General features: G+C 43.8%; 1 protein-coding gene across 2 annotated transcripts; it reads right to left on the bottom strand.

Moving 5' to 3' along the window:
• Window positions 1-1,201: 1,201 nt before the first annotated feature.
• On the bottom strand, window positions 1,202-115,263 carry rai1.S (retinoic acid induced 1 S homeolog). 2 transcript variants are annotated; one of them, XM_041578968.1, is made up of 5 exons: window positions 115,110-115,263; window positions 12,135-17,454; window positions 6,439-6,532; window positions 4,385-4,434; window positions 1,202-2,981 (listed from the first exon to the last, which is right to left on the bottom strand). In XM_041578968.1, exons 2-5 carry the CDS (start codon window positions 17,436-17,438, stop codon window positions 2,967-2,969), a joined length of 5,463 nt encoding a protein of 1,820 aa, XP_041434902.1. In that variant the 5' UTR covers window positions 17,439-17,454; window positions 115,110-115,263; the 3' UTR covers window positions 1,202-2,966. The 2 variants fall into 2 exon arrangements, with proteins under 2 accessions (XP_041434902.1, XP_018094811.1); XM_018239322.2 differs by lacking the exon at window positions 115,110-115,263 and adding an exon at window positions 71,525-72,108.
• Window positions 115,264-120,025: the final 4,762 nt, after the last annotated feature.

Genomic DNA, 120,025 nt, shown 5'->3' with positions numbered 1-120,025 from the left:
GCCATATTCAATTGTAGGCTGTTTTCCTTTAAAAAAAAAAAAAAAAAAAGACAGAGTAATTAAGGGGTGGGCTGGTCAGCAGCAAGTAAGGGCTGTGGGCAGATTAATAAATACTGACCAGGTTGTTATAGTTTGCAACACTCAGTAACAAAATTTGCATTTCCTTAATTTTCTCCTTGTTTTCCGGAAACCACAGGGGTAGAGTCTATTTTCGATTGATAATTGAAATAAAAATAGCTGCTAATTTGATATTATTGATTAAAGGACTGTTTTTAGCATTCACATATAAATAGCATGGCTAAATATGATATACATTTTTTAGCCATATTCAATTTTAGGGTTTAGTTCTCCTTTAAAAAAAAAAAGTAATTCAGGGGCAGGCTGGTCAGCAGAACGTTATGGCTGAGGGCAGATTAATTAATACTGACTAGGTTGTTATCGGTTACAACAGCCAGAACACAATTTGCACCTCTAATTTCATTCTCTCCTTGAATTCCAGAACCGCAGGGGCGGAGCCTATTGTCCATTGATAACTCAAATAAAATAGCTGCTAATTTTACCTTATTGATTAAAGGACTGTTTTTGGCATTCAAATATAAATAGCATGGCTAAATATGATATAGCATTTTTAGCCATCTTAATTTTTAGGGTTTAGTTTTCCTTTAAAAAAAATGGAGTAATTAAGGGGTGGGCTGGTCAGCAGCAAGTTAGGGCTGAGGGAAGATTAATTGATACTGACCAGGTTGTTATAGGTTACAACAGCCAGAACACAATTTGCACCTCTCATTTCATTCTCTCCTTGAGTTCCAGAACCGCAGGGGCGGAGCCTATTTTCCATTAAAAATTGAAATAAAAATAGCTGCTAATTTTACTTTATTGATTAAAGGACTGTTTTTGGCATTCAAATATAAATAGCATGGCTAAATATGATATAGCATTTTTAGCCATATTCATTTAGAACACAATTTGCACCTCCTTATTTCATTCTCTTCTTGAGTTCCAGAACCGCAGGGGTGGAGCCTATTTTCCATCGATAATTGAAATAAAATTGCTGCTAATTTTATCTTTTTGATTAAAGGACTGTTTTTGGCATTCAAGCTTTAATTCGAAATTCAGTCCCAGAACAAAATTTACTTTACACACAGAGACGTACAATTATTAACCCCTCCCCCGGGACAATAATAATAATAAAAAAAAATACTTGTGTTTGTTGTTTTTTATTCACATTCCCAACAGCCTCTCTTTTTTTTTTGTACTTTTAAAGAAAATAAACATCTTTTAGAAAGCTGGGTACACACAGTCTTCAGTGTGAAGCATTGTTTTTTCATTTTCGTTTTTTTTTTTTTTTAATAAAAAGAACCCTATTTTTTTAACCTTTCGGTTGCCAGAAGCACGTTCAACAAGCACGTTGCTAGTCCCGCTGGCAGCAAAGGGGTTAAACATTTCCAGTCTTTTCATATATTATATATATATATATGCATATGTATACACACATACACACACTCGTAGCATTAAATGACGCACTATCCACACTTCGACCCTCAGCACATGTAATGTACATTGGTAGCGGGGGAGGGGGAGATAGGGGGTTTGTTACCTGAACTGAACAGGTGAAACTAAGGGGCGGGGGGTAGTGGTTTATTTGACATCTCAGAACCTGACTTGGTGATGACAGAATACGGCCTTGGATGGATGCAAATTCCGCACCTCTTCATAAACAACAACGGGAAATGGTGTCGGAAGGTGTGTGGGGGGAAACAATTAACCGATGGGAATCAACGATTCATGGGCCACTATAATTTTCAAGGTCACTTATCAATCACAAAGGTCAGTGGATTTCAGAGAAAAGAAAATAGTATTTTCAGGAAACGTGTAGCCCCATTGGTCCATCTCTTATCTGGATAGCCCAACTTTCCCGTGCCATTGACTTCCAGATAACTGAGCTCCAAAGAGGAACGTAGGCCAGAAAGAGAGGAGGGCTCCTATGTCCACTGATTGTGTGAGGGCATCGTGTCCGCCTTCAGCCAGTACAGGTAGGCAAGATAACACAACAGACAGATCCATACAATGGAAAAGAACGGGGTGTGTAAATGACTGAACACATCTGGTCACCTTCGGCTCTCATGGACCACCAAGCACAGTTTTTTGAGGCCTTCAAGAGAAATGAAGCCAACTCAGACCTGTTTCCACTATCCTTGTGTCCATGCTCTGTGCTTGTCTTCTTCTTCAGTTAACGCCCTACCTGGTTCCTTGGCCCTACTAAGTCCCAAAAGAACATCGTCTCCCGTCGCTCTTCATACTGTGGTCCCTTTGTGAGGTCCAACCTTGCAAGGGCGACATAATACAGTTGACTCGTACATCTAAGGCCAACGTTGTGTCTGGTGGCCGAGTATTGGAACACTACAAACAATGAGGATTTTTTCTTGGTTTCAACATTATCCCCTCCCACCAAAGACAATGGCGGTATTTTATTTGACCTGTATGCAGGCAGATGCATGCGCATTGAGTTGATCTCACCAACCTGGGGGTGGAAATTGGTTGTCCATAACAAGAATACTGGGCTCGAGGTGGCCTCCAGAAAGGTAGGTAGAAATATAAGACATACTGATTTAAGTGGTAAAACTTGGGCTTAGCCAGCTTCCATCCTGGAACTTATCCACCATCACTGTTTCCTTGGCTGGTCCAACATGACATCACGCCGCTCCCGCTTCTTGTCTCCGTTCTGGGATTACCCACAATCCCCTCTGAGACCTCAGACGTTCCTTATCCACTGCAAGCCAGCATGCCTGTCTGTCGTGCAGGGGGAGCGCTTCCTACACCACCCAGGCACCGGCTGAGTCTGACTCTGCAGCAGGTATAGCTCCGCCCTCCGCGCTTCTCTCGCCTGCTTGGAACATGATGACAGTGCTGAGAGGTGAACGAAAGAACTTGGGGTGAGATGACGATGACATTAGTGGAGCAGGCAGTTACACCAGGTGTTTCTGGAACACAAGATAAAGAGAAACAAATCAGGGCAAGGAAAGGCCATATTCTTATTCATAATGTAGATTCTGACAGTGGCCTCTAGAGGGCAGACCTGCTCCATAAAACTGCAATGGTCCCCTTCCTAATGAAAATAGCCCTTAGAAATCAAGGGGGAGCATATAGGCTCACATTTAAAGGAGAAGGAAAGGCTAAAACTAAGTAAGCTTTATCAGAAAGGTCTATATAAATACACCAGTAAACCCTCAAAGTACAGCATTTCTTTCCTTCTATTGTGTACTCATGGGCTTCTGTATCAGACTTCCTGTTTTCAGCTTAAACCTCCAGGGCTAGGGCTTGAGCATGCTCAGTTTGCTCCTCTCCCCCTCCCTCCTCCCATACCTGCTGTAATCTGAGCTCAGAGCTGTAAGTAAGCAGGGAGAGACTCAGGCAGGAAGTGATGTCACACCAAGCTAATATGGCAGCTGCTATCCTAAACAAACACAGACAATGTCTAGAGCTGTTTACTATATATATAATATAGCATCCTGCAGAATAAATATAGCATTCTAGCTTGCACTTTTGTGCCTTATCTGTTGGCAATAAACTGCTTTGGTAGCTTTCCTTCCCCTTTAATGCCACTGGACACAACCTTAGGGCAGAGACACACAGTCAGATCCAGGGGGAGATTAGTCGCCAGCGATAAATGTATTCTTCTTCGGGTGACTAATCTCCCTGAACTGCCTCCCGCCGGCTAGAATGTAAATCGCCAGCGGGATGGCACTCGGATCGCTTTGTTTTTCGGCGACATTGAAAAACAAAGCACACCCGCCGGTGATTTGAATTCTAGCCGGTGGAAGCCATTTGGGGAGATTAGTCGCCCCGAACAAGAGGAGTTTTGTCGCCGGGCGACTAATCTCCCTGAATCTGAGTGTGTGTCTCTGCCCTTATGTATAAATAGCTACAGAACGAAGGGCTTTCCAGTATCTAGTTTCTTGGAACCAAATTCCCCCAGCAACCATGCACTGATATGAATAAGAGACTGGAACATGAATAGGAGAGGCCTGAATAGAAAGTTGAGTATTAAAAAGTAGCAATAACAATAAATGTGTAGTTTTCCAGGCATTATGTTTTTTAGATGGCGACCTGGAAAGCTGGTGAGAGGCAGAAGAAAAAAATATTAAAAAATACATAATGAAGATCAATTGAAAAGTTACTTAGAATTAGCCATTCTAGAACATGCTAAGAGTTAACTTAAAGGGGAACCTCCTCTTTAATACAATGGACCCTTCAATAAATTGCACAATGATCTCCCTATGTTAGACGGATGATGTAGCGCCAGCAGGCAGCATTCTGATTGGAGCATCCTCTTGTATCAGTGATTCAGTAAGGTCCATGTGTAGGACAGCAAAGGGCAACCTACCTTGTGTCTGGGGCATCGCAAGGAGAAGTTCTCTTCGCTGAGTAAGCAGCCTGCAACAAACAAACACATCCATGTGTCACCTTCTCCAATTTGTATTCTCCTTTAAAAACCAACACAGTTTATGGTTAAGAGGCCGTTATAAAGGAGCAGTGGGAAAATGGCAGCGGAGCCTCATTAACCCCTTGCCTGGAATGAACCCGCAAACTATCTGCATGCAAGTCCATGAGACAGTGGCTGAAAGCAGAGGCGTAACTAGAGTGCACAGGGACCCCTGCAAAAGAATCTTCAGAAGGGCCCAGCGCACTCTGATCCCCATCCTCCCGGCCACTTCCTGCCCACCCACATCCCGCCTCTGCCCCACCCACTCCCTGCCTCAACTCCACCCACTCCCCGCCCCGACTTGAGTCCCAGGTAAGAGAGCAGCTTGGTTATTAGTTATAGAGGAAGCAGACCCCACAGTCTGGGCCCCCCTGTTCCCCACGTCACTGGCTGAAAGTGCCAAAACGAAGTATCACCGTGTTTTTGCGCTGCCTACAAGGGTTCCCTTGTCGCCTTCAATTCACAGGAAATGTCCATGGATATTGTGGGAACAATGAAAATGGTACAAGATGCAAAATCCCAAATAGATGAGCTCTGAGAAAGGATAAGTAAACCTTTAAAATAAGTTAATGTTAGATTGATGAGGAGGCTATTCTAAGCACTTTTGCTATGTACATTCATTATTTATTTTGTTTTTATTCCAAGATATTAAGGGATACATGTACTGTTAATATGAATGTATTTTGTTACAACAGCGCCACCTGCTGGTCAGTTTCCCACCAGTCTGACCACCAAGTAGTCAAGGAAGTTGTCAGGAGAAAGAAAGAGGCTGATGTTCTTCTGCTTAGGAAAACAATTAGAAACCTTTCTCAAATCTTTCCTAAGCAGCAGAACATCAGAGCAGCCTCTTTCTCCTGACAACTTCCTTGACTACTTGGTGGTCAGACTGGTGGGAAACTGACCAGCAGGTGTCGCTGTTGTAACAAAATTCATTCATATCAACAGTACATGTATCCCTTAATATCTTGGAATAAAAATAAAATAAATAATGAATGTAAAATACAAAAATGCTTATCCTTTAAATACTGCCCGCCCCTCTGTTTGATGTAATCCCTATTGAGAAGGTGAGGAATGGCCCACTCACCAGAACACTTGGGGGGGTATCAATTAACTCTTAGTTATTAATGGCATAATGGTCCCATTCAGTAATGTAACTAGGCGGCGCTGGGCCCTCCCATCCTCCTGTAAGGGCTCTTACTCACGAGCGGTTGAAGCTGCGCTCCCCTGCGTTCCGTTTTTCTGCGTTCAGCCGCAGGGGAGCGCAGGAATTTTCCAATGGGGCTGTATTCACACAGGTGCCTGTAGGCGCCGAAAGCAGGAAAACGCAGCATGTTGCGTCTCAACCTGCATTCGGCACCTACAGGCGCCTGTATGAGTACAGCCCCATTGGAAAAAATGTAATGCGTCTATCCCTGCGCTCCCCTGCGGCTGAACGCAGAAAAAGGGAACGCAGGGGAGCGCAGCTACAACCACTCATCAGTAAGAGCCCAAAAAGTGATTGCGGCAGCTCGTGGGCATTCAAACTGCTGGCGGTCCCTGTGGTTCTGCCACTGGTCCCATTAGGTCTCTCCTCTTGAAGCCAAGAAGGAACCCCCCCCCTCCCCCAATCATGTCACTTAACAGGAAGAAAGGTTTAATTCAGACAAAAAGGTTGAACTTTTGTATTTTTTCAACCTCAACCACTATGTATGTTGTATTTTAAGAAGTTGAGCGAATGTATCATTACCGTATTCCTTTTGCTGCTATAAAACTAGTTACTGACTCATTTTGCATCAGCTTTGCCTAAGCAGCCATTGTGTCTCAGACTGGCTGAGCACAATCCATTATCATCTCTTATATCCCTCCTGTTGTGTTATAATTCCCAAACAATCAGCCAGAAGGGTTTGGCCTAGCATCACAGGTACCATTAATTGGGTGGCACTCAGGACAGGGTGACAGTTAGCGACTTGACTCACCTGCTTCCACGGCGCACGTAAAGTGGTAGCTCTTCTCGCACGTCTTGTGGCTGCAACCCACGGTGGCTCCTGGCCTCTGACACTTGGGACACAGCTGCAAGGCAGAACGGGCATTTAGAACCTCATTAAAATCCCATGATCTTAAATTGCTTTCCTGATGTTCTTGCCCATTTCCTATGTGTTTTCCAAGGCTGATTTAAAGGGGTGGTTCACTTTAAGTTAACTTTTAGTATGCTATCGAATTAGGATTCTAAGCAGCTTTTCAATTGGTCTTTTTTTATTATAGTTTTTCAATTATTGGCCGCCTTCTTCTGATTCTTTCCAGCTTTCAAACAGGGGTCACTGACCCCATCTAAAAACAAATTGTCATGTGAAAGTTACAAATGTATTGTTATTGTTACTTTGTATTACTCATCTTTCTATTCAGGCCTCTCCTATTTATATTCCAGTCTCGTATTCAGATCAGTGCATGGTTGCTAGGGGAATTTGGACCTTAGTAATCAGACCGATGAAATTGCAAACTGGAGAGCTGCTGAATAAAAAGCTAAATAACTCAAAAACCTACATACTCAAAGTGCTCCATGCATCGGCTGCAGCCCCATCTATTAAAGTCGGCACATGTATAGAGAATCCTTGATAAAGGTTCCATGCATTTTCAGCCCATGACCAGAAGGGGGCGCTCAAAGAATAATAGTCCGTGTTCTCCTCTCTCTCTTTCTCTGGCTGCAGACCATAAGGGAACTGTTTCGCCCTAATTGTTTGGGAAGGAGGGTATGAGCGTGCCTGTATCAGGCATTACACCGCGTTACCTAATCTGCAAGTCAATGAGCACTCTCGCAAGCTGTCTACCCCCTTCTGCACTAAATTAAAAAGATGGTGCACATAAATCTCTTGAACCATGTCCATGTAATCCCATACTAATCATTATCTCCTCGGCTCTGCCCATTTCATGCCAGTCTGCACGTGGTTTAGAAGCCCGCATTACGCAAATGCCATCGCCGCCTACAGAAACACGCTGTTATTGAGCAGAAGTTTCGTTCATTTCTTTAAAGGAATCTTATTTTTTCATATTTTTCCCCAGAAAATTTTCATTTTTTCCTGCAGTTTTATTTAGCACTGGGCTAAATAATGTTTTCACAAAACTGGATATATTGTTATGGAGTTTTGGCCTACAGATATATAGAAACATTGGGGTAACAGTCACCCTGCTATAATTCCAGGGGTACCCAGGGTACAAATAAGCACTCACCCCAAATCTCCCCCTAACTAACCTTCAGACTGGACCCCCTTAGCTCATAACAAGGTTACAGATATATAGAAACATTGGGGTAACAGTCACCCTGCTATAGTTCCAGGGGTACCCAGGGTACAAATAAGCACTCACCCCAAATCTCCCCCTAACTGGCCTTCAGACTGGGCCCCCTTAGCTCATAACAAGGTCAAAGATATATAGAAACATTGGGGTAACAGTCACCCTGCTATAGTTCCAGGGGTACCCAGGGTACAAATAAACACTCACCCCAAATCTCCCCCTAACTGGCCTTCAGACTGGACCCCCTTAGCTCATAACAAGGTTACAGATATATAGAAACATTGGGGTAACAGTCACCCTGCTATAGTTCCAGGGGTACCCAGGGCACAAATAAGCCCTCACCCCAAATCTCACCCTAACTGGCCTTCAGACTGGGCCCCCTTAGCTCATAACAAGGTTACAGATATATAGAAACATTGGGGTAACAGTCACCCTGCTATAGTTCCAGGGGTACCCAGGATACAAATAAGCACTCAACCCAAATCTCCCCCTAACTGGCCTCCAGACTGGGCCCCCTTAGCTCATAACAAGGTTACAGATATATAGAAACATTGGGGTAACAGTCACCCTGCTATAGTTCCAGGGGTACCCAGGGCACAAATAAGCCCTCACCCCAAATCTCACCCTAACTGGCCTTCAGACTGGGCCCCCTTAGCTCATAACAAGGTTACAGATATATAGAAACATTGGGGTAACAGTCACCCTGCTATAGTTCCAGGGGTACCCAGGATACAAATAAGCACTCAACCCAAATCTCCCCCTAACTGGCCTCCAGACTGGGCCCCCTTAGCTCATAACAAGGTTACAGATATATAGAAACATTGGGGTAACAGTCACCCTGCTATAGTTCCAGGGGTACCCAGGGTACAAATAAGCACTCACCCCAAATCTCCCCCTAACTGGCCTTCAGACTGGACCCCCTTAGCTCATAACAAGGTTACAGATATATAGAAACATTGGGGTGTCACCCTGCTATAGTTCCAGGGGTACCCATGGTACAAATAAGCACTCACCCCAAATCTCACCCTAACTGACCTTCAGGCTGGGCCCCTTAGCTCATAACAAGGTTACAGATATATAGAAACATTGGGGTAACAGTCACCCTGCTATAGTTCCAGGGGTACCCAGGGTACAAATAAGCACTCACCCCAAATCTCCCCCTAACTGGCCTTCAGACTGGGCCCCCTTAGCTCATAACAAGGTTACAGATATATAGAAACATTGGGGTAACAGTCACCCTGCTACAGTTCCAGGGGGACCCAGGGTACAAATAAGCACTCACCCCAAATCTCCCCCTAACTGGCCTTCAGATTGGGCCCCCTTAGCTCATAACAAGGTCAAAGATATATAGAAACATTGGGGTAACAGTCACCCTGCTATAGTTCCAGGGGTACCCAGGGTACAAATAAGCACTCACCCCAAATCTCCCCCTAACTCGCCTTCAGACTGGGTCCCCTTAGCTCATAACAAGGTCACAGATATATAGAAACATTGGGGGTAACAGTCACCCTGCTATAGTTCCAGGGGTACCCAGGGTACAAATAAACACTCATCCCAATTCTCCCCCTATCTGGCCTTTAGACTGGGCCCCCTTAGCTGATAAAAGGGTTACAGATATATAGAACAATTCCTCTAGCTATAGTTCCAGTACCTCGTTTGTATAAAGGCCAAAACCCTTAATGCACCTTGTGCTGACCCCATGGGCCTACTAAGTGCACAATCAACAAGTTTGCTATCAATTAGTTGCTTGTAAACAATAGACATCTAAGTTTTGTAAACAGTACATCTCTGCAAGCATTATATGCCAGATGCCTGTAAAATATCCGCACCCAACTGTAAACATTACATGCCTTGTGTTTTTAAACATGCCACAGGCCTGTATAATGAACACACCATATATTTGTCAATACTGCCTGTAAATATCCAATGCCCCATTCTGCAAAATGGGCTAACCATATCTGTTAACATTGCACGGCTCATGTCACGCAACACCTCATGTTGTTAAACATTATATCTGTAAACATGTTTTGCCTCATGTACAGTATGTTAATAGAACACTCCTTATATATGTAAACCAAGCATAACTATTATCTGTCAGTATTACACAGATTGATTCTAAAAATGGAACAGACCTCATGTCTGTAAACAATAGACACCCCATGTTTGTAAACAGGACGTAGACATTGTTCAATTATTTTTGTAAACAACTGCATAGTCTGAAAACATTACATACCACATTTGTACAGTACATTAGTCATGTCTGTAAGCTTGTACACCTTGTACACATGCCTGTAGATATTATATGCACTGTTAAACATTACAAATCTCATTTCATTGAACATTTTATGTCTGTATACTTTCCAATATTTGTCAGCATTGTTCACCTCATATCTGTACATTTCATGTGTGTCACTCCTTGTAAACACATGCAATTCCAGTGTAATCTGTTTACTGCAACTATAAATAACCCATTCTTAATATTTGCAGTCCCAATACATTAAGTCAAGTTAGCTGTTAAACATTATAAGCCTCCTGTCTGCAATTCCAATGTAAACTGCACAGTTACTGTAAATATTCAATGCTGAATGGCTGCAATTGCAGTGTAAAGTACTGCTACTATAAACAATATAGAGAGTTAGATTTCATGAGGCTTTAAAATGCCTTGTGTCTGCTATTCCAGTGTAAACTGCATATTTAAGACTGTAAACAACCCATGCATCATGTCTGCAATCCCAGTGTAAATGGTGCACTTAGACTGTAAACATTCCCATTCCCTGTGTCCAATGTAAACTGTGCACAGAGTGTAAAAATCCCATGCTTCATGTCTGCAATTCCAATGTAAATGATACACTTAGACTGTAAACATCCTATTCCTTGTGTCCAATGTAAACTGTGCACATAGAGTGTAAACATCCCATGCCTCATGTCTGCAATTCCAATGTAAACTATACACTTAGACTGTAAACATCCCAGGGTTTATGCTTGGTATTCCAGTGAAAACGGTGTACTCAGACTGTAAACATTCCATGCATCATGTCTGCAAGCCCAGTGTAAATGGTGCACTTAGACTGTAAACATTCCCATTCCTTGTGTCCAATGTAAACTGTGTACATAGAGTGTAAACATCCCATGCCTCATGTCTGCAATGCCAATGTAAACTATACTCTTAGACTGTAAACATCCCATGGTTTATGCTTGGTATTCTAGTGTAAACTCTGTACTTAGGGGGAAATGTAATAAAATTCACAACGAGCAAAAAAAAACTGCCTGTTGCAATGTTATATTCTTCATTAGGCTTTGATTGCATTGCGAATTGTAATTGCGCATTGTGAACTATTAACACCTGCTCTGCAGTTTTGTTTTGTCATATTTTGTGGCAAAAAAGTTTTTTTTTTCCTTTTATTACATCCACTGTGAACGTTTGCAAAAGCAATTTGGTTGCAAACTTTGCTGGGAAGTCAGTAAGGTCTGTAATTTGTCAAAAATGGAGCAAACATGGACACTAGTGTTCACAATAGCCTTTGCAATTGTTTTGTGCACTAGCGAAATATTTAACATTTCCCGTAGACTGTAAACATCCCATGGTTTATGCTTGGTATTCCAGTGTAAACTGTGTACTTAGACTGTAAACACTCCATGGTTTATGCTTGGTATTCCAGTGAAAACTGTGTAACCAGACTGTAAACATTCCATGCATCATGTCTGCAATCCCCATGAAATGGTGCCCTTAGACTGTAAACATCCCCTTCTTTTTGTGTTAACCTGTGCACTGCAACAGTAAACATTTCCTACCTGATGCTTGCAAGTCAAGTGCACACTGTGACTGTAAACATTCCATGCCCAATGTTCTCAATTCCGACATTTAGTGTACAGGTAGACTGCAGACATTCTGCAGTTCCATTGTATAACATCAGACAAAACTCTATAACATTTTTGCTCACTGTAAACTTTGCATGCCATGCTTTGGGATTCACAACCAGTATGTTAGGGGCTCAACATCCAAAACGGTGCTCTGATAAATGCCGAAACAAATTGTAGTGTTATTTTCCGAGAATTTAATTTCATGTGCTCTCTAATTCGTGTGTGCAAAGCATGCAATTTGCGTTGTGGTTTTTGCAAGTACAGATATATGTGCACAGTATCTCATTACAGGTGAGCAACATCAATGTGATTCCCCGTATGCAAACTTGCCAGTTTCCCCAGCTAACGGAACCCTGGAATTACCAACATACCAAGGCAGGTGTTAATTTTGGGGGTCACTTGTGACCATTTTGCCCTGTACTTTGCACCTGTGTCAAAGTGGGCAAAATCTAGTCATATTCATGCACTGAAAGCTTAAACATGCAAATAAGTTTCAATTGTATGTTACAAGACAAGAACTCACCCCTGTGGCCGCCATCTGAATTGCCTCATGGATGCCATACAGCTTTCCTGCCACCAGGTAAACCCCGCTGGTCCATACAGCACACGCCTCATGAACCCAGTGTTCCTGGGTTTCCAGTTCCGGAGAAGGTGGCTCGAGGGTCTTGCTGTACTGATGTCTCCTTGGTTTCTCAGTCTCTGCTATTTCCACCTTTTTTCTGCAGCAGTAACAGCTGGGCAATTTCCTCAACAACCCTCGAGCACTGGTGCGCAGCTTGTTGTGATTACTTAGGTCAAGTTCCCCACTGTCCGGGCAAGGTGCCCTCCCACCACCCACTGTACAGACACTGTCTGAGATTTTGGGAGTTTTCTCCTGTGGCAAGTCTCCTATTCTGAACTTATCCTTTGGCCTGAATTTCTTGTTAGGTAGGCAGTCCATAGGGTAATAAGGCCCACAAAGGTCCCCCAAGTCTTTGAAATTGGCAGGGTTCCTACAAAGGCAGCAGACGAGGCAGCCAGAGGGTACCGCCTTGCATACTAGTGGCCCCAGCTGCATTCGGGAGGAGAGAGGCAAAGTGCCAGAGCTAACAAACGAGGCAGAGTGAGGAACCAAATGCGTGATGCTTCTTTCCTTGAGCAACCTGCTCTCTTCCACAGCAGTATTTATCACTGTGCATGTTGTAGTGTACTCATTCTTTTTCTCCACTTGAACATAAGGTGAGAATGCTCTCACCCGACATTCAGACCGCACTGGTTTAGTGGAGACATATTTCAGCTTGATTTTGGGTTCCTTTGGGCTTATGAGTGGGACACTCTTTTTCCTAGCCGTACGCTTGCCAACTGTAGTTTGCTTTGTGGGCTTATTTTGGGGTGCATTATTGCGCTGCCTTTTAGTATAACCATTGAACTTAGCATACTTTGTTTTTTTCCTGGCTTGTACTTGAGAAGAGGTTTCTTCCACCCCACTCGGAACACTGGAGGTCTCCTTCAGCTCAGACTGTTTGCACTTGTTGGTTTGGTGAACGCTTTCTGAAAGGGCCTTACCTTTAGATGTCAGGAGAACAGATGGAGAAGCCCTAATCTGCCTTTTTGATGTGTTTTTTGGGCTATTCAATGCACCCTTGGACCTCCCTCTTCTGATTCTCCTCTTTGGGACTGTTCTGAGTCTTTTTGCCTTAATGTAATTGCCCTCTTGCTCTGTCCCTCTGCATGTGCTAGTGCAGTGGAGGGAGGAAGAGGCCAATTTCTTTCTGTGCAACTGTGCTCCTTTTAAGGACCTATTGTTGGAGCTTCTGCAACTTGGAGAATGTAGATCAGGTTCTGACGTTAGCGTATTGTTTTGACTTACCGTCCTAGTTTCATTGTCTGCAGAGACTAAACTAAGTGCTTTCATTTCTTTTCCTGTTGTAAGCGCATTCAGGTTATTGTCACCAGCTGTCACAAGATTGTATAAGCAAGCACCAGGAATGCCTTGCTTCTTCTGATTTGGGGAGGTGATCTTTTGTACAATAGCCTCCAGTTTGAGGCCTCTGCCCTTTCTGGGAGGCAGAACTTTTGTTTTTACCGCCCCTGCATATGATGAACGGGAGGACACCTTTATGCACAACTCCGGTGTCAAACGAACAGAAGGTGTTTTTAAGATGACCTTGCATGTCTTTTTTGCAGCAATGGTCAAATTGACCTTTTCTTTCTTCGCCGCCCGAATCTTTTTAAATAAGTGAGGCCTCGGCTCTGATTTTTCCTCTTTGACATTTTTGCTGCGTAAGATCAGGTTCTTTTTTTTGGCAGGTACTGGGGAAATAAAGTTTGGTTTCCGTTTCAGAGAATGTAGACATCGGTCAGACACCTTGGCATTGATCGGAACACCTGAGTTTGAAAGCTTCATGCCTCGTTTGACTTTTGGAATCAACTTGAATGTGTCCGGAACTGTACAGTTGTTAGCCAGGATTTTCTTCAAGCATGCCCGCTTTTTAATAACCACACTCATTCCTCTCTTTCCTTTCCTCCTTTTGGTTTGGAAGAGTTCCTGCTTCTTGCTGCGAGACCTCAGGATCATGGACTTTTCATCCTTGAGAGGTGCAATGCTGTTTTCTTTAGCTTTCTGACTGCTGAGCTTGCTAGGTGACTTGCTTTGAAGCATAAAGTTCTTTCTGTCACAAGAAGATACCAGTTTCATCGCAGCTTTTCCACCTCTTCTACCGCTTTTAAAAGAGGTTATTTCCTTTACATTGAACTCTCCCTTTTTATTGGTTTTCTCTTGATGAAGCAGTGGAGGCCCCACTGCTCCCCCATTCACCTGAGGATCTGCCTTTGCAGTTGAGGATCGGGTACACATTCTTGCTGGAATTACTCCAACTACTGGAGCCTTGGCTACCAGAACAATGGCCATTGTATTTGGTGCCTCCTCTTGTGCTTTCTCATTATCTGCCTTAGCTGTTTCACCGACAGGGTTCTGAGCCACTTTGTCAGACTCAACTGCTTCTACTGCTCTGCATGTATTCTTTTTACTGCAAAGAGGCTTCCTCTCGAGTAGCTCTTCAGCTTTCACATCCAGCTGATTATCCTGCACTTTAAGGTCTTTCATTTCTCCATCTGGGAGGGTTAGAGGTTCAAGTGCACAGGCTTCAGCATCCTCTTCATTCTTTTCTTTTATGTCCCCCACAGTTTTAATGTGTGTTATGGTGGATTCAAACCAACTTTTCACTTTAGATTCTGTGGCCACAGCTGGGCCAAGCAGGATGATGGAGTGACCAGAGAGCTGAGATGGAGCTGAATTTTCTTTCTCCTCAAGGCTTGGGTTTTCCGTAGACTCCGGGGTATTAACGGAAGATACAGTTTCCATGTCTTTTAAGGGTTTTGACGGGGAGTTGTCATAAATGAAAGATTTTCTATCTGAAAAATCACACAATGAAGAATAATCTTCTGGCTCCAGGTTTGAGTCTTTTTGGGATGGGATATCAGGAATGTCTTGAAAGTCTTCTTCAGTATAACAGTCTCTAGTATCTTCAAGCCACTTCTCATTGTCAGTCTTACCAATGTCTGTGTAGGCCAAGTCCCCTGCTCCTTCCTTGTTAAAATCCTCGCCGGAGTCATTTTCTAAAGGAGTTTCAACATCAGGGACATCGAGCTGACAGACAATTTTATTATCCTTGACCTGGAATAAATCTTTTTCAAGGTCTGATTCATGCAGACTGAGCTCCAAGTCTTTCCACCTTAGGCATGATTCAGTCATGTTTTTATCCGGCCAATCAAAGGGATCCATTGTCTTCGAACAAGTTGTACTTGCAGATGTATCAGAGGAGCTGGTATAACTGGCACTAGATGTTGCGGCTGTAATATTCTTATCAGAACCTAAACTGCCAGAATTGTCAATGGTTTCTGTCACTTCAATTGGCTCTGGTGGTAATTCTTTCCTTACGAAAGACTTGTCGCTGTAACACGTGTCTTGGTTCCTCGGTCTGACCTCCTCCGTAATGCTTTTCTTTAAATCTTCAGAGAATTCCTCTACATTCTCTTGGCCTGACCAAGTTTGCATTGCAGACTCTATGCAAGCTGAGCTGTTTTCGAGATTTAAAGGAGATTTTTGGGAGTTATTACTGAGGACAGGGGAATCCACCCAGGCCTTCTCTGTTTTCTCATTATCAATAGCGTCTTGAAGGGCTATAATTTCAGTAGATAGCTCCTCCTGGGAAAGGGCATTAACCAGTAAATGTGGGCATTCCCTCTCACTGCTTACCAGTTTAGCAAAGGTCTCCAGTGGAAGGCTGGCCTGGATACTTTGAAACGAATCATCTGACTTTGTAGACATATTATCCGGTGAAGTTACAGAACAAGTAGAGATAGATTCTGTTTTCATTTTGCAATTGTTGGCTCTGGCTGGGCTTTGGCCTGAACCGCAGTACAAATAGTTCCTTTCAAGCTGGTCCTCTGAGCCACTGAGATAGTCTGTATCTGGAATCTCGGTGTGCACAGACTGAGGGGTACCAAGTGCCTCGGATAAAGGAGTTCCAATCTGCTCAGAAGAATATGTGCTACTTTCTGGGCTGCAGTGTTGCCCCTTTATTTGCTCAGGAGTCCTCGGAGATGTCTTGATCACTTTCTTTTGAGGAACTCCACTTTTAGAAAGAAGCAGGTGCTGCACAGTGTTGGAGATGTTTTCCACTTGGGATGTCAGAGCCGTGAGGCTCTGCAGGCTAAGATCAGACAGCAAGGTTTCTGGTAATTTATCATTTTGCAGACTTTTACTCTGAGACTCTGGACTGGACGTTCCTGTGGGTGACGGATTTATAAGAGGCATGTAATGACTGTGGTCAGCCATGCTTAAAGGAAATGTGCCAGTGTTATGCTGCTGCTGTTGTTGATTATATTGAAAGTTCTCAAGATTTGGCATCAGAGGAGAGGGAGTAGAGCTGTAAGATGGGGACCTGCCCACTGAACGAGCTGGTGAATGGCTGGCACTGGGACTGAAAGGCTGATAATACTGTTCCGGAGTTCGGCTGGGAGTTTCTGATTGGCAGTAAGTTTGATTCTGTTGACTGTAGTGTTGATATTTGGCCATGTTTTGGTAGTGCAGTGTCTCCTGAGCATGGTGGAGCTGTGGCTGTTCGTAAGAAGTCATTCGATTTGACTGGTAGCCGTGTATCGTCTGCACCCGCTGACCAGCCGCAGCCATGGTGTGGTCATGCTGAGGGTTGGAGGGGGCCGTGCAGCTCTTGTAAGTGTGGGAGACTTGGCTTCCCCCTGTGACTGTGGAATAGGTTGACGTTGGAAAACTCTGGTTGAAGTGGGAGGCTTGGGAAAAGGATAGAGGAGAGGATGGAACATTGTTCTGAACTTTCTGCCTGGGAATCTTGGCATAGGGCAGGGCCTGTTGCTGTGGGTGATGCAGCGAATGTGAGCGGAACGGGCTCTGCCCGGCTGGATCTTGGTAACCCCTTCCTTCCCCGGGTGTCTTTTTTATTAGGTTTTCCTCGTATTTGGTCCCACCCAAAGTCTGAGATTGCCCCCAGTTCTGCAGTCCATCTTCCCCTGTATAATGTCCGGGGTACACATTACCCTCTGAGAAACTGGCAAAAGACACCCTTCCTTGCAGCTGCTGAACACTGATTTGCTTTTCGTCCCTGGGGTACTTCTCCCCCACGCTGTTTTCATAGCCTTGGTAGGACGTGTGGGCATAGTAGCTTTTGGTCACCTGCCTGTGTCGCTCGCAGTTGAGTGCCGGCTGACTTTGATGTCGGTAATTCTCCAGGCGTGATGACTCCTGTGATGTTGGTTGGTAGTTCTGCTGGTTGCCATGGAAACCACACCTTTCCCGAAAAGACTGCATGACTTGGGCTAGTTATCTGGAATAAGAGGGAAACAAAACAGGAAAGATTTAGACATAGGGATTTTTCTGCTCCTATAAGCCAACTATCTAGAGCCTCGGCACTGATTTTAGCACTCCATCCCAATAAGAATGGGTGGGCAGACTCTCATGAAATATACATAGCGGGGGACTGATCTGAACATTACATTAAATCATGCATTATGCCTTTGTTCATTTCCATCCTATAGGCAAGGGGAGGGGGGGAGGCACAGACACCAGCAATGGACTCAAGGGAGGCCCGCGCTTGATTCATGTGCCAATTACAGGCGCGTGTAACCTTGGGAACGTCACTTTGTCTCTCTTTCTGCTCCAGGTACCATAAAATTAGATTGCAAGCTCTAAAGGGCAGGGACACTCTGTGCCCCAAGGACATATTTTCCATTCTGCAATAATACATTTTTAAAAACATTAATCATAAGTAACGCATTTATATATTATAACAGCGATGACCAGTAAGAGGGAATATGATAATAGGTGCCACCAATCAGCCCTCAGTGTTTATACGACTGGTTACTATGGGTTACTAGACCTGGAGCAAACTACTGGCTCTATCATTAAATTTTCCTATATCTGACCCAATATTGCAGTAAACTCTAACAACCAATCAGTAGGTGGCATTTACCAGTCTACAGTTTGAAGACAGATTAGGAAAAAAGGGGTGGGAATTGAGGAACACGCCTTGGGCACAATTGGGGGGGGTGCAACTTGGGTGCGAACAATTGGTGGCAGCAAGAGAAAATCAATGTGCCTCTCTCTGGGGAGTCAGGGAGCGACTCCTGCCTTAAAGGAAAAATACACCCCCAAAATCAATACTTATGCAACAGATAGCTAACATCATATTACGTGCTATATTAAAGAATCCTATCAAACTGGTATATAGCTAAGTAAATATAGGGGTTGCCACCTGTCTGTGCCCAAGAGCCGGGCAGGGGACAGGATGGTGATGTCACAGGGGCGGGTTACTGATGCAACGAGGCGGGCTTGTGATGATATGGGCGGGGCGAGGGACATCATGGGGCGGGGCTATGATGTGGTGATCAACGAATGCCTGATTGCCATATCAATCAGGGGGGATCCTGCCTGGTTTTCCTTATTTGGAAAACCGGGCAGACTGTCTTTACCTGGATAGTCCTTCTGAAAACCGGATTGTCCGGGTCAAAACTGGACAGGTGGCAACCCGAGTCTGTTAATTGGCTCATGTGACCTAAAATGTATGCTTTGTTTGTGTGCACGATAAATCGTAGGATCCCAGGGGGCGGCCCTTAGTTCTTAAAATGGCAATTTTCTATTTAGGATTAACCAATGGCACATACAACTAAAAAAGTATATTATTATGAAAATGGTTTATTTAAATGAAGCAGGGTTTTTATAGAGACCTACATTGTTTTCCTTATAAAACAGCGCTGGGGATGGTTAGCATTTCTGTGAGTGCCAGTGGCACAATAAAGTCCCTGCAGGGCGTCAGATAGTTGCCCCTAATTGCATCATGTAAAGGATAGCTCTGATGAATCCGAAATCCAACTTTCATATATCGCAGCTGTTAATTCATCAATAATAATGAGTGTTTCAAATATCAGATAACTTCCCAAATGTCCCCAATCTCTATATATGGCACACACATATATTAGCCATACAGCTGGCCACCAGTATCTTCATTTCACACAAGACTACATGGAACACACAGCCGAGTCAACACACAGAGTCCATTTCACTGAAAGGAGTTAGGCCCATATTGCCTATTTATGTGTGTTCAAAGGAATAAGCCAGGAGGTACCTCCCGGCTAAAAACTCGTCCTTCCCTGCGCGTGTTTCCCACAGGACACATTCACTCCACATCACACGCGGTGTTTACAGGGCACAGATTAGTGGCGTGTAGAGACAGCCTGGGTGGCTGATACTGGCAGATCACCTCGTTCCACTTACACCGCACTCGGCAGGCCAGGGGCTGAGAATATGCGCTCGTCAGATAGCGACGTGTCTCCAATCATTAGGTTGTTTTTTTAATAATATTTGAACCAATTCCCGGCCAGAGTCAGAGCAACACATTGCGCTCCCACGTGCCACGTTCATCAGCATTCTAAAGGGAACTTAACAAGCATAAAAGATGAAAAAGTGCCCTGCTTTCCCCCTCCTCTCCTGGCTCTACCTCCAATACCTTCTATTGTAATGTTTAACCCCTGCTATAGATTTGTATGTGGTTATTCAGGGAAATAAGTTCCCACTGTTGTGAAATACATGTTGAATATCTGAACTCACAAAAGGGCTGCAACTCTAAATCTGCAGGCCTCATTTATTATTAAAGGGGAAGTAAAGTGTAAAACAGAATAAGGCTAGAAATGCTGTATTTTGTATACTAAACATAAACATGAACTTACTGCACCACAAGCCTAATCTAACAAATGATTTATGCTTTCAAAGTTGGCCACAGGTGGTCACCATCTTGTAACTTTGTTATACATCATTGCAAGACCAAGACTGTGCACATGCTCAGTGTGGTCTGGGCTGCTTTGGGGTCGTCAAATTATCAAAACAGCACAAGTCAAATAATATCTGCCAGAAGCCGATACAACAAGACTGATTAATAATCAGAATATACAGACTGCACTGGGTCCTGCGTTGTCATGTAATCTAATGTGGATTTTATCGTTTTTGTATTGTTTAATACAAACTTTCTCCAACTCTGCAGAACCAGTGGCTGCAGCAAAATAATCCTCCAAATAGAATCCCAGTTTATCTGTTTAAATCTGGCTTCATGATCTTTGTCCCTGCAGCTGAAGTTGGAAACAGTAAAGGGGATATAAAGGCAAAAATAAAATCCAATACAAATCTCTACACAGTCACCGACTGCTCTACAGGGAAACAAACAAAGCTGCTTGAGTTCTGCATGGCTGGGAAGTAAGGTGGGGCTCCCCCTGCTGTTCATAAGTATGATTGTTTCCCTGCAGAGCAGTTAGGGACTGTCTGACAATTCCTATCCACAGCAGAATTTCACTGCATAAAATCAGGTTTCTTATAAAAACAGTACACATTTTTAATTAAAGTATATTGGAGATAGGTTTCTTTTTCATAAAAAAAAGTAAAAATAGGATTTTATTTTTTTGCCTTTACATGCCCTTTAACATGCTTTTTCATAGCGCCAACATATTGCGCAGCGCTAATTTACTAGCATAAGTTAGATCTTTCTGCTCCATGCAGTGCTCTATGCGACTCCCTATCCTTTTTCAGTTGGGTCCAAAATAATTAAGTAATGGATGTAAAAGATGAACTATAACTCTCACTTACAGAAGAAATCTTGTGGGTACAAGCAGTCCCTCCTCACTGACTACCTGCTTACGGCACATTTTAACTTTTTGCAGCAGTTTAAGGTAGGAGAGGAGCCTGGGAGAGGGGAAAATGCTATAGCAGACCATGTGGTCTTGGCCCCCTGTTGACCAGGCCCCACGACCATGGGGGCTGCTGTATATGTAGTGAAGCCATTGGTTGTCACCTTTTCATGGGGGCAGGTGTCAACGTCACAGGGCATGATGTCACAAGGGTGGACCAGCGACACCATGGGGACGGGACTAGGGTTGCCACCTGGACAGTATTTTACTGGCCTGGCAAAAAAGGTGAGACCTGAAAAGGTGGCAAACCTTGATGGGACTATGATGTGGCCATTGGCCAATCACTACATCGATCTAAGAGAGTCCTGTCTGGTTTTTCTCATTTGGAAAACCGGGCAGGCAGTTTTGAACCAGGCAGCCCTTCTGAAAACCAGGTTGTCTGGGTGAAAACCAGACAGGTGACAACCCTACTTTCAATATACAGTGAACCCTGATTTTAAGTTTCCCCTCATTTTACAACTTTCAGAATCAGAATCTATGCAAATTAGGAGTGGTAGGGAAATCTCGTGACTTTTTGTCACAAAACAAGGAAGTAAAAAATGTTTTCCCCTTCCCACCCCTAATTCGCATATGCAAATGAAGATTCGGATTCGGTTCTGTATTCTGCCTACACTATGGCGAAGGATTCGGGGGTTCGGCCGAATCCAAAATAGTCGATTTGGTGCATCCCTAATATCAAGAGAATTTCGGTACCGCCCATACATGAGGATCGTATTTGTACAAACTCTGAAGAAAAAATATCTACATCCTCCGAAAAATTCTAGAACTAGAACTCTCAGCAAACATCATGAGTTTAGAGGCGAAACATTTATGCGATAACAGATATATGAAGGGCAGCCATTTCTTTCCCAGTCACATGTGCACCTGTGCCCCTCATTAGCTGAGGTTACCCACCTCCGTCTTCTCTCCTGCCTCCTCCGATGCCTGACTGCTTCCCCCCACCCTCCCAGTGATTTGTGCCAGGGAATATCATCAGCATCATTACATGATCTATGTTTGAAGCTGCACAGAAGGTGCTTTTGTGGACCCAGGCGTTGAATACAAATGAGCCGGCGGAATGAGATGTGTGAGCCCCTTAATGCTGTAGAGATTGCTAATATCTCACGGCCTGGGATTGTGCTGCTGGCAGTTGGGCCCTATGGCAGTTTGCGGAAAAACGGCACCATTTCGGAAAGGGCCAGGGGTCCTTTAATCTGTATTGTTTTAGTCCTTTTTAAATGTTTCCCCCCACAATATGTTTCATTTTATTCTCATCTGTAGAAAAGATGGAATTATTAAACCCAGACAGGGTTGAACTGGCCTATAGAGTATCAGACAATCTCCCAGAAAGGACAATTAACCCTTTCTTACATGCACCATAGATCTATATACCACCTATTGTATGCCACTGTCTATATCTGTGAGAATGGGCGCTTATTGTCAGGTTCTCAGGTGATGGAATTAAATCCCAAAAATAAATATTTAGAGTCAGCGATAAAAAGCTCTGGAGATTGAGTACGTAGCGAATCAGGTGGTGGGCAAAGGGAGGAAGAGGGAAAACACTCGAGGTAGAACGAGTTTTATAGGAGTCGGATCAAAGGAGAACTGAAAGGATTTTTGGACAATTACATTTTTCTTAAAAAAGGTTCTCAGGTGAGTCGTAGGAGGCCCAGTCTAACCCTGGACTAGGGTTGCCACCTTTTCACCAAATTTTTATCGGCCAGTGGTGGAGGCGGGAACAAAAGGGGCAGACGGTGACGCATAAAGGGACGGAGCCATGGGTCGTGGCGCAAACAAGGGTGGAGCCACGTTGTGCGATGGCCAGAAGACAGAGAAAAGGTACATTTCCAGAGGAGGGCCAAGGGCTTTTGCAGGTGTTTTACCGTAAAATACCGGCCATTTGGCAACCCTACCCTGGACCCAGAAGGTGAGTCCAGTGCTATCCTGATTTAAGGTGTTAATGTAGTGTCAAAATGAATTTTCTTGCCCCCTTGCTGACAATGGGAACCAGCCAGGGGCAGATTCACTTGTAGAAAGGCCCTTGGTGGTTTTCCAACCCTTTCTCTGATCCTCCCCAGGTCCAATCCTGACCCAACCTAGGTCCACTCCCTTTCCGCGCTTCTCGGACCCGTGGGGGAATACATGGATTGCCTTAATGTTATCAGCCACTAAGGACAGCTAAAAGGGTTAATGTAAAAAAAAACAAAAAAAACAGGTCTAGTAACCCATGGCAACCTATACAATGATTGGTTGCAATGTATTACTAGATATTGGGCGAAAGTTGCTACCTTTATTGCATTACCCAACTATTGCCTTTTTATGTGAAGACTGTATGATATTTTCATTGTCAGCGATGGTGGTGGAAGGGGAAGTAATGGGGTAATATTCCCACTTCATGTTGAAAGGATTGAGGGTCACATTTCTATGAATGCCATGGGTATAACAAGCTTGTGGGAGGGCCCAGGAGGACTCTAGGCTCTATGAGCCGTCCTATCAGAAGAACATGTCGCAGGCAAAGGCCCCCACACTTAAACGGCAGCAATTTCATTCTAGAAGGAGCGAGGAGGGAAATGAGCCTTTGAAAGGCAAGGAAAGAGAAATCAATTAATATGTGAGCACTATGGAAAATACAGATCCCTAAATGCAGGCGCGAGAGCCGCTCACAGCCGGGATCCGCCAGCATATCCTTTTACAATCACCGTATGGGGCTCCTCACAAAAGGGGGCTGAAAATTAGCTATTGTTAAGTCACAAAACGAGCCCCACGTGGAACAGCCAATCGAGCGTCAGAGGAAGCAGAGGGGTTAATTAACCTCTGGAGGGCGTAATTCCTTGCATTTTAGCCCGCTCTAGATGCTGCTCTGCATACAAACATACTATAGTATATATATATATACTTACTGACTCCTATTGGAAGAACTAATATATCATTGGCCCACTCTCCAAACCATTTCTCCTCTTCCTCTAGGCTCTACTCACTCAGCATCTTTATTCTCCAAGTTTTATATATTTTCTATAATCTATTATTTTATCTATTTTGCCTTTTTGTTCCCATTTAGAAATAGGTAATGACCATCAAATAGGCCATGGTTAGAAGCAAGAGGCCCACTGACATCTCGGCCCACCAGTTTTCCTGGTATCCCGGTGGGCCAGTCTGACACTGAGGATATTAGAAGTCACGCCTGGTCTGTACAGGGCTACCATCAGTTATTACTGGACTCCATACTACTCAGTTAGCAAGTCCCTCTCCCCCCAAGGGACCCCAATCATTAACCCACTGGTCCCATGATGAACTTTGGGTTGCCACCTTTCCTCTTGACTAACTCTGGACGGGGGTTGTGATGTAGCGGGGGCGGACCTGTGACATAGATGACGGGGCTATGACATGGCGATCAGCGGTTGGCCAAGTGCCTCATCAATCTCAGGGAATCCTGCACGGTTTTCCTAATTTCAAAAACTGGGCTATATGGACTAGGGTTGCCACCTTTTTTTGTGAAATAAGAGGTCAGGGGGGAAGGCCGGTGATGTAGGGGGAGGGCCAGCGATGTTGGGGGGGACGTGGGAGGCGGGGCAGGTGACATCAGGGGCGCAACTGACGTGGCGATCAGGGATTGGCTGATCGTCATGTCATTCACTTCCTAAATTGTAAATCCGGGCAGCCCTTCCCAAAACCAGGCTATCTGGGTGAAATCCGGACAGGTGGCAACCTGGACTCCCTACAGACAATTACAAAGGAAAAAAAATCCACTACCCTGATTCGCCATGGCCACTCCATGCCAAAACCCTGCCCACAATCTACCCAAATCCTGCCCAATCCCCAATTAGGACAGCCTCATTCTCAACCTACGAATTGTGCAGTTCTCCCTGTAACCCCCTGATGGTGGCCCTGGATCTGTATAATTATGAGACTGCTTTGTGACCTATAATACTCTTAGGGCAGAGATACACGGTCAGATTCAAGGAGATTAGTCGCTCGGCAAAAAATCTCCTCTTCTTCCGGGCAACTAATCTCCCTGAACTGCCTTCCTGCCGGCTAGAATGTAAATCGCCTGCAAGATGAACTTGGAACACTTTGTTTTCCGAAGTCGTCCAAAGTTGCCTCACGAAGTTGCCTTCACGCCGGCTACATTGTAGCCGGCGTGAAGGCAGTTCGGGGAGATTTGTCGCCTGGCGACTAATCTCCCCGAATCTTACCATGTGTCTCTGCCCTTATATTTGACAGTATAAAGGGCACGTCCTTTATAGTCTTTCTCCAGCGCCATTAATTCCAAGTGTACAAGATACTAGCTACCAGGGCACCCCCTGCTCTGGGCTGTGGTCCGACCCCTCCACACCTAACTCCAGAAATATACGTAAACTAACAACTAGTGACCCACAGGGTCCCCTATGCCTCCTGGGCCCCCCCAGCGGCTGCTTGTTCAATAGAGTGCTGAGACCCCTAATGATTAGAGAGTACAGTTTCACCAAAATATCATCAATGTACCCACACATGAATGCTGGGCTCTAAGCATAAGGCACATCAACCAACTGCCTTTGAGAGAAGAAGAGAAAAGGGGGGTTGCTTTATATAACAACCTAATAACTCTAGAAAGCATTTTGTCCACCCAAAACCCATGACTCCATTTTGTTACAAAAAATTCCAGGGAGGTGGAAATTGTATTCCTGCATCACATAATATTGCAGCCTAGCAGCTGTGGGGTCCCAGGTTCGAAACTAGTCAGGGAACTATCTGCAAGGCACTTGCATTTTCATCCGTGTTCCTCCGGGCGCTCCAGTCTCCTCCCACACTTCCAAAACATGCAGTCAGGTTAATTGGCTCCTGAAATAACTGACACTATTGTGTGTGCCTGTGATATCAGATTGAGCAGGGTGCAAGGGAAACAAGGAGGTGCTGTGTTACTGCCTGCTTTAGCCCTGGGCCATGTATATAATTGGCCCCGTTATCTCCAAAGCCAGAATGCTTTCTATACTTCACCACAGCCACAAGACATCTCCTATACACTAGGATTCCTGTTCCAGTACAGCCAATCCCCCCCTTGATTGGTGCTTGCCTCAACCTCATTGGCTCAAATCAGCTTCAGTTCCTTTCATTGGCTGTGTGACAATCTCACACTCATTAATAAATTCAACATCCAACAGTCTTGTTATTAGGACCTAACGGCCCCAGGTGTAGGGAAGCAGAATATATCTACATATACACTATGTGCAGAAACCCTGTGCACACCCGTATTGGCAGGAAAAAGGCAGATGATTTACAAAATAATATATTGTGTCCATTCCAATTCTCCTTCGTGCCTTTAGTAGGACCCAGCAATAGATTCTGGTTTTAAACCCGCTCCCCTTACAATACTAGTGATTTTTGCAGCGTTCTGCTCATTCCCTCTGCCCGCTTGTCTATCCTCTTAAGGAAACAGAGACGATTCATTCGAACGCACTTTCATCCTCTAAATAAAAAGGAAAGATTCTATCAAACGGCACAATTTCTTTTCCCCGGTATCTCCCATCTATAAGCTCCATTTATCCCCAAGGAAATAAGCAGGCGCTCAGCGAGGAGGCAGCACAAACAATATAGCGGAGGAATGGAGATACAGAGAGCAAGGGAAGCTGCATAATACATTATCCCGGGGCCCCTTCCCAACAGCCATCACCAACATTAATCAGCTTTATAACTGTGACTGCTGTACATTGCTAGTGGGGATACTGCAGCCCTGCCGGCTAATGTACTAGGCACATACTGTACCTAATAGAGCAGGGTTCCCAAATTGTAGCGCTGGTTTCCCTGGGGGAGGGTGGGTCTTAAAGCAGGGGGGGGCACAGATGGGGTGAGAGTTTCTTTGTTCTTACAGATACACCTGAAAGGTCAGCCTGATGGTCAGTTGATGTGAGATTTAGGGTGAAATCCTACACCCCATGCTGCTATTCCACATCCTCTCCCCCTGCAACTGCTCCTAATTGGCCAGTATCTAGGACACCAACATTTCGTCTCCTTGTACAAAGGAATCCTCTCGACCCAGGGCACCAATACTACCTGTTCCAGCTCTGGGAATCCATGAAGTTATGAGTTGTCCTCATTGTAAAAAGGTATACAGGCCACATACAGTTCATGTACTCTGTCCTAATGGTCAGGTATCCAGGAAGCCCACATCTGCACTCCTTGAACAAAGTTATGTTATCCACATATGGTCCACCTACTCTATCCCAACAGAAAAGTATCCAGGAAGCCCACATCTGTCCTCCTTGAACAAAGTTATGTTATCCACATATGGTCCACCTACTCTATCCCAACAGACACCTATCCAGGAAGCCCATATCTGTCCTCCTTGAACAAAGTTATGTTATCCACATATGGTCCACCTACTCTATCCCAACAGACACCTATCCAGGAAGCCCATATCTGTCCTCCTTGAACAAAGTTAAGTTATCCACATATGGTCCACCTACTCTATCCCAACAGACACGTATCCAGGAAGCCCATATCTGTCCTCCTTGAACAAAGTTAAGTTATCCACATATGGTCCACCTACTCTATCCAATTAGACAGGTATCAATGAAGCCCATATCTGTCTTTTTTGAACAATTGTATCCAATCCATATATGGTCCACCTACTCTATCCCAATGGAAAAGTATTCAAAAAGCCCACATCTGTCCTTGAACATGGTAATACTACTCACATTTGGTCCACCTACTCTAGCCCAATAGAAAGGTATCTTTGAAGTTCATACATGTCTCCTTAAACTAAGATATTTTATCCACATATGGTCCACCTACTCTATCCCAATAGACAAGTATCCAAGAAGCCCACATCTGTCCTCCTTGAACAAAGTTATGTTTTCCACATATGGTACACCTACTCAAAAGAAGTATCAAGGAAGTCAACATCTATTCTCCATCTATCCTCCATGAACAAAAGCATCCTATTCACATATGGTATAACACCAACTTTGTTGCTTATTAAGCAATTCATTCTGACACCAGCTGCAGACTGTACTGCATTAACTTTCTTCATGCTCGTGTTGCTCCCCAACCTTTTTTACATGGGTAAAAAAAGGTTAGGGGACCCCCTGCTGTATTTCATGCACATCCACCTACCTTTCCTCCATGGCACTGGCCTCTCTTCCAAATCACTGGGACTAAATCTTGCCCTTGATTTGCTATTCCCTGAGCGGCGGCCTTCTCTCTGGGCACGGGAAATGTTAACAGGCTTTGTCACAAGATTTCAGTCTCAAACAAACTAAGAATTGCCTCTCCCTGGGGTCCTTTTATATCCTTTGGAAACAGATGGTCCCTTTAAGATTTAGATAAAAGCAACATAATCTTAAACTGGAGAGGAGAGTGCAAAAAGGCCGCAGGATTGCTCGCATTTCACTGGAATCCTGACGTTAATCTCTCAGTCTGGAGAAACACTGGACTCCTGCCAGAAAGCCAATGTGATACTGAGAAGAGAGGGACACTCACACCCACTGCCTCCACTCCAGAGACACTGGCACCAATCTACAGCCTCTGCCCCACACCAGGGACATCAGCACTAAACTATAGTCTCTGCCTACATGCCAACGACATTGGGATTAATCTCTCCCTACTATACTGTCCCTGCTCTCCCACAGTCACACTCCCTTCCCAGAGACTATTATCCACTGTTACTATAGACACCATCTCTCCCTACTATACCTGCTATCCCACAGTCACACTCCCTTCCCAGAGACTATTATCCACTGTTACTATAGGCACCATCTCTCCCTACTATACCTGCTATCCCACAGTCACACTCCCTTCCCAGAGACTATTATCCCACTGTTACTATAGACACCATCTCTCTCTACTATACCTGCTATCCCACAGTCACACTCCCTTCCCAGAGACTATTATCCCACTGTTACTATAGGCACCATCTCTCCCTACTATACCTGCTATCCCACAGTCACACTCCCTTCCCAGAGACTATTATCCACTGTTACTATAGGCACCATCTCTCCCTACTATACCTGCTATCCCACAGTCACACTCCCTTCCCAGAGACTATTATCCACTGTTACTATAGGCACCATCTCTCCCTACTATACCTGCTATCCCACAGTCAAACTCCCTTCCCAGAGACTATTATCCCACTGTTACTATAGACACCATCTCTCCCTACTATACCTGCTATCCCACAGTCACACTTCCTTCCCAGAGACTATTATCCACTGTTACTATAGACACCATCTCTCCCTACTATACCTACTATCCCACAGTCACACTCCCTTCCCAGAGACTATTATCCCACTGTTACTATAGGCACCATCTCTCCCTACTATACCTGCTATCCCACAGTCACACTCCCTTCCCAGAGACTATTATCCCACTGTTACTATAGACACCATCTCTCCCTACTATACCTGCTATCCCACAGTCACACTCCCTTCCCAGAGACTATTATCCCACTGTTACTATAGGCACCATCTCTCCCTACTATACCTGCTATCCCACAGTCAAACTCCCTTCCCAGAGACTATTATCCACTGTTACTATAGGCACCATCTCTCCCTACTATACCTGCTATCCCACAGTCAAACTCCCTTCCCAGAGACTATTATCCACTGTTACTATAGACACCATCTCTCCCTACTATATCTGCTATCCCACAGTCACACTCCCTTCCCAGAGACTATTAGCCACTGTTACTATAGGCACCATCTCTCCCTACTATACCTGCTATCCCACAGTCAAACTCCCTTCCCAGAGACTATTATCCCACTGTTACTATAGGCACCATCTCTCCCTACTATACCTGCTATCCCACAGTCACACTCCCTTCCCAGAGACTATTATCCACTGTTACTATAGACACCATCTCTCCCTACTATACCTGCTATCCCACAGTCACACTCCCTTCCCAGAGACTATTATCCACTGTTACTATAGGCACCATCTCTCCCTACTATACCTGCTATCCCACAGTCACACTCCCTTCTCCTTCTGTTATTGTTCCTTTCTTTTCAGCACAGTTATGTCAAATTTGTGCTTTGGGGGCCACATATGGTCTGCTCTATTCTACTTTGTGGAACCCAATCTTTTGTACAACATATTGTTCTGTGTCAGATTTTAGTTTTTGGGATATTTTTAATAAGTTATAATTTCTGGCAATTACTGATTTTGTTTTTTTTTGTTTAAAATTAACGAAAAAAAGATCAAAATAAAATTCAACTGTATATGCAGCTCCCCGTCTTTTAGATAACTGTGGCCCTGACCGGCTCCATGTCATCCGCATTGGACATGCCCGACCCGCTGTACCACCTTAAGAAGCAGTCACAGTTTAATCCTCTTCTCTACACCTCAAACAAATAGGAGTCAATAATCCCATGAGTCATTGCATCTCCTCCTGCAATATTTCCATATCTCTCTCTCCCCGTGCTGTGTACGTGGCATTAACCCTGATTAAGGGGATCATACATACATGCACACACAGGCTCCGTGGCTCATTCAGTGAGCGGCGTCACATGCTGGAATGAGGGAAGGGAGAGGGGGAAAGAGAAATCGGCCCATTCGGGCCCAGGAGGCAGTAAATCATTCCCGCCGGACCCATGTCTGCTGGAAACGTGAGGTTTTCTGTTACATATGATTAGGTTTCATTGGATCCACATTAAAGTGATATACAGATGGGCTGGGCTACCCAGAGCGGCTTCTCTGATGGATTATTTTTTTGGGCATATTTATTTTCCTTTCAGTGCTTTCTTTATATTGCAGACCTTGGCTTTTCAGTGCGTGGACGATGGCCAAGCAGCAAGGCAGGGAGTTGCATTTTTCTCCCAGAGGTCACTGGGTGGAAGCAATGTTGGACTCGTCTGTTGTTCTAAAATAAAGCAGCTGTTAGAGTTGTGGAAGGCTGCACTGCAGAGAATTGCGCCTGTGTGCGACACACACCCCAAACTGTGTGTACAGTTTATGGGGTACCGGCAGGGGAGACTCTTACTGGGGGCCTCATCAGCACAGCAGCTGTATAAGATTATAAGAATGCCTTTCTTTATGGCTGGAATTGTGGAATACGGTGTATAGTAAGGCGAGGTGGAGTCACAGGAAGGGACTGGAACTGTGGAACATTGTGTCTAGTGGAGCAAGATGGGAAAGGGGCTGCGACTGTAGCCAAAGGCCAGTGACTCCACTGTTGCAGGTGGCCAGGACCGTAGGGTCCGTTGCCTCTTTTCAATGTTATAATTTGTGTGCCCGACGCAGGACGTGCGTGAGCAAGCAAGCGAATGGGGGTTAGGTGGTGCTAGTTGCCCACTGATATAGACCTATCAACCCTCCCAGAGATATTAATATAACAAGTCATCAATATTTATACCCCCAATGAGGAGGTGGCCCTTGACATAAGGTCAGTCTCTGGTTCCTTCCCCCGAACAGACAGACAGACACGACACTCTCTGCATAAGGCTACTTGTACTTAAAGTGGACCTGTCACCCAGACATGAAAAGCCGTTTAATAAAAGTCCTTTTCAAATTAAACATGAAATCCAAATTCTTTTTTTAATTTAAGCATTCATAGCTGTTGTAAATTCATTTAAAAATCTCAGCTGTCAATCAAATTATGCCTGGGCGGGGCAAGCAATTACTTTCACTTTCCATTCAGCACTTCCTAGATGTCACCACACTCCCCACATCCCCTCTTCATCATTTAATTGTGTAGCCAGTTAATGGGGATGGACATCAGGTCCCCCATTCTGGTGCACAAACAAGATTCTGAGATGATACAAGACTTCTCTTAATAACAGTGTCCACAAAATGGCTCCTGCCTCCTGCTTGTTATAATTATGAATTCCCAGACTGAAGGAAACAAGATTCAAATAATTTATACAGTGTAATTAATGTTCATTTTGCTTGACTAATGTGATAAAAAAGGATTAGAAATACTAGACAGGTCCCCTTTAAAATAGTCTTTATATCAGGTAATTAGGCATGATCAGTAGTGATAGGCTAATAAATTCGCCAGACAAGAATTTGTGGTGAATTTCCGCGTTTTGCCACAAGCTAATTAATTTGCGAAACTGCAGCGTAAAATTAAACAGTGAAAAGACTCGTAAAAAAAAAAATTGTTGTGTCAAAATTATTTGGACGCGCATTGACTTTAATGCATTTGGACCAAATAGTCGCGCGTATAAAAATTGTCACTCGCTTCAAAATTGATGCAAGTCAAAATTATTTGGACGCCTATTGATTTCAATACGTTTCGCAAATTTTTGACCGTTTTGCTGTAAATTCGCAAATTGCACAGATTCGCCCATCACTAATGCTCAGTTGTGCTTAAAGGGGTGGTTCACCTTTAAGTATACTTTTAGTATGTTGTAGAATGGCCAATTCTAAGCAACTTTTCCACTGGTTTTCATTATTTTTTTTTTTTTCAGTTTTGTAAAAAAACAAATGCTCTGTAAGGCTACAAATGTATTGTTATTATCTAATTTTCATTTCTCATCTTTCTTTTCAGGCCTCTCCTATTCATATTCCAGTCTCTTATTTAAATCAATGCATGGTTGCTAGGGGAATTTGGACTGTAGCTACCAGACTGTTTATAATTCAAATTGAAGAGCTGCTGAATAAAAAGCTAAAAACGTTAAATAATAAAAAATGAAAACCAATTGTAAATTGTCTCAGAATCTCCCTCTCTACATGATACTAAATATTAACTCAAAGGTGAACAACCCCTTTAGTGAAACACTAATGATTGTTTTAGGAAAAAGGATAGTATAATGATATATATGTTTTTATCTACACAAATCAGGCTGCATGGGGGTGCTGCTGACTCTTGAGGTTTTTTTGGGTGAAAGTGAAGAAAAATAAAAAGTTGGCACCTAACATGGCACTGTTGCTCTCTTCCCCTAAACCATGCGCCAGAGTCTCTAACACTGCTCAGATAACTGTAATACTAATGTGAGATTTGTCTTGCAAACCAGGAGCTGACACCCCCTTCTTTATTCTTGTCTGTGGGTGTTTGTGGTGCCACAAAGGCTTGGCGCCCCGGTGCTATACAGCCATTTATTAATATTTCCATGACTATTTGTTACGCCTCACCTGCACTTTATAAACCCAGCACTTTATATACCCAGCATGGAGGCACCGTCACAAGAGGGCACCAGGTGATTACAGCGAGAAATAAACTGGCAGAAGAGGGATGTGGTGGCAATTTTTGGGGTGTGTAAGGACAGAAGTGATAGAGAGAAAGTCTGACTCTCTGGTTACTCATTTCCAAAGACACAAGGATAAAGGCTTCTTCGCTCTTTACACACACCCTTTCTGGGCCCTACAGACTCTGCTCACAATTTGGACAAGGGCCACAGAGTATTTTGTTCCTGTATTGCTAATGAGATTTCTTGTTTAAGTCCCTGCTTGACATACTCCACGTATAACGAGAGAGACGGGGAATTGGGAAGGAGAGCTTAGGGCTACTCTGCCAATTAACTGCTCTGCATGGCGCTAACATATAATGTGCCATCAATTACTGATGAACAATGTCCCATAAATGCTTGTGCCTCCTACTTCCAAACAAGATTGTGACAGTGCATTATATTCTTTTAAAGAGAGAAGGAATGTGTTTTTAAAAGTTGTTGAGTTTGAGTTGAATTGGTGCCTATAGTAGCAGTGGCAATAAAAGTCTCTGGGAAAACACTGTGGGTGTGGGATAGCAGGTATAGTAGGGAGAAATGGTGCCTATAGTAACAGTGGATAATAGTCTCTGGGAAGGGAGTATGACTGTGGGATAGCAGGTATAGTAGGGAGAGATGGTGTCTATAGTAGCAGTGGGATAATAGTCTCTGGGAAGGGAGTGTGACTGTGGGATAGCAGGTATAGTAGGGAGAGATGGTGCCTATAGTAACAGTGGGATAATAGTCTCTGGGAAGGGAGTGTGACTGTGGGATAGCAGGTATAGTAGGAGAGATGGTGTCTATAGTAACAGTGGATAATAGTCTCTGGGAAGGGAGTGTGACTGTGGGATAGCAGGTATAGTAGGGAGAGATGGTGCCTATAGTAACAGTGGATAATAGTCTCTGGGAAGGGAGTGTAACTGTGGGATAGCAGGTATAGTAGGGAGAGATGGTGCCTATAGTAACAGTGGATAATAGTCTCATGGAAGGGAGCGTGACTGTGGGATAGCAGGTATAGTAGGGAGAGATGGTGCCTATAGTAACAGTGGATAATAGTCTCTGGGAAGGGAGTGTGACTGTGGGATAGCAGGTATAGTAGGGAGAGATGGTGTCTATAGTAACAGTGGATAATAGTCTCTGGGAAGGGAGTGTGACTGTGGGATAGCAGGTATAGTAGGGAGAGATGGTGCCTATAGTAACAGTGGATAATAGTCTCTGGGAAGGGAGTGTGACTGTGGGATAGCAGGTATAGTAGGGAGAGATGGTGTCTATAGTAACAGTGGGATAATAGTCTCTGGGAAGGGAGTGTGACTGTGGGATAGCAGGTATAGTAGGAGAGATGGTGTCTATAGTAACAGTGGATAATAGTCTCTGGGAAGGGAGTGTGACTGTGGGATAGCAGGTATAGTAGGGAGAGATGGTGCCTATAGTAACAGTGGATAATAGTCTCTGGGAAGGGAGTGTGACTGTGGGATAGCAGGTATAGTAGGGAGAGATGGTGTCTATAGTAACAGTGGATAATAGTCTCTGGGTATGGAGTGTGACTGTGGGATAGCAGGTATAGTAGGGAGAGATGGTGTCTATAGTAACAGTGGATAATAGTCTCTGGGAAGGGAGTGTGACTGTGGGATAGCAGGTATAGTAGGGAGAGATGGTGTCTATAGTAACAGTGTAAAGGGTTTAAAAAAGCCAGTCTAACAGATTCATCCCCCATTTCTATCAAACTCCTTGATATCATGCCTATGCCAGTGACTGGCAGTTTGAACTTGAGTACATAAAGACAGACCCACCTCATGGTCAGCCACTAACCACACTCCCATGTTTGAGCACAGATCAGCCAATCACAGTGCCAGAACTGGTCATTGAATTGACGGAGCCATATTGATTGAGGGAATTCTCTCTCCCTTCGGATGTTTAATTAAAAAGACAATTAGAGCAGACGGAAGGTCTCTATTCAAAGGCCTTAAAAATTAACTGCCCAATCAGTTTCACTGTTCAGGGAGAGGTGGCCAATGCCTTTTCTTTTGTGAACTATAACTCCCAGCAGGCTCATACCATGTGCTAGCTGGAAAACCCCAGGGTCCCAAACATTCCACACTTGGTCTGCCTTTTTTCTCATCCGGATAGGGAAACAGTTGCAGCCCCTCTATCAAAACCAGAAGTGAGGTAAACAGTTAAAATTCCTTCCTAAGATTCTAGGGAATGTTTACAGATACAGCTATCACTGAGATGGCCGTGGGAGCTCAGTGGTTAATAAATCTCAGCACATATTTCTTCTGCCCCGACCAAAGAAAGGAGCTCCGTGGGTTATAAATAGGCCAGGACCCGCTTCACGTTACCCCAGTAAACTCAATCCCATGAGAATAAATTATTCATAGGCTCAGATCTGCCTCTATTTACAGTATATCATGTTCCTGCTGGATTTTTAGGCAGCCGACAAGGCCAAGAAGCCTTCACATTTGGACCCTTTCAGTGCCGGACAGGGCTCTGATATTCTAATACACTGTGCCTTTTACCCATATTATAATGCCATTTATAAACATGTATTGGAATATTAGGTATTCCAGACGCTGGAATCTGCTTCAATGAAAGGGTGCGAAAGGAATGGAAATGCTCCGAGTGGAAGTGAGTCTAAAAAAAAGTCAGAAGACCACGTCAAGGAGTTAATCAAGGCCATGGCGCTGTCACTGGATGGGGGACAGTTCCAATTACCAGCAGGAGCTCCCATGCCACCGTGTTCTGCAGTTCGGCGACAACACAAATACACAAATGAAACGCCACCGCAACAGAAGGTGTGAAATTTGGCTTCTGCATTAACAGCTTCCCAGCTGGTCACATGGCAAAGCTTTATGCTCACTGAATGCCCGTTGTCTAATTTGCTAGCCGTGCCATTCTCCCTTCTCAGTCCCTTTATTTCTGCAATGCAACTGCCTAACACTGAAACTCACTTCCATTTCACCTCCAGGGCTGATGTCCCAAAATTCCATGGCTGAAGGAAAGCAGCAAATGGCATTTCTGCTTCATATAAATTGTGCAGCGAGGTGACTGGGCGTTTCATAGTTCCCTGTTGGAATGGACCAGCTGCCTATGATCGCTACGCTTTCTTGCCAAACAGACTATACATTATTGTTGTAAAAATCCAAGAAAAACGGCTGAACCCGTCGGTGATTAGTTGCGTCCCTTCTCTAGCTTGCCCCATTTTACAACGAACATTATCCCAATCCACATGGTAAGATAAATGCAGTGGCAATTTCAGGAAAAATACCCCAAAACACATGGCAAGGTAAATGCAATGTTGATTTCAGGTATAATACCCCAGATCACATGCAGTGCCAACCAAACATATAGCAGCATAAATACAGTACCAGATCCATGTATAATACCCAGAACACATGGCACATAAATACAGTGCCAATTCCATGTATAATACCCCAGAACACATGGCAGATAAATACAGCACCAATTCCATGTATAATACCCCAGAACACATGGCAAATAAATACAGTGCCAATTCCATGTATAATACCCCAGAACACATGGCAGATAAATACAGTGCCAATTCCATGTATAATACCCCAGAACACATGGCAGATAAATACAGTGCCAATTCCATGTATAATACCCCAGAACACATGGCAGATAAATACAGTGCCAATTTAATGTATAATACCCCAGAACATATGGCAGATAAATACAGTGCCAATTCCATGTATAATACCCCAGAACGCATGGCAGATAAATACAGTGCCAATTCCATGTATAATACCCCAGAACACATGGCAGATAAATACAGTGCCAATTCCATGTATAATACTCCAGAACACATGGCAGATAAATACAGTGCCAATTCCATGTATAATACCCCAGAACACATGGCAGATAAATACAGTGCCAATTCCATGTATAATACCCCAGAACACATGGCAGATAAATACAGTGCCAATTTAATGTATAATACCATTGGTGCAGAAGAGCCATAGCCTTCCCACCCATTCATTAGAATCTACCTATGTGTGTCCAATTGTATGAGACATTTTCACAGACAAAAGAAAGTCCATATAAGTAGTAGGATTCTGGGGTTTTAAAACAGGACACCACATAACCTCCAAAACCACCATGGCCATTGGGCAATTGTTTTACAGTTAAGTTTGCTTTGTGGGCAGCCATATAGTAGACATGCAAATACACTGCTAGCTAGCTGCTTAGTAAATAAATAGGTTTTCTATGTGTTTAATGGGGGCCATAGGGAAATGCTCCTGCTTCTAAAGGGTTGGGTGATGGGAATGATGCTCCTGCTTCTAAAGGGTTGGATGATGGAGGTGATAGAGGAATGCTCCTGCTTCTAAATGGTTGGGTGATGGGGGAGATAGGGGAATGCTCCTGCTTCTAAAGGGTTGGATGATGGAGGTGATAGGGGAATGCTCCTGCTTCTAAAGGGTTGGGTGATGGGGGGGGGGGGTGGTAGGGGAATGCACCTGCTTCTAAAGGGTTGGGTGATGGAGGTGATAGGGGAATGCTCCTGCTTCTAAAGAGTTGGGTGATGGGGGAGGGGGGTTAGGGAATGCTCCTGCTTCTAAAGGGATGGGTGATGGGTGGATGCTCCTGCTTCTAAAGGGTTGGGTGATGGAGGTGATAGGGGAATGCTCCTGCTTCTAAAGGGTTGGATGATGAGGATGATATGAGAATGCTCCTGCTTCTAAAGGGTTAGATGATGGAGGTGATAGGGGAATGCTCCTGCTTCTAAAGGGTTAGATGATGGAGGTGATAAGGGAATGCTCCTGCTTCTAAAGGGTTGGGTGATGGAGGTGATAGGGGAATGCTCCTGCTTCTAAAGGGTTGGGTGATGGAGGTGATAGGGGAATGCTCCTGCTTCTAAAGGGCTGGGTGACGGTGCTACATCATATTGTAGAAAATGCAGCCCACCCCCAGAAATTGTGTTATATTTGTTCCCTTTATTGCATGCTCCTTATGCAGACAGGCAGGTCCAGTGACAAAGACTGATCTGTGCCATATCCTTCATGGCAGGAGGAATCCATTCCCCTCTCTCTCTGTCATCGGAGACTGCAGACTTCTCACTGGCTGCTGTTTGTTCTCTTCTAATCCACAGACACAGTATTGTACAAATTCCCTGGCCAGATTTCCATTATCTGAATAAAAGACCCATCCTCCCCCCCCCCCACCGTCTGGATCTTCATTCCCACCGCATGGCTGAGTCATTTTGCCACTGATCGCTGCAGCCAATGAAACTGGGAATTAGAGATATTCTTCACCGTGGCCAAGCTTTAAAAATAAATCTGAACAGGAAAGCCCGTGCCAAGAATATGCAATTCACAGCCTTTACTGCAATAGCTGAAATCTTATGTTCTGCAGCCCGCAGGCTGCCAGCGACATCCAGGATACCTACAGGGTGCTCATCCTTGTAATTTCAGAGGGGGCGACCCCAGCCAGCTGTGTAGCCAGAGGTATCTGAAATACAGGATATAACCTCACCAAATAAAAATACACCTTTCTGTTAAAACAATTACCTAACTATATAAGGCCACCACTGACTGTAAGCAGGGCCGCCATCAGGGGGTACTTACCATAGATTTCAGCTTTTGGCCTATTGGGACCAGCCTTAAACCATTGCTGTATAAAGCATGTGCCCTGCTGTAAAACAATGTCCTTTCTGTATAAGAATGCTTCTCACTGTATGTGCCTTGCTCTACAATGCCCCTTATTGTATTAAGATGCCCATCACTGTATAAGGACGTGTCTTACTGTACCAATATACCTAACTATATAAGGATGCCCCTCACTGTAAAAGACGTGCCTCCCTGTAACAGTATCCCTAAACACTAGAAACTAATATGATTAAAAATGTAATATTTTCCTGAATTTATTGCACGAGGCTAAAGTTTCAGCTTGTCAATAACAGCAATGATCCAGGACTTCAAACTTGTCACAGGGGGTCACCATCTTGGAAAGTGTCTGTGACACTCACATGCTCAGTGGGCTCTGATTGGCTGTTGAGAAGCTAAGCTTAGGGCTCGTCACTAATTATCCAGCAGAAAATGAGCTTCCCCTGTAATATAAGCTGATGCTACAGGTTTGCTGATTATTAAATTCTGATGCTAATTGCACTGGTTTCTGTGCTGCCATGTAGTAATTATCTGTATTAATTACTAATCAGCCTTATATTGTGACATTTCTATTCTATGTGTACTGTATATTGTGAGTGGGTCCCTAAGCTCAGTAAGTGACAGCAGCACAGAGCATGTGCAGTGAATCAGCAGAAAAGAAGATGGGGAGCTACTGTGGCATCTTTGGAGACACAGATCTTTACTGCTAATGTGTTGTGGTTGCCGTGGGCTGGTACAGAAACCCAAAACATAATATATAACATTTCTAGCCTACTTCTTTAGTTAAGTTTTAGTTCTCCTTTAAGCCTAAGGTATAAGGATGCCCCAATTGTAACAGTGTCCCTTACTGGCCTCTATCTATATGCCATACAATATTAAAATGTCTCCTTTACTGTATTAGGAGGTACCTTACTGAGAAATTGTGCCTCGCTGCATTAAGTTACCCATAGTAGACGCTGGTAGCATTGGTTGATGCTATCGATAAGGGCCGACATTGGGCCAGGGCACCTCTAAGCTCATAATGAGGTTTTAAATATAATGTTGTTCTACTGTATCAATAGTTCAGCCAAAGTGCCAAGGATATTTGGGGCACCAAAAAAGTCTTTACCCCAATGTTGTTGTTAGCTACAAGCATTCGAGCTGGCATTTCTAGGAATAAGTATGAGGGCAAACAGCCTAACTGGCCTTCAGCTAATCAAGACTCTGAGTCATACCGACCTCACGTTTTGGAGACCACTGCTGTATAAAGATGTGCCTTGCTGTAAAACAATGTCCCTCACCGTATAAGGACATGTCTCACTGTATTAGGATGTCCCTCACTGAATAAGGACATGCATCTCTGTACATCAGTGATCCCCAACCAATGGCTAGCAAGCATCATGTTGCTTACCAAACCCATGGATGTTGCTCCCAGTGGCCTCAAAACAGAAGCTTATTTTTGAATTCCAGGCTTGGAGGCAAGTTTTGGTTGTATAAAAACCTGCTGTACTGCCAAACAGAGTCTCCTGTAGGCTGACAGTTCATATAGCTGCTACAAATGGGCAAATACAGAATTTATTTTTCACCACCCAGGAACATTTTTCATACTTGTGTTGGTCACCAACTCTTTTTACATCTGAATGTGGCTCAAGCATTAAAAAAGTTTGGGTATCCCTGTTGTAGAACAACATTCGTCACTGTATAAGGATTTCCTTCACTGTATAAGGACATGTCTCAATGTAAAAAAATGTCCCCACTGCCCCTCACTGTAGAACAACATCCCTCACTGTATAAGGATGTCCCTCGCTGTGTAAGGTCATGCATCACTGTATAAGGATGTCCCTCATTGTGTAAGGTCATGCATCACTGTATACGGATGTCCCTCATTGTGTAAGGTTCTGCATCACTGTATAAGGATGTCCCTCGCTGTGTAAGGTCATGCATCACTGTATAAGGATGTCCCTCATTGTGTAAGGTCATGCATCACTGTATAAGGATGTCCCTCATTGTGTAAGGTTCTGCATCACTGTATAAGGATGTCCCTCGCTGTGTAAGGTCATGCATCACTGTATAAGGATGTCCCTCATTGTGTAAGGTTCTGCATCACTGTATAAGGATGTCCCTCATTGTGTAAGGTTCTGCATCACTGTATAAGGATGTCCCTCGCTGTGTAAGGTTCTGCATCACTGTATAAGGATGTCCCTCCTTGTGTAAGGTCATGCATCACTGTATAAGGATGTCCCTCATTGTGTAAGGTCATGCATCACTGTATATGGATGTCCCTTGCTGTGTAAGGTCATGCATCACTGTATAAGGATGTCCCTCGCTGTGTAAGGTCATGCATCACTGTATAAGGATGTCCCTCATTGTGTAAGGTTCTGCATCACTGTATAAGGATGTCCCTTGCTGTGTAAGGTCATGAATCACTGTATAAGGATGTCCCTCGCTGTGTAAGGTCATGCATCACTGTATAAGGATGTCCCTCGCTGTGTAAGGTCATGCATCACTGTCTAAGGATACCCTGCCCTCATTGTACATAGGGTTGGCACCTTTGTAAAATATTTTTACTGGCCAGCAGGGGGCGGGAACTAAAGGGGCGGGCCGTGATGCAAAAAGGGCTGAGTCACGTTACAAAAGAGGGCAGGGCCACATTGCGCAAGGGCAAGATGAGGAAGGAAAGGTAAGTTTCCATCCAAGGGCAAGGCCTTTTCTTAATGGTATTACAAATTACCAGCAGCTACATTGCCAGTAAATTTGTAATACCGCCCCAGCCCTGGCAAGTGTTTTACCGGCCAGGTGGCCACCCTAATTGTACAGGGATATGACTCGCTGAACAAGGATGTCCCTCACTGTACAATGATATTCTTCGCTGTATAAGGTCATGACTTACTGTATAAGGGTGCTTCCCACTGTATAAGGCAGGAGTGCTCATACTTAACTAATGTGAGGTCTACTTTTAGTGATGTTGTCCCAATTTGATGTACATCCATAAAAGCATTGTTGGTATTCTGTTCTATGTGAAATATTAATTAAATATTGATTTAACAAACAACTATTTTTTATGTAACATTAACATAATACATATCTGAATGAAAAGAATGAAACAGGAGGGTGACAGACAAGCTGTCTGTTGACAGTGTCTTGAGATCTACTGATCTCCAGCTAAAGGTCTACTGGTAGATCCCGATCTACTTTTTGGGCACCCCTGGTATAAGGACATGCCTCACTGTATAAGGCTGTCCCTCACTGTATAAGAAAGTCCCTCACATTATAAGGATGCCCCTCACTGTATAAGGACATGACTCACTGTATATGGATGCCCCTCACTGTATAAGGACATGCCTCGCTGTATATGGATGCCACTTACTGTATAAGGCCATATCTCACTGTAGAACAATGTCCCCTCTGTGTAAGGATGTGCTTTACTGACATATCTCCCAGTGCCTCCTCCTGCCCAGTCTCTTTACCCCACTGTTATGCCGATGAGCCCAAACAATTTTCCTCTGAAGCCTCTGACCAGCAGAAACTTTGAACAACTGTGAAAAATATTACCAGTAAACTCATCACTGTTATAATAAATGTTAAAACAGAAGTGGGGAAAAAAAGTCCAAGGCTAATTCCCTGTCTGGCTGGCCCCCAAAACCCTCCCTGTTGAGAAAAACATTCAGCTTACATTTTACTGTAGTGATATATAAGCTCCACTGCTAACAGCACAGAGCAGGGAGTCAGACAGTCTCCTTTTAGCTTTCACCCTTCCAGGGACGCCTTAAACCACTTATCTTCTGGCAAAGGTCCTCTCACACAGGCTGCAGGGCTCCTAGCAACTGAATGGCATCCCCAATGCTGCTGGGAAGCGCACCCCTGGCACGGCCCAAAGTGTGGGTGTGTGTTTGGGGGGGCGTTTGCTTCTCGCTGATGGAGCGGCGGGCAGGATAAGTGTTGCTATGGAATTAGATTAGGATCTCTTATAAAAGGATGAAAAGGCACATCCTTGTGTCTGAACCGTAGCTGCTGATTGTGTTACAGCTTTTCCACTCATCCAGTGTTGCATGATCCAAATACACGGCCAGTCAGCATGAGCGACACGGGGACTGGCTCACTAAGTTCAGCCCTAGGAACAGCTTTCATCCCCCCCTCCCCAAACTGGCATGTTATGCAGGGTATGGAATATGTTTTCCTGAAACCTGTTATACAGAGAGCTCAGAGTTACGGGAAGGCCATCTTGCATAGACTAGATTTTATCCAATAATCCATGATTTCCTTTTTCTCCGTAATAATAAAATCCAAATTAGGATATAATTAATCCTTATTGAAAGCAAACCAGCCTATTAGGTTTATTTAATGTTTAATGATTTCTAATGGACTTAAGGTACAGGTGTGAAAATACAGAAAAATCCCTTATCTGGAACAACATCTCCCATACCTGTATAAGCTGTACAGCAACAGGCACTCCTTGTATGCAGCAGCATAGTGATGTGTATATGCACCACATGCTAATCATATGAGCATACGATACGGTTGCTACTTGTCCGGTTTTGACCTGGAAAGCCCATAATTTGAAGAGCTGTTTGGGTCATAAGTGCCTGTTTTTCCAAATTAGGAAAACCGGCCAGGAGTCCCTGAGAATGATGTGGCAATCGGCCAATTGCTGATCACCATGTCATAGCCCTGCCCCCACCATACAACCCGCCCTGCTACATCATGTTCCCGCCTCCTCTACATCATGGTCAGGCCTCCTCTATATCATTGTCCCGCCTCCCCCTGGAGTTAGTCAGGGGAAGGTGGCAACTAGCAATGCTAGCATACGAGGACATATATGTGGTGTTTTGCAGATATTATTGCCTAGTTGGTTGTTGAACATACACAGTAAAGGTATGGGACCTGTTATCCAAAATGTTTGGGAGCTGGGGTTTTCCTGATAAGGATCTTTCCATAATTTGGATCTCAATGCCTTAAGTCTGCTAAAAATCGAAACATTCGAAAAACCCAATAGGACTGTTTTGCCTCCAATAAGGATTAATTATATCTTAGTTGGGATCAAGTACAAGCTACTGTTTTATTATTACAGAGATAAAGGAAATCATTAAAAAAAATTTTTAATTATTTGATTAAAATTGAGCCTATAGAAGATGGCCTTCCTGTAATTTGGAGCTTTCTGGATAACCAGTTTTCAGAGTCAATGCCTATCCAGACATACTAAGCCAAATACAAGATAGCATATATCATTGCACATATAACTGCTGTAAAATTCCAAAGACTATTTTTTGCAGTGATGGCCATGCCGGTGATCTGAAGACGGGGGTCAAGTGTAAGGTTGTCACCTAGCCAGTAATTGACCAGCCCCAAGGCCGCTCCTGCCATGAGACAAGGTGAGAACCGTGCCTTAGGCTGCAGTGAGTGGCCAGTTACAAGGGGCGGCCTCTTGTAACTTTAAGAGACGAATTTTAATGCATAAATTCAGGCGGCAGAAGCCCCAGAATCCCCCCTGACCAACCCTGCAGTTTAATCACCGGCTATGGCCGGGGACAGATTTATTGGCAATGTACTTGCCAGTTGATTTGCAATGTCCCTCCCTTTCCTGCCCCTATCATTGCCAGATTACTTATAATAAGGCGAGCCATGCATGTCATCTGCAGAGTTGCCATGTTGGCAGTTTTCCAGCCAAATTGGGCTACTAATTTAAAGCTAGAGTTGCCACCTGGCCGATATTATACCGGCCTGGCTGGTAAAATTGATGGTTCATCCCAATGTTATTAATAGGGAAAAAATATAAATATATAGGAATACCGGTATTTTTTCTGTAAAAGGTGGCAACCCTATTTAAAGCCCAGGTGGGTTTTGAAAATACAAACTAGTCAAGGTACATTTTTGAGCTACTTTTTGGGTCTTTGGCTGGTTTGCACTTTGGAAACCAGCCAAATTGTTTTCTTCTCCTAATGTGCAAAGTGAAGTCTCCCAATGCATGTTGGGTAATTTAGTTTTTGTAGTAACAATATGTCGACTGCCAAGCTTTATGTATGACTACAATACCCAGAATGCAATGGCACTGACGTCGGGAGTTACCAGATTTTGGGCTCTGTACCCCAGTCTAACATTTTCTGGTGACTTTCCTCCATTTTGGGGCAAAAATCTGTTGGCCACCAAAATGTCCAGAGGTTGACCTGTTTTACCAATATTTATAGATATTGTATATGTATTAAGGCCTTATGGGTCCCCTTTACCTCCTGGGCCTCCCTCTATAGTTACACACCTGATGACCAGAAAATCTGTCACATTTTGCTTCATGGCAAAATTTGCAAAACAGTGAAAATTTGAAAAAGGTTTATTTTCACATATATTCATTTATTTTTTAGACTTTTTATTTCACTGCACCTATTGTGCTATTTTTGGGATACTTTGGAAGTGCATCTTGGCTAGTTTTGGGCTGGTTTTGTAGCTGAGGTTTTGAAAATTAGACCTGGCGACCCTGATCAACTGCCCCTTTCTCCACTAACCGCATTCTTTCTCCGCTCCAAGAGACGTCAGCAATGGCCCCAGACCCAAACTTCTGTATTGTTTCATTAAAAAGGTGACAACCCTAAAGTGAGGCCCTTACTGGGCCTGTGGGGGGCTGTTTCGGCCTCTGTGTACTTAAAATGCCTGGGCCTATTATCAATCTCAGTCTGTGCAAGGTACAGGTAGGGCCTGGCCGGTAAAAATGACAGTTGATCCCAATGTTATTAATAGGGAAAAAAGATAAATATTTAGGAAGGCCGGTATTTTTTTCCGGAAAAGGTGGCGACCCTAGGAACAGATGTTACATACAGACCCAGATACTCTAAATAAAGGCCTGGCTTGGCCCTGGCTCTGCAATACTTACACCCCACACACTATAGTAGGGTACAGTGCAGCTGTGGAACATAAAGTATTGCAGCAGCAAAGCCAAATCTCTCCACTCCCAGCAAACACATTAATCCCCCTCACGGAGGAGATGTGCAAACACAATACACAGGAAGTAAAAAGTCACATCGCTGAGGACATGAGGTAACCACGGCAACTTGTCACCAATGTTAGAAACGTGATCGCCACACATGCGGCCGGCCATCTGGGAAGCAAAAAAGAAAAAAAAAACCCTCGAGCGAAGCCTGAGGTGTCCTGCTCTGTTTTCTGCTTGTTTGGGCTGTGATTTTAACCGCAGGCCCCTCTGTGACATAAGGAGGGGGGTCAATAAGGCTTTCTGAATTCTATTACAGCAATAGGATTTACGGACACTAATTCCAGCGGCCATCTACTTCTCTTCCAACACACCCTGTCACATCAGTTAGGCAAGGTCAACTGAACTGAGAAAGAAACTGAGAAAACAGTCTTTAAATTGTACAATGGAGAGATGGTGGCAATCAGGGCGTACTGGGCCCCGTCAGCCCAGAGCCACTCCTTGCCCTTGCTGCCGCAATCTCTGTTTCCGGTCCCGGTCGCATCAAAACCAGGTATGCGTTTGCAGCGGGGGTTAATGCCAAAGGGGGCCGCGACTGGGGTCCAGAGGGGGATTTGCAGCAGGGTTGGAGGGGCTCTGAAACATCAGCCCCGGTGGGCCCTAGGCCCCCAGTCCGACCCTGGTGGCAATAATGCTTCATATTAGCTTAGTCTTTTAAGGGGAAGGAAATTATTTAATTGGGGGTGCCAAAAGTTAGGCACCCCCAAGTGATTATATATACTTACCTCACACGGGCTGGTGCTCCTATCCGGAGAAAACTGAGCTGGTCCAAGGGTTCTTCCAGCGAACATCACAGAGCGATCGGCTTCTGGCTTCTTCTTTCTTCAAATTTCCCGGGGGCAGACGCATGCGCAATGGAACAAAATAGCGACTTCTTTGTTAAAGTTCGGCTTTTCGCGATACTGCCGTGTGCACGGGCGCAAAGAAAGAAGAAGCCAGAAGACAATCTCTCCGTGGTGCTCACTGGTAGAACCCCAGGCCGGTGCAGTTTACTGCTGATAGGAGGACAGGTACCGGTAAGTTTATATAACACTTGTAAGTAAATAGAGCCTTTCCTTCTCCTTTCAGTTCTTGTTGGTAAACTCCAAGCACCTGCTAACAACCAAAGAATTACAAAAGAACTTGCCTTGGCACCTGTGACATTTACTTGACGGCACAGAATTTATTTTTCTAAAATCATCACGACGCAAAATGGCTCCTGGTGGCAACACGGAAGGATCATGCGACAAAAGCGGCACCTGACTGGGTCTCAATAAATAAGGAACTCATGAATAGGAATGCTCTATGATATTTAGCCTCACAGAATGGAGTTTCCTATCATTCGGCAGCACCATTGTTCCTTTCAGGTGTCATGGAGGGGTAGCACATTGGCCTTATTGTGTGCGTGTGAATGGAACAAGCAGGACTGTGCCTTTAAACAAAAGTCCTGCTGACCTTGCAATTGGTCCTGTTTGACCTCTATACAGACTTTAGAATCCATCTCACGCCAGCTGCTGACGTTATGGGGATGTGCTGGCTGGCAGCCAAGGTGAAAGATAGGCCTTGTCACCTCCAAACAATGGGACAGCTGGGGACCCCTCCCAATTATTGCTGAGAAAATTCCATATAACCAATGACTGGCAGATTCGGAGACTCAGCAAGGGAGGGGGGCAGAAAGAAGACTTAATTAAATGCTTTAGCTAGAAATGGACAGAAATAATGAAAAATAAGATGAATTCAGGGGCTAGATTTGCATTAAGGCAATACCTGGTTGCTAGGGAAAGTGGGGCCCTATTAACCAGGTCAGAGTTTAAGATCCAACCTAGAGGGCTGTAGATAAATACGAGATTCCTTTAAAGGGGTTGTTCACCTTTGAGTTAACTTTTAGTATGATGTAGAGAGTGATATTCTAAGACAATTTGCAATTGGTTTTCATTTTTTATTATTTGTGATTATTTAGCTTTTTATCCAGCAGCTCTCCAGTTTGCAATCTCAGTCATCTGGTTGCTAGGGTCCATATTACCATATCAACTATGCACTGATCTGAACAAGAGACTCAAATATGAATAGGAGAGGCCTGAATAGAAAGTTGAGTAATACAATTAGCAAAAGTAACACATTTGAAGCTTTAAAGAGCATTTGTTTTTTAGATGGGGTCAATGACCTCCATTTGAAAGCTGGAAGGCAAATAATTAAAAAAATATATAAAAAATTAATAATGAAGACCGGTTGAAATATTGCTTAAAATTAGCCATTCTATAACATACTAAAAAATGAACTTAAAAGTGAAGCACCCTTTTATTCAAGATGATATGAAATGTGTCTCATAAACAGTGGCATAACTATAGACCTGGGAAGGGGACAGCTGGACCACAGGGTCTGCTCCTTCTATAGCTAAAAAGAATGTGCCCCTCCAAAGCTGCTCTCCTATCTGCAGACAGGTAGGGGGAAACAGACAGGCAGGAGACTCTAGCACAGGGCGGACTCATGGCAGCGAGTTGGTAGGCGCAGGGCAGGCAGGGATAGTAGGAAATTTTTCTTATATCAAGGCAAATTGTGCCATCACATTTAGTTACATCATGCGTCAAATTCACATGATACAGATGATGGCTAATAGTCCATTAGCCCAATGAAAAGCACTCGTGTCCATCAGTCCTATTTTCCATTTACTTGAATGGATGCCAAACGCTATCCAATCATGCTCATATAGAGGAATGGGCAGCCAGCAAAAATCTAAATGTTTGCCTATTGGTGGGGGACTGCCCGGCACAGCCCCAACTATTTGCTTATATTAGGCCCCATATTAGGGGATTATGTAATAAAAGGTGCAACATTTGCTACAAGTCTAATTACAAACAGCAATCAGTAGACAGCATTTACTTAGGGGTGCTGCTATTATGATGTTAAGAATCTTGTCTCCGACAGCAGACAGGTAACTTTAAGGCTTTTATTAAAGTCTGAATGCCAAAAACTCACATTTTTCAAGATTTATTGTACCCGAGGCTACAAAATGTCCGAATCAGAAAATCCAGCATATCAGACCAACCGAGATTGTATAAAAGTCAATGGGAGAGGTCCCAAAGTTTCTGTGGTCTGCGCTGGAATTAGGTCGAAAATCAGACTATTTCGGACTTTTTGGGCCAAACCCCCCAAAATTCTGGCTTTTTGGGGGAAAAGCCTAAAAATCTCAAGTGATTCAATTTTTTTGTGGTTTGTCCCCAATACGATTAAATTGTGATTTTTTATTAATAAATAAGGTCCAATCAGGGATTCTAGTTTGGTCGGACGTTTTGGATTAAAATAATCAGAAAAATTTGGACTTTGATAAATAAGGCCTCCAGTGACAAATTCTACTTTTTCAAAATTGGCTGTTTTAGTGCAAAGGGTGCAATTCCATTATTGATGCAGCCCCCTCCTGACCGACTGCTAAGCTCCAAAAGGTAAGTATGGGGTCAGCATTGGAAAGGCAACCAGGGGGGCAGTCACCCCTGCATTTACTGGGACACTGCACTAAGGCTTTTGTGCCTTTTATTACATATGGGCGCACGGCTTCTACACTATAAGGATATATAGTATAATGAGCTGCGTGAAGCCAGCAGGAAGTCAGCTCAAGGTTTCTTTCACATAAAGAGCTGCTGTTAGGCACACCAGTAACAAGCTGGATTAGGAAGGGGGCCACTACAAATTTTAACTCAGGTGGGTTTTTAAAAGCCATGGTGTTGAATGCAGAGAAAAGCACAAATACGTTTAATTCCAGGGTAATAACCCAGATCATAAGCGGCCCTCCTGCAGTGGACCAGTCAGAGCTGATAGGTTGCTATGTGTTACTAATCTGGAGTACAAATATGATCATTTTGTGATGTCTAAAACACTGAAATCATCTGACTCCATCTTGGGGCCAAATCCACAAGGCAGGTAGAAATGTTACTCTGGAGCATTAATTCATGTACCAGAGAACAGATAATGACCCTGCTTAAATCTGTGAACTGCTAATCTACCTCGCAAGGAGTGGCTCAGTTTCCCTGTTTATATAAAGTAACAGAAACAAATCATATATTTGTTTGCGATGAAAACAGTAGGCAAAAAGTATATTTAGCCCAAACCCTATTTCTAGAACTCACATTGAACAAGGGTGTATACTGACCATCCAGAGTTATTTGTTGCTTGGCTGTTTATTGTACTACTCAAGTTCTTTGCCAAAAACTCTGTACACAATACTTTTCTCTGTAGAACACTCTTCAGATAATATTTATTCTGGAGGGTACTCAGCAGGTGCATCACTAGAACTCTTTAGGTAATACCTACAGAATACTCTGCTCATGCATCAGTGCAAGTATCTGGGGAATACTCTGCAGGGCCACTGGTGCAACTTTGTAGGAAATACTTGTCTCTGGAGGATACTCTGCAACACTGTAGGTAATACCCCTATCTTTCTGCAGAATACTCTGCAGGTGCATCAGTGCAACTCTGTAAAATCCTCTCTATACAGAATACCCTGCAGAGGCAACAGTGCAACTCTATTGGTGAATGGTGATACGTCTTTCTCGGTGGAATATCCTGAAAGGAGTAACAGTCTCTGCAGAATACTCTGTAGGTAATACTTTTTCAATACTGAGCAGATACATCAGTGCTACTGTGCATGTGATACCTGAGGAATACTCAGCAAGTGCATCAGTGCAGCTCTAGCTGAAACCTTGTTCTGCAGAATACTCTTTAGGTAATACTTTGGGTTACAAATTACTCTGTAGGTAATACCTCTCTCTGCAGAATACTTTGCAGATGCAGTAGTGCAACTCTAGTTAATACCTCATTTTGCAACATACTCTATAGGTTATACTGTTTTAATACTCAGTAGATACATCAATGCTACTGTGCAGGTGATACCTCATCCTGAGGAATACTCAGCAAGTGCATCAGTGCAGCTCTAGCTAATACCTAATTCTGCAGAATACTCTTAGGGCTCTTACAGACGAGCGTTTTTACCTGCGCTCCCCTGCGTTCCGTTTTTCTGCGTTCAGCCGCAGGGAAGCGCAGGGATAGACGCATTACATTTTTTCCAATGGGGCTGTACTCACACAGGCGCGTGTAGGCGCCGGACGCAGGTTGAGACGCAACATGCTGCATTTTTCCTGCGTTCGGCGCCTACACGCGCCTGTGTGAGTAAAGCTCCATTGGAAAAAATGTAATGCGTCTATCCCTGCGCTCCCCTGCGGCTGAACGCAGAAAAACGGAACACAAGGGAGCGCAGGTAAAAACGCTCGTCTGTAAGAGCCCTTAGGTAATACCTCTCTCTGTAGAATACTTTGCAGGTGTAGTAGTGCAAATCTAGCTAATACCTCATTTTGCATTATACTCTGTAGGTAATACCTCTCTCGGCAGAATACTTTGCAGGTGCAGTAGTGCAACTCTAGCTCATACCTCGTTTTGCATTATACTCTGTAGGTAATATCTCTCTCTGCGAAATACTCAGCAGGTGCATCAGTGCAAATGTAGGCAATACCTCTCTCTGCAAAATGCTCAGCAGGTGCATCAGTGCAACGCTAGGTAATACCTCGTTCTACAGTTGCAATTACAAGCACCAAAAAGGAACCTTTTTAACCTTTTAAAGAATATCTACCTTTTGGCAGTTTTTATTTCAGGAGATGAGAATGGACCTTAAGAAGCCAGTAAGGATTTCACATGAAGTCGCCTCACCAACTCCATCTACCTTTCAACAAGGTCCAAGTGTCAGCACAGCAGAGGCCGACCTAATAATCCTAATTATGCACACCCTTCCCATACCTGATTTGCATAAGCAATTAGCAGTATCCCCGCCGGGGTGGGGAGAAAGGGGTGGGAGTAACATCTGGAGAGAGAGAGAGTCGGGTGATGCTTTGTCACCGAGGAGGGGTGGGCAGACGCCGAGTACCAGAGACTGACAGGCGGTGATTACCTCATTGAACAGACATCAGTAGCTGAGATGTCAGGAGATGCTCTGTCTAAACACAGAAGCAATTAGAGATTCAGCTCCCACTAACGGTGGTGCTGCCGCTGCTGCGTGATTTATTTATTTATCCCTTTCCATCTCTCACCCTGCTCACACTCTCCTGCCTCGTGCCATTATCTTGTGAGTTCCCGCTTGGGAGAAACCGCAAACCCAATTCCTCCCTTTGTCTTGCGCCCTGAAAAGCTCAAATCCTTTTGCCGGTGCTTAAGGGTCTGTAGTCGTTATCTGAGACTTAATTCAGCAGAGAAAGGGTTAAATCAACAGAAGCCTTTAGTAACTCGGGTCAATTTATTTTAAAATGATGGCGAGGTCAACCCAAAAATAAAATGTTGCCCGATGAAAGAAAATATCATTCTAAGCAACTTTCCAATCTACATCCATTATAAATCTTCAGTGGACAGTATACGTATACGGATTGTTATTGCCTTTCAAAGCAATATCTGTCTGTCCATTGATATTCTGTGTACCGCTGCACCTGACTATTGAAGCAGCTCATAAACCCCTTACTGTGGGAACTGGCTGAAAGAAAGCCGACTTCTGTTGCGTGGTTTCAAGAGTCAGAACTAGAAGTGCAGACAGACACTGCTTTCCATTGGAATTACATTTAAAAACCACTGATAATGTTTAACAATACAATGCAATGGCTTAGGCATATGGCCGGTATTTTACTAAAAATGATAGTTGATCCTAATTATAATAATATAGGAAGGCCGGTATTTTTTTCCAGAAAAGATGGCAACCCTAGGGGTAATAAGGGTAAGAATCCCGATTCCACATTCAGCCACGACTCCAGCCCTCTGCTTTAAATGGGGAAAATTGTACACGAGCCCCTCCATTTAAAGAGAACCTTAAGTTATAGCCCCTGCATAGAGGTACGTTGGGAGATAATATGGCTGGCCAGCCGCTCGCTCTAATGAAAGCCTTTTTGCATGATAAGCGGTGCTCCAGTGAATGGGGTAATGTGCCATTTGCAGACTGAGAGGCTCATTTGCATAATAATAGGGTCAATTTGCATAGACGGATTTATCTCAGACCCCACTGCTGCTTGAGTTGCACGGCAGACAGAGAGAGGGCACACGGGCATTGCATGACATGAGCGATAGGCGATACTGATCCTGTGTGAGCTCCAAAATCTCTGCCCAGTTATAGCATCAAAATCTCCATTCATGGCTACCCTCCAAAAATCAACCCATTTATTCCTCTAATAGTGCAATCAGAGTATGAGCTATTTACCATTGTGCCTTATGCTTGGCTTTGCTTTCTCCCTTCATTTTGGCTCCATATAACCCTCCTACATCTCCCTGTACTGTTCCACATGGTCTATCCCTAGAACTGCCCCCCCCCCATTGTATCTCACTTTATTTCCTTCATGACTATAAGCCTTGCTTTTGCTCCATTTGATATCAAATTAACCCATATGTATCCATAATTAATTCCCACCTAATGTTCCACATAAACCCACTGATACCTATTGTTTCATAATATCCCTCTAATAATAACCCCTCTTATTTCTCTTCAAAAACCTTATATAACTACCCCCACTGTTCCATATAAAGCTTCCCATTAATTCAACGCCTAATTACCCATTTATTGCTCTATATAACCCTCCAATAACGCCTCATATTCTTACATATAAATCTTCTTATAACCCCTCCTACTATTCTATATAAACCCTCCTAGTGCCCCGGACCCCCTGATATCATATTGTTTCGTAAAATCCCGCCCACACCCCCTCCTATTGGTCAGTATAAAATATCCCACATTTTCCCAATTCATTTAATTACAATTAACAGTGCCAGACACCTCCATACAATGTCTAGGCTCTTCTTTTTTGGAAAGGGCACTCCTCACCATTTGTATTGGCAATTGCTATGAATTGGTTGCTATGAATGTAATTCTGTATGTTCTTTGAATAAACACATTTATTTTGCAGTGCTGCGCAATATGTCGGTGTTCTGAAAATACACGTTAATAATAATAATGTCTCTAGCCTTAAAGACTGCCCCCTGGTACCCCACATGTGCTAAACTCCATGGATTCAGTTGTAGCTGCCCTGGGGGAGCAGTAAACCTCCTTGGCCCGGCTCTGGTCTCTACTGTCTAAATAACATCTGTAAATCCTCTAATGTACCCTCTCCCATTCAACCCCACCACATTATGTTTTTTCCCAAGAAATGATCCCATCCCTCACTATAACTCATCCTATTGATCCCTATAACCTCTCCCAATAACTCCTGTTATCGATCCATATAACTGCCATGTAAATCGTTTCCCCCCAGCCTCATTTCTCCGCACACTCTGCATTCCTAGTCAATTACCCTTCCAACACCCTTCTGCTGCTAGTGACAGAATCCCCACAACCCAAATGAGCTCTCCTCCTTTGCCTCCCTCTACTTCCCCATCCTTTTTCCATCTGTCCCCCTCCCTTTCCCTTAATTTCTCTCTTTCAGGCACTGGCTGATATGAATTCCTCTCCCACACGCACACTATCAGCTCCCCTGATGCACATCCATAGACATATGGTGACAGGATACAGATCTGCGTTTGATGAGGATAGATGGAGACAGAGCCGCACTGTCAGCTCCCACTATCTACTCTCTGCTTGTCACCTTGTAACCTTCAGGGCTCTGCAGATTTGTACATCTCAAACCAAAAGCAGCACCAGCTGCCGCTAAATCTCTATGTACTCCTCTCCTACACCCGCTTAGGAATGGGCTCTTCTACCCCTTCTACAACTGTACATACCCTTACCTTAAACATGACATGTTTTTTAGACCCCCGCAAAGCTGCATTTGGATTGGGAAAAAGAGTATGTGAAAAAAGTAATTATGCCATAATGAAGTGAAGCAGAATCTGCCAGAGCAGCGCGGGATAGCAGGTATAGTAGGGAGAGATGGTGCCTATAGTAACAGTGGATAATAGTCTCTGGGAAGGGAGTGTGACTGTGGGATAGCAGGTATAGTAGGGAGAGATGGTGCCTATAGTAACAGTGGGATTATAGTCTCTGGGAAGGGAGTGTGACTGTGGGATAGCAGGTATAGTAGGGAGAGATGGTGTCTACAGTAACAGTGGGATAATAGTCTCTGGGAAGGGAGTGTGACTGTGGGATAGCAGGTATAGTAGGGAGAGATGGTGTCTACAGTAACAGTGGGATAATAGTCTCTGGGAAGGGAGTGTGACTGTGGGATAGCAGGTATAGTAGGGAGAGATGGTGTCTATAGTAACAGTGGATAATAGTCTCTGGGAAGGGAGTGTGACTGTGGGATAGCAGGTATAGTAGGGAGAGATGGTGCCTATAGAAACAGTGGGATTATAGTCTCTGGGAAGGGAGTGTGACTGTGGGATAGCAGGTATAGTAGGGAGAGATGGTGTCTACAGTAACAGTGGGATAATAGTCTCTGGGAAGGGAGTGTGACTGTGGGATAGCAGGTATAGTAGGGAGAGATGGTGCCTATAGTAACAGTGGATAATAGTCTCTGGGAAGGGAGTGTGACTGTGGGATAGCAGGTATAGTAGGGAGAGATGGTGCCTATAGTAACAGTGGGATAATAGTCTCTGGGAAGGGAGTGTGACTGTGGGATAGCAGGTATAGTAGGGAGAGATGGTGCCTATAGTAACAGTGGATAATAGTCTCTGGGAAGGGAGTGTGACTGTGGGATAGCAGGTATAGTAGGGAGAGATGGTGTCTATAGTAACAGTGGGGATAATAGTCTCTGGGAAGGGAGTGTGACTGTGGGATAGCAGGTATAGTAGGGAGAGATGGTGCCTATAGTAACAGTGGATAATAGTCTCTGGGAAGGGAGTGTGACTGTGGGATAGCAGGTATAGTAGGGAGAGATGGTGTCTATAGTAACAGTGGGGATAATAGTCTCTGGGAAGGGAGTGTGACTGTGGGATAGCAGGTATAGTAGGGAGAGATGGTGCCTATAGTAACAGTGGATAATAGTCTCTGGGAAGGGAGTGTGACTGTGGGATAGCAGGTATAGTAGGGAGAGATGGTGCCTATAGTAACAGTGGGATAATAGTCTCTGGGAAGGGAGTGTGACTGTGGGGATAGCAGGTATAGTAGGGAGAGATGGTGCCTATAGTAACAGTGGATAATAGTCTCTGGGAAGGGAGTGTGACTGTGGGATAGCAGGTATAGTAGGGAGAGATGGTGTCTATAGTAACAGTGGGGATAATAGTCTCTGGGAAGGGAGTATGACTGTGGGAATAGCAGGTATAGTAGGGAGAGATGGTGTCTATAGTAACAGTGGGATAATAGTCTCTGGGAAGGGAGTGTGACTGTGGGAATAGCAGGTATAGTAGGGAGAGATGGTGTCTATAGTAACAGTGGGGATAATAGTCTCTGGGAAGGGAGTGTGACTGTGGGATAGCAGGTATAGTAGGGAGAGATGGTGCCTATAGTAACAGTGGATAATAGTCTCTGGGAAGGGAGTGTGACTGTGGGATAGCAGGTATAGTAGGGAGAGATGGTGTCTATAGTAACAGTGGGGATAATAGTCTCTGGGAAGGGAGTGTGACTGTGGGATAGCAGGTATAGTAGGGAGAGATGGTGCCTATAGTAACAGTGGATAATAGTCTCTGGGAAGGGAGTGTGACTGTGGGATAGCAGGTATAGTAGGGAGAGATGGTGCCTATAGTAACAGTGGGATAATAGTCTCTGGGAAGGGAGTGTGACTGTGGGATAGCAGGTATAGTAGGGAGAGATGGTGCCTATAGTAACAGTGGATAATAGTCTCTGGGAAGGGAGTGTGACTGTGGGATAGCAGGTATAGTAGGGAGAGATGGTGTCTATAGTAACAGTGGGGATAATAGTCTCTGGGAAGGGAGTGTGACTGTGGGATAGCAGGTATAGTAGGGAGAGATGGTGTCTATAGTAACAGCGGGATAATAGAGATGGTCTGATGATGTTACATAAAGAGAGTTGTGCTATAGGGAAATAAAGAGATGAATTCTGACCCACCTGAAAACACCTGAAACACATGTGGCTCAATTTTGCCACCTGGGGCCCCGGGTACAAATATTTTAACCTTTTCTCAATGCCACATGGGGATAAAAGTGAAGAGCAATGGTGGAGAGGGCCACATGTATGGGGGGACGCAGTCCTCGTCCAGAGAAGACAATACCTCAGTGGGTATGGGCAGCTTTGGGTGGTGGTTAATTGCTGCTTTTAGTAAAGTGCCAAGTATGCGTTGGGTGGAAAAGGGTATTTCAGTGGAAAGCTCTGTAGCGGAGATAATTACTGGTTGAGCAGGGACACAGCGAGGCGCAGCACTTCACTCCAAATGCACATCAGAGCCGCACGCACATTAATGTCTTGTGCTGAGCCAAGCGCTGGTTTGAAGTTCCCTCTCTGGCCCCCAAGGGGAAAGAATAATGAATCCTGACCTGAGATTTCTCCCTTTCCCTCCCACGTCCACCTGCCTTCATCAGCCTGATCAATAGAGGAATCAGACACAATCCTTTTAAGAACCTGCGACTGCTTAATCCTTCATCTAATGATTTCTCTGCTTCCCACTCCCTACCCCCAGCTGCCTATCAACATCGCACCAATGGAAAGGGAGTGCTTAGGTGGTAGTATGGAAGGTGCCATATGCAGAAATGGCTAGGCCTTTACCTGATTCGGCCAGGCGAGGCGTCGGCACAAATCGACTTAATCTGATCATTTGGCCAACAATGAGATCATAATAGGAGCCTCTGCAGATCTAGCAGTAGATTGGCCTGATATCTATCTTGTAAATGGGTCCTCATCCAATGGGATTATCAAACCCTTCCAGTTAGGATATGGCCGATTCCCAGTAGGGTTGCCACCTCACCCCTTTAAAGGATAAGTAAACCTTTAAAATAAGTGAATGTAAAATTGATGAGGAGGCTATTCTAAGCACCGTTGCAATTTACATTCATTATTTATTTTCTTTTTATTCCAAGATATTGAGATACATGTGCTGTTAATTTGAATTAATTTTGTTACAACAGTCAGTTTCTGACCAGTCTGACCACCAAGTAGTCAAGGAAGAAGTTGTCAGGAGAAAAGCTATAGTTTTTGGAGGTGGAAGAGAGCCTGACAAATTGCTAGACTGGGGACACATTGTGTTTTGGACTCACTTTTGTAATTTTTTATAAGGAGAAAGAAAGAGGCTGCTCTGATGTTCATCTACTTAGGAAAGATTTGAGGTTTCTACTTTTTTTTTTCTAATCAGAATTATGAGACGCAACATGCTGCATTTTTCCTGCGTTCGGCGCCTACACGCGCCTGTGTGAGTACAGCCCCATTGGAAAAAATGCGTCTATTCCTGCGCTCCCCTGCGGCTGAACGCAGAAAAACAGAACGCAGGGGAGCACAGTTACAACTGCTCGTCAGTAAGAGCCTTAAGTGCAATCATGCATCTAAATGAATTGCTAATTAGCCATGCAGGCTGTGGATTTCACATGTGTTCGGTTTTAAAGGGGCGAGACAGCAACCCTAATTCCCTAAACCCAGGTATCAGTCAAACGAGAAGTTGTTTTTTTCTTTTTTTTTTAGTTTTTAAATTCCCTAGTATTGTTACTGCTACTTTTTATTACTCGTCTTTCTATTCAGGCCTCTCCTAGTCATATGCCTGTCTTTTATTCAAATTAGTGCAAGGTTGCTGGGGTGATTTGGACCCTAGCAACCAGTTTGCTGAAATTGCAACCTGGAGAGCTGCCGAATAAAAAGCTAAATAACTCAAAGACCACAAATAATAAAAAATGAAAACCAATTGCAAATGGTTTCAGAATATCACTCTCTACGTCATACTTAAAGTATAATATAAAGGGGAACAACCCCTTTAAACTACAAGTCCCAGCAAAGGTATGCATTGACAATGGTGCCACATAAAGAAAAGACAGATAAGTGCGATTTAGTTGGCGTGGGCCTGTAGGTCCAAAGCTACCGATTAACCCCACACTGCATTAAATGATAACATTTAAAAATCAATGCTTGGCACTGCTTATTGTCTATCTACAGTCAGGCCTTAATCTTCTAATCCCTTGTTTTGGCTTCTTTTTTTCACGGGCCAGTCACAGCCTTTGTAGGAGATCAAATACTTGGCTTATGGGAGCTGTAGTTTTTATGCACAGCTGTTCTTACACCCAGAAGTCCAAGATGGTATAGGATCTGTTATTCAGAAACCCATTATCCGTTATTCAGAAACCCATTATCCAGACAGCTCTGAATTATATAAAGGCCGTCTCTCATAGACTCCATTATAGTCAAATATTTCACATTTTTTAAAAATTATTCCTTTTACTCTGTAACAATAATACTGTGCCTTGTACTTGATACCAACTAAGATATAATTTATCCTTACTGGAGGCAAAATAATCATATTGGGTTTATATAATGTTTAAATTATTTTTAGACTTAAGGTATGGAGATCCAAATCACAGAAAAATCCCTGATCCGGAAAGCCCCAGGTCCCAAGCATTCTGGATAACAGGTCTCATACTTGTACTGGTGGTGCTCCAACCACCTCTTGGATAAACCGCCAAATGTCCTGACTTTCTCTTTAATCTCCTACACTGAACAGCCAAAAAAAGATTCCTAATTTAATTGGGAGAGCCCAGAATACATGGCAGGTGCACTTAGATATTTTTGTAACAATTTAAGATAAGCAAAGAAACAAGTGTAACAATTTAAGATAAGCAGGTCTCTTGGGGAAACTGTGACTCGAAGCTTAAAGGATGAGCAAACCTTTACAATAAGTGAATGTAACATTTATGAGGTGCTATTCAATGCGCTTTTGTACTTTACATTCATTATTTATTTTGTTTTTATTCCAAGATATTAAGGGATACATACGCTGTTAAAATCAATGAATTTTGTTCCAACAGCACCACCTGCTGGTCAGTTTCCCACCAGTCTGACCACCAAGTAGTCAAGGAAGTTGTCAGGAGAGAGAAAGAGGCTGCTCTGATTCATAGCTATACTATGAAAGAGGCTGCGCTGATGTTTTTCTGCTTAGAGAAAGAAACCTTTCTCAAGTCTTTTATAAGCAGAAGAACATCAGAGTAGCCCCTTTCTTTCTCCTGACAACTTCCTTGATTCTGTGATTCTGCAGATTTGGGGAGTGATGTAACAATAGGGGGAGCAGACCATGTGACTGCAGCAGAGTAGAGAGGGGGTCAACTAAATACCCACAATCCCCTGGTGCCAGATGCATGCACATGCAAGGGAGTAGGGGAGGAACATCAATGGTGGAGGCAAATGAGGGCTCTAAATACTTGCCCTTAGGGTGGTAATTTGGCACAGCTACCCCCATATTCAGAAGTAACGAGGGGTCTTCCATTGTGGGCTTCTTCAATATGAGGGCCCCACACTGGGTTGCCTTGCCCCAGGTATGATCTGCAGAACTAACACTCATCTAATTTGTGCTGCAGGAGAAGCAATCTGAGTCGTGCCCTTGCTGCGTCTCCCTGGGCTGAGCTCTCTCTCTCTCTCTACAAACCTGACCCCATTACTGCTGTGAATCCGGCTGCCCTCCCCGCTGGTCCATTTTCTCAATGCTATTAGTTTCTCCTGACCTGTCCCTGATAACGTGGGGCGGCCGGCCGACCAGATATGCCCTCAGCTGCTACTGTGCTGCGCCTCTGTCAGAGCAGAGTTAATCAGACAGGACAGAACACACGCAGTCGCCTTCCCATCTGATAAGTGCTGCTGAAGAGCTGCTCCTCTTATTGGTAATGATCTCTCTGTCTCTTCTTCCCCTCAGCGGGAAGGGCAATGCGACTCCATGATCTCTCCTGATTCCGACAGCCGTGCACACGGGACAAGGACGCTGCTTACAGGGGGATCCATCATGCGCCCATTGAACCTCTGTCCGTGCAGAAATACACACAAGCTACGTCAGCTTTTATATCTTCTAAAATGTATTCAGCAATATACGTATTTATATCATGCAGGTTTATTCCATATGGGGGCCTCCATTTTGCAATATGGGCGGGTTTCCTGTAAGCGCCTGAAAGCACCTGAATAGTTCCAAAATGAGTCCAGTTCAACTCATAGCTTGCAAGGTAAGATAGCTCAGATCATCAGCACCATTCAGTAATTCCCCTTACTTCCTATATCCCCTGTACTGGTGCTTACAAGGGTTAAAGGAACAGAAACACCAAAAAATAATAATAATATTATAATGCTTTGTTGCCCTGCACTGGTGTGTTTGCTTCAGAAACACAACTATAATTTATATAAACAAGCTGCTGTGTAGTCATGGGGTCAGCCATTAAAGCACAGGATACACAGTAGATAACAGATAAGTACTACTATAGTTTATATAAACAAGCTGCTGTGTAGTCATGGGGTCAGCCATTAAAGCACAGGATACACAGTAGATAACAGATAAGTACTACTATAGTTTATATAAACAAGCTGCTGTGTAGCCATGGGGGCAGCCATTCAAGCACAGGATACACAGTAGATAACAGATAAGTACTACTATAGTTTATATAAACAAGCTGCTGTGTAGCCATGGGGGCAGCCATTCAAGCACAGGATACACAGTAGATAACATATAAGTACTACTATAGTTTATATAAACAAGCTGTTGTGTAGCCATGGGGGCAGCCATTCAAGCACAGGATACACAGTAGATAACAGATAAGTACTACTATAGTTTATATAAACAAGCTGCTGTGTAGCCATGGGGCAGCCATTCAAGCACAGGATACACAGTAGATAACAGATACATACTACTATAGTTTATATAAACAAGCTGCTGTGTATCCTGTGCTTGAATGGCTGCCCCATGGCTACACAGCAGCTTGTTTATATAAACTATAGTAGTATGTATCTGTTATCTACTGTGTATCCTGTGCTTGAATGGCTTCCCCCATGGCTACACAGCAGCTTGTTTATATAAACTATAGTAGTACTTATCTGTTATCTACTGTGTATCCTGTGCTTGAATGGCTGGCCCCATGGCTACACAGCAGCTTGTTTATATAAACTATAGTAGTACTTATCTTTTATCTACTGTGTATCCTGTGCTTGAATGGCTGCCCCCATGGCGACACAGCAGCTTCTTTCTATAAACTAAAGTAGAGTTTCTGAAGCAAACACACCAATTATACCAGTGCAGCACAATCTGCATATTATATACATCATTACTTTAATATTCTCATTTGTTGGTGTTACTGTTCCTTTAACTGAATAGTGGTGCTGAAGGCAGGCTGCCATCAGTCAGATCAGACTCTCCCATTATTCCCGCCACTGGAACAGGTGCCTCCAGGCTGTGCAACTATATTTATAAAGAATACATTTAATCAGATATTAGCTATGACGCAGTAGCAATTCTTTGCACCCCTATAAGACCCCGCCAGGCACAGATATAACTATAAGGCCCCCTCCCTCACATATTGACCTTCCCCAGACAGTCACCCGCTTTGGCTGCAGATCCGTGTCTCTGTGCAGAGTTGGGGATTAATGGCGCTGGGTTCTGCAGAGCTGAGTGCTCAGATTTTATGGCCGGAACAGTAGCTCTGAGCATCCGCTGCTTCTATAACATTAGAGCATGATGCCAGCAGGCAAGGGGAGCCACCAAACACCCTGTAATGCGCTCTGTTAGGTCCAACCAGCTCCCAGAGGGACGGCCTATTCCCAGCAACCGTCAAGCAGGTATTTGCTGGCAGTTGCACTAGTTTCCCTTTAATTCCCACTCTCCCTGCAATGAAAGCCATTCTGATTCCACGCACTGCCGTGTTCCTGCATTCCATATTCCTGTTGTGCCCAGGAGACACCTACTTGCATTTATTTTCGGAAGGTGTAAAATATGTCAGCTTCTTCTATTCCCGTAGGGAGGCGGTTATTTTTTTAACCCTTACTGCTACTACCGGAACCGAAATAGATAACCACTGCAATTAGGCGGCACAATAATGGCAAAGGGTCTTAGTTTTTAAAGAGCTAACTGCTGCTACATTGTTTCCAAGAGTCAGAACCAGAGTCTGCTTTTCTATCCATTGCTATAATTTTAATGTAAGTGTCCCTTTAAAAGGGATACTGTCATGGGAAAAAAAAAACTTCAAAACACAATCAGTTAATAGTGCAGCTCCAGCAGAGTTCTGCACTGAAATCCATTTCTCAAAAGAGCAAACAAATATTTTTATATTTAACTTTGAAATCTGACATGGGGCTAGACATTTTGTCAGTTTCCCAGCTGCCCCCAGTCATGTTGCTCTGATAAACGTCAGTCACTCTTTACTCCCTTCCCCCCAGCAGCTTAACAACAGAAAAATGGGAAGGTAACCAGATAGCAGCTCCCTAACACAAGATAACAGCTGCCTGGTAGATATAAGAACAACACTCAATAGTAAAATCCAGGTCCCACTGAGACACATTCAGTTACATTGAGTAGGAGAAACACCAGCCTGCCAGAAAGCAGTTCCATCCTAAAGTGCTGGCTCTTTCTGAAAGCACATGACCAGGCAAAATGACCTGAGATGCACCTACACACCAATATTACAACTAAAAAAAATACACTTATTGGTTCAGGAATTACATTTTATATTGTAGAGTGAATTATTTGCAGTGTAAACAAATGACAGAATATCTTTAATATTCCAATTTCTAATGAATTCAGGAGCCAAGAAGTATTGAGAACCAGTAAGCTGAACTTCAACTCCCTGTATCCCCTGACGGTATTTAGTAGTTAAGGGGCTTTGAGGATTCCCTGAAGCCTGCTTTCCACAGCTGGAGGGAGTGGTGGGGCTGCTGTTAGCTGGAGTTCAACAGAACAGCTGGAGGATTGAGTGTTGGACATCCTTGGTTTAAAGTCAGGGACATCCCTGCGTATAGAGATTTTTGGCACTTAATCGTGTTACATGTTTTGTTTCCCAGCAGAGTTGAAGTGGGGCCAAGGAACATTACTCTCATCCTCTCCCTAAATACTCAGCAAGTAATCCTTCAGGAAGGTATGTGATTTAAAGGGAATGACATATCCGTTAGAACTTAATGTAATTTCTGTCTGTCTCTTTCTACGTGCTCCACTGCTGGTTCTGACGTGGAAACAATGTAGCAAAATTAGATTAACACTAAACAGGGCACTAGGCACGGCAGTTCTTTGGGACCACATGGCCCCCTATCTTCTTCTCATATTGGACATGATACAGAAGCAGTAAAGGGGACCTCCTGTCCAATCGGAAAACAGTCCTGCATGAAGAGCCAATCATTGGCAAGTGCATTATCAGCAGCACCAGGCCAGTGTCTCCCCTAGTTAAGTGCCTTATTTTCCTAACAATTCATCTGGCCCTGACACCACCCCTTATTCAGGAAGCCCCTCCTCTTTTCAGCACAGTGAATTAGAAACAGGGAACAGATGGGAGGGGCAATGGTTAGAGAATGCCTCGTATAGCCAGCAAATATGGCTGCTCCCAGGCAGAAATGCCAATATTCAGAAGAACATTCAAAGCACAAAATTTTATAATTTAACCTCAGTTTACAGAAGAATCATGGTTTAGATATAAGCACTGGGAAAATCGGCGTAATCCAACCCAATCAGTTTTGCTTTTATTTTTCCACCTGCAATTGGCTGAAAAAATGCTAATCACTGATTGGTTGTTATAGGATACTGCCCGGGAACACTAATTATAAATAAATACATAGTATAGCAATTTGTTTAAAGGGAAACTAATACAGTGTCTGCAAGAAATGGATCCTCCGTCCCTAACAAAGATATTAGTAACGACCGTTAGGCTAATCCTGCAAACCCAGAAAACTGTAATATACGACCATATGAAAAATATTCTGTCACTGCATCAGCCTAAATCTCTTTCTTCAGAAGTCAAGAAAGAATTATTAAAGTTTTTTTTTTTAAATTTACTTTTTTTTGGAAAATAAAAATTCCAAATCTCCCAAAGCATTACTCTAAGTATTGGGGATGTTACACTGGAATGGAAAATATTGGTGCAAAGGGGCTTTCTATTGACACACACAAGTAAATGGGAAATGTCCTCTTTCCCTCTGCCTTTTTAATTCTTATCTCCAGTCTAAACTTCCCCAGGTCCAGCTGATGAGAGATAATAGCAGGAAGAATCCCGTCAAGATCTAATAATTTCTAATTAATGTGTGCATCATTTCACAATCTGCTTTCATTGGCCACCAGAGGTACATAGCGCCTGGATTCTACCGACATGCAAAAGCTTTCTCATCCTGAAAACTCCTTTACTAAGATCGTTCTTATCCCTACAAGGGGTGAAATTAAATGAATCCCTGTCTCTCTATGGACTAAATAATATATTTTGTGATTTATCTGACCCCTTCTTTGCACAGGGTAAATAAGGCCTTGCCTGACTGTGCACTGTAAGTACTACCCCCCACAGCCACACTCCCTTCCCAGAGACTATTATCCCACTGTTACTATAGGCACCATCTCTCTCTACTATACCTGCTATCCCACAGTCACACTCCCTTCCCAGAGACTATTATCCACTGTTACTATAGGCACCATCTCTCCCTACTATACCTGCTATCCCACAGTCACACTCCCTTCCCAGAGACTATTATCCCACTGTTACTATAGACACCATCTCTCCCTACTATACCTGCTATCCCACAGTCACACTCCCTTCCCAGAGACTATTATCCAACTGTTACTATAGACACCATCTCTCCCTACTATACCTGCTATCCCACAGTCACACTCCCTTCCCAGAGACTATTATCCCACTGTTACTATAGGCACCATCTCTCCCTACTATACCTGCTATCCCACAGTCACACTCCCTTCCCAGAGACTATTATCCACTGTTACTATAGGCACCATCTCTCCCTACTATACCTGCTATCCCACAGTCACACTCCCTTCCCAGAGACTATTATCCACTGTTACTATAGACACCATCTCTCCCTACTATACCTGCTATCCCACAGTCACACTCCCTTCCCAGAGACTATTATCCCACTGTTACTATAGGCACCATCTCTCCCTACTATACCTGCTATCCCACAGTCACACTCACTTCCCAGAGACTATTATCCACTGTTACTATAGACACCATCTCTCCCTACTATACCTGCTATCCCACAGTCACACTCCCTTCCCAGAGACTATTATCCCACTGTTACTTTAGGCACCATCTCTTCTTATTATACCTGCTCACTTCCAGAAACTATTTTGCCCAATAGTAGCCCCTACAAGTCTTTTACTGGATCCATTGGGAAAATAGTTCTGGTGAACCATTAACTTGCTGTGCCCTAGTTCCATGGCTTTGTGTTAATTTGTGTTAATTAGACCTGATATTTCTAACTTATGTTTAACGACACACTACTGTATAGAAGGCTTTCTTTTCCCTGCCTCATTCTGTTTTAAATTGTGGTGTCTGTCATTTAAAGGGTAACTGGCTCTTCTCCTCCTTGCTAAAACACATTTTCCTCTCCACCTCTTTGCAGATGAATGATAAAATGAACAGGAGGTAGGAGAGTCTCAGAGGCTCAGCAGAGCAGACGTGCAAGTTCAGTTATCATTAACAGAGAGTCTGAGCAAATCTGTAAAATCCTTTGCTACCAAGAGGCAGGAGCGGTTAGTTCTTGTTTTGCCTTAAAAGCACAGAAACCTAGAATTATAAAGCAATAGTCGAGAGATTTTCCTGGTGAGTGTAAAGAAGTTTATCCCAAAATTCCTCATTTATACCAAACAGGTATATAATCAGAGCTGCCTTCAAGACAATGAAAAAGAGGTTGGGAGTGAAGAGCAGATGTCTAAAGTCTCTGGCAAAGGAGTGTGACTGTGGGATAGCAGGTATAGTAGGGAGAGATGGTGTCTATAGTAACAGTGGATAATAGTCTCTGGGAAAGGAGTGTGACTGTGGGATAGCAGGTATAGTAGGGAGAGATGGTGTCTATAGTAACAGTGGATAATAGTCTCTGGGAAGGGAGTGTGACTGTGGGATAGCAGGTATAGTAGGGAGAGATGGTGTCTATAGTAACAGTGGATAATAGTCTCTGGGAAGGGAGTGTGACTGTGGGATAGCAGGTATAGTAGGGAGAGATGGTGCCTATAGTAACAGTGGGATAATAGTCTCTGGGAAGGGAGTGTGACTGTGAGATAGCAGGTATAGTAGGGAGAGATGGTGCCTATAGTAACAGTGGATAATAGTCTCTGGGAAGGGAGTGTGACTGTGAGATAGCAGGTATAGTAGGGAGAGATGGTGCCTATAGTAACAGTGGGATAATAGTCTCTGGGAAGGGAGTGTGACTGTGGGATAGCCGGTATAGTAGGGAGAGATGGTGTCTATAGTAACAGTGGATAATAGTCTCTGGGAAGGGAGTGTGGCTGTGGGATAGCAGGTATAGTAGGGAGAGATGGTGCCTATAGTAACAGTGGATAATAGTCTCTGGGAAGGGAGTGTGACTTTGGGATAGCAGGTATAGTAGGGAGAGATGGTGCCTATAGTAACAGTGGGATAATAGTCTCTGGGAAGGGAGTGTGACTGTGGGATAGCTGGTATAGTAGGGAGAGATGGTGTCTATAGTAACAGTGGATAATAGTCTCTGGGAAGGGAGTGTGGCTGTGGGATAGCAGGTATAGTAGGGAGAGATGGTGCCTATAGTAACAGTGGATAATAGTCTCTGGGAAGGGAGTGTGACTGTGGGATAGCAGGTATAGTAGGGAGAGATGGTGTCTATAGTAACAGTGGGATAATAGTCTCTGGGAAGGGAGTGTGACTGTGGGATAGCAGGTATAGTAGGGAGAGATGGTGTCTATAGTAACAGTGGATAATAGTCTCTGGGAAGGGAGTGTGACTGTGGGATAGCAGGTATAGTAGGGAGAGATTGTGTCTATAGTAACAGTGGGATAATAGTCTCTGGGAAGGGAGTGTGACTGTGGGATAGCAGGTATAGTAGGGAGAGATTGTGCCTATAGTAGAAGGGACTTTGGTTATGGGTCAGTAGGTAAATCTGAACATTACCCTTCAATGATTGAAAGGTATCATCTGGTAGAAACTAAGAGAACACTGTGGGCCTATGTAGGTACACCAAGAATGTACAGCGAAACCCTATGAATCAGTGTAGATATCTATAGATAAATAGAGAGATGCATTACACACTATATCAGCTTGAGATCAGGTAGACGTAAAACACCCAGAAGAGGAGAAATGGAATCTCTTCACTGATGAAAATACACTTTGTGACCCCAAACTGAGACAGGGTAGGCAGCTCCAATTACCTGCCTTTAACCCTTTGGCTGCCGGGGCTATTTGATTTTGCAGTGTCAATTTTATGTAGCTGGCAGTTTGACAGCTGGCACTGGGGGAATTACATTCTTTGGCGAGCAGGAGGTTAAATGATCCACTGGATGCAAAACACTACAACTGAGTCAAAACACTACAACTGAGTCAAAACACTACAACTGAATCAATGAGCAGCATTAATGCATTCACGGTCACACTGGCTAGTAAGTATGTGGGGCCTCGACCTCCCTCCCTTCATCTGTCCTTTAAATACGCTGCAAGTAGCCAGTCACTTTGCTACTGAATTGCATAATACTGTGTATTTCTCCCCAATCCATAGCAGGGAGTGGGGATCTATATGTGCCAGATGCAGGGGTGGGCACTTCTATAGACGCAGGGGAGCTGCAGTTCAGGGATGTTCAACCTGTGGCCCCACAAGCTGTTGTTGATGTATATGCTGTTACAATAGCTTGGAGCCAATACAGACCATAATAACCTTTATCTTGTTACATAATCACTCAATGCCAAGGACTACTGGAAACTGTGCTGCCCTACAGCCCTAGCATGGGGAGACTGAAATAAAGATTGCAAGCTCCTCCTCCCAGTATTAACATGCACAGCCTTTGGGTTTGCAAACTTTGTGATCTGTTATCTGGAAACTGTTATCCATAAAGTTACATATTACGGAAAGGCCCTCTTCCATTTGATCAAAATACTCCAAATTATTAAAAATTAATTCCTTTTTCTCTGTAATAATAAAACATTACCTTATCATTGATCCAAACTAAGATATAGTTAATCCCTATTGGAAGCAAAACCAGCCTATTGGGTTTATTTAATGTTTAAATCATTTTCTAGTAGATTGAAGGTATCAAGATCTAAATTACAGAAAGATCCATAATCCAGAAAAGATCAGGTATCGTGCATTCTGGACAACAGGTCCCATACCTGTACTACAGAGATTGGGATTAAAGGGACGGGTCACCCTCAGCCTATAGGGAATGATCATTACTCCCTGCCTGTAGCAACACAGGAAAAGAGAATATTTGGGCGGCACTGATTACCTGCTGCGCTCAATAAATTAAAGGTCAATTCTAATAATGGAAGCAAAATGCACATTAATGCTGGCGTTACTCGCAGTGCGCAGCAAAACATGGTCGCCAAGAGTTATTTCACTGGCCTCATACAATTTTAAGACAATGTTATTACTGAATTATTTAGATCTGAAACAATTGGGAATTGTCACAAGATCTGCTCAGCCTACGTGCCCTCTGCTGCCCAACATCATTCTCTTCCCCCAAAGTAGGGGTTCCAAAATCTTAGGGTTCTCTTGTGGTACAAAACATGTAGGGGGCAACATGAGTATCCACCAGATGATTTCTGGATCACTATAACAGGGTGACTGTAATAACAATATTATATGCACCACTGATATGGGTTAATGGGGTGCCATTTTTGATCCCAAAAGGGGGCTGGACCCCAAAATATTCAATATCCAGACCACCATCCTCCCAATATACAGCCGTCGTGTTTTTCTAATGCTGCCATTTCTTAGTTGAGATCAAAGAAATATATCTAATTGATGCAGAAAAGGGTCAGATCTAGCAGGGTGCTGCGGAATCACGTAAGGGCAGATTGGGTGAGAAGTAAACAATCCGGATGCAAAGGCGCATGGTGACAGTAACTCGCTGGAGGGGGGCTTCAATAAGGCTGTCGTCTTAATTGGACGTAGCGGGAAAGTCTTTTCCATTAATCATTTCCATACAATGCACTCGGCTAATGTCGCATACACTAATCGTGGTGCGTTCCAACCCATTACCACCTCTGCTGGAAAGCCGTTTTTGCCCCTCACCACCCACTCTGTTGCTCGTTCCTAGGAAGGTATCAATAAAAGGAGATGTAAACGAAATAAGGGCGCTCTTTGATTTCCAGTGCATAACAGTACAATGACTGCAGGAAATATGAGAACTTCATAACCTGCCCCCCACCTCCTACCTTTCAATTTTGGTGCCCCCAGCTGCTACATATCCATCCTCCAGCACCATAGGGGTTTCATAGAGAGATCTTGTTACTGTAGCAGTGTGGGTATAAATCACATGCAATACATGTCACGGTGCCTCCGGAGCATTAGATACAATCTCAGCACTGGTTGGGGCTGCCAGATTGTTTCACCCGTTTGTTTCTGTAGCAACGGGCTCCTAACCAAAGGTCTCTCTGCTCCCTATGTCTGCCCCCAGACCCTTTACTTGTGGGCACGTAATAACTGCAGCACCCTGCTGGCTCCGCTAAAAGGCAAAGGGCATAAAAGTACGACGATGTTTCCCTTTAACTGCTCCGGGGGGTTTCTGAAGGGTTAATCATTCCATATAATAGGAGTTTCTGCAGAACTGCACTGAAAGGGTTACATTTCATTTAAATTAACTCTGCAATGTCCTGTGCAAATGATTATGCCCTAACCATGTAATGACACAGGACTGTAAATCAGGTCTCTGTAACCTGTGCATTTAGCTATGTTATATATAGCAAGATATCTGTCTGGGATCCATTATCTGGAAAACTCTTATCCAAAAACGCACCGGACTAGGGGAATGCCTTTTCCCCTCTAGAGTCCTATATAAGAAAGATCATCTTATTTTTTTAATGTTTTCCCATTTACAGTGATCCGAAGAACAGAAAGACCCCTTATCTAGAAACTCCCAGGTCCCAAGTAAGCCAGATAACAGATCCTATGCCTGGCCTGACAATCTAAAAACAACGCAATGCCAAAGTCATAAACACAATAGTAAAAGTTTACTGTTTCATTACCCTGTCCATCTTACTATTCATTTGTCCCTATATCTATTTATCCATCTCTCCATCTATTTTCTCTCTGTCAATCTACCTTTCTGCCTCCCCGTTCATTTATCCATCCCTCTGTCCTTTTATCACTCTTATTTTCTCTCTGTCCGTCTATATGTCCATCTTTCTATTCATTTCTCTGCCCGTCTCTCTGTTTCTATCTGTTTATCCATTTCTCTATTCATCCATCACTCTAATCATCTTTCTGTGTCTCTGTCCATCCATCCCACTATCCTGACATCTATCTCTATTCTTTTTTAATCTGTCCATCACTCTATTCATCTTTCTATCCTTCTCTCTATTCATCTATCCATCTCTCTGTCCTTCTATCTGTCCATGTCTCCATCCATTTATTCATGCCTCTGTCCCCCGCTCTATCTATCTATCTATCTATCTATCTATCTATCTATCTATCTATCTATCTATCTATCTATCTATCTATCTATCTATCTATCTATCTATCTATCTATCTATCTCTCTCTCTATCTATCTATCTATCTATCTATCTATCTATCTATCTCTCCGTCTTTCTATCTATCCCTATATCTATAAATTGTACACACAGAAAAAGGCCAACCCATTACTGACATAGGGATATTTAGGTATACAGTATATTCTGCAGGTACAATGACTTATTTAAATATTCCTCATATGTTACGTCCTATTAATGTCAGCAACTCCGTCCCATAGAAAGTCAGCAGCACCTGGACAGAGCAGCACCAGTCAGTTAGGCAGAAAAGTGGGGAACCTACACTCACAGGCGCACCCATTCAGCCCGGGGGAACAGACCACTGTCCCACCATCAACCCATGGGAAGGATAAATGCCAATAATCAACCTGATTTGTGCTTTATGCCCAAGGAGGGTTAAAAAACAAACTGATTTAGTTAACCCTGCATATACTTGGCAATCACATCTCCATTCAATGCTAATAATAGTGCAATCACTTCTAAGGGAAATGGAAACTCCATACTCCGGAGTGTAGTACAGAACATTGAGCATCACAAAGGTACCTGAAAGGTTCTCTCCCGATGGCTCCTTCTCCTCTTCTCCAGCAGAGCGGACAGGTGTTGTCCTTACAAGGGGGTTAAAAGTGATATACGGTCCGAATCCTATGTATATATATATATATATATTTTTTTTTTTATCCTTTTCAGCAACCCTTCAAAGCTCCTCAGCGGCGATTATTCACAAACCACTGGGGATAAGAGGTAATTAGGAACGGCCGCTGTAGCATCCAGCCTGTAAATGTAGAGGCAAAGAGAAGGAGGGGGTGTAGGAGCAGACAGCAGAGTAGGGGAGGGGGTCATTGACAGTGTCTATTGAGACATCAGGTCGGGGGCTTGAATGTGCGGAGATGCTGCTGGCACTGCATCCTTTGTTGGGGGAATAGGTGTCGTGCCCCTCTCCTGTGCGATATATTTGTGTGAGGATGTGTGTGTGTGTGTGTCTGTGCCAGGAATAGCAATCAAGAGACAGGCAGAGCGTTGAAATGCCAGCGTAAAGGGTCAGGGAGAGATGGAGAGCTCTGCTCTTGGCTTGCTATCCTCTGGAGAGGCTACAAGAGAGACAGAGGAGGCAGGGAAGCTTGTGCTCTACTGCACTTCCATTCTCCCCTGCTCCATCAATAAAACATCCCCAAATTCTCTCCGTCATTAACTCTTCCAAGGTCACCCACAGGCTGGAGCGGAGGTGGCAAGAGGGCAGGGAGACAGCCACCGAGACGCTCTAAAGATTTGGTTCTTTAATTGCAAGAATTAAAACCCGTCCATTATGTTTCTGGGTCACATCCAGAGAGGAGCAAATGGCTCATTCCAAATCTGGATTCACGGAAAATTAGGATGCAGAAATCATTCTACAAAGTAAGATTCTAGTCTGAAATGATCATTCAGCCCAAATCAAGTCAGTATTTTGTCTTTCACTAGGATCCAAACTGGTTTGCTAATTTGCTACCAATATAATTTTGCTACTAGAGTGGGATCTGGGTTTCTGGGGGTTATAAGTGTTATGGGAGTGTTGATGATTTATATCTGTAAGTTGGTTAGAGTCAGTTGGGGTAAAGAAAATAGTGGTGTTTAGCTCTGTTCTTAAAAATAAAATAAACAGAAATATAATCTTAAAGGGTAATAACAGTGTGGTCTTGTCAGAAAACCCCCCAGTCCAAGGGTAAACACAATTCAAAGCTTGCAATATAGATTAGAAAAGACCCACTAATATTGATGCAGTAGCAAAAATAATTATAAAAGTAAAAAAAATCTTTATTAGGACATGTATAGCCTAACGCATTTCATGCCAAATGGGCACTTACTCATAGGCTCATTGAGTCAGTTGGGGTAGAAAGACCTCAGAAGTCCCAGGAAATGGGGACAGTGAAGAAGGAACATGGATCATAGCAATTTTAGTTTAAACTGGGTCGGGACCCCTTAGAAACCAAAGCAGATATTCTTGGAGGTCCACCATTAAGGTCAATTGGGTTGCTAAATAGAGTGAGTGAAAAGTTACTCTCCTAGATATTCTCGACACTGTACTGTTATTAAGTGTGTTTTCATATATATGTAATACTGTAATTAGGTAAGGGGGTCCTCATCAAATATTTGACCTCAGGAAGTGTAACCCAAACCTCTACGGCTCTAGAACAGCAGTTCCAAAACTGTGGGGCTGCTCCCCTTGAGGGCCTTGGAGCATTGAAAGGGGGGCTCAGCCTGAAGGCCCGTTAGGGTGAGATTTGGGAACAATGGTCATTTCCTCTCCTAGATACTCCTGAAACTTCAAGGCCAGTTAGGCTGAGATTGGGGTGAATATGTGTTTGCTGATAATATTCTTGGGACTATGGTTAAATGACAGAGACACCAATATTTTCCTATATCTGGAATAAAATTATGCGTTAAAGGGAACCCTGACCAAAGGCTGGACCTTCAAGGGAAACCCTGACCAAAGATGGAAGCCTCTAGTGGGGCTTGAACTCATGGGGATGAATATCTAACACCCTCCAGCACACACGGGACCTTCAGGCTTCAGGTCCTTAATGGTCCATTTCACCCTGCAGGCCCCCCACTGGGGCAGGAACTGCTTACCCCATGTTACACCACTGTGCTTCTAACTACACCGGCTAGAACAACAGAAGGGAATGAAGCAACCAACCCAATTAGAACGAAACAAACGATTAAGAACTACATGACGGGTGACGTCACAACAGAAAGATAATGTCTTATCAAAATCACAGACCCATCATTGTCGCATCACCGACGAAGGATAACTGATTTTTTTTTTACAGTAATAAAGTACTAATACGGCTCATTTATTCTTTGTAGGACCATAAAGCTAAGAGGATAATGATGGCCAAATCCAATCGTTGCCAGAAAATAGACTTTTAGGCAATAAAGTATCCACTACAAAGCGACACATCCTCACTCGAGCTGTGGTTCAGCAAGGGTTGCTGGTTACCCAAGCCTGGGCTGCAAACGCTACTCCAACATCTAACTGTATCCTTGCACACTGGAGCGGTTAAATGAAAAAGGAAAAGGCTGCACTAGAGCATCGCACAGCCGAGTGCTTTCCATGGAGTGGGTGTTCAGACAAGTCACTCAGCTGTCACAGCTTGTCTATAAACATGGAACTTGGTGTCAAAAGTGGCCCCTGAAAGCCCCCTCCATTTAATTACCAGCAAATCTATATATGATGTGATGTTTAGGAGGAAAGTGCTTAAAGGAGAACTAAAGCCTAACTAAAGAAGTAGCTAGAAATATTGTACATTATGTTTTGTGCTTCTGTATCAGCCCAAGGCAAGCACAGCCCTTTAGCAGTAAAGATCTGTGTCTCCAAAGATGCCCCAGTAGCTCCCCATCTTCTTTTCTGCTGATTCACTGCACATGCTCTGTGCTGCTGTCACTTACTGAGTTTAGGGACCCACTCACAATATACAGTACACATAGAATAGAAATGTCACAATATAAGGCTGATTAGTAATTAATACAGATAATTACTACATGGCAGCAAAGAAACCAGTGCAATTAGCATCAGAATTTAATAATCAGCAAACCTGTAGCTTATATTACAGGGGAAGCTCATTTTCTGCTGTATAATTAGTGACGAGCCCTAAGCTTAGCTTCTCAACAGCCAATCAGAGCCCACTGAGCATGTGAGTGTCACAGACACTTTCCAAGATGGTGACCCCCTGTGACAAGTTTGAAGTCCTGGATCATTGCTGCTATTGACAAGCTGAAACTTCAAGCTGATGCAATAAGTTCACTATATAAAATATGGCATTTTTAGCCATATTTATTTTTAGGGTTTAGTTCTCCTTTAAAGGGTCAGTAAAACAACATATGGAGAGACGGTGCAGGAAAGTGGCGGTCTCAAAGCATCTCTGAAATGTGGTTGGCAAACACAAGGAACACACATACACCGCATTAAGGAAATTTAGGGCCGAGAGTCATGCCCGTGCCCAGTTACAAAGTGGAACCGCCGTGTCTGCCGCCTAGAGAAGTTGAGAGCTCATCCCTCTCAGGGGGAATTCCTAAAGCTCCCCCAGTTATTGAGCTACAAGGCACTATAGACCTGTCTGACATTGTGAGATTTGCAAGTGCCAAACTCCCCGCTGCTGCCTGAGAGACCCATCTCCCTCTCTTTCCCCCTCCCTCCTGCTCCGGCACTGACACAATTAAGCAGGGCAGGGGTCTGTAGTGCCCGCTCCGCTGTCTGGGTGCCATTATTTGCTCCACTAAGGATTGCAGGATCAGCGCTGACACAGGGCCCTGGATTGATTTTCATTCACTGTGTGGGTTTGGGAGGGGTGTATAGCACGTCTGCCTGCTCCCAGCCAAATCTGTCTGCATAACAGATGGAGCCCAATCGTTTCTCACACATGACCAGCGATGATAGAACTGACCATCTCCATAATGCCAAGAGGGATCCATGCTGGTGGCACATATACCCCCTTCTAGGCAATGGGAAGGTTTCAGTGCATTATTTGTATAGTGTAATATGTAGCTTGGGTCATACAGAAAAGCACTTTATAGTTTCCCTGAGCAAGTGCTGCTATACGCTAACATGTTACTAGTGCTTAAGTACAGGGGAATACGTTCTGTTTGCTGCCACATACTTCCCACCAGGGCAGCCATCAGGGGGGGGGACAGGGGGGAGAGTTGTAGGGGGCCCTGAGGGTAAGGGGGGCCCGGCCACGCCACACTTACTTGATTAGCCGGGCCCCCATCTTTCTGAGAGCTGCTGACTTCGGGAAGGCATGGACGTTTAAGGGGCCCTGGCCACCAATTTTTTTTTTCATGTGGAGTCCTAGCCACCAATATTTTTTAATGAGGGGGCCCTGGCCACAAATGTTTTTTTATGGGGGGCCCTGACCACCAATATCTTTTTATTTTCTATTAACATGTGGGAACCCTAGCCACCAATATTTTTTTACGGCGGACCTGTGGGGTGGGGAGGGCGGACCTGTAGGTGGGGCTTGCAGTGGGTGCAGCCCAGGGGGCCTAGGAAATTTTGTCGTATGGGGCCCTGCGATTTCTGATGGCGGTCCTGCCTCCCACATATCGAGCCAACATTTTTTGACCACGCCCATTTTTGTGGCCACACCCCTTGATTACCATGTTCAGTTTAGAAAATTTGGCAGGTTATGAAAGTTTAAACATATTTCTGTGTTTTTTTTCCAGTTATTACAGTTTTGCCAATGAAGGTGAATTGCCCTTTAAGCTGTGAGTCTAACTTTTTCTAAGGGACCTGTTACCTGATATTGTTACAGTTACTTATTTGCTTATCTCAAAATTGTTACAAAAGTATCTTATCTGCTGCTTTGGCTGTTCTGGGCTCTCTGACAAAAGCCTATTAATTTAGAAACTTTGTTTCTTTTTCTGGCTGTTCGGTGCAGAGAAAAATGGGACTTTTTAGTACAAAAGAGGGACTGTGGGTTGAGCTGTCAAAAGCGGGACTGACCCTCTAAAAATGGGACAGGTGGAAGTATGCTACCATAGTTTTATGGGATCTCTCTGTAAAGACTATTAGCAAACTTAGGAGACTGTTCCTGCTGAATTGTGCTTAGTACAGGGAATACCTATACTGCCATAGTTTTATGGGATCTCTCTGTACAGACTATGAGCAAACTTAGGGGCTGTTCCTGCTGAATTGTGCTCAGTACAGGGGAATACCTATGCTGCCAGTTTTATGGGATCTCTCTGTACAGGCTATAAATCAATTCATGGGGCTGTTTCTGCAGAAGCACTATTATATCACACCACCAACCGTGGTGCCGCTCGCACCTTATAGGGCAGGATTTATACATAGGATGTCCCTAGGCCAGGACCACTAGTCTCCCCGTTCATATGTCACACACGCATTCACGAGTCTTGCAGTGTCGGACTGGCCCGGCGGGATACCGGGAAAATACCCGGTGGGCCCGACCCTAGTGGGCCCCCGCCGGGCCAGTCCCCCTCTCCCAAACAGTTTTAAAAAAAATAATAAAAAAAATTTCAGCGCATCGCAGCGCCGTTTGCACATGCGCGATGTGCCGCCTGGGCGCCGAGCAGGGATTCGCCTAACAAGTAGGTAGCGGGGGCCAGAGGGGGGCCCTGGACACCAGTCCCGGTGGGCCCCGGACCCCCCAGTCCGACCCTGGAGTCTTGTCTAGTCTGGTCCTGAGTGTAGAGATTGGTGCATTGGAAATTTAAAGTCCTAGTAAATCTCCCACATGAACCCACTGCAATGAGGCTGTGTGGCATGCTGCCCCTAAAAATACTACTGCCCTAGTCTCAGGGCCCTTGTGACCTTTCCACAAATCTGACCTGACCATTTATTGTCTTTTCTACTAACCTGGGCCCTGGAAAGACCCCTCCGCCTGCTTCTTTCTCAACAAGATGGTTATGGGAGGTAACAAGGAAGACTGTGGTCAGTCAGCCTAAAACAATGGCAACCTCGGCAAGGCAGAAGCTGTAAGCCAAGGCAATATTACTTAATTAAAGCTAGATAAAACCAATCACCAGGGAAGTAAAACATTCTGCTCTTTATATAAATACAAAAACAAACACCTAAAAGATGGCACTTTTTGATTGCACCACTGTCTTATCCAATCTCCATTATGCTGTGAGAAGGGCTCTGTGCAGTGTCTGTCAGCCCTGAGCCCAGCCCACAATCCAATGCCCTGCAGAACGCAGAAAATTCCAAAAACAGGCAAATGTTTATTGTTTATATATTGGTAACTGACCCCATGTTTCCATAGTTTGATTATGAAAGAAATATATATATATGCATCTATATATATAACAGGTTACTAGAGATGTCCTATTCATTCACACAGACTCTCCTATATCCAGAATCAGCGGTTCCTTATAACTGAAACGTTCCATTGTCATGATTAATGCAGTTGCGCCTCTCCCAGCTCAGTAATATCTTTATGTGAATTAGAGCCCAGAGCTGGTGTAGAGAATGGAATTATACCTGCGCCCCTAGGGTCTCTACTGGCTTGTGCAGGCACTCACTGACACTGTACAGTCTATTGTCTACAATAAAGCCTTGAACCATACTCTGGCCAGAGCCTCCTCTCATTAGACCTTTTATACTGTGTGCCGTATGCTGAGTTTATTTCCCCGGTGGATAATCTGCTTTTCATTAATGTTCAGCCGTATGATTTACATGGCCAATTCCCCGCTTAAAGGGCCACTAGACCCAAACGTATTTTCCTGCAGAACTGTAAGTACAAGGGAATATCCAGGCTCATATTGTTTTATGGTATCCGGTGCTTAATGCAAGATAAGGGCAATTAAAGGAGAAGGTAAGGCTAAAATTAATTAAGCTTTATCAGAAAGGTCTATATAAATACACCAGTAAACCCTCAAAGAGTCCTCTGTCAAAAGAAACAGCACATTTCTTTCCTTCTATTGTGTACTCATGGGCTTCTGTATCAGACTTCCTGTTTTTAGCTTAAACCTCCAACAAAGGCTTGAGCATGCTCAGTTTGCTCCTCTCTCCCCCTTCCTCCTCCCCTCCCTGCTGTAATCTGAGCCCAGAGCTATGAGTGAGCAGGGAGAGACTCAGGCAGGAAGTGACGTCACACCAAGCTAATATGGCAGCTGCTATCCTAAACAAACAGAGAGCATCTAGAGCTGTTTACTCAGGTATGGTAAAGCATTCTGCAGAATAAATATAGCGTTATAGATTGCACTATTGTGGCTAATCTATTGGCAAAACTGCTTCAGTAGGTTTCGTTCTCCTTTAAAGGGAATTAATTTTGTTTCTGTCTATTTCTGTGCTGTCTCTGGAATAGGAGCAATTTTACAGGGCTGTTCCTGCAGAACTGGCGTTATCTCCATTGAACATCTATGTAAGCAAAGTTATTTTGTATGTCTCTCAATACAGACTATGAGCAAACTTAGGAGTCTGCAGAACTACCCACATCATTGGCCCAAACAGAATGGTTTACTTCTCCTTTTATACAGAACAGTTTTGTCATCTGCTATACATCAATAAAGGGCACTGGCTGCATATTGCAAGGCAATTAATAAACAGATTAACAAGACCAAGGTCATAAATTCATCTACAAAATGTGATCAACTGGAAACGTTCCATTAATGATGCCTCTCTGCTGTCTGCCCTCCTATAGCATTGTATCCAAGCACAGTCGCTCCCCTGCACTTATTAGCAAATACATAAAAAAACACATTTGCTGGAGTAACCATTACACTACCCCATTATGTTTCACATGGCACCAGGGCCTATGCATTAACATATATTATATATATAACCCACAATTTCCAGAACCCCCTGCTAGCAATATAATACTGAAAGGTGCTGAGGTTTCTAATTCACAACTGAAAGGCTCAGGTTAAGCAACACTAAAATAGTGTTCTCCCCACTGTTACTATAGGCACCATCTCTCTCTACTATACCTGCTATGTCACAGTCACACTCCCTTCCCAGAGACTATTATCCACTGTTACTATAGACACCATCTCTCCCTACTATACCTGCTATCCCACAGTCACACTCCCTTCCCAGAGACTATTATCCACTGTTACTATAGGCACCATCTCTCCCTACTATACCTGCTATCCCACAGTCACACTCCCTTCCCAGAGACTATTATCCCACTGTTACTATAGGCACCATCTCTTCCTACTATACCTGCTATGTCACAGTCCCTTCCCAGAGACTATTATCCACTGTTACTATAGACACCATCTCTCCCTACTATACCTGCTATCCCACAGTCACACTCCCTTCCCAGAGACTATTATCCCACTGTTACTAAAGGCACCATCTCTCCCTACTATACCTGCTATCCCACAGTCACACTCCCTTCCCAGAGACTATTATCCCACTGTTACTATAGGCACCATCTCTCCCTACTATACCTGCTATCCCAGAGTCACACTCCCTTCCCAGAGACTATTATCCCACTGTTACTATAGGCACCATCTCTCACTACTATACCTGCTATCCCAGAGTCACACTCCCTTCCCAGAGACTATTATCCCACTGTTACTATAGGCACCATCTCTCCCTACTATACCTGCTATCCCAGAGTCACACTCCCTTCCCAGAGACTATTATCCCACTGTTACTATAGGCACCATCTCTCCCTACTATACCTGCTATCCCAGAGTCACACTCCCTTCCCAGAGACTATTATCCCCACTGTTACTATAGGCACCATCTCTCCCTACTATACCTGCTATCCCACAGTCACACTCCCTTCCCAGAGACTATTATCCCACTGTTACTATAGGCACATCTCTCCCTACTATACCTGCTATCCCACAGTCACACTCCCTTCCCAGAGACTATTATCCACTGTTACTATAGGCACCATCTCTCCCTACTATACCTGCTATCCCACAGTCACACTCCCTTCCCAGAGACTATTATCCACTGTTACTATAGGCACCATCTCTCCCTACTATACCTGCTATCCCACAGTCACACTCCCTTCCCAGAGACTATTATCCCACTGTTACTATAGACACCATCTCTCCCTACTATACCTGCTATCCCACAGTCACACTCTCTTCCCAGAGACTATTATCCCACTGTTACTATAGGCACCATCTCTCCCTACTATACCTGCTATCCCATAACCATACTATTATCCCCAATGTAGATGCTGCTAATTTAGAAAGCATTACTTTCCTACACTGTTCCTACATGAGTACATTCACCTATCCAAGAAAGCCCTGATATCATCATTTATGTCACTGAATTGTGAAACAACTTTGCACAAGAAGAAGACACAACAATCTCGGTGACAATAGCCGGCACATCTGTATACAAGTCACAGCGACAGGATTAAAGCTCATGATTGGTTGTGAAGACCCATTCAGTGACTCCAGCACCGCTAATTAATTCTGCAGCTGTGAGGGCGATATTATCTCTCATTGCAAACCTGCAACACTGAGATGATAGGATTTATCTGCACACCCCAAATATATTCACCAATGCAGCACCAACTTCCAGCAAACGTGTGTATTATTATTGTTTGTATTGTATTGATCTCGCAGAAGAGAAAATCCGCACTGGCATTTTGCAAGGGATATGAGGATATGAGTGATGCACTGCTGCTTGGGAAGCTTAACTGGAACAGCCCAGGAGAGGCTGAAATTCCATACAATCAAAAGTCCAAATGTATTGGATACAGTAGACATTTTTCAACATGAATATATTGTATCTTGGGGTTTGGCTGTAATTTGGCCAATCCATAAACATATTCCACATTTCTGTGCAATTGAAACAGTTTATACATAAAAGAGAACTCCCCTGTCACAGACAGTATCCTTTATAATGCATGAATAATACTCAAGTTCCCTGTATAACTCAGCCTGCAGCCTTGTGTCTTTATATGGTCACAGAACAACCCCTCAGTGACTTCTAATATCCTTATCATTTACAGTAGGGGGTACATTATCCCTTATAATACATGAGTGATACTCAGAGTTCCCTGTATAACTCAGCCTGCAGCCTTGTGCCTTTATATGGTCACAGAACAACCCCTCAGTGACTTCTAATATCCTTATCATTTACAGTAGGGGGTACATTATCCCTTATAATACATGAGTGATACTCAGAGTTCCCTGTATAACTCAGCCTGCAGCCTTGTGCCTTTATATGGTCACAGAACAACCCCTCAGTGACTTCTAATATCCTTATCATTTACAGTAGGGGGTACATTATCCCTTATAATACATGAGTGATACTCAGAGTTCCTTGTATAACGAAACCTGCAGTCTTGTGCCTTTATATGGTCACAGAACAACCCCTCAGTGACTTCTAATATCCTTATAATTTACAGTAGGGGGTACATTATCCCTTATAATACATGAGTGATACTCAGAGTTCCCTGTATAACTCAACCTGCAGCCTTGTGCCTTTATATGGTCACAGAACAACCCCTCAGTGACTTCTAATATCCTTATCATTTACAGTAGGGGGTACATTATCCCTTATAATACATGAGTGATACTCAGAGTTCACTGTATAACTCAGCCTGCAGCCTTGTGCCTTTATATGGTCACAGAACAACCCCTCAGTGACTTCTAATATCCTTATCATTTCCAGTAGGGGGTACATTATCCCTTATAATACATGAGTGATACTCAGAGTTCCTTGTATAACTCAACCTGCAGTCTTGTGCCTTTATATGGTCACAGAACAACCCCTCAGTGACTTCTAATATCCTTATAATTTACAGTAGGGGGTACATTATCCCTTATAATACATGAGTGATACTCAGAGTTCCCTGTATAACTCAACCTGCAGTCTTGTGCCTTTATATGGTCACAGAACCCCTCAGTGACTTCTAATATCCTTATCATTTACAGTAGGGGGTACATTATCCCTTTTAATACATGAGTGATACTCCAAGTTCCCTGTATAACTCAGCCTGCAGCCTTGTGCCTTTATAAGGTCACAGAACCCCTCAGTGACTTCTAATATCCTTATCATTTACAGTAGGGGGTACATTATCCCTTATAATACATGAGTGATACTCAAGAGTTCCCTGTATAACTCAGCCTGCAGCCTTGTGCCTTTATATGGTCACAGAACCCCTCAGTGACTTCTAATATCCTTATCATTTACAGTAGGGGGTACATTATCCCTTATAATACATGAGTGATACTCAGAGTTCTCTGTATAACTGCAGCCTTGTGCCTTTATATAGTCATGGGACTTGGTGAATACTTACAATAGGGGATGCATTATTCCCCATATTTTGCACTGTTCTTTCTCAAGCTAGGAGCTTTGATAACTGTAGAATGTGGATGCATTTTGCAGTAGATCAAAAGATAAATAGGTTTATGTAATGTATGGGGACAAAGTTGGCCCAGGTGCAGTAATCCAAAGCAACCAATCAGCAGGTAGCATTTACTGGTTACCTGTTTAAAAGCAAACATCTTATTGGTTGCTATGGGTTACTGCTCATGAGCACATTTAATGTCTCTTATTACATTTGGGGGATAGTGAGTTCACATAAAAACCCACTGTAACCCTGTGCATCTGCAATTGTTTGGGGATTTGACTACAATGTGCTGATGGCCTCCATTGCCAGAGTTTTAAGGAAGAATGAAGAAGAATTCGTTCAAGAGCAAAAGACAAATTGACTGGTACTCGGGGTTAGATACAAGTGATGAATGTCCTGTCCTCGGGGCAGCCATTATGGACCCAATAAGCAATACTTAGTAACTCTGGTAGCTTTTACAGGGCCCTAGAGAGGCACAGACTCCCAGAAGAAAAGAAAATCTTTTTCTTATACAAAGCACAGGTAAGGTAAGTAGTACAGTATTGGTCTCTAGAGGACAATACTGGAGTAGAGCCCACTAAAGAAATGGAAGATCTCAGTGGTAAACAACGACTGTCCAGGTTGGGATTAGCACGCAGAAACTAGAGTGTGGATGTGATTGCCAATTAGAAATACAGTAACTGTACCCCACAAGAACATTTCTGGTGCCATTTCTGAACTTTCCAGAGAACACATGGACTTATCTTGAGATTAGAAGAATGTTTTTTACCTCTCTGGTGCAGCTTCAGATGGGCTCTCTTCACCTTCCTCTGAAAGAACTAAAGTCAGAAAGGAGTCAATATGGATAAGGGAAGCCATGCCTGGAAATGTGGCTATACAATGGCCATTGCTCTACAGCCAAGGACCCACTTAGCCAAAGTAAAGGTAACAAACATGTGAGAACATTGCTCTATCGGCCTTTTAGGCAAAGTTTATTTAGTGTATCCAGCACCGGACTGGATACCTGGCTACCCACACCCTAACCCAACCTCTCCCAACTCTTATATGGCACCTGCCCATGTCTGACGTCACCAGGGGCAAGGTGGGCGCAGCAATATAAGAAATTGTGGCTGCTCTGATTACTTGAGGAAGATTGGGCCAGGAGTTTTTATATTACCCTGGTTGGCCAGTATGACACTGGGGCATCCAACAATGGTTCACCCACAAGCTCTAATTGACCTTGAAGATGGGTTTCCAGGAATATATAGGAATAAAATGGGTATTCTTCCTACAAACTTCACTAACTGGCCTTCATATAGATACCCCCAACCAAGGCTTTGAGTCCCATATGGGGGAAGCCCCAGAGTATGGACACCACTGCTCTATAATCTGTATAAAAAGATGCCCATTGCTTTAGCACACATGCCCAGAAGCCAGTGTCGGACTGGCCCACCGGGATACCAGGAAAACTCCAGGTGGGCCCAGGTGTCAGTGGACATCTTGCATCTAACATAGCCTATTTCATGGTCATTCCCTATTTCTTTTGGGGGAAAAAGAGGCTTAATAATGGAAGAGTATAGTAAGTAGATAGAAAAGACTAGGAAAAGAAAGAGGTTGAGTGAGGAGAGGAGGAATAATAGTTTGGAAAGTGAACCCACCATCTAAGGTTTTCTGGTTGGCCCCTGGCATTCCAGTCTAACACTGACAGAAGCTCAAGTCATTATGGTGGAAATCTGGTGGCATAACTAGATATTACTGGGCCCCACAGCAAATAAATTTTCAGGCTCATAAAATGTCTAGAGGTTGTTTTACCAATATTTATTAAAATTGTATTGGGGCCTCATGGGGCCCCTATACCTCCTGCCCCCCCCTGCAGCTGCAGGGTCTTCTTTCCTCAGTAGTTAAACCCTTGGGTATGTACAGCCAAGGGATGCATTTAGCAAGGGGTAAAGATGAACCCCTATAAACCAAAATAACGTTTGTGATGTGGATCTGGAGGTCTCCCAACAGTGAAGGCAGTGTCGGACTGGCCCAACGGGATACCGGGAAAACAGTGGGCCCAGGTGTCAGTGGGCTTCTTGCATCTAACCGTTTAGCCTATTTTACGGTCATTCCCTATTTCTTTATGGGAACAAAGAGGCTTAATAATGGAAGAATAGCGTATAGTACTGTATGTAGAGAAAAGACGAAGAATAAAGAGGTCGAGTGAGGAGAGGAGGAATAATAGTTTGGAAAGTGGGCCCTAAACCTAAGGTTTTCTGGTGGGGCCCTAGCATCCCAGTCCGACACTGAGTGAAGGTTTCCCTGGTGAATAAGATTCTTCTGCATCATATTATGACATCACTGAGGAATAAAAATGGAAGCACCATGTTGGGATGACCTCAACAAATTGATCTGAGACACAAGTTAATAGAGCAAAGTCTTGGCGCATCAGGATGCACTGTTATTGCCGGTGAGGGGTTAAGACATAGGAGCTAACAAGCCCTCTCTTTATCCCTCGTGCCCCTTTCATACCCCAAGAAGAGGAGCTGAGCGTCTGACAGGCGACAGGCAAGGAAATATCAGTGAGCTTAGAAGCGGTTGGCCCAGGAGAGGAGCTGATGGAATCGAAGGCATATAACATCTATACCACGTCGCAGCAGACATGGAAGGTGGGGGGAGATAATAACATAGAACAGAGAGGCTACAGACAAAATGTACACGGCCAAAGTGAACAGCTTCCAAATTCTTTCCTGGCACAAACCTTTTACCTAAGACAAGATTTAACCCCCAATCAGGAGCAATATCCTTTCATCCAGTGCCCTTTGCATTTCTATGTTATTTCTATAGAGACCCATGCATAAACAAACACATGTACATACATGTAGGAGGACAAAGCAATATATGGTGGTATGTAACTAAACGGTGCTTCAATATAGATGGGGCCACATGAGGCTAGGCTTCCCAGTCTGGCCCTGAGAATAGCTACGGTAAGGCTTCAGGTACTATAAGTCATATCCTACCCTTTAAAAGGACACTAAACCCTGCTGCACTTTACTCAGTTGTTGCTGTACAACTAATCCCAGCACAATGCAACAGATTATCAAGGTTAAAGGGATGGTTCACCTTTAAGTTATCTTTTAATATGTTATAGAATGGCTAATTCTAAGCAACTTTTCAATTGGCCTTATTGCTTCTTTGTTTTTTAAAGTATTTGCAATATTTGCCTTCTTCTGGCTGCTTCCAGCTTTGAAATGGGGGTCACTGACCCCATCTAAAGAACAAATGCACTTCCCACCCTTAATTTGCATATGCAAATATGCAAATATTCTCGTGAAACTATTTGGATTTCTTGTATGCAAATTAGGATTCAGATTCAGTTTGGTATTCAGCTGAATCTTTCTCTAAGGATTCGGGGTTCGGCTGAATTTAAAATAGTGGATTTGGTGCATCCCTAGTTGCGGGGTTGCAACCAGATTGCTGGTATTGCAAACTGGAGAGTGGCTGAACAAAAAGCTAAATGAAGCAAAAAAAAAAAAAAAACACAGATAATAAAAATGGGAAACAATTGCAAAATATCCCTCCCTGCATCATACTATAAAAGTTAATTTAAAGGTGAACAACCCCTTTAAGGCATGCTGGGAGCTGTAGTCCAGCAACATCAGGGCTGTATACTTAAAGCAATATTGCTTTCCCCAGTTCTCCGGGGCCCACAGCAGCGTTAAAGGGACACTAAACCCGACTATAAAGCTGTCCCACTGCGCCCCATAATACTCTATAGAGGTTGAGACAAAAATGTCATTACACATGGAAACCAATTCACCAATGAGAATCCATCTGACGGAAAACGTAATTACAGGTGTAAGAGGATCGACCAATGAGAATGCTGGTTCTACACAGTGATTATTGTGCCATTCTGGGGCCATTATATTACAGCGAAATCAGACATAGGGAGGGAGGACAGACTTGTTCTGTACTGGGAAACTGTGCTTAAAAGGCATGCTGGGAGGTGTATTCTTACAGCAATATTGCCCAATAAAACCTTTCCCCAGCTCTCCAGGTCCCACAGTAGCATTAATATGCAAAATAATCCTCCAATGAGAATCCCACCTGATCTGGTTCCATGTTCTTTGTTTCTGTAGTTGGAGTTGGAAACATTAATTGCTAATATGTTACATTATGCCACATTAACTAAAGTGGAGCAGGGTTTAATGTCCTTTTAAAGGGGTAGTAAACCCTCTGCACTACTTCAACCAAACTTTACTCAGTTGTTGCTGGACTATAAATCCCAGAATAATGTAACATATAATAAAGGTCGAGGGATGCTGGGAACTGTAGTCCAGCAACATCAGCATTGTATTCTTAAAGCAATATTGCCCAATAAAGCCTTTCCAAAACATTTCCCCCAAATCTCCACAACCAGCGATTGTATTAAAATGCAAAAGAAATGCAAAAAAAAAAAAAAATGCAAACTTCCAGTTGGTCTGTGTTAATCAGGCTCCATGTTCTTTGTTAAAAGGCAAAAATCGGGAAAGACTTACTGTTTAATGAAGACAGAGCCCAAATATTGAAAAAATTAAAAAAACGTCATTACGACATACTCTGGCCTGACGCGTTTCGTGCCAAAGTTGGGCAAATAAACTTATAGTAAAAAGTTGAGGGATTGGGAGCTGTAGCCCAGCAACAGCAGTGTTGTATTCTTAAAGCAATATTGCCCAATAAAGCCTTTCTAAAACGTTTCCCCCAAACCTCCACAGCCACCGAATGTATTAAAATGCAAAATAATCCTCCAATGAGAATTGCAGTTGATATGTATCAATCTGGCTCTGTGTTCTTTGTTCCTGCAACTGGAGTTGGAAGCTTAAAGCCCAGTTTGCCAGCACTGAACAAGTCTGTCCTTTATCCCCTATTTGATTTCAGTGCCATATAATGACCAAAAAATGACACAATAATCTCTGTATGTAAGATAAGAGCAAGATGTCTGACATGGTGCTGGGAATCAGAATTCTTATTGGTCAATTCTTTTGAATTTATAATTGAACAATCAATTTAGATCAGTAGAATCCCCACTGGTCAATTTTCTATCTATTCTTACAGTTTTCAGCAACTTCTATAGAAATCTAGGGGACACTGTGGGTGGCGTTATAGTTGGATTTACAACCACTTTAATTAATGCATAATTACTGTAATGGGGTAGAATGGCCATTTGCTCTCCTGGATACACCTGAAAGCCCCTCAGTCATTGTGAGATTTGGGGTAAAGATGTTTTTGAAGTCCTAGATATTACTGGAACTATGTATAAATTACTGTTATGACATCTATGCTTCGAGGGAAACGAAAGCCATTAGAACTAGGAATTATGTATATCAATAACTGAAGCAGCCATATAACAGCAATGATCCAAGTCCAAAGCAAATCTTGTTAGGCCGTATTTGGTGTGTCAGTGGCACTGCACATGCTCAGTGGGCTGCTTAGGGGTTGTTGGAAATCATAAGAAAGTGAGCAAGCTGATGTTACAGGGCTGAATATGAATCAACTGTGATACAGAATGCACTGGTTTCTCTGCTGCCATGTCATGTGATTCTGAATTAATTACTAATCAGTCTTGTATTGTGAATGTTTTATTATAATCCCCTACTGATCTGAAGAAGGGTTAATTGTGCATAAAGGGCACCAGCAAAACTTCTTCTTCACTGTAACCTGGCAATTGCTCATTTCTCCCTCCTCGACCAATAACAAAATTGCTTTAATTTCTAATTCTGGCCCTTCTGACGCACGTCTCTCAGGCAAGGTTACTGCCTTCCCACACCTTATATTACAGGAAGAATTCAGAAGCTCCCAGGCTGCTATCATTCTGTTGGCACAGGGCTGTGTTACCTCTTGCTGTCCCTGCAGCACTGCTGTCTGCCATTAAAGTCATAGCGAAGGGTTATTGTTTTGTGGGGTATAAGCCCAGGGATCTTTGTGGGGCCACACTCAGCTAAATGAATATAAAGAAAGGGAGCACCGTGGAAGATTGGTATAAGGGGATGACACCGTGGAAGAGTGTGTATAAGGGGATGACACTGTGGAAGAGTGTGTATAAGGGGTTGGCATTGTAGAAGAGTGTGTATAAGGGGATGACACCGTGGAAGAGTGTGTATAAGGGGATGACACCGTGGAAGATTGGTATAAGGGGATGACACCGTGGAAGAGTGTGTATAAGGGGATGACACCGTGGAAGAGTGTGTATAAGGGGATGACACCGTGGAAGAGTGTGTATAAGGGGATGACACTGTGGAAGAGTGTGTATAAGGGGATGACACCGTGGAAGAGTGTGTATAAGGGGATGACACCGTGGAAGAGTGTGTATAAGGGGATGACACTGTGGAAGAGTGTGTATAAGGGGATGACACCGTGGAAGAGTGTGTATAAGGGGATGACACTGTGGAAGAGTGTGTATAAGGGGATGACACCGTGGAAGAGTGTGTATAAGGGGATGACACTGTGGAAGAGTGTGTATAAGGGGATGACACTGTGGAAGAGTGTGTATAAGGGGATGACACTGTGGAAGAGTGTGTATAAGAGAGTGTATAATAAGGTAGCATGGTGTCAGGGGAAGGGTTAATCTCAGTCCTATCACCCTGTGTCCTATCTCTCCCCGTAATTCTCATTAGCGCCTGTCAGTGTTCCTTGTCCTCCTCACTGATTGTTCTCCTCTCAATGTCACTTTCCCCTGTCTCTGCCCTTCCATCTCCCACTCCTTTTCACTCACTGTCCTCTGCGCCTTTCTTCTCAGCTCCCTCCTTTGTCAAGGTGTCTCTCTCTCTCTCTCTCTTCCTGCACCCAATGGCACCCAATGGCACCCAGCACAATTAACATGGATACCAGTGGCGTGGCTCCATCCCCAGCAGGGCACACAGGCTAAAATGCTTCAATTAGATCCACGTCAAAGCTTCAGAGAGCACGAAAAGCTTGCAGGTTTAACCCCTCACTTGCTGCTGCCCACGTAACGGCGTGCAATTAATGCGCACGTCCCGACCCATGAGATCGCTGTTCTTTTCTTAACAGGCAGCGCGTGAATAAATCGCAGGGGTAATTCTGTGTATGGGAAAGCGAAGAGGCTACAGGGCATTTTTTTAATCTCTTTTTCATGCGCAGGCAGATGAATCCGGCATTTTCTCCGTCTGAACATAATCCACTTATTTGCTTGTGGTTTCGCTGTGAAATCAAAGGGCTTAAGCTGTTTTTCTACCTGTCCGTATCTTGCTGATTTTTAAACCCCCACCGCCCACATCATTTGCCCTTAGTTGGGCTGTTCCAGGGCTGAAAGTGTTAATGACATTTTGCAGAAAGACAGGTGGGCGGGTGAAGCCTAACTACCCTATTTTCCCACACACGCTTTATGTTCCTGAGCAACAAATAACTGTTCCTTTAGAATGTGCTGTACCATTTCACAGCGCTCGGCCATTAAAGACATTTCAATCATAATGCATATTCACCTGAGATCTAAGGTTGAAGGATTTTAGGCTGAAGTTAAATCCATTAGTGCTTCTTTTCCAGCCGTTAATAATGGGGTTCCTGATTTTCTTTCTGGTCTTTGCCTTCACTGGAACAGACACTTACTCCCCTCCCCACACACTCACATGCATTAGCAGCTCTACAGACACTCAACAACCTTGTAGCTGGAAGAGAACGGCCTAACCACATTCATAGGCACAGATATAGTGAATACTAAGTATTATATCCAACTGTAAAATAATGGTATGGCTCAAAGACCACCAACAGTAACATCCCTAGTTTCCTTCGGGCCCCCAGTGCAGAATTCTACGATGGTCCCCCATTATACCGTCTCCCCCATCCTCCTTACAGTAGCAGCTTCTGTGCTAATGACGTCTTGGCAGTCCCAGTATTTATGCCATTGACCATCAGTAGAAACAGTTGAGTAGGTAGACTTGAGCACTTCCAAGTTGCACTTTGACATCTTTAAAAGAAAAATAATGCAAGTGCCTAGAAATGCTTTATTTTGGATACTGGACTACACGCCCAGAGGTCCAACAGCCCCAAAATACTCCATTAAGTATATTGTTAGGAAATAGTTTAAGTGTCAGTGGCACTACACATGCTGAGTATGCTCAGAGCTGCATCTTCAGTTTCACCAGACTTCACACTGAGTATTTTCAGAGATCCTTAAGGTTGTATCTTAAGTACCAATGTGTAACTTGAGTACCAACATAGCATAGTTTTAGTAGTTACATGATGTGCGTCGAGCCTCTTCACTTTCACCCGACTGCCCACTGAGTATTTTCAGAGATCCTTAAGGTTGTATCTTTAGTACCAATGTGTAACTTGAGTACCAACATAGCATAGTTTTAGAAGTAACAGGATGTACGTTGAGCATCTTCAGTTTCACCCGACTGCCCACTGAGTATTTTCAGAGATCCTTAAGGTTGTAACTTTAGTACCAATGTGTAACTTGAGTACCAAGGTGACATAGTTTGAGAAGGATGTATTTTGAGTAGCTTCTGTTCTATAAGAATATTACTAGAGAATCTCCCAGCTTCTGATTTATTGCAACCCAAGTACTTGTGCATTATTGAAGTTCAAGTAGGACCAGGACCTACTTTTTATAGCTTCAGTTTCAGTGTATAACTTAAGAACTTGCAGGTCACCGTGAGTCACAACCAAGAGTTGGTGAGCAACACAAACATGAAAAAATTTCCTGAGGATGCCAAATAAGTGTTGTGATTGGCTATTGGCGGTTCCTATGTGGTCTGGCAGCCTACAGGAAGCTCTGTTTGGCAGAACACTTTGATTTTATACAACCAAAACTTGCCTCCATGCCAGGAATTAAAAAATAAGCACCTGCTTTGTGGCCACTGGGAGCAACATCCAAGGGGTTGATGAGCAACATCTTGCACGTGAGCCACTGGTTGGGGATCACTGCCGTAGAGGTTCTTTAATGCAGTTACCTGGGTATGTCCAATATAGCTTGGGTATAATTAGAATATTCATATTTGGATTCACGTTGTTAATTAGTACTTTCAGTTACAGTGTGACTTCAAGGTTGAAACCTACGTACATCTGTATTATAGTAATATTAGCCCTTGGATGTATTCCAGTTTCTTGTATCTGGAGTACTTCCACCTTGAAGTTTCTTCTGTAACCCGATAAACACCATGGTCTAACCTGAGAAGTTTCAATTTTACCAGGATGTAACTTGAGCACTTCCAAATTGCAGCACAGGTATAAGGTTAACTGGAGTACTTCCATGTAATTGAAGACAAGAAAGTACCACTCATGAGTTCTCTTTCACCAGGATGCATCTTGAGTACTTCCAAGTTGAGGTTAAGGCTACTACTTAAATATATAGTTTGAGATACAACACCTTGTAGGTTATAGTTAACCAAAACTATAGTCTGTAAGAATTCAAGTTGTGGAAATACTATAACTGAAAATGTTACCAATGTGGCCACCAACCTATACAGTATTTCAAGTTCATAAATGTTTCCACCTAAACAGCCCTCAATGTTGGGGGAAAAGATTGATCTACCAGTCTGGAACATATCTCATCATACCTGGGGGTCTAGTATGAGTTCCCTACACTCAAAATCAGAGTCTCACAAGGTTAGTACCTTTCTGGTAGTAGCTCAAATACTATGTAGTTTGATGTATTTTACACTAAGGTTCCTGGGGCTTGAGAAAACAAGGGATGAGATTGCCTTAGTGAAGAACTTTCTTTACGGAGTCCAAACAGTGGAGGACAACTCCAAATATAGCAGGGACCCGCTTCAGCATCAGCAATAGCAAAGGCAGGATACAGAAGGTTGAGGCTCATTTTATGAAATAGACACCTGGAAACCTCAGCTTTGGAACATAGTCAAGGTCCTTACTTTAACTCTGAGGGACAGTAAGGTTTTATCTCAGTATTGCTCAACCTGAGATATTCTGGGGGTTCCCAAAGGTTACATTGTAACAGCTAACCGACTGCAGGCTGGGTTGTCATCCTTCATGTTAATAATCGGTTCTTGTAAAGTCTGTCTTGGCTTTGCCACTGCTACTGCCTGAGACCGTTCTGCCTCGGTGGCTCAGACTAATAATGCTCTAAGACACTTGTCACCGGACAGCTTAAGGCAAACCCTCTCATTATAGCACAGCGTCGCCTCTCTAGCTCCCGCGTTTTCACTATTACCCATTCGCACTGTCTGTTTCTGCTCTCTTCCCAGTCCTCCTGCCCTCAAATCCCGAACGTGACTTGAAATAACAAGGCCGCTTCTCAACAAGCTGGCACTGAGAAGTTGGCCTGGCAACACCGTCAGAATCTCATTTCATTTGCTTCTCCTCCCCCGCCCCAATCTCCTTTTATTCTCCCAACCCCACTGTCGCTTAAAAGGAGCCCCCAACGATTGAACACTCCTGTTCCCCGGCTAATTACCAGCAGAAAGCTGATGACAAGATGAACTGCCGAGAGCCCTGGCGCACAGTAGACTGAGCTGTGGGGCGGTTTGAAGTACAGACCGCATCCCGCCTGTGAGTGACAGGACTCTGGAGAGCGAGTGTGAGATGGGGGGAAGAGTACGGCTTCTCACCTCTGTCCACACTTCATAGACCATTGAACTGTCACTCACACACTTGTGAGAAGAACGCCAAGAGATCTTCCTCATTACAAACAAGAATTTTATTGCCGCAGCACAAGAGGATACCGCTCTGCATTCAATTAATCTTCTACTCTTTCCTGCACTCTCCATAGGCTACAAAACAAGAAAGGGGCTGACGTAGAATTTGCTGTATAAAATATCTCAGGTCTTGTGGGGCTGAGCTTGCCGCACAAAGCGGTATATCACTTTCTTAGCCAGTAAAATACCCTCTAAGGCAGTGGTCCCCAACCAGTAGCTCTCGAGCAACATGTTGCTCACCAACCCCTTGGATGTTGCTCACAAACCCCTTGGATGTTGCTCCCAGTTACAAAGTAAATGCTTATTTTGTAATTCCAGGCTTAGGGACAAGTTTTGGTTGCACAAAAAACAGGTTTACTGCCAAATGGAGACTCCTGTAGGCTGCCAGTCCACATAGGGGCTACCAATAGCCAATCACAGCCCCTTTATGGCACTCCTCAGAATGTTTTTCATGCTTGTGTTGCTCCCCAACACTTTTTCACATTTCAATGTGGTTAATGAGTAAAAAAGGGTTGGGGACCCCTGCTATTTGTAGGGAACACGGTTGCACTGAGCCGATGGGACACTGCCTGGAGAAAACCCAGTGGGCCCCATCGCCCCAGACCTGATCCTGCCCTCCCCCGTGGCTCCCCTGCTACCCTCCCTCCTCCGATCCAGAATGGATCCTAACCTCCTCCATTGTTCCCCTGCTGTGCTCCTCTCCTGATCCAGACCCAATCCTGCCCTTCCTCATAACTCTCCTCCCACCCGATCATGGCAAAAGGAAGACAGCAGAAGACAAGTACGTGGAGGAGAAGGGCTGGAGGGAGCAGGAAGGTAGGAAGCAGGGGCCCGTGGGGTAGCATATAGAACAAATAGAGATGAATCTGTGTGGCCCAATACAGGACCCCCATAGTTAGCAGAGCCTCGGACTTGTATCTACAGTCTGGTAGTGTCCTTAACTGTTTCTATATATAAAAATTAATACAATCAGAATCTATACCCCTTGGCCTCCAGCTCATTTCTCTTCCCTAATGATACTGCCACTAAGTAGGGATTGGGTACAGGGAGCCGCAGCATGAAATGAGACTCTAGCATTCATGAGAGCATCTCTAAAGGCCACCATGTCACTAGTCCGGCGTCATCTGTCAGTCTATGAAAAGCAGGCCAAATCAATCACAATCGGTGGCTCTCTTGCAGCACTTGGCTGGGTCTGAACCACATTCAAGTGTTATATTTATTGGGTGTGTTTTGGACTGCACTTTTATTTGGGCTTTTTTTTAAACGCCATGAGTTGGGTTTAAAGGGGACATACTAGTCTTTAAAAAATAATAATCTAATCTTGTATGCACTGATAAATAATATATGGCTCTGGGTTTATAGACCCTAAAATGGGTGGAAGTAGGGTTTCCAAGTAGGTTGATGTCAGGGGTGGAATAAATGATATAAGGGATGGGGTCCTGCCCGGTTTTCCTTGCTCAAGAAACCTTAAAGCCTTGTACATGCCACCTGCCATGCTGCCTTTGGGGGTCCCCAAATTTGCCCATGATCCACATTCAAATGTAAAAAGAGTTGGGGAGCCACACAAACAAGGTTCCTGGAGGAAGTGCAAAATAAGGGCTTTGATTGGAAATTTAGCAGCTCCTATATGGACTGGCAGCCTACACGAGGCTCTATGGTTTTTATACAAGCAAAAGTTGCCTCCAAGATAGGAACTGAAAAATAAGCAGCTTCTTTGAGGCCACTGGGGGTCACATCCAAGGGGTTGGGGAGCAACATGTTACTTGTGGGCCACTGGTTGGGGATCACTGCAGTATCTGTTTGGGCTTTTGGGGACCACCTTTCTTTGTTTAAGCGTAAGACTAGGGGCATAACTGCTGAGGATGCAGACCCGAGGGGGGGGGCAGGAGGTATAGAGGCCCCATGAGGCCCTTATTCATATACAATTTCAATAAATATTGATAAAACAGGTCAAACTCAAAACATTTTGGGGGCTTGAAAAATAGGCCTAGTAATATCTAGTTATGCCCTGAGTAAGACTTTGCAGAGTCAGTTTATTTAGCTTTGAACCAGGCAAGAAATATACCCCAAACAAAAAAACAATCTGGCGCAGCTTCCAAACTATTATTTGGGGTGGCGCTAAAGAAGGCGCAAACAAAACCCGAAACAATTTGAAAGCGTGTTCACTTGCTGTCTCATGGATATGCCGTTCACACAGCTTCAGGCTTAGTTCCCCAGCAGAGAAGCGCTGAACTCATTACGTCCTTTTAATAGGCAGCAACCTGCACAGATTACTAATTAGTGGCCAATAGCCAGAACCTGCCTTTAATGTGGGGCTTACCAGCCATATGACAGGAACCTTGGAGATATAAATCTCCCTTCTACAACCTTTCCTGCTGTTCTGCCACAAGTACTGTATATCACGGTTGCTGAATGAATTAAAGAATCCTTCACATTCGATTCAGGCAGAATTTTACTGCAAACTAACCCTAATTTGCATCTTTAAATATGAGCACAATCAACAAAAACCACATCGACTGCCACCTTTAGTTTTCCGATGCTTAAAAGTCCCAGATTCAGTTTGGCTTAATATCCAGGATTCCACCAGCTCCGAACCTGGGATTCCAAACGAAATCCTGAATTCTGCAAAGCTAGCAGTGAACATTTTGATCACCAAAACCACTACACTAAAAAAGTTTTCTGCAATAACTCCTCCCCATGTGTTTACCATTAGCCTAAAAGTGTGACCAAAGCTCCACCCTGGTGGTGTATAATAAGGACTTACTGTGTCAGCTCAGAGTTCAAAGATCCAGAAGGTTTATAGAAAGAGGCCACCAGCATCACAGTGGAGATAACGAATCTCTACTGTGATGCCAATTTTTTGGCTTTATCTGTAAACCTGCCATACCTTTCCCTGCCAAAGTCATCCACAAGCAGCCATTTCACTGCATCTGCAACTGACCAATGACATTTTCACTTGGACATCTCATTTACCCATGGCTGTATGGCCACCAGATCCAAACAAAAAGGACAAGAGACAGGGTTTAGGTCCCCTAAGCAAGACCATGCTCAATAACCCTTTTTCAACCCCTTGGAGATAAAGTAAAATGCAAAAGGCATCACCACCATGAACCAAACCACAATCCCATCAGTAGACCCCACTGCCTTTACAAAACCCAATCAATAGACCCCACTGCCTTTACACAATCCCATCAGTAGACCCCACTGCCTTTACACAATCCCATCAGTAGACCCCTCTGCATTTACACAATCCCATCGGTAGACCCCTCTGCATATACACAAAATCCATTAGTAGACCCCCACTGCCTTTACACAATCCCATCAGTAGACCCTACTGCCTTTGCACAATCCCATCAGTAGACCCCACTGCCTTTACACAATCCCATCAATAGACCCAACTGCCTTTACACAATCCCATCAGTAGACCCCACTGCCTTTACACAATCTCATCAGTAGACCCCACTGCCTTTACACAATCCCATCAGTAGACTCCACTGCCTTTACATAATCCCATCAGTAGACCCCACTGCCTTCACACAATCCCATCAATAGACCCCACTGCCTTAACACAATACCATCAGTAGACCCCACTGCCTTAACACAATACCATTAGTAGACCCCTCTGCATTTACACAATCCCATGGGTAGACCCCTCAGCATTTACACAAAATCCATCAGTAGACCCCACTGCCTTTACACAATCCCATCAGTAGACCCCACTGCCTTTACACAATCCCATCAATAGACCCCACTGCCTTTACACAATCCCATCAGTAGACCCCACTGCCTTTTCACAATCCCATCAGTAGACCCCACTGCCTCATCTCATCTATGTACCAGCCCCCACCATCGAGTTAGAGATGGAGAGAGAGAGAGAGAGAGAGAGAGAGAGAGAGAGAGAGAGAGAGAGAGAGAGAGAGGAAGCTCCCAGCCTTCAGAAAGGTACATTCCCCACTGGGCCACTTGGAAGCTCATTAGGAAAGACGCAAGGCTGATGTATTTGCTACTGAGAGGAGGGGGGGGGAGCAGACCAGTGAATGGAAAAGAAGAAAGAGACGCTGGGTATTGCAGCCTTTGATAAGAAAGCCGTGAGATTCCTTACTGGTGGCTGAATAGGTAGAAAACATAATCTCCAATACTTGGCAATATTCTAGCCCAAATGACTGAAGCTTTGGGAGGAGGCCCTTTATTCTGGTAATAATTTGATCATACAGAGTACCTTTGGGGGAGGGGGGGCAACTTTGGCACAAGCACCAATGCTTTTAACCCCCTCTTTTCATTTTTGGTTGGGCCTGCCGCATTGTGTCACACATTGTCTTGGCCCTTGGGCAAGACAGGCACGGAGCCCAGAGTTCTTCTCTCTTCAGACACCACCCAGTAACAGACAGGCTGAAGCACAACTCCAAGCTTATATGGGAGGTGCACAGCAGTTACTCAGGGTGACTCCGAGGTTAAAAATCTCTCCTGTTACACTGAAATTATAGCTGTATAACCTCAGAGCCCGTCCAGCCTCATTATCCCTCACTCCCCAAGTAGTTAAAGGGAATGTTTTGCCATCGAACCTGGCTTTCCTTTTTGGGTTCTGATCAGCTAGTAGTAAGTCAAAGCCAATATCCGATGCATAAGTTTATACCATTTCCACCAAGATTTAACAAAATAAAGCACAATGGGGCGTTTCTTTCTAAGGATGCTGTCCAAGCAGTGTCAGATTAGGTCTACCTGAGGTCCTGGGAAAGAGCTGCCTTTGACTCTATCTCAAACCTAGAGATATCTTCTGTTGTCTATCTTCATAGTGAATATGGGGGTAGTCTCTCTGACACTATGGGGATGTTCTTCATTATCTGTTGACAATTTGCCTATGGTTGGTCTATTACACTGGTGAACGCACAGTGGAATGCAGTTGGGCAGTTTATTGTGCATGTCAGTCCAAGAGTGAAAGAGATACATGCAAACCAAAAATAAGGCTGGAGATAAGGTTAGGAATTGTACTATATCCCAAAAAAATGTGGCAATATAGGGAAAGATTTAAACTGCTGATTTAGGTCCTTCAGAGCTTATCTGCTCATGTATGGGGCCTTACAACCCACACAACCAATATATGGCCATAGTTACATAGTTACATTGGGTTGAAAAAAGACAAAGTCCATCAAGTTCAACCCCTCCAAATGATAACCCAGCATCAGGTAGATGTCAATCAGGCAGGTTTGATTTTCAGATTGAGGACCACATCGGCAGGAGTGCTGTCCTCACTCTGATGGATCCTACTCCCGCCATTGTTATCTGATCTTTTGGCCCTAGGGCCAATGATTGGATTAAGGTCGATATTACCTATTTTAGGTGGGCATACCAGGGGAAAAACAAGCTTGTTTGGTAACCTTGACAAACAAGCAGATCTTGTAATTTATGGCCAGCTTAAGTGCCACATTAGGCATGAAATGCGTTAGGCTATTTGTTATGTCCTAATACCACTGCTTGATTTACTTTAAGGAGGTCTCACACAACTTTTGAATTTTTAGGAATCACTGCCCTAAAGGAAGCTACAGTCATGTGGAATGGTAGAAGAGTGGGGCAGAAAGACATAGGCTAAAAGACAGAGACGTGTGAAAGACACAGCAACATGCAAAAGGGTAAAAACAATACAAAAAACTGCTAGCGCTTAGAGGATTTGTCTCTCTCCACAGAATCAGAATGATAGACCTGAGCTTTGCAAAAAAAAAGAAACCTGATTATATTATATATGGAAATACAGTGCCATGTTAGTGGCAGAGACTTCGGCTAATTCTCTGTCATGGGTGAGATAATCATCTAGCCCATTTGATATAAAGTGGAATAAAGTCTTAAAAATGGCAGGGCTAGATCATTATCTCACCGATGACATGGATTTAATTGATGTCTCCGAGGAGAATGTTGGGGAGGGCTAATGCGTAGCCCAGATGCGGCAGCTGTGGATACGGGGATGTAAAACAACGGGGTGTGTTAGAGGGCAGATAGGTGGATCAATGGGTGGCAATTGAGGGTCAGCTTATATGGAGAAATATAGGAATTTACAGCAAGTGCTTACATGCAAGAATAGTGAGCGGCTATAAGGATCAATAGGAGGAGTTAAGTGGATCAATAGGAGGAATTACAGGGAAAGGTTATATGGATCAACAGGAGAAGTTACACAGAACCCATGTCTACTTGCTTTACAGGAACAATATGAGAAATTATAAGGAACCTATAAGTGATAGGGTGAGCCTTGGAAACTACATTACATATATAATTGAATTAGAGCAACCGCAAGGTTACAGGTCGGCGATAGTTGCCCTTTGGCAAAATGACTTATGGCCAACGTATGACAGTGCAGGAGCCGTATGACTTGTAACAGGGCACCATCATGCTACAGTTTTGTCTAACGCAATTATTAACTGTATTAGTATGGTTAATAATATTACTCCTTTGTTTTGTTTCCTCTATTTTCTGATCAGCTTGCAGTTTCCGCCTTGCCTAAGCAGCCACTGTTTCAGGTTCCTAATCACTTCTACTGTTACACAACAGTGCTTCTTGTTTTATATTTATATTATTTGTCATGATACACAGGTTTCAATCATGTGACACAAGTAATGACATCACTAACCATTATTATGACTGATGACATCATCATCAAGTGCTGTCGCAGGTTATTCCTGGCTCAGTTGTATTTAACAAACATACATGTATGGGCAGTAGCATGTGCTTGCTCATTGGGCCAATTACCTAACCAACCAGAGGGCAGAATGGAGAGATCCTGAACAAATAAGTATTACTAATTAAAGGGGATCTCCACTCTGAAAATGTTTTCCTTATGCTAAGTTGTATCAGAAGTCAGAATCAACAGTGGGGAGAATGTAAATAGCCAGACAGACACTGCTTTCAATAGCAATTACATTTACCAAATAACTTTAAAATCAGTGCAATGTTTAAATGAATATAACGTTGCTTTCTTTCATTATGCAAAATAACTACTTTCAGGGAGATTCCCTATTAAAAAAAAAACATAGAAAATTCTGATGTTGTTGTAGGATGTCACTGTCTGGCTCACGTTTCAGTAAGTTATAGAATGTCCTATTCCTAGCAACTTTGCAATTGTTCACTATTTATTTCTTATAGTTTATAAATTATTTACACTGACCCCAGCAGCTAAAAAAACAATTGTTCTGTGAACTTACAATTTTGTTATTATTGTTATCTTCCTTTTCAGACCCTGTCCTATTCATATTCCAGTCTCTCATTCAAACCATTGCTTGGTTGCTAAGGCAAACAAGACTCTAGCAACCAGACAGCTGGGGAGCTGCCGAGCAAAAAGCTAAATATCTGAAAAACCCAATGCAAATTGTTACAGAATATCAATGTCTACATCATACTAAAAGTTGAAAGTATTCTATCATGATTTTTATGATGTAGTTTTTATTTCTAAATTACACTGTTTACACTACAAAATAATTCACTCTACAATATAAAATTTCATTCCTGAACCAGCATGTGCTGGTCATGTGCTTTCAGAAAGAGCCAGCACTTTAGGAACAAACTGCTTTCTGGCAGGCTGTTGTTTCTCCTACTCAATGTAACTGAATGTGTCTCAGAGGGACATGGGTTTTTACTATTGAGTGTTGTTCTTAGATCTACCAGGCAGCTGTTATCTTGTGTTAGGGAGCTGTTATCTGGTTACCTTCCCATTGTTCTGTTGTTAGGCTGCTGGGGGGAGGGGTGGTTTCACTCCAACTTGCAGTACAGCAGTAGAGAGTGACTGAAGTTTATCAAAGCACAAGTCACATGATTGGAGGCGGCTGGGTAACTGACAATATGTCTACCCCATGTCAGATTTCAAAATTAAATATAAAAAAATATGTTTGCTCTTTTGAGAAATGAATTTCAGTGCAGAATTCCGCTAGAACCGCACTATTAACTGATGCGTTTTGAGAAAAAAAAAAAGTCCCATAACAGTATCCCTTTAATTTAAAGGTGAACAGCCCCCTTTAATGAATGTAATGATGCTTTTGTTCTTTATATAAAAAAAAGACTGCTTTCAGGGAGATTCCCATTTAAAAAAGAGAAATACAAAAATATTCGGTGTTAGGATGTTTTTCGTCCATTAAAAAGTGAATTTTAATGCTAACATCACCTTTAGATCTCTCCCCTAAAAGAGCGCAACAGGCTCTTGCTAAGGTGACGTAACCTCCCAGGCCAGAGACCACCCGCCACGGTTCAAAGAAAAAAAAAAGAAACCCCTGGGCTGCACTTTCGCTCCCCTTTCAGCGAGGACCTGAAAAACAATATGCAGAATTTCCATAGCATGAGCAAGTCTCTGCACACACACAGGCTGGTGAGCTGGGGATTAGCTGTCCCTTTGCTGAGGGTTCCTGCTCCCCGCACAACAAGGAAGATAGATGTTCTGCAGAGGCAAGAGGCTTCTTGTTGGATAGGGGTTTTTTTTGTCATTTCTCCAGCCCTCGGAGCGCACTAATTAAAAAGAGATTAGGAAGGCTCTGTGCCCCGCACGCATCCTCTGAAAGGCACAACGACCCGAGCACTCGCCTACCTGCCGCTGTGCAGGACAAAGTGGGCACAATTTAACTGCATTGTGATTACCCTTCCTTCCCGTCCCTGGCGGTGGCGAGTCAGCACGCATAAATAAAAAGAAAATGCTTTTTTTTAAAGACCTACCTGCCAGAACAATGCTCTCTGCGCTTAATTGGAGAGGTGGGCTCTGGCTCCCTTTAAGTGTTCTGCAACATTTTCAGCACAAAGAACTGGAGGGAATGGAGGGGGGAGCAAGGTCACATATTTATATATATATTTATATATATATATATATATATATATATATATATATATATATATATATATATATATATAAAGAAGACAAATTTATTGCAAAAGAACCAAAACCAGATGTCTATATAATCCTTCCCTGAATTCTTTGATCCATTTTTTTCAGCGCACCTCACGTTCTCCCTCCTACCCACCAACATCAATAAGCAAAGACATTCTTTTCCCAGCCCTGTAATAAATGAGCAGCTCTCGCACTCCCGTCCTGGGGCCTTCAATACATTCCCACTCGCCGTGAGACTTAGAGGTATATATATATATATATATATATATATATATATATATATATATATAAAAGTATATGTATATTGTATATATTCGTGAAATAATAATGTTCCTAATGTCCGTAACCTCACGCTCTGACGTATATGTCGGTACATGAGCCAGGCCACAATCTGCACTAAATAATATTTATGTTAAATGTGCAGGGTAGAAGCTATAGGTATTAACAGTTGTAGCTTATTACCCTCCGATTTGTGCATTAACACACAAAGGGAAAAATATCATTCTATGCAACTTCCAATACAAACTCATTTCAATGGTTTTGCAGTTATAGGTAGATGTAATTGCTATGGAAAGCAGTAGCTGTCTGGCTTTTTATCATCTCTGCACTGCTGGTTCTGGCTGATTAACAGGCCTGGAAGAAATCTGGTTCTACCATAAACGTTAACACAATGCAGTGTTAAAGCTAAAGTGTGTCGGACCCCCCTGAAAAAAACCTTCGCACTCCGATCCCTACCTGGGTTTTTTAATTATTTGCTTTTTTCTTCTGACTTATTTCAGCTTTCAAATGCATCTAAATTCATCTAAAAAACAAATGCTCTTTAAGGCTACAAATGTATTGTTATTACTACTTTTTTCTTACTCGTCTTTCCATGCAGGCCCTCTCCTATTCATATTCCAGTCTCTTATTCAAATCAGTGCACAGTTGCTGGGGGAATTTGGACCCTAGCAACCAGACTGTTGAAATTGCAAACTGAAAAGCTGCTCAATAAAAAGCAAAATAACTCAAACAATACTAATAATAAAAAGCGAAACCCAATTGTAAATTGTCTTAGAATATCATACTTAAAGTTCATTTAAAGGTGATCAACCCGGTTAAGTTAACCATGTGATAAGCTGTAAGAGTTTGGAACTCTGGGAAGTTATGTATTTATAGATATCTCTAGCATCTCTAACATGATGTTACTTTATGTGGATTCCCCTGGTACATTCTCCTCATGCTCTTTATGAATGCATCTCTTATATGGGGACAGAACTTTTCACAGGTCACATTTAAGATGGCCGCCTCAGCTTTTCCACACACAACGGTGAGATACAGCATGAAGGTGGGAAGGGCGGGTCACAGCCTGTAATGAATACCAGCGATTGAAAATCCCTGTCAGAGTGTATTCCTTGGCAACCCTGAATTAACTGCTAGGCTCCAGTACCCTCCCATTTTTATTTATGCCTACTTGGAACAGTGAGACGGGGAGAAGCTGGGAGGGAAGGGGATGCAAAGAAACAGGGTAGGAGAAAAAAGGAAAGCCATAGTGGAAATACTGGGACAGCATTGGCATAGGGGGAAAGAGTCAATAAGTAACAAAATGGAGAAAGTAACATAAATGGTGCCTATAGTACTATGGTGCCTATAGTAACAGTGGGATAATAGTCTCTGGGAAGGGAGTGTGACTGTGGGATAGCAGGTATAGTAGGGAGAGATGGTGTCTATAGTAACAGTGGGATAATAGTCTCTGGGAAGGGAGTGTGACTGTGGGATAGCAGGTATAGTAGGGAGAGATGGTGTCTATAGTAACAGTGGATAATAGTCTCTGGGAAGGGAGTGTGACTGTGGGATAGCAGGTATAGTAGGGAGAGATGGTGTCTATAGTAACAGTGGATAATAGTCTCTGGGAAGGGAGTGTGACTGTGGGATAGCAGGTATAGTAGGGAGAGATGGTGTCTATAGTAACAGTTGGATAATAGTCTCTGGGAAGGGAGTGTGACTGTGGGATAGCAGGTATAGTAGGGAGAGATTGTGCCTTCAGTAACAGTGGAATATTAGTCTCTGGGAAGGGAGTGTGACTGTGGGATAGCAGGTATAGTAGGGAGAGATTGTGCCTATAGTAACAGTGGGATAATAGTCTCTGGGAAGGGAGTGTGACTGTGGGATAGCAGGTATAGTAGGGAGAGATGGTGTCTATAGTAACAGTGGATAATAGTCTCTGGGAAGGGAGTGTGACTGTGGGATAACAGGTATAGTAGGGAGAGATGGTGCCTACAGTACCGTGGGGATAATAGTCATGCGTAGGTACTTATAAGTTGCTGTAAGGGAACTTAAAGTCCCACACAGGCTTAAGCTTTGCTTTGAGCAGCCATTTCTGCTTCAGTGTGTGAAATACAATACTTGCTAGAGCAAAGTGTAAGTTTTGAAAAAAGTCAAGTACGAGGCAGTTACTGTGTATAAGGGGTGCCCTGAATACAGCTTCTCCCAGTCAGGTTTCCAGTGGGGAACACTGAGCACCATCAAATGACTTTTCCATGCGTGCTGGTGCCATTACCTAATATTCCATGCGCCCACACAGCCCAGGAATCTCGCCTAGTCACGCCATTCTCTGTGACCCTTGTAAGTACCTCAACAGCCAAAAAGGAAAGTAGTAGATTGCTACAGGGCACAGCACAGAGCTCCAAGTGTGATACAGTCCTTCAGGGGTATATTTGAGGTCACTGCCCCCACAGTCATTTATTTTACCCAATATTCTGGAAAATGCCTGTTTTACTGACAAAAATTTAAATGACTCAAAACCCACACTGAGCTCTCCATACAACCCACACAGTAGGCATCCACTGGGTCTGCCATGTTTACACAGGATTACACGTACTGATGTAGTAAAAGGCAACACTGGCCTTACACTGATATGTTAGAGTTACTGCACTTGGTTGTATCTAGTATAGGTAAATCTAAAAACAACTGGATTTGCTGAGTAATCAATGAAGACGTTTCACTACTCATCCGAGCAGCTTCTTCAGTTCATCTGACTGTTGTGGGAAATTCTCGGCATATAAACTCTTCCACTAATCCAATCACAATGGCACATTGTAACTCTTCAAAGAGGTGACATCTGAAGAAATTCACAGAGGTGTAGATTCTGTGTAGTTACTGTGATAGGATTATCCAATGTGTCATGCAACTCCTAGAAAGAGGTGTTACTTTTGAGAGTTGCATGAATGGATACAGATGTTAGAACAGCATTGTATGTAGCAGACAGGTGGTGTCGAAGGCCCCCGCCTCTGTTCAGGGATGGTTTCTCCACCTTGACATGAATCGCCTCTTTCACGCCTCGTTCAAACCAGCGGTCTTCTTTATCCAATATTTGGACCTTGCTATCTTCAAAGGAGTGTCCCTTGTCTTTTAAGTGTAGAAAGACAGCTGAGTTTTGCCCTGTAGAGTTCGCCCTCCTATGCTGAGCCATTCGCTTGGTGAGCAGTTGTTTTGTCTCCCCAATGTATAGATCTGTGCACTCCTCGCTACACTGGACTCCGTATACCACATTGCTTTGTTTTTCTATAGGGGTTGGATCCTTTGGGTGTACCAGTTTTTGTCTCAGTGTGTTGCTAGGTTTGAAAAACATAGGGACATGGTGTTTGTTAAAAATCCTCCTGAGTTTCTCAGACACTCCAGCTACATATGGGATGATTATGTTTCACCTACTATGTGTCTCCAGGCGGTTATTTCTATTGGTGTTCCTGTTGGGCTTGGTTGCTGCTCTTTTGACAAAGGCCCAGTCTGGGTAGCCATAAGCTTTCAAAGCTCCTCTAAGATGTTTTTGCTCTTTGTCTTTGGACTCATTTGCCACAACTTCCGCAATGTGGTGCAGAGTTCTAATGACACCCAGTTTGTGTTCCAGCGGATGGTGGGAATCAAACAACAGATATTGATCCGTATGAGTGGGTTTCATGTATACTTCCGTCTTCAAGTTACCCCCCTCTTGGATGCATATCAAACAGTCCAAAAACATAAGTTTGTTCTCGTGGACATCTTCCCTTGTGAACTTGATGTTATTGTCCACTGAGTTAATGTGTTCTGTAAAGGCCGCCACTTCATTGGATCCACATACCTGAACCAGTGTCTCGTGTAGTTCCCTGGAAAGTAAGTAAGGCCCTCCTTTCCACTTCCTCCATGTACAGGTTTGCTACAATATGAGACATTAGAATTTGGAAGGCGCACACACATTGGCATGCTGAGGTGCTAATCCAAGGGGGGCTGCCCAATCATAGCCTCCTGATAAGTATCATATAAATAAATAAATATATGGATTGCACACTCAGACTTATGTAAAAAGTCAAAATGTATTATATCATATTAGTAAAAACTTACAGACATCACAGAAAAACCCGACGAGTTTCGACCACCACAGTGGTCTTCATCAGGGGAAAAAAGCTTCTCAATATAAAAGAGATCAAAAAGGCAGGCGTTTTTCAGGTTTTTCTGTGATGTCTGTAAGTTTTTACTAATATGATATAATAAATTTTGACTGTTTACATAAGTCTGAGTGTGCAATCCATATATTTATTTATTTATATGCTACAATATGAGAGACTGGAGAACCCATTGCACAGCCATGTTTCTGCCTATAAAAAGGTTCTTGTACATGAAGTATGTGGTGTTAAGACACAAATCTAGCAACAAACATACTTGGTTGGGACTGAGCTTCGTTCTGCTGCTGAGGGTGTTATCTTGTTGCAGTCAATTTCTTACAGTCTCAATTGCCTCTGTAGTAGGTACACATGTGAACAAAGAAGTGACATCATATGATACCATTGTTTCTTCTGCCTCTAGTGTAACGCTGTGAATCTTGGTTACAAACTCTTTGGCATTCTGGATATGATGCACTGTATTGCCTACCAACGGGGCTAAGATGTTAGCCAAGAATTTTGCAATGTTGTATGTCACTGAATTTATGCTGCTGACAATCAGTCAGTTGAACTGAAGAAGCTGCTCGGATGAGTAGTGAAACGTCTTCATTGATTACTCAGCAAGTCCAGTTGTTTTTAGATTTACCTATACTAGATATACCATGACCTGGATGAATAAAAATCTTCATAGTCATATTGCACTTGGGTGTATTTAGCACATATTACTAGTGATTGTGCCTCCATCCACCATGAACATTACATTGCACCATTAGCTACCCATAATTTCAGGGCAGGATGAACCCTTGTCCTTCTATCATACAGCAATTACTTCACCATAACCTACTCATAGACTTCCTCCTCCAATATATAGTTAGGCCCGGCCAACACTAAGGTTGCCACCTTTTCGGTTTTAACACCAGCGGTTCAGTTTTTCTTATTGGTGTTCGGGTCGCAACTGCCTGTTCGTGTTTGAGCCCCACCCCCATATATCACTGCTCTGTCTTTGATATCATCCCGCCCCCTTGTTCAATTGGCACCATCTTCAGCCACTTTGCAAATCTTCGGAACGAGAACGGCGCTTCGGCAATTTTTGTGAGTTTCAGCGCATGCGCAGTTGTCACGAAACAGAATTTTGCTCCAACTGCACATGCGCTGTTTCGCGGGTCTCATTCCAAGAATACCGAAGAGAAGAAGATGGCACCCGTGAACTCCGCAGGACAGAATCCGCACGGAGGGGGTAAGTAAAGAGTTAGGGCATTTGCCTGGGGGGCAGCTAGGCTTGGAGGGAGTAGGGTAGGGGGGTAGAGTTTTTTTTTATTAAGGGTTTGTTTCTCCCTTCAGTTAACTATTAGTATGATATAGATAGAGAGTGATATTCTGGGACAATTTGCAAATGGTTTTAATTTTTTATTATTTGTGGTTTTTGAGCTATTTAGTTTTTTATTCAGCAAGTTTGAAGTTTGCAATTTCAGCAATCTGGTTGCTATGGTACAAATTACCCTAGCAACCATACATTAAATTGATTAAGAGATTGGAATATGAATAGGAGAGGGTCTGAATAGAAAGATGAGTAATGTAAGTAAAAGTAAGTAAAAGCAAAGTAGCAATAACAATACATTTGTAGCCTTAAAGAGCTTTTGTTTTTAGTTGGAGTCAGTGACCCCATCTGAAACCTAGAAAGAGTCTGGAATCTGGAAAGAGTCAGAAGAAGAAGACAACTAATTCAAAAACTATAAAAAAGAAAAAATGAAGGCCAACTGAAAAGTTGTTTAGAAAGAGACATTCTATATCATCCTAAAAGTTAGCTTAATGAATCATCCCAGCCTTTAAAGAACTAGGGTGGCACCGTAATGCGGGGCGCGATGTGATACCAGGGTGGATAGAATTAATAGGACGGGTGCTACTAAGAAACTCCTTTTCTTCAGTTAAGGAGTTAATATTCCAAGTCTCCCCTCCGGCCTGGGGTTGATCCAGGTGAATCACTTAGCATGTGGTTCCATCCGGCTGGAGAGCTGCAGATGGTTTTAGTGGTGAGATCGCTGGATTTCACCGCCCTGGAATTCTCAGGGATGGGAGTTTGACCGCAGCCTGCTGTGCCTGCCTCTGATTAAAGGGAGCATGCTACGGACTTAACCCTCACTTGCCAGGAGACTTGCCTCCAAGAAAGTGACATACCCAATCGTTCAACAGCTGGAAGGGGTGCAAAGTGATTGACCACACTATGAATCTTGGTTGGGACATGTTTCGTACTTTAATGGATTTAGTGATGAGTAAATACGTTGCTGGGCCTACAAAATACAGCAGGGGTTGCCCTGTTTTATAACAATACACATTAGGAGGGTAATGTAATAAAAGGTACATTTGCACCAGGTGTAGTAACCAATAGTAACTGTCCATATCTGCCAATGCAGCATCACCAGCCTATACCAGTGCCTCTACAGCAGGGCAGTCCAATTTTTTCTATGATGTGAACAAGCTACTCAACGTTCCATAACCTCTTGAGAAAACGATGATGTACAAAAGAGTCTCTCTGAGCAAGTTTGGTACCACATGGAGTATCACATTGGCTTGTGAGCCTCTAGTTGAACAGTCAGGTTCCAGTCCCAGTGCCACTCAGCATAGTCCCAGTGCCAGCCAGTCTACATAAATATATATAATAATCCAGTTCCACTCTGTGGATTTAACAACTATCAGTCCCAACAGCACTCAGTATATTTAATTACTATCAGTCCCAGTGCTACTCTGTGGTTTAAATTACCCAATGGTGTACTTAAGTACTACCAGTTCCAGTGTCACTGAGTGGATTTAATTACTATCGGTCCCAGTTTCACTCTGTGGATTTAATTATTATCATTCCCAACTCTGCTCAGGTTATACAATTACTATCAGTCTCAGTGACATTCAGTGTATATAATTACTATAAGTCCCAGTGCCACTCTGTGGCTTTAATTACTATCAGTCCCAGTGCCACTCAGTTTATATATTTACTATCAGTCCCGGTGCCACTTAGTGTATATAATTACTATCAGTCCCAGTGCCACTCTGTGAATTTAATTACTATCAATCCCAGTGCCACTCAGTGTATATAATTACTATCAGTCCTGGTGCCACTTAGTGTATATAATTACTATCAGTCTCAATGCCCCTCTGTGGGTTTAATTACTACCAACTCCACTCAATGTACATAATTACTATCAGTTCCAGTGCCACTCTGTGTATATCATTAGTATCAGTCCCACTGTCAGTGAATTTAATTGCTATCAGTTTCAGTGCCAATCTGGATTGTACCCAGTCCCACTGCCACTCAGTGGATTGAATCACAATAATCCCAGTAGCAATATTAATCTCAGTGCCTCCCAAGGGTTGTAATACAGGTATGGGATCCATTATCCGAAAACACATTATACAGAAAGCTCCATCTCCCACAGACTCCATTATAACCAGATAATCCACATTTAAAAAAATGACTTCCTTTCTCTCTGTAGTAATAACATTAGCTTGTACTTGATCCCAACTAAGATATAATTAATCCTTATTGGAAGAAAACCAGCCTTTTGGGTTTATTTGATGTTTACATGATTTTCTAGTAGACTTAAGGTATGAAGATCCAAATTATTGAAGGTTGTGTTGTCTGGAGCATTCTGGATAACAGGTTCCATACCTGTATGTGCACCACAAACCTAGGGGTGCTAGGATAAGATGATGATGAAAAGTAAAGACTGAATATGTGAGACAATTTACTGAGACAAAATGCCATAGAGTAAAGCTGCTCTGCAGTTGGCAGAGGATCATGGGAGCAGTAAAGCAGAACCAACTGAAGTTCTTCAGGATGTATCTATTCTAGAACAAAGAGTAAATTTTTGCTTATGTGTCCTGATTCCTCTAATTTCAGACTCAATCACAATAGGAGATTCTCTCTATTCCACATGTGAACACAGGCAGACTGAAATCGGAATCAACGGCATCTTTGCCAACATCCAATGCGAGTTATGTGGTTCACCGGCCCTTTGTTTTGCCAAGCCAATAAGAAGAGAACATCCAGAATCTCTGTGGGAACAGAGTTCAAAGCCAACCGGGCCAGAAAGCAAAGCCTTAAAAATAATGGAGTGTTGTGGCGTGAGCAGACGCGCAGATATCTGAGGTGCATGATAATTCCAATAAAATTCAGGATTTCAAATTGCTGAATCTTATTTACTTACACATACACAATGTAGGCAGCTTAATTTCTCGTTCCTCCTCAAGCAGGAAAAAAAGGGTTTTCTGGTAAAAAAAATGCTTCCTCATAAATCATCACTCCAAAAAAAAAAAAAAGCCTGGGTCTGCTTCCTTAACATGCGCTGCTGTTCCCCACACCGGAACGTGTGTAAGCAGAAACAGGCGCTGCCAGGGGAACTGCTACTGCCCTCTGATTCTCAGAGATTACAGGCTACTGACCAACGCTCCCAATACAATTCATTCTGCTTAAAGGCATTTTGACATTTTGTTGGAATCTAGAATTGCTTCTTTATAAAGCTTGCAACTTTGTGTTCAGACATGTCAACTCTTCTGCATTTTTCTGGCGTCACGTGGTTAGGGTTGCCGATTGGTCGGTGTATCAAAGGTCTAGCTGGTACAGATACCAGTCACAAATTTACCCTGTTGTGTTATGGCACCACCCCTGCTTGGGTCCTAATCTGTCATTGTGATGGTATATGCCCACTCCTTTCAGTTTCACCCTCACCTACAGAAGTAAAGTTAGGTAGTAGAGATAGGTGTCTTGGGCGCAACTGATGTGGACAGGGTGCAATCGTTGCTGAAAGTGTGTAGTGTAATGATGAGCAGGGTCAGACTGGGCTGCAGGGATATCAGGAAAAAACCTGGTGGGCACCACCAGCCCAGACCCACTCCCTGCACTTTTTTTTTCCTGGTGTGACCCTGGGCTTGAAACAAAAAACACAGTACCCGCGCGTGGTACACTGGGGGTGGGGGGGGGGGAAAGGGGCGCCCTTATACAGCAGCACCCCCCCCCAATCCGACCCTGGTGATCAGCCAAGTGATGTTTGGAGGGCATGTTGGCCCTGGTCAGCCATACCTCAGCATGCTTACTAATCACATAGGGGTAAGTAGCCACTGGTGGGGCTGGTGCAGTGGCCGATTGATGACATGGGGACCCCTACATCCACACAGGCCCCCTTCTAGGCTACTGCTGGGTCCGGATGTGTGCAGTTACAGGCACATGTGTAACCAAGCTCTCTCAGTCGGGTTGGGTTCAGTGCACCAATGATGTCATTGGATCTACATGCATCCAGGTGCACGCACACGCCTTACCTACCCTCTTCTCCCAGCAGGTGTGCCTGACTGGACTCAGCAACGAAAATAAAACAAAATATTTTAAAAAAAAATTACTGAAAAAAAAAGCTAGACGGGCCCCTTATGACACTGGGCCCCTAGGCTGCAGCCTAAGGTAGCCTGTGCATTAATAGTGTGGTAACCCATAGCAACCAATCATTAGCTTTTACCAACTTATGACTGATTGGTTGCTTTGTGTAACTGCACCGGGTCAAATCTGCCCAGTGTTAATAAATGAATCGAAGCCAAAACACAAGGACAAATTGGCTGGATGTTTGTTTTTCTGTAAAGGTTTCTAACAAATTAATTTTTGACAAAGAAGGTTATAAATAAAAGAGTCACGTGATGAGCTCGAGCTGCTACACGAGATGGAGTTTGGCAAAGTCTTCTCACACAGAAATTTTTTTTTCATCGAATGGCAGTGACAAAGCCTGCTTGTGTGGCGTTTGCCCTTAAAATGAGCTTCCTACACGCACACACAATAAAAAAAAAGAAAAGAAAATGGAGAAGGCCCTTCCACTTGTGCAGAGGTGCACGGCCCACCCAATTAACTCCACCGCAGATACAAGTCCCTGCTCGGAGTTACTGAGAGATTCCTGTAGAGATTTCCTTTGCGAGCCTCTGGGGAATAATAAAACATGTCTAGTTCTTTTATCTGAGCCTCTCTCTCTCTTCCACTCCTGGGACAGAAACGGCTGGGAGTCTATCACTAAATGACAACGGCTCAAATGAAACAACTGGGGACTGCAGGCATGAAGGATTCTGGGAAAAGCCTGCCACTTCCTGGATGGCATCCAGATCAGATGTCCTCCATCTTTGTTTCTCTCAGGCCTCACACGAAGCATTGTCAGTTAGGCCATGCCTTGCCTCATCTGTAAAAAACCTGGCCTAAATTACAGTTACGTCTAGCTGTATCCACAAACGTATCCACAAAATAAAATGCAAAATATGCTAAATGGGACCGAGTGGAAAGAAACTGCAAAGTATGTGGCATCTCTGGATGATTCTGGAAATATAAATTAGTATCAAGAATGATGTCAGGCTTGAGGGTGGTACAAAGACCCCACAGGTCGAGGTGCTGTTGTTGTTTACATCCGTGTTGAGCCCCAATCCGTACATCTTACCTGAGAAAGAGCGGGAAGAACTGTGGGGTAACTAATGGTTTCCATTTTAGAATTTGAAATTGGCGGCAGGTAGGATTTTCAAGTTGTATGAGGCTGTGGCAGTGACTGGTGGCTGGTAGTTGACAGCCTGGGCCCAGTATTATGAGGGTCCAATGTGATTTTACCCAGTATCTGAGCTTGACCATTGTAGTAACGGCAGTGGTGCTGGTCAACAAACCATCATGTCTGACATAAGGGGAGTGGCACAAGGGAAGATTTATCGCCCGTGATTTCTTAGACGGGACTGTGAAAATGCCTCTCCATTGCTGGTAATTGAAATTGCCGGTGGTATGCTCAAGTGATCACTAAATCGCCTGAAGATGCCTCCAGGGGAAACTTGAGGCGATCAGTTGGACATACCGCCAGCGATTCCTATTCCCGGAAATGGAGAGGCATTTCCGGCAAGATTTGTTGCCCGCAGCCGCGTCTAAAAAATCGGGGGAGACAAATCTTCCCTTGTGCCACTGCCCTTAACCTACTTAAAAGCGAATTCAACCGTTAAAAAAAAAAAAAAAAAAATAGTTGAACTGCAACTGCCACCAACTTGCTCTGCTATAAACACACTAACCCGCAGTTACACCTCCTCGGCTCCTCCCCAATTTTGCCTTACTATACACACTGTGCCTTACTATGTGCACTGTGCTTTACTATACACACTGTGCCTTACTATACGCACTGTGCTTTACTATACACACTGTGCCTTACTATACACACTGTGCCTTACTATGTGCACTGTGCATTACTATACACACTGTGTCTTACAATACACACTGTTTCTTACTATATACACTGTGCCTTACTATATACACTGTGCCTTTCTATACACACTGTGCCTCACTATACACAGTCTGAGGCTAAGTCCCCCAGTAATAGTCATACTCACGCGCCCCAGGAGCTCAGATGAAGTGGAACTTTGCATTACACACAGTTAGTGGCTGGTCTATGTGGGCACCAAGCAGGATGGCATCTGCACAAATACAAATACCTAACAGAACTGTGTGCATATGTGTATATCTATTCCACGTGTTCCATATATATATATATATAAAATAGGTGCCCGCTGAAGCTAATTCCCAGGGAGAAACCCTTTGACCAACCGCACAAAAGTATTTGAAGAACTGAATAGCAAGAATTCACTTTTGACTACCGGCTCTATAACCTACAGCTGATAAACGGGGGGTATTACAGTTACACACCATTGTGCCGTTATAACCCCACCGAGAACACAAGTGATGCCAAGGGCTGGCACATTATGATGTCTGTTGGGGTGAATTTTTGTCTAGTGCCAAGACGCCGTAGCAAAGTGTTTTCTATCAATGATTTCCCAAGTGTTTGCAAATGACATTATTATCACAGGGAGAGCACTCAGTGCAGATACATTTAGGTAATAAAAGGAAAATATATAAATACATTGCAGGCCTAATAGTGCCACCATGCACTTCCTTCAGCCTAGCAGCTAAGGGGTTAAATGCCACCGTACATGCACTCTAGTCCAACAGCTAAGAAGCTAAGTGCCAAATGGCACCCCTCAAGCCCAGCAGCTAAGGGGCTAAATGGCACCTTGTTTTGCACCTTGCACCCCCTCATTTAACCCAGCAGCAGCTAACAAACTAAGTGCCACCTTGCACACACTCTAGTCCAACAGCTAAGTGCCAACTGGCACCCTCTCCAGTCCAGCAGCGAGAGTTTAACGCCACCCTGCACCCTCTCCCGTCCAGCAACTAAGGGGTTAAATGCCACCTTGCACCCTCTCCCGTCCAGCAGCTGCAGGGGTTAAATGCCACCTTGCACTCAGTCCAGTCCAGCAGCTGAGGGGTTAAATGCCACCTTGCACCCCCTCCTCTGGCCCAGCAGCAGCAGCTCAGAAAGTAAATGGGCCTTGCACTGAGTCCAGTCCAGCAGTTAGGAGGGCTGCCAGGAATAAGGGGATTAGAGGAGGGATAAGGGGGTCCTGCTGCTGCCGGGCACATAATTAGTTGGCTGAAGGGGCAAATTCTCCGCAAACAACTGCACCTACCTCTCTCTCTCTCTCTCTACTGCTGCAGCAGCGAACTCCTCTCTCTCGGCTCCCAGACAGCCGCAGGCCATGTGCAGGGGGGTCTCCCCTAATCCGACAGAGCTCGGGGCAGTGCCAGGCTGTCAGCAGGTGATCTGTGCCGCTCCAGCGCTCACTATCGCTACAAAGACTTGCAGAGGAGGCTGCCCTGAATGTAACTGGAGGCTGGGCAAGGTATGACGGCAAGGCCAGGAGCGCCCCCTAGTGGTGGATCGACGTCAGGGGACACCTATCTCCTCCTACAGCTTTGATTAACCCCTGCAGCAAGCACAGATTTGAGCAAGCACAGCTTTGATTACCCCCTGCAGCAAGCACAGTGTGGGACCTCTGCAGCAATCACAGCTTTGATTAACCCCTGCAGCAAGCACATCTTTGATTAACCCCTGCAGCAAGCACAGTGTGGGACCCCTGGAGCAATCACAGCTTTGATTAACCCCTGCAGCAAGCACAGTGTGGGACCCCTGCAGCAAGCACAGCTTTGATTAACCCCTGCAGCAAGCACAGCGTGGGACCCCGGCAGCAACACAGCTTTGATTAATCCCTGCAGCAAACACAGAGTGGGACCCCCTACAGCAAGCACAGCTTTGATTAACCCCTGCAGCAAGCAAAGCTATTATAAACCCCTGCAGCAAGCACAGCTTTGATTAACCCCTGCAGCAAGCACAGCTTTGATAAACCCCTGCATCAAGCACAGCTTGGATTAACCCCTGCAGCAAGCACAGCTTTGATTAACCCTTACAGCAAGCACAGCTTTGATTAACCCCTGCTGCAAGCACAGAGTGGGACCCCTAAATCAAGCACAGCTTTGATTAACCCCTGCAGCAAGCACATCGTGGGACCCCTGCAGCAAGCACAGCTTTGATTAACCCCTGCAACAAGCACAGGGTGGGACCCCTGCAGCAAGCACAGCTCTGATTAACCCCTGCAGCAAGCACAGCATGGGACCCCTGCAGCATGCACATCTTTGATTAACCCCTGCAGCAAGAACAGCGTGGGACCCCTGCAGCAAGCACAGCTTTGACTAGCCCTTGCAGCAAGCACAGTGTGGGACCCCTGCTCTGTTAGGGCCACATGTAACAAGGAATGGGAGAGCCAGAAGGGCCACAAGGGAGATGAGTGGAAAAAATCACATCTGTAACTGCAGCTGCTTGTGTATTCCATGGGCTAATTGGGTCAGGCCCAGAAACTGGGTCACTAGCCCAAAAACTGGACCTTACATCGACTTTGATGGATTTTACCATCGCCTCCCTGACGTTTTGGGGCCATACCACACATTTGTCACTGTTTTCAGCAGGTTAAAAATAGCTGCTATTTTTACCCCATAGGGACCTGGGCCTTTCCCTACCAGTGGGATACTGGGAGTTTTAGTTTAACAGCCACTGGATTATTATATAATCAAATATTGTGTGTTATACAACTACACACATGTTGGAGACCAAAGGCGAATAGCCACCGGCCCTACTGTAAAACAGCAATGATAATGGAAAATCTGCTACAATTTATAGCCAGTGTGATTTGTCTCATAGGAACTAATGAAACCTATTTCTATGTTGTGAACACAGACGTAAGCTCCCATAGTGGGCACTGCGGGTACTTACCCCTGCTGATGATGCCATTGATTGTGCCCCTGGTCCCTTAACTGCCCCCTGGAGAAATACCAGCAGAGGAGAGATCCACTGGGAGCTGAATGGCAGAATAAGAGGAGGCCAATTTTGGAGGAAGAATGTCTAGAGGCCGACCTGTTTTACCAGTATTTATTGAAATTGTATTTAAATTAAAGTCTCATGGGGCCCCTATATCTCCTGGGGGCCCCCTGCAGCCGCATGGTCTGCTTCTTCTGTAGCCACTCAAGCACAGGTAAGAGCTATTGCAGTGGCAATGTTTGCATTAACTGGATGGCACCATTCCCCTAAAACTATACCCTGACCATGTTCTGTTATTCCCATGAACCCATTTAAAACCACACCCACTATCCAGTACGCCTGCCTCTTTAAGGGTGGTGGGAGGTACACTGCTGCTGCTACAGGAAATTACTTATGGGGAGGCGTTTGCTGTATTAGTTGCTCTTTACACAACTAATGTTGTACATTCTCCCCATGTTGCATGGGTTTCTTCCCACAAAATCCTACTGGTAGCTTAAATGGCTCCTGATTTATCTGACAAATAGGAAAATTAGATTGTAAGCTCCACTGGGGCAATATGTCTGCCCTACATAAATAATAAGGATAATGTTCATTATCTGGGAGCAAGCTATGAAGCCACTTTCATCTGAACTTTGCTGCCATCCAGTGGAGAGCCTGAGCCTGGTTTCTTGAAAACCTTAGGCTAAAGTCCTGTGCGGGTCCATTTTTTGGAACCCGTACCCGACATCTACAATCCGCAACCCGGAACCGCAACCCGCATTCTTTTACGCGATTGGACCCTCTACCTGACCCAACCCGCAAGTACCTTATCCGCAACCCGGACACGCTGACCATCAAGAATCAGGAAGAGCTGTCATTGTAAACCGGAAGTGACATCATCAGACGTAGGCGTGATCGGAAAAAAGGAGTAAAACAGGAAGTGCTGTCATTGTAAACCGGAAGTGCCATCATTGAAAGTAGGCGTGATCAGAAAAAAGGAGTAAAAATCGCTATTGAGAAGACCCACGGCCCGACCCGCGATCAGCAAACCTGCAGAACCGCCAACTCGCGTCTATACCCGCACCTGGAACTTCTACCCGCAGGGTACCGCAGGTTTTTGTGAGTAACCCGCGGGTACCCGACCCGCTGCAGGACTCTACCTTAGGCTTAGGAGCATTAATTTTGCTTTGGATTTTCAGATGGAGCTGTGACAAACTGCCTCCAAAGTCCCCTGCCCCCTTAGGGTTACCACCTTTTCTGGTGGCTAAACCTGAACACAGGTTGGGGTCAGATAGCATTGGGGGTGGGGCAGTGATGTAATAACAGGCATGATGACATCAGAGGTTGGCACAAGGATGTTGGTGGAGTTATGACACCAGGGCAAGGCTATTGCATCACTTAGATGCAACTGGTTGGATTTCTATCCATTTTTTGCAATGTTTTAAAGTGTTGATGCCCAGTTCAAAACCACACAGGTGGCAACCCCATCTCTAGCTATATTCTGCTTGACTAAACCCAGTCCTTTAATGACAGGTATGAGATCTATTATAAAGAAATCAGTTATCCAGAAATCTCTGAAATACAGAAATGCAAATTTAGAAAAAAAAATCTTATTTTTGATTGATTTGCCTTTTTTTAGTAACTGTAATAATACGAAATGAACTGTACTTGATAGTAACTAAGCCATGTTGAGGTGAGTATCTTAGTATTTAATTTTTTTTTCATGTATCGGCCAGATTATTGTTCGGGTTTCATAAGGCTGAAAACCGAACATGAAAGTTGAACCCTGAACAAAAACCGAACTGTTCGGGTCAAAACCAAACAGGTGGCAACCCTACTGCCCCCTCTCACTCACAGACTACTGCTTTCTCTATCTGTTTGGCAACATCTAAATGTTGCAAGCCGATTGGTCGGATTAGTGCTTTTTGACCATCCAAGTGTTTGGTCATAATCAGGAATCCAGAAAGTCTAGAATATTTAGAGTGATAAAAGCAAACCTTTGATTGGTCGCTATGGGTTTATGCTCTAAATATTTCCTGCTCCTGTGCTGCTCTCTTTCCCTTTGTCAGGTAAGAAACTAGGGAATGGTCCAACTAAAAAGTCAGGTTGGGCAGGGGCAGCTTTGGAATGGGCTATCCACGGCCCACTGTGCCTGTTACCACAAGGACCCCCATTACAACATCAACGACACCTTCTCCAAACAAGAAGCAAAGGCTGGGCTAAGTTTTGCCTTTGCCTAGCCAGTGGTAGGAGAGCAGTCCTGGAGCAGGAGATATAGAGAAATCAGGGTATATACTGGAGGAATAGCTCTGATATCAATGGAACATTTCCACTGCAAGTGCTAAGTGACTTCTATCGGAAATAGACCCCCCCCCCCAACTCTCACACATCGACATTTATATATAAAACATAATTTCCCATGCCTACGCTCTTCCCAGTAGCCCTTCCAGCTGTCGAGGGTAAATGCCTGTAAAGATGTCTGGAGAGAGTCAATAAAGTAATGATGTCACAATTCTATGTATAGAAAGCAAGCTCGGAGCTTAATGGGCCGACGGGAGGGGGAACCCGGTGACAAGACTGTGAGATCAGCGAGAGCGTTGCCTTCTGGTTACAGGATCCGTCTTAATGGGTTCCCAGCAGCACTGGACATGACTAATGCAGCCGTTTGTCAAGTGATGATGTCAGAGGGATGACCTCACGTTGACTTGAAAATAGCTTGGCGCTGTCACAGGCTTAACTGCAATGATGTAATCATAATGCAGAAATCGGAGAACAATTGGAGTGTGAATTGAAAATGTAATACAGTGCCAGTGTATCTTCTGTATTTATAAAAAATAATAATAAAATGAAAAACAATTGCAAATTGTCTCAGAATGTCACTCTCTACATCAGAGGTGAACAACCCCTCTCAAATGCCCAGAAGTAGTTCAGTGACCGTACATATCAATAACCTTGCTCCCTATTCATGTGCAACTCTGCGTGTAAAAGTACATTTCCATTTCATTCTCCCACCCTTCTTTGCAGAACCCCCTGACCCTGGCCTTTCAGTAATAAGGGGCCCCAACAATAAATGAGACCCATCCTGCATCCAATCCTATGACATGGACAGATGGGTGCTTTGGCTCACAGCACAGCCAGAAAGCGCAGTCATGCGGCCAGCATGCTGTATGTAACATGGTAGGCAGAGGTAACCGGGAAACCCTATACATTAGCAACACAAGCCCCTTAGCATTTGTATATGTATAAGAAACATGC

The sequence above is a fragment of the Xenopus laevis genome, chromosome 9_10S, assembly GCF_017654675.1.
Source record: "Xenopus laevis strain J_2021 chromosome 9_10S, Xenopus_laevis_v10.1, whole genome shotgun sequence".
NCBI classification, from domain to species: Eukaryota; Metazoa; Chordata; class Amphibia; order Anura; family Pipidae; genus Xenopus; species Xenopus laevis.
This window is presented reverse-complemented; position numbering and strand designations above follow the sequence as displayed.

What these genes read in the sequence shown, in the direction of transcription:
- rai1.S (XM_041578968.1), bottom strand. Translation starts at nt 17,438, where the DNA reads ATGCAGTCTTTTCGGGAAAGGTGTGGTTTCCATGGCAACCAGCAGAAC. An exon ending in TTCAGATGGCGGCCACAGGG is followed by an intron (nt 6,533 to 12,134) that starts GTGAGTTCTTGT and finishes TCTGCCTTGCAG; the next exon opens with CTGTGTCCCAAGTGTCAGAG. An exon ending in TACGTGCGCCGTGGAAGCAG is followed by an intron (nt 4,435 to 6,438) that starts GTGAGTCAAGTC and finishes TGTTTGTTGCAG; the next exon opens with GCTGCTTACTCAGCGAAGAG.